This window comes from Eretmochelys imbricata, chromosome 27, assembly GCF_965152235.1.
Source record: "Eretmochelys imbricata isolate rEreImb1 chromosome 27, rEreImb1.hap1, whole genome shotgun sequence".
Taxonomy (NCBI): Eukaryota; Metazoa; Chordata; order Testudines; family Cheloniidae; genus Eretmochelys; species Eretmochelys imbricata.
In genome coordinates this window covers 10,183,528-10,325,500 of record NC_135598.1, presented here as the reverse complement: position 1 = coordinate 10,325,500, position 141,973 = coordinate 10,183,528, and the positions used below count along the sequence as shown (strand labels likewise).

The 141,973-nt window shown below is 44.9% G+C and overlaps 6 protein-coding genes across 10 annotated transcripts; 2 read left to right on the top strand and 4 right to left on the bottom strand.

The window, feature by feature from the left end:
• Window positions 1–12,902: 12,902 nt before the first annotated feature.
• On the bottom strand, window positions 12,903–31,803 carry TTLL6 (tubulin tyrosine ligase like 6). The gene is made up of 12 exons (XM_077806259.1): window positions 31,676–31,803; window positions 30,757–30,913; window positions 29,243–29,386; window positions 28,518–28,603; window positions 23,795–24,020; window positions 22,638–22,819; window positions 20,224–20,412; window positions 19,657–19,813; window positions 18,578–18,880; window positions 15,312–15,675; window positions 14,786–14,999; window positions 12,903–13,166 (listed from the first exon to the last, which is right to left on the bottom strand). The coding sequence occupies exons 1-12, from the start codon at window positions 31,783–31,785 to the stop codon at window positions 13,160–13,162; spliced, it is 2,139 nt and encodes a 712-aa protein (XP_077662385.1). The 5' UTR covers window positions 31,786–31,803; the 3' UTR covers window positions 12,903–13,159.
• A 21,705-nt stretch (window positions 31,804–53,508) lies between these two features.
• CALCOCO2 (calcium binding and coiled-coil domain 2) lies at window positions 53,509–75,961 on the bottom strand. 2 transcript variants are annotated; one of them, XM_077806253.1, is made up of 14 exons: window positions 75,830–75,961; window positions 68,126–68,314; window positions 67,340–67,442; window positions 66,625–66,758; window positions 63,885–64,010; window positions 63,644–63,802; window positions 62,512–62,639; window positions 61,906–61,996; window positions 60,603–60,725; window positions 59,654–59,740; window positions 58,134–58,229; window positions 56,495–56,636; window positions 55,777–55,805; window positions 53,509–55,119 (listed from the first exon to the last, which is right to left on the bottom strand). In XM_077806253.1, the coding sequence occupies exons 2-14, from the start codon at window positions 68,303–68,305 to the stop codon at window positions 54,949–54,951; spliced, it is 1,569 nt and encodes a 522-aa protein (XP_077662379.1). In that variant the 5' UTR covers window positions 68,306–68,314; window positions 75,830–75,961; the 3' UTR covers window positions 53,509–54,948. The 2 variants fall into 2 exon arrangements, with proteins under 2 accessions (XP_077662379.1, XP_077662380.1); XM_077806254.1 differs by lacking the exon at window positions 59,654–59,740 and having other exon boundaries at window positions 75,830–75,960.
• Window positions 75,962–80,136: 4,175 nt separating this feature from the next.
• Window positions 80,137–83,761, top strand: ATP5MC1 (ATP synthase membrane subunit c locus 1). Of its 2 annotated transcripts, none has more exons than XM_077806228.1 (5): window positions 80,137–80,291; window positions 81,328–81,376; window positions 81,993–82,070; window positions 82,501–82,676; window positions 83,531–83,761. In XM_077806228.1, exons 1-5 carry the CDS (start codon window positions 80,152–80,154, stop codon window positions 83,643–83,645), a joined length of 558 nt encoding a protein of 185 aa, XP_077662354.1. In that variant the 5' UTR covers window positions 80,137–80,151; the 3' UTR covers window positions 83,646–83,761. The 2 variants fall into 2 exon arrangements, with proteins under 2 accessions (XP_077662354.1, XP_077662355.1); XM_077806229.1 differs by lacking the exon at window positions 80,137–80,291 and adding an exon at window positions 80,293–80,371.
• Window positions 83,762–88,015: 4,254 nt separating this feature from the next.
• Window positions 88,016–101,806, top strand: UBE2Z (ubiquitin conjugating enzyme E2 Z). The gene is made up of 7 exons (XM_077806021.1): window positions 88,016–88,523; window positions 91,243–91,315; window positions 93,032–93,219; window positions 94,978–95,089; window positions 96,005–96,117; window positions 97,033–97,123; window positions 99,422–101,806. Exons 1-7 carry the CDS (start codon window positions 88,183–88,185, stop codon window positions 99,590–99,592), a joined length of 1,089 nt encoding a protein of 362 aa, XP_077662147.1. The 5' UTR covers window positions 88,016–88,182; the 3' UTR covers window positions 99,593–101,806.
• A 141-nt stretch (window positions 101,807–101,947) lies between these two features.
• On the bottom strand, window positions 101,948–111,295 carry SNF8 (SNF8 subunit of ESCRT-II). Of its 3 annotated transcripts, none has more exons than XM_077806024.1 (8): window positions 110,843–111,012; window positions 110,399–110,449; window positions 106,763–106,901; window positions 105,833–105,937; window positions 104,649–104,721; window positions 103,368–103,509; window positions 103,000–103,074; window positions 101,948–102,335 (listed from the first exon to the last, which is right to left on the bottom strand). In XM_077806024.1, exons 3-8 carry the CDS (start codon window positions 106,899–106,901, stop codon window positions 102,198–102,200), a joined length of 672 nt encoding a protein of 223 aa, XP_077662150.1. In that variant the 5' UTR covers window positions 110,399–110,449; window positions 110,843–111,012; the 3' UTR covers window positions 101,948–102,197. The 3 variants fall into 3 exon arrangements, with proteins under 3 accessions (XP_077662150.1, XP_077662149.1, XP_077662148.1); XM_077806022.1 differs by lacking the exon at window positions 110,843–111,012 and adding an exon at window positions 111,167–111,295 and having other exon boundaries at window positions 102,073–102,335; XM_077806023.1 differs by lacking the exons at window positions 110,399–110,449; window positions 110,843–111,012 and adding an exon at window positions 110,091–110,191 and having other exon boundaries at window positions 102,072–102,335.
• A 7,733-nt stretch (window positions 111,296–119,028) lies between these two features.
• On the bottom strand, window positions 119,029–121,935 carry GIP (gastric inhibitory polypeptide). Its single transcript, XM_077806006.1, has 4 exons — window positions 121,862–121,935; window positions 121,060–121,206; window positions 120,599–120,730; window positions 119,029–119,125 (listed from the first exon to the last, which is right to left on the bottom strand). The coding sequence occupies exons 1-4, from the start codon at window positions 121,933–121,935 to the stop codon at window positions 119,029–119,031; spliced, it is 450 nt and encodes a 149-aa protein (XP_077662132.1).
• Between the last annotated feature and the right edge of the window lie 20,038 nt (window positions 121,936–141,973).

The following is a 141,973-nucleotide window of genomic DNA, read 5'->3' as shown; positions in this document are numbered from 1 at the left end:
CCACAGGCTGCTTGCAGCCCAGTCAGCGCACAGCTGTGGCCCATGTGACATCCTCAGGGCCATAGAGGTAGTATATATATTGTGTGGATGTGGCTCACTTAACACAGAGGGAGCTGCATATGCGGCCCACAATGGTAAATAGGTTGAGAACCACTGATGTAGACTCAGAGACTTTAAGACCAGAAGGGACCAACATGATCACCTAATCTGACCTCCTGTAGATTGCAGGCCACAGAACCTCACCCACCCGCTTCTGTAGTAGACCCATAACACCTCTGGCTGAGTTAGTGAAGTCCTCAAATCACGATTTAAAGACTTCAAGTTACAGAGAATCCAACATTTACACTAGTTTAAACCTTCAAGTGACCCATTGCAGGGGAAGGCAAACACACACACCCCCCCACACACAGGGTCTCTACCAACAGGACCCTGGATAAAATTCCTTCCCAACCCCAAGTATGGGGGAATGCTGAGTAGAGGTCTCTGTAGGTGCTGTCCCTGGATATTGTCGTCCTTGTGTCTGTGTCCCTGCAACAAGGGGAAAGTGTCCTGAGTACCTTCCCCTAACACCAAGAACTGTGATCTGCTTCCTATCCCCTGGGATCATAGGTAGATCAACAGTTACTTACCACAATGTGAGCGTGATGTTGAATGGACTCTGGATGCTGCCAGCACTGCAATGCGTCTTAAGGTGGTCATGGATTTTTATTTGAAATGTATCAATTTGTGGTGAAGGACCCTTAGCTGATGCACATTCCTTTTTCAGCAGTGTTTCTCTAGCACAGGTGTTCTCAAACTGGGGGTTGTGACCCCTCAAGGGGTCACAAGGTGGTTACATCGGGGTGGTGAGCTGTCAGCTCCATGGGGCTGGCAGCCCTGATCCCCCAGTAAATTAAATTCACACACACACACACCATTTTTAATTTATATGTCGGGGGGGGGGGGTCACGCTCAGAGGCTTGCTGTGTGAAAGAGGTCACCGGTACAAAGTTTGAAACTCCCTGCTCTAGCAGTTCCTCTGGGCAGGAACAATGTGACTGATGTGATGAACTGATCATACTCATCCAAACAGTGTGTGCATTTCTGATAGCTTGCATGTTTCCCAGGTCTGGGTATGTGCTTTGTGTGACCCAGCAATCACCCAAGAGGCCCCGGTTGGCCTTTTGTTGAGTGGTAGGGTCCAAGAGCAATGCAGGAAGATTTCTATATTTTGAAACAGGTAGGCACAGCAGTAGCTGGGTACAATAACCTAATGTGACAGCTGCCTTTGGAAAACGCCTGAGGCTGAACACTCAGATAGTTTCAGAGTGTGGACGCCGCTGAGATGGACAGATAGCAGGACAAAAATATCCAGAACCCCTGACTATCCACTATTGCTTTAAAAATTCCCCCAATTTTAAGAACATCCAAAACTGTGTTCAGGCTCAGGCTTTCCCACAATAGTACATTAGTCCCCACAGATCCATCCATAATAAAAAGCCCTAACCCTGCGTTTTGCAGGCGGGAGTGGGGGGGCGGGGAGCACTGACTTCTTTTAAGTAATGGCAGAAGCTCAGATATTAGGGTGATGAGAGTCATTAGATAGACAGATATTAGTGTATGGTGAAGCTAGATAGCTAAATTAGGATGTTTGCACTATGGTAATAAATAGTAATTGTAATAAATACTTCACAATTCACAGGACTGAGTGAGGACACAACTGCACGGAAACTGTACAAAATGTGAGCAACATTTTGCAATGCAGCTTGCTTTTCAATGCAGCAAAAGGCACGTTGCCCCCTTTTTATTTTCCTGATCATTAGTATGGCATGTAACAGTTGGAGAACTAGCCAGCTTTCAATATGACTTTCACTTTCCTGAGGCAAAAGTTTTATTGAGTCCACCCTTTGGACTTGGGATAAATAATTTATAATAATGGAAGTCACCTGCCCCATCAAAGGACAGACTCCATCCCACATGTCATTTCGTTTCCAAAGGATACCAATAGAAACATTTACCAGTTCCCACACCACAACAATAACAGGACAATGGCTACAGCCAAATGTGGACCCCAGTCTTGCAAGCTGCTCCATGCACATAGCTCCGTGCATTCACCAAAGCAGACTGCAGGGTCAGGGCTACATTTTTGCCTAAGGATGTATGATGACCATCAGTAAACACCAGATGCTCCCAAGTACCTTAGTAGCTGCCACAAAACCTAAGTCACATTTCCAACCTTGGAGAATTTTCACATTGAAGGGAACATGGAGCAAGAGATTTGTATTTTATATTCAAAAAAGAAATCTATCTGGCTAGTAAGTTTCCCTCCATGTAACCATGAGCTATCTGTTTGGAGGCCCTTTTTCTTTTCGTAGGTATGTATGTGTCAATTGAATTGTACCATAAGGAGATGCACGTGTAACACCGACAGACCCCGCTTGTCAGCGGGTGGGATTGAACTTGGGACCTCTGGAGCTAAACGCATGGCCCTTAGTTAAAGCTGTAGAGCAGACACATTAATCTCTCTCTATGTGGTCTCGGTGCCATTAGATGGGACAGAGCACCACACCCAGGAGTTACACAGCCTGTAGTTTGACTCTTATGTATTTGTTTAATGTCCATCATGCGTCAGTCAGAAAATGGGCTAAGCACAGCTGGTAGGCAGATGGTACCCCATAAACAAAGCCCTTCCAATGTTACCATGGGGCACGTTTCATGTTGACCAGTCACTTACCACAAGAGGCCAAGCAAGGGCTGTCATCATTTACGAAACCCAGTACCAACAAATGCAGACTGCCGGTCCTAAGTGGTTGCTGAGTGATGCTGCTACCCAGATGCCTTCATTTGATCACACATTTCTGAGTCCCGCCTCCAAGCATTAAAAGCTCAGGTGCTCTATCGTCATCGGACCCATCAATGGCTCTGATCTTCCATTTATTACTAAACCACGATTTTATTACTGCTGAGATTGTTGCTTAGTGAAGAAGATTTAGAGTTGCTGGTAAATGCCTTTGTTTCCTCCTGACGGGGTTACCGTAATCCTTTATTCTCTGGAGCGCTTACTCATATTGTTTCTATAGAACACAGCATCTTCAAACTGCAGTGCAGTGGTTTTCACCCTCTGTTTCTGTTTGTCAACAGCTGGGCATGGCGGAGGGGATGGATCACTTGATGATGACCTGTTCTCTTCATTCCCTCTGGAGCACCTGGCATTGAACACTGTGGGAAGATAGGAGACTGGGCTAGATGGACCATTGATCTGACCCAGTAGGGCCGTTCTTATCCTCCTTACAGGCAAATGTCTCAGCAGGATGGTGCCTCCTCTAACAGATCCAGTGAAATTTTGTAATGTGTTTAATGATTCCTTAAGGATGGGGGAGGGAGGGTTAAAGCATCGAAATCAGTTAGGCACCAAAGCCTCACAACAACCTGGCTTGAGCATTAGCTACAACCAGGTAAAAACAATAGTGCCTTCTCAGTGGTTCACAGTCAAGCTGAAAGCACATAACAAGTGGGGTCCCACAGGGATCAGTTCTGGGTCTGGTTCTGTTCAGTATCTTCATCAATGATTTAGATAATGGCATGGAAAGTACACTTATAAAGTTTGCGGACAACACCAAGCTGGGCGGGGTTGCAAGTACTTTGGAGGATAGGATTAAAATTCAAAATGATCTGGACAAACTGGAGAAATGGTCTGAAGTCAACAGAATGAAATTCAATGAGGACAAATGGAAAGTACTCCACTTAGGAAGGAACAATCAATTGCACACATACAAAATGGGAAATGACTGTCTGGGAAGGGGTACTGCAGAAAGGGATCAGGGGGTAATAGTGGATCATAAGATAAATATGAGTCAATACTGTTGCAAAAAAGGCAAACATCATTCTGGGATGTGTTAGCAGGAGTGTTGTAAGCAAAACATGAGAAGTAATTCTTCCACTCTACTCCACGCTGATTAGACCTCAACTGAAAGGAAAGATGTGGACAAATGGGAGAAAGTCCAGAGAAGAGCAACAAAAATGATTTAAAGTCTAGAAAACATGACCTATGAGGGAAGATTGAAAAACTTGGGCTTGTTTAGTCTTGGAAAGAGAAGACTGAGAGGGGACATGATAGAAGTTCTTTCAGTACATAAAAAGTTGTTACAAGGAGGAGGGAGAAAAATTGTTCTTCTTAACCTCTGAGGACAGGACAAGAAGCAATGAGCTTAAATTGTAGCAAGGGAGGTTTAGGTTGGACATTAGGAAAAAATTCCTAACTGTCAGGGTGGTGAAACACTGGAATAAATTGCCTAGGGAGGTTGTGGAATCTCCATCATTGGAGATTTTTAAGAGCAGGTTAGACAAACACCTGTCGCGGATGGCCTAGAAAATACTTAGTCCTGCCATGAGTGCAGGAGACTGGACTAGATGACCTTGTGAGGTCCCTTCCAGTCCTATGATTCTGTGATTCCCTAGAAATGTACATCAAGTTAGTTATCTCAATGTAAAAACACACCTATTTTGCAGTGAAGACATAGCCAGGGTCAACTGGGAACAGGTTTAAGTTGAGCCATAAGAAGCCACTCCAAAGGGAAAAAAAGAAAACGCCCGAGCAAAGATGTAATTTCATGGGAGTGCTCAACTCCAGGGGGTGAGCCAAGGGCTGACCCTTTTTTCCTAGTAAAGACAAGACTTTAAAGTGGTTTAAGATCATCCACACTGAAATTTAAACCAGGTTAGCTATATCGATTTAAAAAATAGTTAAATTAAACCCATGTAGACAAGGCCTAAACATCATTTCCTACCAAGGCAGTGTGCTCATTTATATGTAGTTACACCAGTGCAAACTTTCCCTAGTCTAGACAAGGCCTCAGAGTGTGTAGCTGTTAGCATTGCTGCATATAAACATTATTGCTCATGATCACTCTTATCTTGCCCAGCTCACTTATTGGTATAATTCATCAGCTAGAAGATATTGTAAGAATATGGCAGCTAATAAATGTCACCACAACACACACACACACACACACACACATACATATTGATGGAGTGAAAACAAAAAACAATAAAACTGCTCCGGTGAATGGCCAGAACCAGCCAATAGTCATACATGGCAAGACTTAAAAGCCTTTGCGGCAGAGAAGTTTACAGGAATTGCTTCCAAAACACACACATCAAAAGGAGCGGGGGAGCTGCTTTATACAAGAGAAATCAAGGAGTTGGGGGCTGATTTCCAAGGCAATGGTGGGAGAACTGGGCCATTTTGGCAGATGCAGTTCGCACCTCCTCAGCCCAGAACCCAAGCAGTGCAAGGGGATGGATGGAGATTGCCCTCTGGGCTTTAAAAGGGCAGGGGCAGGACCCCTCTCCCCTTGTTATAAACCTTTTTTCCTGGAAAACCCACTCTGCAGTGCCAGATTGGCCAGCCCTCCCACGAGCCCAAACCGTACTGACTCGGACCTTGCAGGAGATTCAAACTGGAAGTGGCACCAGCTTCTCCTGGCACCGGTTTCTAGGGGAGATCACTTGAAAGAGAAGCAGCACATTTATTCCATTTTGGATTCCACAGCTGGGAAACTGACCAGGACTGACTCCCATGTGTGTGAACAGGAAGATTCTAAACCCCCTTTGCTATTGCAGCTGATTCCTTTGCTCGCCCTTAGCTGAAGGGCAGCCTCAAAATTTCATTTCCTTTTTGATTAACCCTCCGATCAAGTAATTTAAAGGGAAGGTATTCTGCCCAGTGACACTAATTTCACCCAGATTCATTTCACAGTGTTGTAAAAAACAATTATGTCCCTCGTCCCCCTTCAGAACATTAAACATTGTTCAATAACCATCAGATCTAGTGAGATGAAACTGATGCAGCTTGTTAGAGCAGAAACTTATTGAAAATGTGCTCTGCAGCCAGACAAGTGGATGGTACCTTTTCTTTTTCTTTTCTTTTTTCTCAGTACGAACTTGGCTGATTCTCCTCAAGTTAAATAAAAGGGGCAGTTAACAGTCTCTGATCATCAGGTTTTTAAAGAGACCAGTTCTCATTTTAAACGAAGCTAAATGAAGCGAATTCTAGCTAAATGGAATAGCTTGATTTTCAGCAGTACTCAGAACCTGCCATGGGGATCTGGTTTAGTGAGTCTCATCTAGCCAAACTTTCAGTAGAGCTCAGGGCAGAGTTTGAAGCGTTCAGCATCCCCACTGGAGGCAGATTAACAAGAATGCTCCATTTAGGTGCCCCAATAAAACCCAAGGCGCTTCCCTCCCAGCACCCGCCCCCCCCCATCATGGCCCTGATTTTCAGAAGATTTCAGTTCCCAGCCTAATGAATTCTCCTGAAAATCTGGCCTGCCAGGCAGCCGGCAACAACCGAAGCTGCTGTTTGGTGGGCATTTTAAACATCTAACCCTTTTAGTCAGGTGCCTAAACGGGAGGTGAGCGCTTTTAAGGTCGCTCTGATTCCTTATCAGTGATCCTGGACAGCAAAGACCCAGCCAGTGGTGCTGAACCAGCTGAGAAAGGTTTGGCCCAGAAGCTGCCTCCCCCCGTGGCAGAGGCTGACCCGGTTCGCGGAGACAGGACTGCTTTCAACCGGGAACAACTGGTGACACTAGAGCAGCAATATTCCAAGGAGAGCTGCCAGGAGGTACGACGTGGCTGGTGCTCTGAATCGGCCTGAGTGCACCATCAAGGTAAACTGTTGTCCCTGGGATGCTCCAAGACAGCGATGGTCTGGCTAAGGCCCTAGAGAGGAAAAGAGATGGGATCTCATGTCTTGTCCAGGAGCCAGTATGAGCTGATGTTGCTTCTAAGGGACAACCTTGTTTGTTAACTGATTAAATCCCATGACATGGGCATTTCAGAGCAGGACCCAAATCAAAGCGGGAGCTGATCTAAGGGACTACCTAATACTAGAAGACTCCAGAGATCCGGGTTCTGTTCCTCACTCTGTTCAAGACTGGTGTGACGCTGAGCAAGTCACTTAGGCCCAGATCCTCAAAGATATTATAGGTACCTAACTTCTATTGATTTTAGTGATAGTTAGATGCCTAAATACCTTTGAGGATCTAGGCCCACCTCTCTATCAATCATAAGGTGCATTTTACTGAGGGTCCCTTCCCCCATGACAGCTATTTCCTGCTCCATGCTTCAGTTTCCCCACCTGCGAAATTGATAGCAATTCTTGTTTACCTCCTTAGTGGCATAGCAGGGGCTGAGTTATTAATGTTTACAAAGTGATTTGCATGGAAAGTGCTTCAGAAGTGCAAAGCCTGATCATTTTCTTCACACAGGTTTGGTTCCAGAACCGAAGGATAAAGGATAAAAGGAAGAGATACTCCCTGCCTTGGCCTCCACTCTTGGGACCTGTTTTATATAGGTACATGAGCCAGACCTCCTGTATTTCATACCCTCTACCCTCTCAGATACCTGTTCCTGCTAAACCCAGGGTTGTAGTTTGATCCCTGAGGGGGCCATTTAGGGAGCTAGGGCAAAAATTGGGGATTGGTCCTGCTTTGAGCAGGGAGTTGGACTAGGTGACCTCCTGAGGTCCCTTCCAACCCTGATAGTCTATGATCTTCTCAACATTTTTAAGGCCCTTGGATAACCTCAGATCTTTTCCTCCACCATTCCTGAGGCCTGATGTCCACTCCAATTTCAGATATCCCCCTCTTTACCAGTCCCCAGGAGCTCACCCTACCATCTATTTTTGCACTGAGAGTCAAGATATTGGAAAGGATGAAGAAAGCAACTCAAGGTTGCAATGACCCTCATCTCCACCTCTCTCTTCTTGCAATAGGATGACAAACTCCATGTATGGGGAAAAGAAGGGTGGGGAGGAAAGGCAGTTCCAGGCACAGGTATTCTATGATACATTTTTCATACAGGAACTAGGAAAGACTCAGGGTAGCAAAATTACATTGAATCAGGCCGTATTAAAAATTTTTAAAAGGTTAATGTTTTAGGTGGGCTCTATATTGGAGGTTTTTTCCCTTGACATTCAGACCCTGTCATCTGTCTCACAACCAGCCTGAACAGCTATAACTCTACCTGCTTTAACATTTGATTGATGGCATAGACCAGATTCATCCTTGGTGCAACGCTGCTGAGGTCAGTGGAATTACAGCAGAAGTGATACATTTGTCTCAGTCTGTTTTAACCATAGTAGACAATTACTTAACGTTTACAAAAAACACACCAAAAAGATTTGTGTGTGTGTGTGTGGGGGGGGTGTCTTTGATTTTTCAATGCCTAAAAAATGTCCCCTCCTCATTGCACGGGAGAGCATATTGGCTCAGAAAGGATCACAAGTTAAAATAGGAATTACATCCAAGACAGAAAACTAGGAATGTCAGAGGAGGCTTTCAAAGGCATAAATGTGAGGTTGGGGGGTAAACCCAGATCCCCAAAAGCATTTACATGCCTAAACTCCCAATTTGGGTTAATTCCTATTGATGTTCAATGCAGGCTTTGATCCTTTTAAAAACATTTTTTAGAGGTATATTGTTTTACATTGTAAAATCATATAGTGCAATATACTGGGGTGGACAGGTGAGGAGGGGCAATAAGAGGCTAGTGAACTTTTGTATAGCTATTATGTAGACAATGTAATTTTCCTGGTTTTCTGGTTTTAAATAAGCTATACATTTGAAATGCATGAGAATTCAGTCACTTGTGAACAAATCTGACATCAGTGAGTTTCTCTCCTGCATGTGATTCACCGACCATAGAATAATAGAATATCAGGTTGGAAGGGACCTCAGGAGGTCATCTAGTCCATCCCTCGATTTGCTGGTAATGCCCCCAAAATGCCATTGGCCTTCTTGGCAACAAGGGCACACTGTTGACTCATATCCAGCTTCTTGTCCACCGTACCCCTAGGTCCTTTTCTGCAGAACTGCTGCCTAGCCATTCGGTCCCTAGTCTGTAGCGGTGCATGGGATTCTTCCATCCTAAGTGCAGGACTCTGCACTTGTCCTTGTTGAACCTCATCAGATTTCTTTTGGCCCAATCCTCTAATTTGTCTAGGTCCCTCTGTATCCTATCCCTACTCTCCAGGGCCTCCCTTTCCAGCTTAGTGTCATCTGCAAACTTGCTGAGGGTGCAATCCACGCCATCCTCCAGATCATTAGTGAATGATGTTGGAGAGTATAAGAGGAATTAATGCTAAAGGCTGAGAACATCTTCATTTTGTGAAGACAGCTTCCCTACTTGAGCTGCTGAAGAGCATTCACAGTTGAAAAGCTTCCCCATCCCTTGGCTCAGACACTGATGAGCCTGTGTGTCTGAAGAGCAAAATCTTAAGGACAAGGCAGGCGACGTGGGATCCTCATCTGGGGCCCTACAGAGTGCTGTGCATTCTGGACCCAATCCAGCAGAGCACTTCAGCACATGCTCAGTTTTAACAGATGACTCATGTATTTGGGGGCTTTGCTGATTTAAGAAGACTGCTCACCAGTTCAACAGATTAAGCTCTTATCCCAAATCTTTCATGATAATGGTCATCAGGTTAATGCTCTTCTCTGAGAGCTGTTTCTTTCTTGATTAAAAAAAAAGAGAGGCAATTCTGGCAATCTCGAAAGCATCTTAAAGGATAGTGGGGTGTGTGGGTAGTTCAAGGAGTGGGGAATAAGATAGTTGTGCTTTTCATTAGGAACAGAGCGGAAGGCAGACATGGGTAGGCAGACCAGTTAGTTAACTGGCCTTATAGGCCTAAATAAGATTAATAAACTTGGCTCTAAACACCAAATAAGGGGTGGCATGTCATCACAAATCCATATATCAACAGAGAACGAGCAGATGAAGGAAAGAGAGACTTAGCAAGCCATCCTTTAATGAGTACAGATGGAGAAAAATGTCAAAAGCACTGCTGACCGAGCAGGTACCACCTACAAGCTTTCTCAGTATGCCATGCAGTTACAGGCTTAAAATAAAAATGCTGCGTTTTATACTACATTTTTTGCTGTGTAACCTTTGTCACCAAATGCATCTCCCTGAACTTGATTTTTCAACTGCAAATATTCCTTTCTCTGTCTCCATTGGCTAGTTAACAGAAGGGCTGATGTATTTTTGTCATTTCCCAGGTTCATTTTAGTTAGGTAATGGCAGTAAGTGTTTTTGAGAGTATTTTAATGTCCAACAATTTTTAAAAAGGTACATTTATTACCTAAGCCCAGCATGATTGCTGGATTGGGACCCTAAGTGCTGTTTGTAGGGGAAATCTGGAATCAAACTCATAACTTGCCAAAGAAATGTGATTTCCAAATATCTTGTTTTGAAATATATTTAATTTGTGCATTTTAAGCCCACAGATAGTCTCTGGATGGTATGTGATGGTTAATTTTTTTTTTCAAAACATTCAATTTCATCTTTAACATTTAATTAGAGCCAGCTCTGCCCTGATGGTTATAATCATGTTGAAAGTCCATGCAAATTCAAGTCCCTCCCAGAGGAAAGGGCCTCAGTACATACCATTGATGCCTTTGAGGAAAAGATTGCTTTGAAGTGATGCTGTTCTGAGCAACAGCCCAGTGAACCCTAATGTAGAAAACAGGTTTCCAATTCCAAAGACACTGCTTGTTGCAAAGATCATGGCCTAGGAGGCCCTTCTTGCTTTCCTTGTAGCCTCTTTTCCTACAACTCTCTCAATATGGATCAGACCATGAATGTGTGCGAAGGAAGGGTGGCAGTGTGGGAATTAGAAGTTAAAAAATTGATCCCCCCCTTTGGACCACCTCTGAACGTTCCCAATTGTAAGAACAGAAACACTGTTTCTCAAATAGTTAAATATTCTCCCTTGAAACATTCCCTTTAATACTGTAAAAGATCAAAGATCATTAAGAGACTATGTAGGCTTAACATAGCCTTCCGTAATACCTCATTATAAAGGAGCCTATAATCTCTAATAATATTAACTACTAAAGAAAATAACCTCTTCCTCCTGCTAATAGAAATTCCATTACATGAGCCTAATTCAAGAAACTAAGTCTTGTTGCTGGAACTCTTGATCTTCCTCACCTCCACCCTCCCATACTATTAAATACACCCAGTTGTTCTGCCACGTCTAATATGATACTGTAAATTCTTTGGGCAGGGACCTCTCTCTTTCTACTTGTACTCCGATCTACCACATCTTTAGGCACTGTAAAATAATGAATAGTAATTATCATCTAGATCTCACTTGCTCAGGCTAGGTTCCTGCCTATTCTGGACAAATTCTCTTGTTCCTTTTATTTACACTTCTGTTCCTATTGAGGAAAATGTGTGAAATAATTTGGAACTGGTTACTATGGGACCAATCCTGGAACATGGTGCAAAGAGATCTTAAAGCTGCACTAAGTGTGCAGCTAGGGGATTCCCTTGGCCTGTGGGAATCCTCAGCTGCTATAAAGCTGATGGGGCTGGGAATTCCCTTGGTGTGAAGCAATCCTCAGATGGTCTAAAGCTAGAATAGCTGGTTCTATGCCGGAGTGTGCATGCCTCCCCAAGTACGGGGCAAGACCTAAATGCACTGTGCTCCAATGAATCTTACAGGTGTATAGGCCCCTTTGGGGCTATTACAAACTAGTGCAATTTAGAGCAGCCCTTGTGTTTTGTTAACTTGTGCTGGAGGTCACGGCAGGCCCCACTGGAGAGCACTGGAAGCTCTAAGGTGGCTTAGAGCAGAGGATTTAGCTCTGTGAGTTTAGGGCCTAAACCTGCATTCCTTACTTGGGTAAAACTCCCAGTGAAATCACTGCTTGTAGAAATCACTGCTTGAACTGTAAGCCTGCTGGGAAGGACGAGAGCCTTCTTGCAGATCTGCAGAGTGTTGTTGGCACTACATAAGATGATTAATAATGAACTAGGGGGATTTCCTCATTCACAACTGAAAATATTTAAAAGACTTTCCATTATGACAAGGTGATAGATCTTAGCACATCTCGACAAATGTATTTCCTAACTAGCAGTACTTACGTTGCCCATCCTTGTGTCCCATAACACATCCATATGTCCAGTCAGCCATCCACCCTCTCTGTATTGTGGCTTTCAGCATGATCTGAGTAGCCATTGCTGTTACAAATTTTATAATCAAACATGCATGTTCAGAAACACAACTTGAAAAAGAAACAGCACCGTTCAATGAATTAACTTCTCTCAGCGATTTTAGACCCTCTCCCCACTAATCAGATGGAGACTGGGCCAACAAAGGGCATTTTTATGAAGGTTGAGTACTCTCTGAGAGCATTAAGTGCAAAATACTGGCTCTGAATGGAAGAATCTAAACTACAAACACTGCAGAATCTAAATACCTTCAGCATCATGTTTGGGGACGTCTACACTTAAAAATTTAGATTGACCTAGCTACGTCGCTCAGGGTTATGAAAAGTTTTGGGCCTTGTGCGATGTAGTGAGGTCAACCAAACCTCCAATGTAGGCTCAGCTAGGTCAATGGAAGAATACTTCTGTAGACCTAGCTACCACCCCTCAGAGAGGTGGATTAACTACACTGACGGAAAAACTCCTTCGGTCAACGTAGAAGGCATCTATGCTACTCTGCCACAGCATGTACCCACTGGGCTTTTTGTTTCCGCTTTCTGCCTTTGCTTTCTGTGGCCCTGAAAAGTAAAACCCCTTCTACACTACACTGCCCATTTTTATTTCCTTTGAACTCTTGTTAAAAGTCAGGACTGTAACGTCACTCTACATTAGCCAAAATGAATTTGTCATGCAAATTTCAGGGTAAGTTTTCAAATTATGCTACAGGGATTCAGCTGTGCAGTTCCAGCTGATATTATTTGGAGTTGTGCAGCTGAAATTCAATGCAGGGAATTTTCCCCTTAATAGGGCTGATGTTCAATGGAATAGAGAAGACACAGGAATTCACACAGGAATTCTTCTTACAAAAGAATTTTTCATTAAACAAAACAAGAGTTGGCAGTAAGCAGACACTGCCAAAGGGAGTAGATATACATCGAGTTCCGGTACAACAGTTTCACATCAAGACACCCATAAACTCCTGACATTTTTTTTTTTTAAGGCAAATGTTATTGGTCACACATTGCTGTTTCATGCTCTGGAAGCTGTATAACTGGAGGCAATCACCAATCAGTATATTTGAAAAGAAACAACAAAATGTTTCTGTCAGTTCCTGATGAACAGATTGTCTACAGGAGTGAGCATCTCCCAGACTTCAGGAGGCAAAACAGTGCCGTCATTCTGCTCAGTCCCTGTAAGGAAGGAAATATAACACCACGCACATTGAATAGGTGGACTAAGATACATTCTTCCTAGCACTTTTCATAGAAGTTCTAACATTACATATGATAGGAGAAGTGAAGAAGGCAGCGTGAGTAGGCAGCAGCCTCATTGTCAACATTCACCTTTCAGACTAGCTACAGTTCAGACCAAGAAAACAGATCAGCTTCGAGTCAGATATCACACTGCATAATGCCAGTTAGGGACCGATTCTGCACCCTCACCCCCCGGCCCCTATACACTTCTCCAGCAGTGCATAGGGGCCAGACAGAAGCCTCAAGTGTTGGGAGAATTGCTTGGGTACAGGAGCTATATCAGGCTAATATCTGAGGCCTTATATACCCCTCTCACAGCCCTCAGAGAAAGGTGGAGTAGTGTAGCTCTCAGTGCTATGGAGGATTCTGTTGTGTAATCCATAGACAGCCCTGGGGAGGTTACTGTAAATTATGCTGTGGGCTGTACTCACTGTGGTAGCAACCTCAAATCTGCCCTCTGTCTCTCCCTGGATTGCATCTTCTCTGTTGTGCCTCCCTGTCCCAGATCACTGCATGAGTTCATTGCTATTCCTATATGCAAATTTATGCCAGAAACTGACAATACTAGTAGATTACACCTATTTCATTCTGAAGGATCACAAAGTGCTAAACATATAGTCATTAGTCACCCAACAATGAAAGGCAGCAAGCTTTCTACAGTAGCAACATTATCCAATAATCTTTAGGTAGGGAAGTGAAGAAGAATTTATCCAGGAATAAACTCAGCAGGAATCTAGGAAGGCAGAATGTAATCACCCAGCATGAAAGGAGACTGGATTTAGCACCCCCTGGTGTTACAAAAAGTGTCATGGGATTTTAATTGAGCCTATGTGTTCCAGGCTTTGGTGTTACATATTATCAAAAGATGCTGGGTAAAATTTTCAGGAGCGCCTCACAGCCAGATTTTTAGAGGTATATAGTCACTTAAAGATGCCTATAGGTGCCTAGCAGGATTTTCCTAAAGGTCCTAGGTGTTTTTTAAAATCCTAGTAGGTGTCTACCTGCATATTCAGGCATCTAAATTCCTTTAAAAATCTGTCCCTAAGTGAGTTAGGAGACTAATTCCTATTTTCAAAAGTGACTTTGGCACTTAAAATTCAGATCCTCAACTATTTAAACACCTAGCTCCCACTGATTTTTAGATTGATTTCAGTGGGAGTTAGGTGCCTATATACCTTCGAGGACCTGGGCCTTAGTCTTTCAATGAAATTGCAGCTCTTGAGTACCTAAGTCACTTTTGAAAATGGCACTTAGGCACTTTTGAAAATTTTACCCAATACCATTAAGCACAGAACACTTGAGCATCAAGCTGAGAGACTGATACAATGATTATTCAGAGGAAAGAATATCACTGACCGAGTCATGTGACTAACATGATTTCCTGCAGTAACCTGATCTCACGTCTGAAAACTGACCAGGTCCACTTAAACAGCATAATTTCACACTGCAATTTATCCCTCACTAATCAATGTCCATTAACGGAAAAGTATTCCCTGAAGCAGGCCAGAATGCTACTGGCTTCTACAATATTATAGCAGAGTGATTCTACCCATTACCTGCCCGTCGGAATATCCCCTGAAGTTAGGGTATTGCTTTTCCTAGGTCGCGGGTCCACTCGACCTGGGGTGGAGATCACCAAAAGGTCTTGAAGGCTGAACTGGGGACAATTTGTTTTTTGGAATACTGTTTGGGCACTCTGAAGTTTCGTTTGTCTCTTGTCTGTGGAGTTTCTGCTACTCAGATGGATTCTCCTGGAGTGGAAAGCACTTTCTGTGTAAACAAAAGTCAGATTTATATCCTGCAATCAATTTGCACCCCAGACCTCTTTTCCTAAAGTCCATGTCTATGTATCTGAATCTGAGATACAAAGGGAGAAGAGATAGAGGGACAGAGAGTAAGAATACTGTAGGGGCAGATCTGCTGTATTCTTACACTTCGACTTGCGGGTATGCTAAGATTTCCTCTTGTGTTGCAATAATGTACGTTTGAGGCACACTGGGACTATCACCCTGTGTTTCCCCAGAGATGCACTAGGCACTTAGATGATATGATACAAATGTACTCCATGAAGATGACACTCACGTGGTCTATTGATGAGATGAGGGTGGTGGCCAAAAGGGAATATTATGGCCTTCTCTCCCGGTGCGAAACTGAGTTTGCTGAAGAATTCTGACAAGATAGGTTTCTTGTCTATTTCAGGCTCTAACAAGTTTTTGTGTGATCTATGGACTTTTGAGTATGAGGCCAAGTTCTCCCTGACATGGGGCTGGTGTTGCTTTCTCTGGCATCCAAATGGCACCAAAATCTGAGTGACTGTGCTTTCACAGTAAACCACGCCAGTTGCTGTTGTGATTGCAGCCCGAGGCTGAGCCAATATTGGGAAAGGCTTTGAAGAGGAATGAATTGGATTATCAGATACCCTGGAACAATCCACTGGTGTTTGGAGCTGGAGGGGAAAATCAGAAAGATCAAGTTAATGAGGGGCAAGAGTCAGACTTAGCCCGATGGTACCTAGGACCAAAACTTTTCTAGTGGCTCCAGCAGTTTCTACTGGATTTGAAATTTGATTATTATTTAAAAAACTAAAGGCCGGATTCTCTTTTATGCTAATGCCCCCTTTACATTACTGTAGTGGAGTTTAGGAGCTACATAGGGGGCAGAAACAACTGCAGAGAAATACCCCAGTTTATGGGGTTCCCAGGCCAGTGCAGAGCTGTCTCTATAGGAGAGAGGCAGTGAAGTGGGCACACTGGAGGAGGGAGGGGACAGTCTTAGCATACTGTTCTCCAGATATTATCACCTCTCACAGGGCCCATTTGGGGCTGCTGCAGCCAGAGCATAGGTTGGAGAATCCTTGAGGCTGGTATATTTATGCGGGAGGTTAGGCAGGCCAACAGCTGCTCCAAGATTCAACTGGGGAGCGTACTGCCTTAAAGTCATGTTTGCACCCACTTCCATTCCTTTGTGAAGCATAGGTTTGGAGAAACAGAGATTCAAGGTCTAAATTTTTAGCCCTTATGACTGAGGAGATAACTTCCAGCTTATGTAATGTAGCATTGTCTGAATGAGTCTTCAGAAAAATTAGTAAATTGTAAACTATCCCATTAACCTCAGCGGTGCTCCCTTGCTCATGAAGCTATATGCCGGACACCTTGACAGCACCAAGGAATGATTCAACTACCATGTCGGCAGGTGCAGAATGACAGCTGAATATACTTTTGGAAGAAAAATTAATAAACTGTAAAAACTATCCCATTAACCTCAATGGGGTGCTGACTTTGCACTCTAATGATAATTTAAATGTCAACATTAATCATTTCACTGCTGCTGATTTTAGGAGCAACACCTAGCTATTCTGAGATTGTGGGAGGATCTGGCTTGCACACTACCACCACATTTTTTGTCCTGCTCTGACATCTGACTTATCTGATCATTGCTGATAAGGACTGATTTTGTAGCTACTGTGTAATCAGAATGGGCGGTATATTGATCCTGTTGTTTAACATAATAGAGTAGTTTCCATTAGAATTATACCCTTTGTAGAATAACAGAATTATAGAAATGTAGGGCTGGAAGGGACCTCAAGAGGTCATCAAGTCCAGCCCCTTGCACTTAGGCAAGACCAAGTAAATCTAAACCTCCTCAGACAGACGTTTGCCCAACCAGTTCTTTACAAACTCCAGTGATGGGCATTCCATAACCTCCCTTGGAAGTCTATTAAATAATTTAACTCTCTTTATAGTTAGCAAGTTTTTCATAATATTTCATTTAAATCCACCTTGCTGCAGATTAAGTCCATTACTACTTGTCCTAGCATCAGTAGACTTGGAAAATAGTTGATCACCATCCTCTTTATAACAGCCCTTAACATATTTGAAGACTGTTATCAGATCCCTCTTCAATCTTCTTTTCTCAAAGCTAAACAAGCCCAGGTTTTTTAACTTTTCCTCATAGGTCAGGCTTTCTAAACCTTTTATCATTTTTGTTGCTCTCCTCAGGACTCTCTCCAATTTGTGTACCTCTTTCTCAAAGTATGGTGCCCAGAATTGGACATAGTACTTCAGTTGAAGGTTCATCAATGCCAACTATAGTGGAACAATTACCTCTCATGTCTTACATACAATACTCCAGTTAATACACCCATAGTGATATCAGCCTCTCTCAACTGCATCATATTGTTGGTTCGTATTCAACATGTGATCCACTATAACCCCTACATCCTTTTCTGCAGTACCACCACCTAGCCAGTTATTCCCCATTTAGTAGCTGTGCATTTGATTTTTCATTTCTAAGTATAGTACTTTGCACTTTATTGAATTTCATCTTGTTGATTTCAGACATTTCTCCAATTTATCAAGGTCATTTTAAATTCTAATCCTGTCCTCTAAAGTGCTGGCAACCCCTCTCATCTTGTTATCATCTGCAGATTTTATAGGCATACTCTTTACTCCATTATCCAAGCCATTAATGAAAATACTGAACAGTACTGGACCCAGGACTACTCCTGCAGGGTCCCACTAGATAACAACCTCCCAGTTTGACAGCAAACCGTTGATATCTTCTCTTGGAATACAGTCTTTCAACAAGTTGTGCACCCACCATTTAGTAATTTAATCTGGACCATATTTCCCTAGTTTGCTTATGAGAACGTTGGATATGATCATGTCAAAAGCCTTATTAAAATTAAGATATATCATGTCTACTGCTTCTCCCTTATCCACTATGCCAGTAACTCTGTCAAAGCAAATTAGATTGGTTTGGAATGATTTGTTCTTGACAAATTCATGTTGACGCTATTCCTTATACCACTATTATCCCCTACGTGCTTGCAAATTGAATGTTTAATAATTTGTTCCGGTATCATTCGGGTATCAAAGTTAGGCTGACTGGTCTATAATTCCCTGGGTCCTCTTTATTCCCCTTTTTAAAGGTAGGTACTATGTTTGCCCTGCTCCAATCCTCCGGGATCTCATCCATCCTCCGTGATTTCTCAAAGATAATTGCTAATGGTTCTGATATTGCTTAAACTTGTTCATTAAGTACCATATGATGACTTTCATCAGGATCTGCTGACTTGAATATATCTAATTTACCTAAATATTCTTTAATCTGTTCTTTCCCTGTTTTGGCAGTCCTTCTCCCCTGTTAATATTAATTGTGTTGAGCATATGCTCACATTAAACTCTTCAGTGAGCCTGAAGCAAAGTAGGCAACAGACAGTTTGTAGGCTGGCTCTGGGGCCCACATTAAGTGTCATTTCCAGTCTGAGATGGATGTTTGAATGGACTGGAGATAGAAATATAGGCAAACTACTACAAATATATACTTACTAGTGTTCTGCTACTTACTATTAATCTTATGTTCATATCTGCTGCAGAGTGATGACCATGTACTGTGTGGTCCCTCAGGTCAGGGTTGGAGTTGTACTGGTCCGGGGCACTAGTTGAGTTCTGCACTATCAAGTTTGGCATGGAGCTGTAGTGCTGTACTGCTTGTTTTTCACGTGCATCTGAATACTCGTGAGTTTTGGTGTGCTCTTTTTGTGGGATGCTTGATTCCCCGTTATCTATTTCTTTCTTTGTTTCTTTTTCACCTGAGAAACTCTGAAGCAGAAGAGGAGTGCCAGGTCCTGACTCTGAACAAAGATAATGCTGAGAATGGAAAAAAATAAATTAAATCTCATATGAATAAAAAGCAATGCTGTTGCCAGAAGAAGAGCTGGGGCCAGTTTCTCTGGTGTAAACAGCACAAAAGGGCCATATTCTGGTTGTAAACGGCCAGTGGAGAATTTCCCTTGTGGAGGGGAAATCTCCATTTGTATAAACTTAGGGGAGGCATGTCCAGTGCCACATGACCCCTCACCAATCTGGTATAGGGGGACTGCTGAGGAAAGGAGGAAACATTTTGGTAGTGTGGCACAGGAAAGCTCCACTGCACCAATCCTCTACTGGCATAAGGTCCCTTAGAGATTTTATGCCAGAAATAAAGTTAGAAAAACACACTAATTGATGCTGTAACTGGATCCCTGGTGGACCACCTCTGTGTTGGGCTGACCTCAGATAGGGGAGAAATGAGCACCAGTTATCTTGTCTTCAGCAGTGTTTTTAGAAAACACTTCTTATGTCTGACAAAAGGTGACAACCAGATCTAGGCGACGATATTTGCTTGTAAGATGCACATATTTGCCTACATGAAAAGTCTGTAGATGATTAGCCTAGGGTCCCTCACCTGCATGAGTGGAGAAAATTGAAAGTTTGTGAACACCAGTGGAGTCTTTTTATATATAATATGCCCATCACCATTATTATCCCATCTCATTAGTTTTCTTGTGGATGTTCTATTTCTGACCTTCAAACTTCTATTTCCCATGCCCCAAGAAGTAGGAGAATTAGTGAAAAATCAACTGAATCTTCCCCTTGCATTATACCTGTCTTAATCCTTGTGCTGTAGCTGTCCTGCTCACTAACTTCTGTTTGAAAGTCTTTATCTTCTCAGACCCAGACTCCCCCAGCAGCTCTATCTTCTTCTCTCGCAAATGGGCTGTTTTCTGCTCGCGCTTCATTCGCAGCTCCTGTAGCTGCAGCCTGTAGATAGAGATACAAATGCGTCCTAACAGGTCTAAAATAGTTCTGATGATACAAGTCCCACGGACTGGATCTTGGCTACAAATTCTGCCTTATATGGAACAAGTCTGGCCAGATCTCGAGGCAACATGATTCAGAGTATTGAGCTCTGCGCTGAACTCAGGAACTCTGGAATTCTAATCCTGGTTTTGACATGGATTTGTGAGCAAGTCACTTAACCTTTGTGTGTCCATTTCACCACCTGTCAGATTAGGATTGATAATGCTCATTTACCTATCTGACAGGGCCGTCTCAAAGAACCATCAGTTAATGTAAAGTGCTATGTAAGTGATGGCTATTATTATTTAACATGAATTCAGAATGCATCCTCCACCCTACCTAATGAAAACTGAGCTGGAAATCCTCCTTACCTAGCATGTTCTTCTCGTGCCCTGGAAGCTGCAGTCTCCTGAAAGAGTGAATTGTTGTGCTGGAAAAACTTATCATATTTGTCCAAATCAGATTTGGGGTAAATTCTGCGAAAGCCACCTAGGTTTTTCTCCTCATATTTCTCAGCTTGTTTCAACCAAGTGGCTTGGCAGTTTCTATACTTCTCAGCCCTGAAAAAAAAAATTCAGGTATAACCATTAACAAATCATGTGGGATACAGGCTTGGTACTAGGAATTTATGTTGCTATAACTACATTGCTCACATCCCTGAGCAAAGCAGTTATACCGACCTGACTCCCAGTCACTGGGATGGCTTCTGTCATTGACATAGCTACTACCTCTCCGGGAGGTGGAGTCCCGGAGTCGACGGGAGAGTGCTCCGCGGTCGATTTTTCGTGTCTAGACTAGATACAATAAATCGACCCGGTCATAGATATAAAGGGAAGGGTAAACACCTTTAAATCCCTCCTGGCCAGAGGAAAAACCCTTTCACCTGTAAAGCTTTAAGAAGCTAGGATAACCTCGCTGGCACCTGACCAAAATGACCAATGAGGAGCTGGAAGGGGGGAGAAACAAAGGTTTTCTCTGTCTGTGTGTTGCTTTTGCCGGGACCAGAGCAGGAATGCAGGTCAGAACTCCTGTAAAGGGCTAATAAGCAATCTAGTTAGATATGCGTTAGATTCTGTTTTGTTTAAATGGCTGATAAAATAAGTTGTGCTGAATGGAATGTATATTCCTGTTTTTGTGTCTTTTTGTAACTTAAGGTTTTGCCTAGAGGGATTCTCTATGTTTTGAATCTGATTACCCTGTAAGGTATTTACCATCCTGATTTTACAGAGGTGATTCTTTTACTTTTTCTTCAATTAAAATTCTTCTTTTAAGAACCTGATTGTTTTTTCATTGTTCTTAAGATCCAAGGGTTTGGGTCTGTGTTCACCTATGCAAATTGGTGAGGATTTTTATCAAGCCTTCACCAGGAAAGGGGGTGTAGGGTTTGGGAGGATTCTGGGGGGAAAGACGTTTCCAAGCAGGCTCTTTCCCTGTTATATATTTGTTAGACGCTTGGTGGTGGCAGCAATAAAGTCCAGGGGCAAAAGGAAAAATAGTTTGTACCTTGGGGAAGTTTTTACCTAAGCTGGTAAAAATAAGCTTAGGGGGTTTTTCATGCAGGTCCCCATATCTGTACCCTAGAGTTCAGAGTGGGGAAGGAACCTTGACATGGTGGCAGAGCGGTGGGATTAACTTGAAATCATTTTGAGATCAATATACTTTCAAAGCTGGAGGGGGAGAGAACCTTTATTTCTCCCCTCCTCCAGGTTTGAAAGTATCTTGTCTCCTCATTGGTCATTTTGGTCAGTGCCAGCGAGGTTATCCTAGCTTCTTAACCCTTTACAGGTGAAAGTGTTTTTCCTCTGGCCAGGAGGGATTTAAAGGTGTTTACCCTTCCCTTTATATTTATGACAGACCCCCACTAGATCGATCACTGCCCCTTGATCCAGCGGGTAATGTAGACAAGCCCATAGCTACCATCTCTCCAGGAGGTGGAGTACCTACGCCAACAGGAGAAGCCTTCCCTTCAGTATAGGTAGCATCTTCACTGAAGCACTACAGCGGCGCAGCTGCAGCATTTGAAGTGTAGCCAAACCCTCGGAGAAATCTCCAGAGCAGGAGTTATTTTCATTTCACACTGTAATTGCATCCCTAATCCTGTCTTCTTAGTTTTGGTGAAATGTAGAATGGTTCTCATTTATCTTCCTACATAACCTATAACATAAATTTAAAGATTATCTGCAAAGGCAAAAAAAATGAGCTTGTCTTTCTGGTTTCCCTATGGTTGTTAACGAGGGCCTGAAATTTTATTTTATTTTTTGCTTGTTTTTTACATTAGAAATTCGGGAACTGTCTAAGCTGGAAGACTCTATGATGACTAAAGAACTAGTTAAATGATGCCATCACAACAACCAACAAAGTGAAAGATGAGCTATCAAGAAGGGAAGGAATTTTTGGTCAGGTTATTTTTGTTACTTTAAACGAATTGTTCAATGAAATGTTAATTAACATTCTGAATAAAGGAATACTTTGTTAAACATTCAGCACCCTCACTTTTTCAATTCAGTTGTGAAGAGCTTATAGTAAACAGCCCTTACACATCCCAGTGGTGTGCCAACAAACCAGGAAAGACCAGACTTTACATTCCTGGTATTCTGAAGGTTAGAAAAACAAGAAAGAAAAAAACCTTTAAAAATATCTGTGCAGGCCATCTGTATACATCATAAAGAAGCAAAAAAAAAAAAAAAAAGGTCATAAACTAATTAAAAAACATTGTTTGCAGGTCACCTTAAAATTATGGCTCACATAATCTGAGGAAATTAGTTGAAGCTGTATGACAACACACCTGGTCTCTTGAGAAGAGCATTGCTTCAGGAGTCTCTCCTTTCCTCGCCGTTTCTCTTCTTCTAGGATTTTTCTCTTGTCACAGGCCCCTAAATTTATCAGAACCAAAGTGTCATATAGCAGCTGGTCCTTCACTTCTTTGTCTAACCAGGAGTCAGTGGTGAAGCTTGGAGAGTGATTCACCTGAAACAACAAGAATGTAATCTATTTGCTGCAGTTGAGATGCGATGGAAATTACAACTCGGGACATTAAATTAGTCTGAAATCTAGATTACTGGGGATTCCAGTTAGAATCTAGAGTTGACAAGGATCCTTGCCAGACTTCAATGTATGATACAGGTGTATAGTAGGATTCCATGGGCCAAATTCAGAAGTGACATAATGGGTGGGATAGATTTGGGAGAAAACAGGTGCAAGTGGCAGAGTGATGTAGCTTGAACCAATTTAGTACTCAGTGCAAGATCAATAACATATTAATTTGACAGGTTTTAGAGTAACAGCCGTGTTAGTCTGTATTCGCAAAAAGAAAAGGAGTCCTTGTGGCACCTTAGAGACTAACCAATTTATTTGAGCATGAGCTTTCGTGAGCTACAGCTCACTTCATGAAGTGAGCTGTAGCTCACGAAAGCTCATGCTCAAATAAATTGGTTAGTCTCTAAGGTGCCACAAGGACTCCTTTTCTTTTTATATTAATTTGATATGCTGTGAGGACCAAATTCAGGCTCTGGTATTAGCAAATGCAGCTCCCATTGAGGTTAATGGATACCCCTGGAAGATTCCTTTGTGCAAACTGGAGAGTAAGGCTGTCCCCATGAGCTAGATTCCCACATACAGGAACAGATTTAAATTTCAAGGCTACAGATCAATGTGACTGTCTGTGGGAATGACTATTATTAGTTTATCTGCAGTCTAACCCCCTCTGCTGGTCATCCATCAGCTTTCCAAGCTGATGGAATAATGTAGGAAATGCTACAGGATGGACTTTTGTTAGGAGATCTAGAGAAACGACAAAGGCAAAAATCGGTGTTAAGGAAGAGGTTGGCAATAGCAACTCATTTGGCTGAACTTGGCCCCACAGGCAGGGAAGGGTGAAAAAAGGATACCAGTTCATGTATGGATTTGTTATGAGATCTAAGAGACTTTTGCTGTGGTTCTTACCTCAAGCAACCAGGGTTTGAGTTTGTGATCCAACAGAATATCAAATCCTAATATTTCAAAGCAAGCGCTACCCACAGTGTGGTTGGGGAAGCAAGTGTGATAGTTATGTTTGATAATAGGATGTGCTGATATCAGGGTTTTAATAACAACATCTTCTATATTCCGCCACATCTGGTCGGTATCATAGCTATGCTTCTGCATGTACTTATTAAAGGTGGAGAGCTTCCTATGAAGAAAAAAAGGAAGTTGGTAGCCCATATTAATGGCAAATCAGTTCACAGTAAGCATTTTTCTGTATGTTTCCATGCTGCTTAAGTTAAGCATAGAAATTTGGGCCTCATGGAGATCCACATACCCACAGAAACAAAATAAGGATTAACAGAACGAGTTGTTAGTCAAACTCTTGCATAGATCAATGCAAGAGCTTCTCAGACATTGAGGATGGGAGACACACTAATACGTAGGGTCTCAACCAAATATGCTATGAATGTCAGTGAAGTGTGTCCTGCCTGCCTTTACCATGTTGCTAATAGGGAGAGGATCCCAGATATATGGGAAGGGATTCCCTGTATGAAAAAGAAGAACCATTGTTCTAATTAACCTCTTGCTCTTAGGACAATCCTATGCTTGAAAATTGTATTACTATAACCACATCAGTTGGGGGCAAGGTGATTTTTAATGATATAGTTATACTAGCATGAGCCCTAGCATGGACACAGTTATACTGGTATAAAGGTGCCTTATACTAGTATAATTATTCCTGTTCCTGTATGGGAATGGCTATACCAGCATAAAGCACCTTTATACTAATATAACTGCGTCCACACTAGGGGAGCTGTACAGCTTTAACTTAGAGCAGTACAACTTTCATGTGTAGACCAGGCTTTAGGATAGGAAATGGAGAGAAGCCACACATTATTGGACAGTGACCTAGGCCTTGTCTATACTACGAAATTAGGTCGATTTTATAGAAGTCAATTTTTAGAAACTGATTTTATACAGTCGATTGATCGTTCCCCTCTATTCGACGTTGGTGAGGCCTCATCTGGAGTACTGTGTCCAGTTTTGGGCCCCACACTACAGGAAGAATGTGGAAAAATTGGAAAGAGTCCAGCGGAGGGCAATAAAAATGATTAGGGGACTGGAACACATGACTTATGAGGAGAGGCTGCGGGAACTGAGATTCTTTAGTCTGCAGAACAGAAGAATGAGGGGGGATTTGATAGCTGCTTTCAACTACCTGAAAGGGGGTTCTAAAGAGGATGGATCTAGACTATTCTCAGTGGTAGCTGATGACAGAACAAGGAGTAATGGTCTCAAGTTGCAGTGGGGGAGGTTTTGGTTGGATATTAGGAAAAACTTTTTTACTAGGAGGGTGGTGAAACACTGGAATGCGTTACCTAAGGAGGTGGTGGAATCTCCTTCCTTAGATATTTTTAAGGTCAGGCTTGACAAAGCACTAGCTGGGATGATTTAGTTGGGGATTGGTCCTGCTTTGAGCAGGGGGTTGGACTAGATGACCTCTTGAGGTCCCTTCCAACCCTGATATTCTATGATTCTATGTCCACACTAGTGCATTAAGTCGGCGGAATGTGTCCTCACTACCGTGGTTAGCATCAACTTACAGAGCTGCCCATTGGAATTCTGAGTTAAGCTCCCAATGCCTGATGGGGCAAAAACATTGTTGTGGGTGGTTTTGGGTACATGTCGTCAGGCCCCCCACCCTCCCTCCCTCCATGAAAGCAATGTCAGACAATTGTTTTGCGCCTTTTTTCCTGGGTTACCCATGCAGATGCCACATCACGGCAAGCATGGAGCCCACTCAGCTCACCGTCACCATACATCTCCTGGGTGCTGCTGGCAGGTGTTGTACTGCATTGCTACACAGCAGCAGCTCCTTGCCTTTGCGGCAGATGATGCAGTAGGACTGATAGCCATTGAACATCTCCTGGGTGCTCCTGGCAGACCTCGGTGAGGTCAATCAGGGGTGCCTGGACAGACATGGCTATCTTCCTCTTAGAGCACTGAATGGGAGCCAGAGACTCCAGGTCATTCTCTTCTTTAAGTTTCGTCTCATGGAGATTCAGTCTTGCCTGGAATATCATGCGAGCTGGAGGCTTCTGCCTCAGGCTGCTCTCCCAGCCAGCAGCACTGTGCAGTAACACCTACCCCAGCCTATCCCTTGCTCCCATAGCTCAGGAAGCCTAGACAGTAGTAAGGAGCAGTTCAACTTTAAGATTAAACTCGATAAGTTTATGGAGGAGATGGTATGATGGGATAACATGATTCTGATAATTAATTGATCTTGAACTATTCATGGTAAATAGGCCCAATGGCCTGTGATGGGATGTTAGATGGGGTGGGATCTGAGTTACTACAGAAAATTCTTTCCTGGGTATCTGGCTGGTGAATCTTGCCCATATGCTCAGGGTTTAGCTGATCGCCATATTTGGGGTCGGGAAGGAATTTTCCTCCAGGGCAGATTCAAAGAGGCCCTGGAGGTTTTTCGCCTTCCTCTGTAGCATGGGGCATGGGTCATTTGCTGGAGGATTCTCTGCTCCTTGAAGTCTTTAAACCATGATTTGAGGACTTCAATAGCTCAGAAATAGGTGAGAGGTTTTTCGCAGGAGTGGGTGGGTGAGATTCTGTGGCCTGCGTTGTGCAGGAGGTCGGACTAGATGATCATAATGGTCCTTTCTCACCTTAGTATCTATGAATCTATACGCTGAGCAAGTGAAGAATGGTGGTAGAATGTGCCTTTGGACATTTAAAAGCTCGCTGGCGCTGTCTGCCGACTAGATCAGACCTCAGCGCAACCAACATTCCCATTGTTATTGCTGCTTGCTGTGTGCTCCATAATATCTGTGAGAGTAAGGGGGAGACATTTATGGCGGGGTGAGAGGTTGAGGCAAATTGCCTGGCGTCCAATTTTGAGCAGCCAGACACCAGGGTGAAGAGCACAGTAAGGCGTGCTGTGCATCAGAGAGGCTTTGAAAACCAGTTTCATGACTGGCCAGGCTTCGTGTGACAGTTGTGTGTGTTTCTCCTTGATGCAAACCCACCCCCTTTCTTGATTTTAATTCCCTGTAAGCCAACCACCCTGCCCCCTTCGAAATGAAGTAACTATTGTTTTGAAACCATGCATTCTTTCTTTATTAATTAAAAAAAAATGAGATAACGGACAAGGTAGCCTGGGTGGGGTGGGGGAGGAGGGAAGGACAAGGCCACATTGCTTATTGTAGCTACACTAAAAATCAAACTGTTTGAATGACAGCCTTCTATTGCTTGGGCCATCCTCTGGAGTGAAGTGGCTGGGAGCCCGGAGCCTCCCCACCCCCGTGTTCTTGGGCGTCTGGGTGAAGAGGCTATGGAACATGGGGAGGAGGGTAGGCAGTTATACAGTGGATGCAGCGGGGGTCTGTGCTCTTGTTGACTTTCCTGCAGCTCCAACAGATGCTTCATCATGTCCGTTTGCTCCCCCAACAGATGCTTCATCATGTCCACTTGCTCTCCCATTAGCCTCAGCATCATGTCCTGCCTCTGCTCTTCATGCTCACTTAATTTTTTCCTGGCCTCTGCCACTGAATGCCTCCATGCATTAAGTTGTGCCCTACCAGTGCGGGAGGACTGCATGAGCTCAGAAAACATGTCATTGCAAGTGCGTTTTTTTCGCCTTCTAATCTGCGATAACCTCAGGGATGGAGATGATAGGGGGAGCGTAGAAACATTCTACGCTCTACGATTCTGGGGGGACTGCATGATCACCTGTGCTGCTGAGTGCTCCTGAGTTCGCCATGCTAACCAAACAGGAAATGAAATTCAAAATTTCCTGGGGCTTTTCCTGTGTATCTGGCTAGTGCATTGGAGTTCAAAGTGCTGTCCAGAGCAGTCACAATGGAGCACTCTGGGATAGCTCCTGGAGGCCAATACCGTTGATTTGCATCAGCACTACCCCAAATTCGACCCAGCAAGGTCGATTTTAGCGCTACTCCCCTAGTTGGGGGGGAGTACAGAAGTCGATTTTAAGAGCCCTTTAGGTCGATGGAACAGGGTTCGTTGTGTGGACGCAGTCATTTTTAAATCGACCTAATGCGACTAAATTTAACCTAACCCTGTAGTGTAGACCAGGCCCAAGGCACTGCTCCAAGACAATTCATACTAGTGAAGCCTTTCTGGCACCAACAGAACACTGCAGAAGAAACATTGGCACCGCTGGAGTTCCTGCTGCTATTGGCAAAGAGCAATACTGCTAAGAAGAAATGGATACCACTGAGGTCCTAGTGGCAATGGACAGGGTACTATGTAGAAACAGCTAGAAACATGGTGAAAAGAAAAGAAAAGGACTGGGAGAAGAATGTGGGCAAGAGGAAAAACCTGACTGATCATTATATATAGATTTATCTACATTAGACAGCCAAACATAACCACCAAGGACAATAAACAGAGTAATGTAATCCAGAAGCACCAGTTGCAACAAATGCATTGGTATTTCCAATTTGAAGGACAGTTCACTTTTTTTTCTCCTGCTTCTGGCCTCTCACTAATATTCATCTCAGCTTCTTTAAATTATTTATATAACCAATGACACAAAATACACTCTTCACTGGCTGCATGGAAAGAAATATTTCCTAAACATATATGAAAAAAGTGTGAAAATGCATATGAAGATTCATGAGAACAGACTAACATCCCCTGGCTGTGATTAATGTTCTCTCTCTCTTACCTCTTACTTCCAGAATCTTCATCTCGGACAAAATTAGTACTGTGCTTGTTAATGGAATAATTAGTCAGGTGCATGCAGACGTCATCCTACAAATAAACGAATGGGTTATAAGGTGAGAGAGACATCTGCCTTCTTCACTCTCCCTGTACATGATGATACCTGGTCACACTACTTAATGCAGAAAAAAATCTAAGTACAAGACATTTAATAGCAGTACTTATCTCATCACTCTCATGAACCCAACACAGTCTTAAGATCATTTAAATGGGACCACTTGCATGAGTAAAGTCATTGTGGTATGCATCCAATGAAGTGAGCTGTAGCTCATGAAAGCTTATGCTCAAATAAATTTGTTAGTCTCTAAGGTGCCACAAGTACTCCTTTTCTTTTTGTGGTATGTAAGTGTTTGCAGGATCAGCCCCTAACTGCCCAGAAACTATTATGTAGTGTTATTGTGTGCTGTTAAACTCTAGCTATGTTCTACCACAGAGGTGGCTGCATTTCAGTGGTGGGTGAGATGATTCATCTATAACCTTACCCATGTCACTTTGATGAAGTGAGGCTTAATTATTATTGTTTGTAAAGGGCGTGCAGATCCTCAGATTAAAGGTATCGTAGCAGTCCAAAGCATTATTGTTTCTCTGTGCCACTACATTTCAACAGATAGTTCCTGTTGTTATGAATTTGAATGGTGTTAATTTATGTTAACAGGGTTCTTTACTTACCAAATTGCTGTGTGAGGGGTCAGAGTAGGCTGATGTAGCAAAGCGTGCAAGGCCCTCATTATAGACAAATATCCTCAGAGGGTCACATGATGTCACAAGCACATAAATCCTCAGATCAAACTTAAAACGATCAATAATAAAAGGCTGGGAAAGAGAAGATGAAACTGAGTTGCTTATAGTTTGTTTGAAGTACAAGAGGAACATTAGTAACTCATTAACTCGAGACTGAGGTGATGAAAATAGCTGTACAGTCCCACCTACAAGCTGAAAAAACAAAACCAAGACATGCAATCCTTATAATAATACTTAGCACATATACATCACCTTCCTTCATCAAAGTGCTAGACAGATATTCAGTAATTAAGCCTTACAACATTCTTTGGGCGATAACAACACTTCCTTATCTATCTCCATTTTAGAAATTGGGAAACTGTCTGGGTTAAGACATTCCATCCAAGTAAGGGTAATTGCAAACTTTATGCAGAGCATGATCATTTTAATAAGATCACATGATCAGAACTAGTCATGGACACTTAATAGATCTAGGTGTTCTTAATATGCAAACAAAAATTTACATGTACCCCAGTATCCGGTAGATAAGCAATTCTTGCTAGAGTACTTTTCTCTTATAAATGATGTTTCTTATAGTTATTCAAATATTGGGAAATTGGAGAATTTAAGAACAGTAATGTATTCTATCGTACTGAGCACAGCAGCAACACTATAATAGTAATTAAACTAATCCGTCATTGAGTTCTTTACATGTTCTGAGCATTGAACAAACTCATTAATCGTCACATAAAGTCTATGAGGTGGATAGGTTCCCCCCCCCATTTTAAAAGTGGGGGGAAACAGACATGGAACAGTGGTTTGCTGAAAGCCACACAGTGAGTCAGCACAAGAGAAGATATAAACTCTAGCAGTTCTGAATCCCAGCTCCCCAGACCATGCTTTATCTCTCTAAAAAAAAAATCAGTAATAAATAATAATGAAACATATTCAAAATGAAAGAACAAACCAGAGTAAAAACTTAGGTTCTGGTATTTACATTATAGGTGTCCCAAAGACACAGGAGATCCCAGAGGCTTGAATGTGGATGTTTCCTTAGGAAGAGAGGGTAATGCCAAAATGTCAGCCAAAAGATTCTTGAGTAAAATAGGTTATAAACAGGTTTGTGGGACTGGGTACAAACAATCCCCTCACTCTCTCCTCCAGTTGGGCCTACGGAAATATTGTGTATATTTGAGAGCTAACTCACTCTACAGCAGGAAGGAGATTTCCCTCATCTAGTTAGGTTCATCCAGCAAAGGTGAATTAGCTTATATAAAAAGCTTATTCAAAAATTACTTAGGAACCCAATGGCACACAAAAGAGGAATTATTTCAATGGTCATGTATTCAAAGGCAATGAGTGCTGTTTATGACTGGATGATCACAGGCAAGCAAGGCTGAGCTGAATTAAAGTCTGGTTTAATGACATAAAAGTAATCTTGGGATGTGGAATAGGGAGATTACCCTTGAGATGTAGAGCTGGCAGATCATATCCTCTCCAGGTTTTATGTCTTTCAAAGATCTGGTGATGAAGATGCCTCTCCCCTGACAGCCAGAGTCGGGCTTACAGATGTATGTCTTATGTTTCCTTGATCTGCTATAGGTCTGCAAATCCCCATAGCTGTAGGGAAAGATGATGCGGGGGGGGGGGGGGGGAGAGAAAGAAAGAAAAACAAGACAATCAGAATTACATGATTCTGAGGTTTGATGTCTCACAGCCTACCAATGCTAGAAACGTTTTGGCAGACAAATGCAAATGTCTACAGAACCAGTGATCACAAAGAAAAAAACATCTGTCCCTCCAGAGCCAGGAATACAACCTGTTCTCTAGCTCTCAGTAAACCTTTATTTCCAGTAGAAGCAAGTTTGGAGTGAATCACACAGTCTTATGGGAATGATCTCTTTTTTGATTTTTAGAGAAAAGAGATTTTTAATATGATATAGAAATCATCTCCTCTTCCAAAGAGGGAAGATACTTCATCCCATTGAGTAATACAGCAATGGACTTCATCCAGAAAAATAAAAGGAATTTTATTCCATTCACTGCCAAGGGGCTTGCATCACCAGTGAATACATGGTGCATTCAGCTCAAAGCAACATCATTCTACTATGAAAATGTTCCTAGTCTTTTTCCATTACTCTGGGTAAAGAAAAGAGCAGAAAGATAATGGGTTTGATTCTCTTCTTACTTGCTCAAGTTTTACTTTGGAGCATCTTCATGGAGCTCTAAGAAGATACTCTCAATTTACACTGATGTAAGAGGAGACTCAGGCCCAAAGTAAGGAAGGCTGACATAAAGGATGAGCGGAAAAAGTGAGGGTGATGGTGAAGAGAAGCAAGACAAGAGGAAAATCAGTCAGTAAACATTGTAAGGAAGACTCACTCAGCAGGAAGACACCAGGTCCTGGGAAAGAAGTTAAATTCTTTAGGAAAGAGCTTTAGCATCCTGCTCATGTTCCTGGCCAGCAGATCCTTCCTACATATTTCACTCATCCCAGGGAAGTGGTTGATTTTCTGGAAAGAAGTCCAGAGAAAAGGCATAATAATAAGCATCTTCCTGGTCTCTTGGTCATTTGCACTGGGGAAAAAAGTAATAATTTAATATCCACTCCACCTCACAGAGATAAGTACCTGATAACTTTTCATTTCCATTACCCGATCCAGTGAGACTGAATAGTCTGTCCAATAGAGGGTCCACTCATCATTCTCACCTGCTTCCCGTAAGCCATACTGCTTAGCAGCCCGACGCACTGCATCATAAGAAAAGAAACAGTTTCAATCATACTAGAAATTTAGACTTTAGAAAATTCTGTTTGGACTCAGAAGGAGATATAGAATCATGGTTCAGTTATACCACTCAGCTCAGATATCTATAGACCTCAGCTCTACTCTGAGTGGCAGCTTCCAGTCCTCTAATCTCTATGGATACGCTGCCCAAAAACCATCCATTTTGTCTGACAAATTGGACAGTCACTGGTGACTACTGAACAAGTTGACCTCTCCAGTATGCTGCTAGAAACTTCACACTAGCTAGCAAAAATTGCAGGATGGAGTAAGCTTGCGTTGCTGTTGCATTGGTCTTTCTGAACAACGGTGAAAAGCAGAACTTCTTGAAATAAAAAAATTAAATGATTCATTTTATGTGGAATGGAGCCATTTGAATTGGTTCCCCATGTTGCAAATCCATGACAAGCATTCAAATCTTGCACTGGCAAAAGTTCATGGATATGACTTCTTGCCTAACTTCAGTCACGAGAAGCGAAACATATTTGATGATCACAAGCTAGTGCCTTTAGACGATTTAGCATCATTAGCAGACTGTGCTTGAGGAGGGCAAGTAATAAAATACCAGGGGATGCTGTTGGTTAATATTGAGATACGCTAAGAGAGCTATGTGGTGCCAAATGTGTGGAATAACAGGAATGCTGTAGGTCAGGAATGAGTTTCACTAGTAGGGGAATCTTGCACAATGCTTGCCCAGACTGCATGAGGTTTCTAAATGATGCTTGCATTTGGTCATATTCATAAGCACTAAAATTCAGTTAACAAGTCACATGACAAAATAAATTCCATTTTAAATTGAGCTCTTTTTCCTAAGAGTAAATGAAAATATACATTTCTTTACATGAATCGACTGGGTCACAATTCTTTGGCTTACCTTCTACATTTGGGAAAGATGAGAAAGATACTCACCACTATCATACTTGCAGTTGGTCAGACTTATCACAGGTCATCTGGAAAAAAATAAAAAAAAGCAGAAAGACAGAGGCATACAGACAAGGACCAGTTTACACTTTATGGGGAAGCCCTGGGAACTTTACAGTTGTACTTCCATAAATTTATGTAAAGCACTATCTAAATGATCATCTAATACGCTAGTCACCAGGATTGATCACTGTTTTTTTGCTCAGTGGTCACTTCGAAAATTATTTGCTGGAGACAAACCAAATAACTATGCATTTAGTCTCTATAGAAAAGAAAGGCAGGTACTATTAAGTAAACTTCTCTGAAGACAATGATACAACAAGCACAATGTGAATGTTATTCCCTGGTTACATGGTCTCCCTCCAGCACATATCATCAGAGAAACTGGGGGGAGCAGACTGCTGGGATGGAGACCTGAGAATTCCCCATGCCTCCAACCTCAGCAGCACCCTTAATAGTATGCTCCCCGATTGCATTGGCTAAACTAACCCACTTTGCAGAACCCTCAGAAACCGGGGGCCCCTATGCTTTCAACTGCCATTTTTCACTCTGGGGCTTTGCCTGCAAGCTAGAATCCACAGCAAAAACTGTGGAATCCACAGCAGCAAGCTCAGCCTCCATTTTGCAGTCAGGCTCAGGATGAGAGGCCACTGAGGATAAGTCTATGCAGCAGCTAAACACCAGAGGCTGGCCTGAGTCAGTTAACTTGGGCTCCCAGTGCTTGGGCTGTAAAAATGCTCCGTAGACGTTTGGGCTGGTCTGGAGCCCAAACTCTACTGGGACCCTGCAAGGCGGGGGGGAGGGGAGGGGAAGATCCCAGAGCCCGGGCTCCAGCCTGAGCCTGAATGTCTATATGGCAATTTTTAGCTCAGCAACCAAGCCCCACAATCCCAAGTCAGCTGCCCCAGGCCAGCTGCAGCAGTGCCGTAGGTCCTTTATTCCAGTGTAGATGTACCCTGAGTCAGGAGCCACAGAACCAGCAATAGCATCTCCCACATGTCATAAAGGGACACTGACTCCCCAGAACCCATTTCCCCACAGACACCTGGAGCCTGTTAGGACCCAGTCTCTGCCACAGCCACAACCACCCCACCCTGTGCTTTACTCACAGAAACCCACACATTCCCAGGCACAGGATCACCACACCAGGGGCAGCCTGCCACTGCTCAGGGCACTGATTTACTAAATGTGTTCCCCAATGAAAACAGACTGTCTTCAATGGCCACAAACAGTGTAGTCCAGGGGTCCCCAAACGGTGGGGTGTGCTCCCATAGGGGGACAAGGAGGAACGTTCAGGGGGTCGCGCGGCAGGGCTGGGCCAGCCCCCATGCAGGGTGGAGAGGGAGCGCCACCCAGCCCAGCTGTGCCCCAGCCCAGCTCCGCTCTGCCCCCAGCCCAGCCACAGCCACGGCTCTGCTTTGCCCCCTGCTCCATCCCCAGCCCAGCTCTGCCCCATTCCTGCTCTGTCCTCAGGCCAGCTCCGCCTCTAGCCCCAGTTCCTCTCCCATTCCCAGTTCTGTCCCTGGCTCCGTCTTCAGCTCAAGCTCTTCTTCTGAAAAGGGGTCGGCACCACCATGTTGCGCGACAGACACTTGACAAGATTACCGTACTTAGTGACGGACATTGGGGGCATTATGTCATCCAAGGTTTTTTGAACCACGGACCTCATACATGGACCTCAAAATTTTTACCACAGCACTTGTCCATGTACAGACATGTTGCCGACCCCTGCTGCTGAATCAACTGTGCTGTAATGGGTGGGAGGGGCGTACGGACAGATTCCATTACTGGTAAGTGGGTGTGCAACAGGGAAAGTTTGGGCACCACTGGTGTAGTCACAGACCCCAGTTGTACGCTTCAGGGAAACTTTTAGAACCTTGGAAGCAGTGATTAATATAATAAAAACCTGCCTATGAAAGGACAGGAGATGGCAAACCTCTGAGGCTTTACAGCCCAAAGGAACCCTCTTAATAGAGTCAGTGCTCTCACCATAATTCAGCAGGTCTCTGGCCAGCTGCTTATTTCCTAAACACGGAGGGGCATTAGAGAGAGAGTGACTTAAGAAGCAAGCATCAAGAAAGGCACAACAGGAACAAAAACAACCTGCACAACAATCCCCTCAGCAACCACCAGCTCAACACTACAACAGCCTTGCTCATGTGGGAGGTATACCATACCCAATCACCTTTCCCACAGCTAGAACACACTCCTCCACAGAGGTAGAGTCTGGAGCCAAATCAACAACCCGATATCCCCAGGTTAAACCCTCAGAATCTGCAAGCAACTGCGGTCTTTGTCCCCCTGGGCTGACTGTGCCAACCAAGAGGGCAGACAAAAGCCGGCTAAGACAAAAGAAACCCTGAAACGAATGCCACAACAACCACAAAACTAAACAAACACAACAAAACCCAAACCCCATTTCCCCAAAACAGAAAAAGTGAACAGCGAAGCACACCCACTCTCAATCTGCCTCCCAAAAACTCCTACAATGAAGAGAGACACAGAGAGAGCACACAAAGTGGTGGGGTTCACTAGAATCACAATTTTCTGTAGACGTTTCATACACTCAAAAAGCTTCAACTGATTTTTAATAAGAAGAAGAATTTGAAGGCGTTCTAACCAACAGGACAACAGTATGCAAATGAAATAAGGAAGAGACGAATGGAGAGATGGTAAGAGGAAGAAGGGGAGGATAAGGATTACGAATTTTACCTCTGATATTGCAGTCCCCTGGGGAAGGAAGAAAAGAGGACAGAGTAACCCTAATCAAGTCTCTTGTGGTATGGATTACCAGCTCCAGTAGTAAGGCTATATCAGACATCTGATGATGATTTCAACAAGAAAATATTATATTTTAACAACACAATATAATAGAAAAGAGTGAGCACATTTTACATAATAGATATAGAAAAAGAATACAGTGATGAGCACTACAGAAATGCTTGTAAAGATAAAATAAAAAATAATACTAGAATACCAGAATACTAGAAAACCAGTAGTTATGAAACCAAAGGAAGAGCACTCTTTCTGTTGCAGTGGGAGAAAAAGAAATGGCAGTTACTCAACAAGATTGGTTATTTAGGAATCAACCTAAGAACGGGATTCCCCAAAGTCGTGAGCCAAAGGGCAAATGGGCATCAACAGAAAATATTTATGCTCAGAAACTGTACATCTTCTTTTTCTCCTGGACTATTCTGCAACTCTTACTAGCATATCTATTTCACATCAGAATGAAAGCTCCCCTGAACTATGTTCTTTCCATGAACACTAGTGTCTAATTATTATTACTATTATTTATTATGGTAGTAACTATTACATGTTAGGTTCTTTCTGTACATTCAAGAAAAGGCAATCCCTACTCTGAGTAGCTGACCACCTACAAAACTTAAAATCATCACTTTTTCTGAACACCTTCATTTCCCCTCCACTCCAACACATTTACCTATCCCTCTCACTACAAAAATTCTGTGTTCCTCCCCTTCTGCATAGCACCACTCTGAATACCCTATTCTCCAACATCTCTTCCCCACATTACCCTCCTCTATTTTCAGTAGCTCTACTATGAACATATAAAAGTCCCTCTTCAGGACTTTTACAGCCCTTTCAATAGTTATTTCTAACCTCTTTCTCTTTCTTTTCTTTTTCATGGATATGTTAGGATCTTGAATTCTTCTTTTCTTCTCTTCACATCCCACTGTATCCTGGTCTATGGTGTCCAAGGCATTGTCTTTTCTTTCTAGTTCTCTTGGTAAAAAGTCTAGTTCAGTTACATCTTTCTCATCTGACTCTTCTGTCTCCTGCTCCACTCCTTCAAAGGATCCATATTTTTGCAGTATAGCTGATGCCTTCATCCTGTGGAAACATCCACAACAGACCAGAAGAAAAGTGAACAGTGTACAGGGATGAGCAATAGTCCCATCAATCTTTTCGTGGATCCAGCTGCTTCCTCAAATACAGCTGATAAAACAGAATATTGTATAACTCCCTGCATATTCCCAAGTTAGGAACAGATATGTTCATCCCCTCCTCACAAGTCCACCCTCCATGCCTCTCTCCCCATTTCGACAGGATCAGATATCTACCTATATATGTATCTGCTTCTGTCAATAGTGATTCCCATCTGAATGGCATCTCTGCACAGGAAAATAGCTTTGTTTGACGCTGACGAATATTTCTAAACGCCTGTTATCTGTGATATTATGCTAATAGAACATCAGGAAGCTGTCTTGGCGCAGATCCTTAGTGTTATTGCAAGAAACTACAGTGGAAGGATTAATAGCTTTTGTCTCACTAGAGTTAGTGCTCCCTTAACATCTTGTTCTTTCTCTCTTCCTAAAGGTTCAGTCCTGCTCAGATTTGAGAATTCAATACTAAAGAACTGACTGATATGCACCTAATCGGAATGCCAGCTCAGTGCTAACACATGATCAGAGGGATGAGATGAATCAGCGTCTATCAAATCTACAGCTAAAACCCTAGTCTAACAGATCAGGTTCTGCTGCAAACAGAAATCTTTGGCAAAGTAAACGGAGATTAACAATCTTTATACAGAAGTTAATGTTTCTTATATATCTACAGATTCTATCCTGCCCTTCCAGAATGGCGTTGTATTTATAGAATGCTCCAGGAGGTAAGGATTCCTTTCTCTTAAAGTATAAATAGCAAGTAGTTCAGAAAACAAACTCTATAAAACTTTATATTAACAAAAATATTCTCACTCTCTTTATTTAAAATATCATTTTTGTTTGCACTTACAAATTTCCTTGCAGTATTTACCACCTGAGTGGTAAACACTGTGCTAACTTTTGAGAACCAGAAAGTGAAACCAATCAGAAAGAAAAAGCGAAATTGACCAATCTATTCCATTATTACATACAAAGAACTGAATGAAGCAGGGGACCTGTGGAAAAAATAGAATATGATCATGTAATTAAAAACTTTATTGTAATGCATGCACACAAGGGAGGTGAATTAGGATTGCACAGCCTAACTTTGAGCGCTTGACTTTGCAACTTTAATAATGTTATTTTAATGTAGTTTTGTGTATGTGATTTTTGAGGTTTTTAAAAAAACAAACTCAAAAAACAATTTCCATCATGTGGCAGCATATTGACATCCATATGGGTTATCAGCATGGCTGCAACCTTTAGCCCCACCACACGGATCTTTGCCATTTGAGCTAACAAGTAACTGTCACCCTCTATGTGGACCAATGCTAAAGGGGAACGGAACACTTAGCCAGTGGGTTTCAAATATGTTTGAAAAGATTGCCAGGGTTTTTTAACCTGGGCAAACCAACATGTTTTTCATTAGCCTTGTTCTTGGAAATGCCTGTACAGCTTTGGCTGAAATTTAAAAAAAAAAAAAAATTTAGCCTGAGGCAGATACCCAGCATGGAAAATTTCAGCCGAAATGGTTAAAGTTTGGCAAAGTTATAAGCAACTGAAAACAGAGTCTTATGTTGGGAAATGTTGAGCAACCTTCATAATATGTGGTACTACCAGCCTGCCTATAATAAAAGGGGATTAAGTGCAAATAGTAAACAAACAAGATATGAATGATTAAATGTATATGTATTTTTAAAGTGCTCAGCTTTAATCATCTAAATACTATTAGTAGCACAACCAAATCTATAGTTAAAAGAACATGATTCACTTTTAATTTGACAGCACCTCTTTAAATGTTAACCTTAATCTCTTTACAAAATCTGACCTGGATTTCTAGCTCCTGTGCCCTGCCCAGAATGAACATTGGGTTCTCCCCAGCTCTGGCCACAGCATGGAAAAGAAATCGCATGTTACAATTTTTATCTAGTAGTTGTCTCTGGGGTAAGGGAATCACAGACAGAAAAAACAACAAACACAAATCCCAATTGATGAAAGAGTGAAATATGCCAATGCCTCACATATACATGGATGGCCTGATTCTAAACTCACATTGATGTAAATCAGGAGTCACTCCACTGAAGTCAGTGGAGCTACATTGGAGTAAAACTGATGGGGGCTGTCCACAAATTACGTAATACATATTTTGGTGATTTTCAAAATCCACCCATCCCCTTGTAACACTGAAACAAACACTCTGTCATGCAAAATTAAGGACCACCAACCCACTAATATATGTTATGTTATTTATGGGCACCCCCATGTAAGTGAGATCAGAATTAGGCCCATTACCTTCCAGAAGTTTATGTGTTTCATTATAACCTGTCTAGATCTGGCTTTCTGCTATAGATCATTATGGCTTCTGTCAAGTTAGAGAACCCTGAATATTGTTTTTTGTATTGTGTCACATTTTAAAAAATAGAGCTTTTCAAAGGAAAGTGTAAAATGTATCTTATTGATCCCAGATCAGTACAGTTTTTTGAATTTTTTTTTTTAGATAATATAAATGCAGTAGCTTTTTGGCAAGACAAAGAATGGTATAAACACCAATCCTGGAAGATTAACCACATGGACGACCCACATGCAAAGCCACAATTCAATAATTAGCAATCTTTCACAAAAGAGAAACTACAATTCAATCTTTCCCCAAAAAATTCCAATGGAAACAGGCTTTTAATATAAACATAACAAAAAATAAACAAATGTTCCCCTACAAAGTTTCAACCCAAATATTGCAGCAATATACTACTGAACAAATAAACCAAAAGATGAAATTGACTGCAAAATAAATGCAAAAAGTAAACAAACAGTGAAGAATAAATTAGATTCTTTTCATTTGTATAATCTAAAGTGTTGCCAGTAACACAGATGATGAATTTATATATAATTCCTGTGTTACTGGCAATACCTTAGATTAAAAACATTAAATTTGATATAAATTCTTTTCAATTGACATTGTCCCCGTAAGACATTGAGCCAAATTCATCCCTGCTGTAACTCCCTTGGGCCTTGTCTACATCAGACTTTTCTGTCAAAAAGTTCTCACCGGTGCTATATCTGGTTCAGCACCATTGCATAACAAATGGCCCTACTAGTGCAAACCAGATGCCAGGGGCCACTGGTATTTTTACTGTCATGTATTTAAGACTTGAACAGGGTCATAAGACATGGCATCAAAAATATCTATGGCCACAGAAGTCTTATCTACTCTAGTACTTTTACTATAGCTACCACTGATGCAGCTAAACCAGTATTAACAACTGGCAAATTTTGGCAAAACCCCTAGTGCAGACAGCCTTAAAGTCCCTGCTATTACACCAGGGTTAAATTTGGTCCACCAGCTATAAATTGTAAAGGAAGGATTTCTAAAACCATTACTAATCATACTGTTTTGAGGGCTCGTGATTACATCAATGTTTGCAGGACAAATGCACAACATTGAACTATTGGAAGGTAATTGAAGAGACTCACTGATTCTCCATGGCTTTGAATCTTGTGTAGTCATTCACATCTGGGCAAAGTGGATGAAATATGCTACCACCAGTGAGTGAATGATTTGGTAGAATTATATATTCACTTCACACTTTTTGAATCGGTGTAAATGATGATACAAAGTGTCAGGGCCACTGAATTTAAAGTGTGTCAGAAAATGTTACTGTATTTGTAATATATAGTCTTTTTCTCTTATTTATATATAGTATGATTGAATCAAACTATTTTAAAAACATTTTATATCCAGGCCTTTTTTACCCCAATCCAAAGACTACTGTAGTCAATTGGAGCCCTTCTATTTCTTTCAGTGGGCTTTTGACCGAGTCCACATGCCACACTCATCTCTGCGGTACCTGAACATATACACATAATTCAGGATGATTGTTATCAGTACATATTTTCTCCTAGTATCTCAATTTTTTCATTTCTGCATTACTCATGCAGAACAAGCACCTGCTTGGTGAAAGGCAGATTAAACTGCAGCTACAGATTCTTCAAGCAGCAACTTGCAAACTTACTTTTAGAAATGTAATTATGAGTAATGTAATTTATAAAAGGCTTTTAGTTCACTTCCAACTAATCAGACAGTGGGGGTGTTTCACCAACACCATAGGTAAGCTTGTATTATCTACACAGATTTCACTATCAGTCATTGCACAACTTGGATAAATTACTGTACACTATATGTCTTTGTTTACCCTCTGTCTGATATCTATATGCACATCTCCCCAGGAGGGGAGTGTGAAGAATGGGAAGGGGAAATATTGTTGGGTAAAGAAGGTGGGACTAGAGACAGAAAGCGTGAGTGAGTGACTGAGTATAAACAACAGGCGGTGGGCTCAAGGAAAGAAAAGTGACACTCAATAAGACTTTCACGAACAAAGACGCACAGGTGTTCAGAAATTGCAAGGCCTATGTGGCCTCAGCAAGAATGCCAGACAACAAACGGCTAGAACAAGGGCAAGACATAGTCAGATACTGTGCTGCATACACAGCCACCCTGTCTAGGGGAGACAAGGGGTTTTTAGTAAAATACTTATAATGTCCCTACTGCCTGCAGTGCCCACCATATTACTACCTTTGCTAAGGAGCACTGCTCTCCTTCCTCCATCCCTATCCTGACAACAACGCTGTCCACTAGAGGTCACCAGTCAGAGGATTTGGTAAGGGGACAATTCAAATCTGGCAGCAGTAGGGAAAGCAACGATAATGATTTGGTACTGTTCCCAAAAAAGGGGAAAAGAAGGAAAAGTAAGGGACTGCTTCCTATTACTCCTCACTCTTGCAGCGGGGTGGGCCTGTCAGGTCCCTCCAACTCTGCTCCAGTACTGGGGGGCAATGAGAGAGCTCTGCATCAGGGTGGGCTCTGCACTGGAGTGGACTCTGAACAGGGGAAAATATGCACAGGGGAAAATGCGGGGGAGCCCTGCACTGGGGATAGGGGGTGGAGGGACACTGAGGTGGGGGCTCTGCACTGGGGAGAATAGGGGGCGTAGGGACGCCGAGGTGGGGGCTCTGCACTGGGGATAGGGGGCGTAGGGACGCTGAGGTGGGGGCTCTGCGCTGGGGGATAATGGGGGGAGGGTTCCCCGCTCTTACCTGACCCCGCTCCCTTCCTCTCCTCCTCACTCCCCGTTTTGTTCCCCAACTTTCCCCCTCACCTCGTAACGCTCTCAACCAACCTACACCCCTACCCCGCCTACCCTGATGGCTATCTCCTGCCTTCTTATTGGTCGAAATACATACCGACGGCCCTCCTCTTCACTCCCCCAGACCTTTAGAGCATTACCTACTTCAGTCCCATTGGTCCAAGCGTCAGCCAGGTTTCTGATTGGGTGAGAAGAGGGTTGTCACGGCGATGTTAGGACGCTCTGGCCTCGCGCTCCCGAGAGTGAGGGCGCGTGCCATCCTGCTCATGCGCAGTTGAGGTTCTCGGCGACTCTCCTTTCCCCCTTGTCCCACTCCCTCCCTCAAAAAAAAGCTCGAGACAAACTGTCACCACCAACCGCCCTACCTCGGGTGTGGAGTCAGGGGGCGGGGCCTCAGTTTGAACCTCCGGACCGCAGCCAATCAGAGCTGTGAGGGCGCTGGCTGATTTGAATATATGTAAGTCACTCTCCTCCTCCTAGGGAGATTTGGGGCCAGCAACTGAGGTTCCGCCTAGAGAGAAGGGGATCCAGACACAGGGAAGGAGACCCCCCTCATGACTGGATCCGTTCCACCACCCATTTCTAAACCACTGCCTTACCCTGAAATGGCAGCAGGGCACTAAACGTGTCACCATGACATCAACAGCACTAAATATGTCACGGCGACATCACCATGCCAAACACGTCACTGTGACATCACAGCGCTAAATGAGTCACCGTGACAACACTGCACTAAATGCGTCAGTGCACCAAACGTGTCACTGCGATGGGGTCGCCAACTTCCCAACCGCACAAAACCAAACACCCTTGGCCCGCCCCTTCCCTGAGGCCCCGCCCCTTACAAGGCCCCTCCCCCACTTATTTCCCCCTCCCTCTGTCGCTTGTGCTCCCCCACCCTCACTCACTTTCACCGGGCTGGGAGGTGGGGGGTGACGGCTCCGGCTCGGGGTGCGGGCTCCAGGGTGGGGCCGGGGATGAGGGGTTTGGGGTGCAGGAGGGGGCTCAGGGGCAAAGGGTTGAGGTGCAGAAGGGGGTGTGGGCTCTGGGAGGGAGCTTGGGTGAGGGAGGGGGCTCAGGACTGGGGCAGGGGGTTGGGGTGTGGGCGGGGGTGTGGGCTCTGGCCTGGGGTGTGGGCTCTGGGGTGGGGCCGGGTATGAGGGATTTGAGGGGCGGGGGGTGGGCTCTGGGAGGGAGTTTGAGTCTGGAAGGGGGCTCGGGGCTGGGGCAGGGAGTTGGGGTGCGGGAGGGGGTGCGGGGCGCGGGCTCCGGCCAGGCGGCGCTTACGTCAGGCACCTCCTGGCCTGCGGCACAGAAGGGCTAAGGCAGGCTCCCTGCCTGCCCTGGCTCTGCGTGGCTCCCGGAAGTGGCTGGCATGTCCCTGGGCGGAGGGGCCAGGGGGTTCTGCATCTGCCTGTGCTGGCAGGCACCACCCCCGCAACTCCCATTGGCTGCGGTTCCCAGCCAGTGGGAGCTGTGGAGCCAGCACTCTGGGCAGGGGCAGTGTGTGGAGCCCCTTGGCCACCCCTGCTCCTAGGGGCCACAGGGACATGCTGCCACTTCGGGAGCTGCCAGAGCAAGCAGGGAGCCTGCCTTAGCCCAGCTGCACTGCCGACTGGACTGTTGTTGCTAGTTTAAATCTAGAGCATGGCTAATGTGGGCCACTCACTGCCACAATATGGCCAACCCCAAATGTTCAGAAATTGTGAGTTGGTCCCCCCCCACAAAATAATGAGATTGGCTTAAAAATCATGGAGGTTTAAATAATAACTGAGGGTTTTTTATTTGCTGTCTGGTGTTAGGGTGCACATGGGTCACATTTGCAAGTTTTTCTGTGCAACCATGAGATCTAAAAACTTACTGTTTGTTTAAAAAAATGAAAGCTGAGATTCTCACAACATTACATGACTCCGGAACCGGGGGCTTTAAGTTAACAACAATAAAATCACAATGAAATCACAAGAGTTGGCAACACTGCTACCATATGATGGCTGTTTGGTGGCCTATGTGAAATGAGTGGTGTGGGGGGGGTCTCAGTCCAATTTCTAGTGGACAAGTACCCAGATTTCAAAAATCACCACAGCTGATTTCCTCCCCCTCCCCAACACACACACACATCACTTTTTGAGGGGGGGAGAGAGGGGTTCGGGTCTCAATGGAAAGAGGCCAAAGATTGAATGGATTGTAAAGTTTAACTATCTTCTCACTCCCTAGCAGTGACTGTGACAGGGAAATTGCTTGAAATACCCTTGAAAAAACCTTACTGAATTAAGAAAAGGAGTACTTATGGCACCTTAGAGACCAACCAATTTATTTGAGCATAAACTTTCGTGAGCTGTAGCTCACTTCATCGGATGCATCTAGTCTCTAAGGTGCCACAAGTACTCCTTTTCTTTTTGCGAATACAGACTAACACGACTGTTACTCTGAAACCTGTCATTACTGAATTAAGTTTACATATCTTTGGAGTCCATTGTATTAAATGCAAAGATTAGGTATTATTGTGATCAAAGGACTATATTGACCAATGTGACACACTAGAATGATCTTTTTTGTGACGATATGTGTGAATCTGAATTCCTGGAAAATATCTAGGGGGAGGTAAATGCAAAACCTAAATTTTGGACCAAATTTGCCATGATCCCTTTAAAAGAGGATTGTCAGTTCTAATGGGTCTGTTAGGACCAGTGAAGTTTGTTACATCCACTGCTGCTGAGTAATAAATCCCTGGATTAAAGATCCATATGACTTTCTAGACAATATCACTGCCCATGTGCAGCTGCTGCTTTTAAGAATACACTAACTGTTCTAAAACAAAAGAATTAAAGTAATCAGATAGTATTGCTTGCCAAATCCAATTTTATTTTTAAATTGAAGCAGTTTGCCTTTTTTTTTTATAAAATGCCTTTAAACGGGTGTCCTTTCTGTCTTTTTCATCATTATTATTATTTATTTGTAATAGCATTTGCATGCCTTCTTCAGGGTGGAGGTCCCATTGGGATAAGCGCTGTAAAAATACATTGAGTGGAAGAGCTTACAATATGCGAGTTGTCAGTGGGAAATCTCTTGCAGTTTGATGGAGGGGGGTCATAGGCCATGTCTACACGAGCGATCTTACAGCGGCAAGCTGTGCGCTGTAAGATCTACCATGTAGCCGCTCTATGCCTACAGAAGAGAGCTCTCCTGTCAACATAATTAAACTACCCTCAACAAGCGGTGGTAGCTATGTCCCGCAGACATCGTGCTGTCCACACCGGCACTTCCATCGCTGTAACTTACGTCATTTAGAGGGGTGTTTTTTCACACCCCTGATCAACATAAGTAATAGCAACAAAAGTACGAGTGCAAACATAGCCATAGTCTGAAAGCCCAAGTAGATTTTTCGGGACCACCAGTAGGAAAGGTAAACTCTCCCAGGAGACTGAGGCATCAATCCCTTTGTCCTTCACCCCAGCTCTCTCTTTTTGCTACCTGTTCCTACTCCGGATGAATGTTAGATCTGAAGTCTTTTTATGCCACAAACTTTCTGTGCAACGTTGCTCAAGTCCCTTCAGTTCTGTGCCTCTGTGGGGATAATATTCTATGTCAGTGGGAGGAGGGAGGAAAGGCAGAATTGTGAGGCCTAATTCATCAATATTTGTAATGTGTTTTGAGATCCTGAGAGGGAAAGGGTAAAGAATGAGCTGTGTTTCACAGCAGGTTTTGCAGATTTGCGTCTGCATCGCTAAGGATTTCACTATATTTTGGAGTCTCCACACCAGAGTGGCAACTGTGTGAAAATACAATCCCTAAAAGGCTAAATCCTGGTCATGCAGAAGCCAAGGGGAACTTTGTCCCTGGGACCAGGATACGGCCCTACATTTCCACTGACGATAGCTGGGGTTGGCTATGGGGGGATAACCTGGTCAAAGGATCCATCTTGAAAAGAAAAGCCTCCTCCTACTAACAGCGGGAGATAGGATGTGTAGTACAAATACAGTAACTCTGCCAAACCAACTTGGATCAGAAACTCCATTGCTAAGGAGGAGGCCCTGTGTTTGCCTAAGATTTACTGCTTCACAGACTGAGGGAGCCGAGTGTAAACTGCAGCACATCTGTCTTTATTCCAGCAGCCTCCATGGTTACATTATTCCTGGTCTCCAATCCCCTGGATGAATTGCCCTTCCCCCACTATGGGACCAGGTGACTCTGTAACTGGCCACCCGGCAGATGCTTCTGCAATACCAACTGTTCTGAATCCCCCGCCCCTTCTCTCTCTTTTTTTTCTCCTTCTTCCCCTGTGCCCTACCAATCTAGGCTGCCTGGCACATGCTGCAGGGCTGCAGTCCCACTGGAGTGATATTGTGATGGAAATGAGGGAGGGAATGCAGGCAAAACTGCACAAATTTACAGCACTCAGAGGGCTTCCATTAAAATCCTTGACAACCTGTGATTTACGACAGGGCCAACAGTGCTCCTAATGTCCCAGGCCTAGGCACCATTCTGCTTCAATTATGCTGTTTGGAACAAATGAGAAACCAGCTCGGTTAGTATAATGGAAGAGCCCAACAACTGGTTGGTGAAAACAACTGATTTCCTTTGAGACTCACTCCTGCTCCCATTGACCAAACTTTCAGGGCCTGATTCTGCCATGCCTGCACCTCATGTCATTGTTCATACCAATGCAAAGTGAGTGTACAATGCTGCCATTCTGATCTGGTGGCATTTACGCCAGCTTTGCATTGATATACATGACAACATAAGCTGCAGGGTAACGGAGAAACAGGCTCTTGTTGACTTTAATTGGAGCAAGTTCTCCATGTCAGCTGGGACCTCCACAGTAATGCAAAGACATACAACAAAAAAGGGATCTGTACTTAGAAAACAATATGAACCAAAAAAAAAAAAAAATTAGCAGTAAGAATCTCTGCATTTATTCATTTATTTTCCAAATTCTACATAGGCACATTAGGGTTTATTTTCTTCCTGTAACAGTTTCTGAACCTTTAACAATCAATGCCAAGTGGCTTTTGGAACAACAATACCCAGCATTTTGCCAAATTGTGAAAAATGACAGGTAAAACATGGGTACATCTCTAACATAACTACCATGAACGAAATAGAAATGATCCATGAAAAAAGCATTCTAATGATCATATAGCTTTAAGCATGAGGATGTATATTATACAAAACTGTGTAAAGAAATGACCATCTCTCTTGCTGTATCTCAAAATGGAACTGACAAGCAGAATGGCTAGCATAACCACTCAATCACTTGCTGGTATGTTGCTTTCCTTTCCCCCCATTGTTTGCCTGCATTTTGTCTATTTACATTTCTTGTGGCAGGGACATTTCTATGTTTTAAAAGTGACATGTGAATGTTTTTCACCATATGCAGAAGAATAATAGATAACTATACGCACAGAGGGTAAAATTTTCAAAAGTGACTTAGGAGGCAAAGTCACAGGACACAGAATCCTAAGGAGCAGATTTACAAAGGTATTTAGGTGCCTAAATATGTAGATGAGTGCCTAGCGAGATTTTCAAAAGCAGCACCTAATCTGTTTAGGTGTATTTGAAAATCTCACTTCGCGTCCATCTCCATTTTTAGGCACCTAAATACCTTTACAAATCTGGCTCTAAGTCACTTTTGAAAATGGCTCTTAGGCTACTCAATTCAGCTGGGTGAAATATTTTGGCTGAAACTTTTTTCGATAAAAAAGGCAGATTCAAATCGACCCAAACATTTCACAAATTTATATGAATTTTCCCGAATTGTTTCAGTTGGAAAAAAACCTACACAAATTCTGAAAACATTTTGATTTTTTAATTCAAAACAACTTTTTGTTTTGAAATTTCCTTCCATTTGATTTTAAAATTAAAAAAAAAAATTTAAAAGCACTCACAATTGAAATGAAACATTTTGGTTTGAGCTTAAAAAAAAATATTTTCTTCGACCCAAAACATTTTTTCTTTTCTTTTTTAACTTTTCAATTTGCTAGACGTTCTGAAAAAAAATTGATTTGGGTTGACTCCAAACTAATTTCTTTCCAGAACTCCCAGCAAACCAAAAAATCAGTTATTCATACAGCTTTCCTCGTAGGTCTCTTGGGCCCTTCTGAAAATTTGACACGGAGAGTCTGATTTCCACCCTCCTACACTTTACATAGTAACCTACACTTGTGCAAATCAAGTGTAATAAAATGCTACCATTCTGATTTTGTAGCATTTAACATCCAATTTGCACAGGAGTAACTAATGACTGAAAGGGCAAGTCAGTGGTGAATAAGAAGAGTGTGTGTGCATGGTTTCCCCAACAGTGTAGGATGTCCACATGCAACTACCTTTGACACAAACCCGCAAAAGCTAGGAAATAAACTATTAAATTCACGTATGTATAAGATGCTAAACAAGCAAACCAACTCCACATAAGTCATTAACTTTAGTTTACCAAACATAGGTTATACCTATACAAATTGCTCCATCAACCACATTGGCCTTAACTGCTACCTTGATTCTTTTTAACACTGTCTGCTAGTATTGTTGAAATAAAAATTATGAAAAATGTATTGTGCTTCTAAAGAAACATGCTTGCTTTGTGACTGAAGTACAATAAGCACAAAATAGGTTTCCCTCTTTTAATGCAGATAATATAGTGTACTGCTTAATAAGAATTTTGGGCCAGATTCTCAGCCCCATTTCCATCCTCTCTACATGGTTTAAGCAGCATAAAGAGGATGTAATGTGGCTGCAGCTGGCCATCTGAGAATTCTTCCAGCAGATGTGAATTCCCAATTTGCATAAAGCCTGCAGAGCTGGCTCCTAAATTTCTTCTTCTCCCCACTCCAACATAGGGGTATGTTGTGACGGAGCAGATGGTGCAGAGTTCTGCTCCTCTACAGCAATTCTCTGCTAGCATACGGTAAGATCCCTTAGAGTACCTTAACCACAGCCATAAATCACAGCAGCCCTTAGGCTGCTCTAACTTATATCAGGACTAAGGTGGGTTTGAGATTCAGGGAGCTGCAACTGGCTTTCTGATGGTCTTTCCCTCTCTCCTGCACCAAGAATATCTTGACAAAGGAAAAAGGCTGGCCCCTCTTGAAAGAATTGAGATCACTGAGTGTGTGATGCTTTCTGTGATCACAGGGTTGGTAGCATGTTGCTGCTGTTAATGGAGTTTAGCATTTAATGCATATAAGGACTTAACTGTTTATTTCCTGGATTTTGAGTGTTTGTGACAATGATCACTGCACATATGAACCCTTTACTTTTGAGCGAAGTTTTTTTGTATGCAAATTGGGAAATGTTCCACCATGGAATGAGCTGTCTGAAAATATGACAGATAAATTTCTTGTGTGTCTGAACAGGACAACAAAAGCCCCCAAGGGAGGAGAGGAGAACTACCTAGGAAAGAGGAGAAAGTCAAAGAGTAGGGCAAAAAGAAATCAAACGATGGAGGGAACTCCCAGTGAAGCTGGGGAAAAGGACCTTCCCAGGCTGAACAGACCTGCCCAGAAGGGGACTGCAGGCACTTGAGTAGGGCTATGAAGAAAAGTTGTGGCATACTCTCCCTGCCTGCATCACTACCTTACTCTCACAAACCACCCACATCCCTGTGCGCATCATTGCTTCCTCCATGAAGTGTCACTGACTGTTTCTTCCTAGCTACAGCCAGTGATTAGAGGAATGGGAAGAAGGAAGAAAAGACAGAGAAACAAAACCTCCAGGGAGGGAAATGGGGGAAGTGGAGGTGTACCGATAAAAGAAGGTGAAAGGGGAGGAGTCAATAGGGAAGGGGATGTGACCAATGGGACAGAAGCAGAGCTCATCACTTATCCCTGATTTGACCCCTGATTATTAATAATCAATTATTATAATTATTTAATAATTTATGGCCACCTCTACAACATGCAAGGTTCTTTCCACACATCCAGGAAGGGATGGTCCCTGCTCCAATAAGCTCACAGTTTAGCATATTTACAGTGTACTCATCAGTATTGCATCTAAGCGCATTTAATAAGTGTTAAAACTGGATCTAACTGTATATTCAGATAGGAGGAACAAGCTCAACCTGCAACTTTAAAAGAGCAAGAACCGGGGGGGTGGAAACCTGGCCAGTTTGCTAATACCCAGGATTTCAGAGCTCATTGGGAGCGTGGACAAAAGGATGTCTTGTCAGTTTTCCAAATGTGGTTGTGTTTCGGTTTTAAATGACAAAAGCTGATTTTATTTTAGTTTAGGGTTGTTTTGCTGTACTTTTTTTTTTTTTTTTTTGGTTTAACAATTTGTGGAGCATGTGACTTGATAGAGGGATACTTTTATTTCATTCACAGGGCAAGGAGAGAGTGTTTTGGGGGCAGAAGAGAAATATGGTGGGGATACTGACACTAGGTTCCTGTGATGATTGCTGCGTTCATTTGGGTGGCTTGCTTGGTTTACAGGAGTTGCTACCCTGAACAGATCATTGGCCCCCCAGATCCTCAGCTGCAGTACATTGATGTAGCTTCATTGAGATGAATAGAGCTGACCAGATTTGACCTGCAAACTCTAAGTCCTACCCTTTAGCCAAATTTCAAACACCTTTCCCTTTCTAGGATATAACCAAAGTTGGACATGAAAGTATCCTGCTGAACTCTGCACAGGTACAGGAAAGAAACTATTATGGTAGTTTTCAGAGTATCAGCCGTGGTAATCTGTATTTGCAAAAAGAAAAGGAGTACTTGTGGCACCTTAGAGACTAACAAATTTATTTGAGCATAACTGCTAGCTAAACTCAGCTGGGATGAAGATTTGGATTTTGTATACATTCCTTTAGGACTTTAGTAAGGGACTCTGTAAAGTAGTCTGGCCGAGGGCTAGTACACTTTTATGCCTGGAGCAGGCCTAAGGATGGTGGGGGAAACTGAGACAGATGTTTTCAGAGCACCACAGCCAGCTAGGAGGCCGTGTTGGGGTGGAAACAGAAAACTCCTCCTCTGCCTTTTTGGGGTTGCTCTCTGTAGGTTCTTACTCAACATCTATCCATGTAATAGAGAAGCACCTCCAAAATTAGGAAGTACATATATGCCAGTGGAGTTACTCTTAATTTACACCAGCGTAACAAGAGGAGAATGAAGCGCTAGGATTCCTTGGGCCCCATTCACTGGTGATATAAATGGTGCTGTACATTACAGTTCAGCAAACGGATGCCCTAATTTGTGCTGGGGCCAAATTACCCGAGGAGGGAGAAGATGCATGCTGCACCTTACTGTGCTCCGTACAGGCGCAGGGCTGAATCTGTGCCAGGACTGCAGAAAATTCCTACTAGTCCATGAGACTTCCTGCCATCTAACCCCCCCTGCTGGGTATCCCCTGTCTCTGCCTGCTACTGGAATGGCACAGGGGCGATGTCCTGTGATGAGACCTACAGAAACGACAGGAGCATGCAAGAGGGAAGATGATGGAGACAGCAACCAATGTAAAAGGGAGGGAATGGCGAACTAGGAGCACAGTTCACGGCATCAACCGCATAAAGGGCATAAGACAGACTCCTGCCATGGATCTAACCTCAAATAACCATGGTTTGGGTTTGTGAACTCCGATTCTAAAGCAAATGTTAACCACAGCATAGGTGGGGAAAGAGGTGTGGTAATTATGTCTAACAGGGGCACGTGCTGATATCAGGATTTTAATAACATCTATATCTGTCTGTATCATAGCCATGTGTCTGTAAAAACAGAGGATTTCCTAGGAAGCAAAAAAATAACTTGGTACTAGGGCTGGTGGGAAAAAAATGGTTTCTCACTGGAAAAGGGGGATTCATTGATCTTTTCTGTGGGAAAAGAACAAGTTTGGTGACATATTCTGTTGGGGACAATTGAAATGAAACATTTCATTTGGGGAATCCTGAGATTTCATTTTGATCATGTCAGAATGGAACACGTTGAGATTTCAAAATCAAACATTTCAGAACTTTTCATTGTGCGAGTCGTCTCTGTATTGCAATTTTTATCCCAATTGGGGATGAAAATAAAATGTCAAAATATTGAGTTTCCTACAGGATAAAAATTCCTTTTTTCAATCTGCTCTGCTTGGAACCCATATTAAGGAGGCAGCTAACAACAGGAATCTTTCCTTTTTCCAAGATCTTTTGTGCTAATTAAGTTAAACACAGAGGGTCAGATCTTTAGCTAGTATAAATGGAGCTGAGGATCTGGCCCAGACAGACCACATGGAAACCCATGGATGAAATAAAGGCCAACTTTGATAGTGAAACTCAGGCATCGGTCAATGGATCAGGGAATCAGGGTGCTAGACACCAGACACGCATAATTAAAAAACGACAATCCCTGCCTAAAAGTATTTACAGTCTAAACGTATGAGGAGAGGCAACAAGTGGAGAAAACCAGGGTAATGATGTAGTAAATCATGCAAAGCCCTAATTATAGACAAATGTCTTCAGAGGATTGCATGATGTCACCACCACAGAAACCCTCAAGTCAAACTTAAACCCAATGATAATAAAAGGATGGGGAATAGACGAGGAAACTGAATTGTTCCTCCTGTACTTCAAACAAACCTCTGAACACCAGTGACTCATTAACTCAAAGCTAAGGTGAGGAAAATTGCTCTATGGTCCCACCTACAGGGTAAAAAACCTGCAAATCTTATAATAATACTAAGCATAAATACAATGCTCTCCCTCTTCAGCGCTATGCAACATGGTTTTGGGTGATACGTACGAAAGGGTCAGTATCCCCATGCTAGAGATGGGGAAACTGAGGCAGTGAGGTTAAGTGATTGTCCAAAGTGACATGATTGTGTCAGTCCTGATGCATCTTACTAAGTAAATTCCCAGGGTATGAAACCGATGCATGTTCCTCTTATGAGGAAATAATTATCCAATTCTGGGGATGGTGATTATTTATGCCAGCATGGAGGCAAACTGGGCAGCAAGGGATGAGTGTGAGGAACATGGAAGGTGACTGCACATGGGAAAACGTTGTGTGTTTGTACAGCACCTAGCACAGTGGGGCCCCGGTCCACAGATAGGGTTACTACCGGAAAATAAATAATAATGATTCTGGATGGTGATAAGGGCTGTAGAATCAAGAGGATTCAGTAGCAATGCTGGGGGAAGAATGAAGAAGTTGGGAACGTGCTTGGGGATGGGAAAAGTCCATGTGGGGGCACTTGCTTTGGAATAAAAGGGGCCTATAAGAGTGTCCACGTACAGATTTGTACTAAAATAGCACAAGGTGTGACTTACAACCCATTTAGTTATTTTGGTGCTAGTCTGTGTGAGGACAAGCCCTTATTTTACGATAAGTGCAAGCAATCCAGTTGACTTCAGCGTGGACGACTTCATGTGCTAAAAGTTAGGGATGTGCATAAATGGACTTGGGCCTTAGAAAGGAATTAAGGGCCTGCAAGACAGCTCCCTGAGGACATCTTTCACTGGGGATGGGATGGTAGAATCTCCACCTGTCTTATTTGTTATAAAAATAACCAGACACTTTCTCCTAGTGTAGTTTCTGTTGGCTATTGTTTATTCACCTTTTCCATTTCTCTGTTACATGGTTTTGTATAGTGCCTGCTAATAGTTAAAAAAATAAAATAAAAGCCTTATTACATAATCAAAGAAAGTTTTAATCAAAGGTTGATCGATACAAGTTTATTTAAGCCTTTAGCATTGAATATATTAAAGCAATGTCTTAAAGTATCCATTATTCTTAACTTTATCTGAACCAGGCTATTCTGAAAACCTATTAGGATTCCCTATAGATATTCATCACAAAATTAATGCACAGTATAACACTGTTGGATAATAAACTTTACCCTTGTGTTTGCATAGAGGAAAGAATGTTTACTGTAAATGGCAACAAAAAGAATTTAAAACTTGTGCAAAAGCAGTGCAATCACCCCAGGCATTTGACAGGTTTGAACACCGGCATTCTGCACTCAGAAGAGGCCCCTTTTGTCCTGGAATCAGGAAGCGTCAGACAAGCACATCAGAGAAACAATTCAGGCTCCCCTCCATCAGTTTCCTTAGAGGATGCACATAGATGGTTAAACTCATTCCTGAGACATGTAAAGCCTTCACTGGCTTGGGATAAAGGGTGAAGGAAGGAGTCAATTTTATTATTAAGTTAGATCCGCAGTCTGGTAACCGTGAACAAGACTGGGACTTTGAGCTCCAAGGCAGCATATTGTTTGTGGCCTTAGGGTTAGTGGTCTCAGCTCTGCTCTGAAAAATAAAACATCTGTAACAGAGCGGGTTCTGCAAAGCACAGACAATTGGGAACTGCCGTTCTGCAATATCAGTACTTGACTAGATCGGAGCAACAGAGCACAGCAACAGCTTTGTTCTGGAGTACTGGTGTCGCACTCGATCCAAACAACTGGTTACAGGGACTGAGCTCTTTAACAGTGCCCATATTTGGCTGAAGATAAAGGACACAGCTGACAGGGATGGATTATTTCAATAGTACTGGTTGGCATCTGACCCAGCTTGATGATGGGTCACATCACATGGAACAGATGGGTTAGCACAGGGGCCCCCCACCTTTCTGTGGGAATAGCACATTCCTATTCCCAGAAGACCGCGACGGGCGCCAGACACCCCGCCGCTGAAATGCCGCCGAGAAGCGGCAGCGGAAAGAAGCGTTGCTGCCAAAATGCCACCAAGAAATGGCAACGCTTCTCGGCGGCATTTCGGCAGGCGGCTCTCCGGCAGCCACGCTCAGCAACGGCATTTTGGCGGCGCGGTGTCCTGCAGGCATTGCACCCGCGGGCACCGCGTTGGAGACCCCTGGGTTAGCACTACAGTACTGGTGCCTAGTCCAGCCTTGCTAGGGTGATTTTACTAGGATCTATATCCCTACAGTATTGGTTATGATCAAGTCTGTGCTATCACACCTGAAAGAGGAGCTATACACCTGCTATACAGCACAAAGCAGAATTAAGAATTATTCCAGGCTGTGGCAGTACATATGATCATCATACACCTGCTTATCCTCAAAGGTTTCATCACAGAATGGGCAATCCAGAATGTGGCTTCGCACATGGTCCTCGTACTGACGTGGCCCAATGTCATCAGAAAAGACCTCATGACACAGGGGGCATTTCTTCACAGAGGGCTGAAAGGTGAATACAAAACAATGACATATATATAACATTATATATATATATATATATATATATAATGCATCCGATGAAGTGAGCTGTAGCTCACGAAAGCTCATGCTCAAATAAATTGGTTAGTCTCAAGGTGCCACAAGTCCTCCTTTTCTTTTTGTGAATACAGACTAACACGGCTGTTACTCTGAAACATATGTAACGGAGGAGGGGAGGTTAGCAATAATCAGTTACAGGGCAGGCTGCTTTAGTTTCTAATGCTCCACAGGGTTTTAAATGTTTCCATGCCTCAGTGACTGGCTCTGTGAGCCTAAAAGCTTCTCAGAACTGCTTTTGCTTTCTACCCTACCCAGTATGTGTCCATTTCTCCATTATGAAATACAGCATCTGGCAGCTGAATTCTGCTCATTCCAGCTTCCACGCTGATGTTGCCCATGGCTGCAATTGAGTTCTAGCAGAGTTCCCTTGTTCCTGCTTAGCACAATCATTAATTCCCCCAGCTTATTCTGCAATATACAGGGCTCCATTCCTCTGGTCTTGGAAGGTAGAACCCACTACCTTGACCATAACTAAAAGCTTATAGAGGAAACTGGCTATGGAGCTCAATTAGACTTCTGCCTTCATAACACTAAGCAAAATCCACCAACCACTTTACTCACCACGTTCACAGCACTTGATTCTAGGGAGTCTGCAAAAGAACAGAAAATGCAAGTCTTAATCATAGCCAAAAGTAAACTGTTTGATGTGGTGTAGACCTGTTATTCTTGATTCTTCTTGAATCCAGATCTAGCTCTGAATCTGGAAAGAACCTCCACATTTAAGACTCCAGAACGCTGAACTGAGGACATGGGACTGGCTGCATTGCGGCTGGGCAAACTGGTTCTCTTTCTTGGCAGAAAGAGAGCACAGTGCTAATCACTTAAGTCAACTCTCAGACCTGATAGAGTTTTGGAGCTGTCAGGGCATCTTCTGAACACATGGTAGGCAGCACAGACATTCTGTTGAGAGCTTTTTTTTCCTACAAAACTCCATATCAAGAGGGATGACAACCTGCTAAGACCCCCACCACCACATGGGGAGGGGGAGGTCCCTCCTGCCAACAAAGAGTGAACGGACAGATTCCATCTTTTCAGGAGCTATGGGGAGGAAGTAGATTTTCACCTTCTGTCTCTCACTGGCCAAGAAGAGGTAGGAGGACTGAAGAAAGGATCTTCAGGGGGTGGGAGCTCCCAACTCTATTCATTCTTAATTCATCTCTGATTCTAGCCCAGTTCCTTGATTAGGGTTCTCCTGCTCGGGAGCAGTCAGGATGTGATTAGATAGGACCCATCCCGTTTGGTCCCTGCGAGCCTCTGCATAGCATGCCAAGTAACTCACTATAGTACGGGTTCCCAAACAACAGGTTTGCGCTTTCTGGAGGCCGAGTTGGAACTTGTGCCAATGGGACAGCAACCCGGGCAGAATAATCCGAGCTCTCAGAGAGGCGCATCAGCAGCTCGTTGTTCTCTTGCCTTAGTCTCTGCAAAGGGACAGAAGAGCAGAATGAAGTTCCAGGAACTCAGGGGGCCATTTCAGAGAGAAGCCATTTATTATTAGCCATGACCATTTGCACTGATATAGTTCCTCTCACCTGAGAATCTCAAAGCACTTCATAAATCCTTTTCAGTAGGTCAGGCTTATCCCCATTTTACAGATGGGGGAAACAGGCAAAGAGAGGTGAAAACACCTATTTGATGGCCCATGTAACACAGGAGGTCAGACCTGATGATCATCGAATCATAGACATTTTGGGCTGGAAGGGACCTTGAGAAGTCAAGTCCAGCCCCCTGAGCTGTGGCAGGACCAAGTAAACCTAGACCATCCCTGACTGGTGTCTGTCCAACCTGTTCTTAAAAACCTGCAATGACGGGGATTCCACAACCTTGCTTGGAAGCCTATTTCAGAGCCTAACTAGCCTTATAATTAGCAAGTTTTTCCCCAATATCTAACCTAAATCTCCCCTGCTACAGATTAAACCCTTAACTTGTTGTCCTACCGCCAGCGGACGTGGAGAAAAATTGATCACTGTCCACTTTATAACTGTCCTTAACCTATTTGAAGACTTTTCAGGTCTCCCCTTAGACTTCTTTTCTCAAGACTAAACATGACCAGGTGGTTTTTTTTTTTTTTAACCCTTTCCCTCATAGGTCAGATTTTCTCAACTTTTTATCATTTTGGTTGCTCTCCTCTGGACTCTCTCCAATTTGTCCACATCTCTCTTAAAGTGTGGTGCCCAGAACTGGACACCATGATCAAAGCAACCCCTTCTGCCCTTAAAATCTATGACCAGCCTAAGGTCATTCAGTTTGTGGCAGAGCTCTGAACAGAACCCCGGAGCTATTCTTTAGCTAATAACTCTGTGAAAAGACTTTGTGTGGTTTGTTTGCAAACACTGGGTAGGACCACTGAATTCCATGGGAGCCGTTAGGCCAGTGCTGAGAGCATCTGAAAAAACCCCACCAACTCATCTGATTGCATTTTAGTAAAGCTTTCTTCCACAATTTCCTTGTCAGGCAGCTCTTTTTAACTATTTTCTCATGATTCTCTATTTCATAATAATGGTTCATTATTTATGAGCTCCTTAATAAGTCTCAGCAAAGCCTCTTACAGCTTTTTGTTCAACCACCTTGCCTAACTCTGAACTGTGTTCAGTACCACTGCTAATGAAAAAAGAAAAGGAGAACTTGTGGCACCTTAGTTAGAGACTAACAAATTTATTTGAGCAAAAGCTTTCGTGAGCTACAGCTCACTTCATTGGATGCATTCAGTGGAAAATACAGTGGGGAGATTTATGCATCCGATGAAGTGAGCTGTAGCTCACGAAAGCTTATGCTCAAATAAATTTGTTAGTCTCTAAGGTTCCACAAGTACTCCTGTTCTTTTTGCGAATACAGATTAACACGGCTGCTACTCTGAAAACTGCTAATGAAGACCTCTTTGCGCTGTGAGGTTGGTAGTGCGGGTGTGAGTTTCTCACCAGATTTTTCTCATCAATTTCATCCTTTTTCCGCTGAAGAATCTGAAACAAATGGTTCTTCTCCTCGAGTTCCTTTGCTAGATCACGGTTTTGATGCTGTGAAGCAAAAGCATTAGGTTTGTCAGTGATGGGGAATCACCAAAAAAAAGCTGTGAGAGCATCAGGGGTTGCTCAGATATCATTTGTTTCTTATGCCTGCATTTGTGTGTGTGTGTGTGTTTCAACAATAAATAAACATTGACCTTCAACATGAGTCTGACCATGTCATATCTAACCAACCTAAGTCACCATTGCTTCCAAAATAAACCACTCATGGTCTGTATTTCCCTCATTACATACATAGCGATACTGTGAGTAGGGATGTAAAAGTTTACCCGATAAGCATCGGTCTTATCGGTTTTGGTTATCAATTAAACTCTGCAGCTGGACTGCGCCCACGACTCCGCTGCCACCACGGGACTGGCAGCCGGGAGGGATGCCCTGGCACGGTGGAGCCGGCCATGGGGATCCCAGATGCGGGGTGGCAGTGGAGCTCCGTGGGGGTGCGGCAGCACACACACCCCCTGCACCCCTAATTCGCTGGTTGAAGGTTTAACCATGTAACCGATAAAATTTTAGTCGGTTACACAGTTAGTTTTTTTTAACCGCTATTTACATCCCTAACTGTGAGTAATGTTTTCTACCATCTCTGGTTGTCTAGAAGCTTCCATCATCTTGGCAAACAGTGACCTGGCCTTGGCTATTCATGCCTTTGTTACCGCTCAGGCTGGATTACCGCAATGCAGCATACCTGGGCATGAAGCCTTCAGCCCTTAGGAAACTTCAGCTGGTAGAGAACACCACAGCACATCTCCTCAGTAACACTGGCTACTGTGAACTAAGATTGCCAACCTTCCAGGATTGTCCTGGAGTCTCCAGGAATTAAAGATTATGTCATGTGATGAAACCTCCAGGAATACGGCCAACCAAAACTGGCAACCCTACTGGGAACACATCAAACCTGCCCTCAGCTCCCTACACTGGCTTCCCATAGAATAGCAAATCAAGTCTGAGGTCTTGGTTCTCATCTTCAGGGTGCTCAATGACCTGAGCCATGGGTATCTAAAAGATTGCCTCAAGCTCCGAGCTCAACAACTTTGCTCCTCAGGCACAATGGAACTTTCTACAACAAAAGTAACAGTTTGTGTGTGCAGGAACAAGAGCTTTCTCATGGCTAGTTGGAGCTTGTAGAGCAAACTCCCCCAGGACTAAAGACAAACCTCGCCCCCTTCCTCTCTAAGTGCAAGGCCTGTTTCTTTGACGTGACCTCTCTAACCTGCCAGCTATATTCCCTTCATGATAAAGAAGTGTTCCATTCTGCTGTATTCCCATTGACTTTACATTCCTTTCAGTAAAATATTGGCCCTCCCTGAATCCCAGCAACACCTTGTCCTCTATACAAGCACAGATTTCATCCCCTCACTTTTCCCTCTACTCTTTGGAGACCATCCTCCACATCCATCCAAAGAAAGACATGACACCTGCTTATGTTGCAGATGAAGAGCCATGCCGGCCTCTGTCACTTTCAGATCCTCCAGACACTGTTCCAGCTTCTCTTCCTGCTCCTTCTGCACAGGACCACAAATTTCAGCACCATATGCAACAGTGAGCGGGAGCCGCATATAAATAACAAAAGGAACACCAAAGAGAAGGGAGGTCGGAGGAGGCATGGGACGCGCACACAGCCAATCAACTCATCCCCCACAGAAAATGGATGCTTCCCACTGTTTCTGGCTTTCTTCTGTAATTTAGACCCTCTCTGCTCCAAGTGCATCTGTTTGTAGTCACTTCTATTAAATGGCTTTGCTAAACTAGGATACTATAGATGAGTAAAGGGACGACAGAGAAGAGTTATAAGGGTGTTGTTGCCCCTCCATCAAGCAGTAGCAGATGTACAGGGCTTTGTAAACCAGCTTCCCACTGGAGCAGAAATCAGCGATGCAGAGTTTGGGTATATTCCTAGTATACCTTGTTTTATTTACATGTATACACCAGTCCTGGGACACGGGAGGTCACAAACAGAACACAGACAATCCTCTCTTTTAGAAATCTCAGCAAAACACAAATCCCTGGCTCCCAGGGAGCAAATCTGACCGAAGAATTGACACTAGTTAGAGATTAAGGCAGGGAGCAAACTCTCTTGCTGCTTGCAGCAGCTCTTCCAAAGGAACTGAATCACAACCACCAACCATACAAGTGTTTTCCCCCCAAGACTAAAAACTGGTTTGCACACTGAAAAAAGAGCACCTGGAAGAAAAGACTAATGTGTAACAGCACCGCCTGCTATAACAGGGGCAATCCCTTCCCCTCCATCACCTAATTCCCCTGGAGCTTCCACAAAATCACCTCCATCTGCTCACTGCTATGGGCTGCTCTCTATCCCTCCACCCCAGCTCCCTCATGCCTCAACGTTATTGGGGAAGGCTCTACCTGTTCAGTCACAGTAATGCGTAACTGACGATTCTCCTCCTTCAGATGCTCCAGCTGCTCAGTCTTGTCATGGTCCATCTGAACCAGGCTTTCCATTTCCTTCTCTTGATTCAACACCTGTGACTGAGGTGAAACAAGAGTGGATGAAAGTGATGGCCCAACAGTTCATACAGGACAGAAGGAAGCACAGGCAATTTATAATGCAGCAGGAATGTCCAGCATGAAAGTAGCTTGGCAAAGTCTTACCAAGCCATAGATCCTAATTCCAAACCCCGCCCTATTCACATGGCTTTTGGGTGTGATTTGCATAACTGCACACTAGTGGTAAATACCCTGAAATGTTGACCTGATTCAGTTGTAGAACAAATGTCTGGAAACCAATTCCAGTGAAACATTTTTGGAACCCAATGAAACTTTTGGAAAAGTACCAATCTGGAGACAAGAAAGATGATCCTTTGGCTGGGAGACAAGAGAGTTCAGTTCTATTTCTGGCTCTGCCACTGATTTTGTGCATGTCCTTAGTCAAGTCACTCAATCTCTGTTTCCCCATTTGTAAAATAGAGCTAGAAATGTGAGAGCAGGTAAAAAAAAATTTTGATGCAACAATTTTCCATCAAATGCCATTTTAGTGAAATTGGAATGTTTCAGAGGAGTCATATTGGATTTGATAAAATTTTTCTTGGAAAGGTTCGTCAGGACCAAGATGGCATTTCTGGTCGGGAGGATGGGAAAGCTATGTAGCCTGGTGGGTAGAGGCTCCATAATCCAGTAGTTCAGACACTGGCCTGGGTCTCCCATGTTCCCAGCCTAACTGCCAGGATACAGAGAGTCAGTCTCTCCTTTTCCTTCTGATGGACAATAGCACATTGTTTGAAACCTCTCTGTGTTTCATGAAATGGAGTTGTTAGTTTCCAGCTAGCCTTACCACTTACATACCTCATAGGGCTCTTGTGAGAATAAACCCTTCCACATTCATAAATCCCTTTGAGATCCTCAGATAGGAGGAGCTAGAGGAGTACAAAATCTTTATGATGAACCTAACATGGGTGCAGAGGGGAGGTGTTTTGGGGATGAGATGAAAAATCTGCAATGATTCGCTAAACTTCCCAAATACAGCATTTGTTAGGAGCTTCCTGGAGCTTACGTTGTCATGTTGTAGGTTCACATTTTCCTAAGGAAACCATGGAATCACTAGGAACAACTCAGACACCATCCTAATTTGCTACAGGCAGCTCCATTCCCAGCCAGACACGCCAAGTACTACACAGATTGCAGAAGCAGAAACAGACCGCGCCTTGCTTACCTGCAGCTGGTCCATGTGATCCAGGGTAGTTTTCAATCTGTTTTCCAGCTGTTCCTTCTCAGATGACACTTCTTGGTTGTGCTCTTTGAATCTGCTCAGAGCAAACCAAACTGTAACATTTTCAGCTGCATGTGGCCCCCCAAATTCCCCCTCAGCACCAGCCCTTGGTAAACCGCACCCGCAGCCTTCGTTTCTCAACCTAATCAAAAGCTTATCTTGTCCTCAGGCAGGTTCAAATGGAGTAACCCTAGATACCAAAGCCCTGCTGTCTTGCTCAAACCTTTACATGAAGTTACCAGAGATTCCACAGCCCTGTGGGTTGCTTTCCCCTCAACTGACGCAGACAGCTGAGAGCTTATCATCCGTGGATGCATTCCAAGAGTCAGTTTTGCGCAGTCACCCTCACACATCTGGTTGACTGAGGGCCTGTGAATGCCATACCTAGATCAAAACCCCCAGGGACTCCTTATACTCTCACTCACAGGGTGCATTCTGTGTATACAGTCACTGGCTTTCATCAGCACGAAACAAAAGAGGAAACCCAACCCACTGCGCCTGGGAGCTTCCAGGAACTCCCATTTGCAGACGTATGATGTGAACACTCACTGCTGCAACTCTCTCTCTTTGCAGCCATTCTGCTCCGTCAGCCGCTTGTTCTCCTCTTTCAAGAAATTTCCTTCCAGCTCCAATTTCTCACAGCTGCTCCTCAGAGACTCCAGTCCTTTCTGCAGCTCCTGAGTGCAGGAAGGTAAATGGGAGTCAAACCACAGAAACAGCCATCATTTTTGCTCCCCACTGTATCCGCACGTCCTTTTGAATGCAACAACCCCAGACAACCCTCCTGAAGGGAACAAGATTTTCTCTCTCCTTTCTCTTCTCTCTCTCATGAATTCAGCTCCAGTTTTGCTTAAATTGGGGCCCTGGACAAAAGAGGAGGAGGAGGGAGCAATAATAGGCAGGTCAGATCCAGAGCTGGCCTTTGGGGTTTTGGGACACGCCTATGAAATCATTTTTGAGCACTCCCCTTTCCCAAACGTGACCAACTCCAGCCCATCATGACCAATCTGCTCTGCACTGGGTCAGCCTCAGGATTTGGGAGAGGGTTGGAGAGATCGTTTTTTGGAGATACACGCACAACTGACTCTTTGCACACAAAATGTCGGTCAGATCTCTCTCTCTCTCTAAATCTTTGGACCTCACCAGGCTCCGGCTGCAGAAATGAAGCCCAGGTGCTCGGTCCTTTCCACCCACGCGATTGGTTTGTATTTTCAAGGCTTTTTGCCAGGAAAGGGCCTTGAAACTCTTTTTGTTTTGCTTTTTAAATGGACGTGGAGATTCTCTGTTACATTGAGGGTTCCCCCCAAATTCGGAAGGCCCAGGAACCCAGTTCCACTCAGAACCTGTCTAACTGCAGAAAGAAGCTCGGCACAGAGCTCCCATCAGTTCCATTCCCACATGCAAGGTGCTGGGGCTGCAGCAAGACTGTTCCACAGAGATCAAAGGGCATGGGGCGAGGGAAAGAAGTGAGGGGGAGATTTTCTCTTCTCTTTGCCCTTTGGGACTAACCCTGAGAAGCATTTACCAACCCCCTCATTGGTTACAGTGGGAGATACAGTTGCTCACATTTCTCTAAGGTGAAGACCTTAAGTCTATCTTATTCTCCCCACTCCACTTTCTCTGGTCTCCCCCTTTTCCCTCCTCCATGTCATCCCAGTTTCCAGCTCATCTGGTCTTTTACCTTATTTTCCTTTCCAAGTGTTAGGTTCTGTTCCCTAACTGAAGCCAAATTCATCTGGGCAGAGCTCATCTCTCCGGCCTGTAGCTCCTGAGCTCTCCGCAGCTCCAAGTTCCCAGTCTGCAAGAAACAGACTTCTCCCTCTAACTCCTTCATCTTCTCCTGGAAGCACATAATGGGTATGTATAAGCCTGAGTTGTCAGCCACAGGGCCTCTGAATTCCTGTATTATCCCTTGTCTGTACCTGTGCCAGCCGGAGCTCCTCCTGCAGACCCAGGTTCTGCTTCTGAAGACAAAGGCAGCTTTCCTTCAGTTCCTTGTTTTCTTTAAGTAAATCCTTGTTTTGTTGCTCAATCTCCTCCACTTCTCCCTTGTAAACAACACAGACTTGTTCAATAAGAATGCAGTGTGTAGTGATGAGCAAAGGAACATAAGCCCTGCAGAAAACCACAGTATATTCTTCCCTACCCCTTCACTGACACCAGGGAGACTGGACTTCCCTTTCAGTTTCTCCTGGTGCTGCCAGAGCTTGTCCAACCAGAGCTCAAAATCAAGCTCCAAAATACTGCACACACCAGGCCTGAACCTCCAAGGCGCTCAATGCCCTCAATTTCCCCAGAGGTCAGTGGGAGCAGAGGGTCTTCTGCCTCTTGTAGGATTAGGCCCATGAACTGACGGATCTGCACAACCACTAACTTCAGGCGGCCAGCTGAGTCCTCGATACAAACAAGCACCTGCTGGCTACCCAAATGTACCCTTGATCATTTCCTGGCACAGTATTACCTGCTGCCACAGCTGCGCTTCCACCTCCACCCTGATAATACAGGAATGGTCCAATTTCTACTTTTGGGGTTGCAGGGAGCAACACTTACTGAGGCTTTTGGAGACTGAGGCTCTGGGAGACCTCTAAACCCCCACCTCCCCCAGCCTAAGGGAAGGAGCCACTGGACCCAGGCGTCAAGAGATTACGGGAGACAATAAATGAAAAAACAGACAGGAGTGAGGGTCACATGGTCTAAAGCAGGGATCCAGAGGGGGACACCGAGCAGAGAACCCCAGACAGCGCCCACTGCCCCTTGAAGACGTCCAGCGAGCCAGTGGACACGGCCCAGAGGAACTCTGCCCAGAGACTTAAAGGAGGATCAGAAATAGGCCGCCCAGTCACAGAATACCTCCCTGTCCAGCTTCCTCCTCCTGGTACAGTGGACGGCCACCTTGGCCAGTGCCAGGAGGAGATCGACCAGAAGGTCTTGCGACTTTATGGGGCCACAGATGAGGTGTGCATAGGTCTAGAGAAGTGCAGCCAGAACTTAAGGAGAAGGTCCTGGAGGAGCCGGAAAGGGGACTGCAACCTGGTGTGTTTGATGTAGGTGAGCGCCAGGGTCTCCCTCTCACTGCAGAAGGGGCAGGTGTCAGGGAAGGTAGTGAACTGCACCAGAGACACACCCAGGCTCAAGGCTCCCTAAAGGACTGCAGGGAGCAGCATCTGAAAGAGCCACAGATAGCTACAGGCCACATACAACACACCACCATGTAGCCCAGCTAAAAAAACAAACAAACAAACAAACAAAAAAACACTTTCCACTTACACAGCACCTTCATCAAGGGACTCAGTGGGCTTTACAAAGTCTATTAGTCCTCAATTTACAAAGGGGTAAACTAAGGCATAAAGCGATAAAGGAATTTGTCCAAATAGCACAGTCTGTGGTTGACCTGGGGACATAACCCAGCAGTCCTGATTTCCAGTCCTCTGTTCTAGCTATACTACATTGCCTCTTTTAAGAAGAGTCTCCTTAAGTCCAGTGGAAAACTGAATCTGACAACAGTACTTCCATAGCACCTAGGAACCCCAATTATGGGCCACGACTCCACTGTGCAAGGTGCTGTATAAACACAGAACAAAGCGACAGCCCCTGCCACAAAGAGCTGACAATCTAAGTTGGCTGTCTGACCCTCCACCCAACACTGAACTTTTTAATTGACCCCAAGGCCAATTTCTGCAAAGAGCCCTAAACAAGATAATTTTGCTCAGCCTGACAGCGGGAGGGGAGGGGAAAAAACTTGTTCTTCTGTTTCAGTTCCAGATCTCAGTCTGTAAAACAACAACAGACCTCAAACTGTTACCCTGACAAGGAGATTCTGCTACTGGAGACGAATAAAATGCCAGTTTCTACCTCCTGCTTGCCAAGCAGGAAAGATTTGTCCTAAGCTGTCCACTCTAAGTTCTACCAAGCTAGGGAGGAAGTGAGGTCTGGTCTTCCGAGCAAGAGACTGGGAACCAGGACTTTTGCGTTCTATTTCTAGCTCTGTCAGTGAGTTGCTCTGAGTCTTCTGGCAAGTTCCTTTACTGCTTTGTGCCTCAGTTTACCCATCTAGAAAATGGGGATAATATTTGCTTACCTCAGAGAGAGGCTGCAAGGGCTAATGAATGAACTTTTGCAAAGTGTGTGAGATTCTTGAGTAAAAGGTGCTATAGAGTGTACATTATTGGTACAATATTTCATAGATTTCATTTCATAGATTTCACAAGGCTCAGGAGGGATCTATAAATCATCTCCTGATCTCCTATATATCACCAGCCATTAAATTCATCTATGTGCTGAGCCCAATAACTTGGATTAGACCACAGCTGTTAAATGTATAGCCCGCAGGCCATTTCATCCAGCCCTCAGACTTTGAGCCCAGAGTCCGCACTCCGGGAATGTGATGTGCAGACCACACCAGTGTGTTGTGCTGAGACTCCCCCATGTAGACCCTGCTAGCGTGCATTGATGAGAAATGGACTACATCAATGTGCGCTACAGAAGATTTAGTGCACACCAGCCAGGATCGCATGGGGAAAGTTAACGTGCAGCACACTGGTGCACTCGACAAATGCGAGTCCCAGTTCAGTGCTGTAGTCACTGGACCAGGATGTGTTAGGGAAAAGAGAGTCTGAACAAAAGATAAGGTCATGAGAAAGCAGGAAGAGAGAGGGAACATACCTGTGTAGTAACCACCAGGATATCATCCTCGGTCTCTGCCCGGAATTGGAAAGGTACGCTGGCGCCACGGACCACCCCCTCCTCGTCAACGTAACAGAACTGGTAATATTCATCATCTTTTGGCAGGTAGTAGGCTTAAAAACAAACAAAAAACCCCACCATAGGGTGTTTTTAATTACTCAGGCCTCTTGTCAACTGTACAGCACAGAAAGCCCAGATCTAACCGACCTAAGACGACAGAATACAAAGCAACATACACATTATAGGGCCAGCTCCTTGTGCGATCATCTATAGCAGTGCAAAGTGAGCGTAAAACACTGACACTTTGCACTGATGTAAATGACTCCTCAAGGAGCAGGTCAGTGACTCCCTATCATCAGACACAACTGAACACAGTACCTGCAAGGGGGATTCTCACCAGGGGCTTTTGCTGCACTGATAACAGCGGAAGAGGAGGCCACAGGACGGCATGTGCCGTATGGATGTGTCTCCGTATTAGCAGGAGGGGACACTCTCTCCAGGCTGAACTGCACTGACGGTATATTCTTGAGGTGACCTTATAGCCACAGCTCCTTGAATGAAGTTTACCCAAGTACGGGACAATATTCCTATTCAACAGTTGTACAGCTTCAGGTGGTAACACTTATTACTGGCATTTAGAGCAATTTGGTACATGACCGTGCATGTGCGAACTGCCCATCCCTTCCCAACTGACCTCGAAACTGAATTTGCTGCTGCACGACAGAATCACCGCTGAGGTCAACCGGGAAAGGAGCCCACATGAAAGTGTAATATTCCCGGGTTGTTTTCCATCCCACCTGCAACAGCAAGATAATTATACGGTATCATACAGCTTATTGACGTTTCTCCTGTGACCATTCACAGAGGGCAATATTGTAACTTGGGCTGTGGGCCTGCACTAAGCTGTAAGAACCCCCTTTACACTACTATACCAGCTACCCAGATCTTGGGTCCATGCACATGGGAGTAATCAGGGCTATTTGCCAGCTTACCCTTCCTTGGAGCAAGAGGGAGGGGAGAGGTGGGGAATGAGAGGCGCTCTGGAGAAGGAAGAGTGTTGAGGGCAGATGTGGGCACAATGCACTACACGACGCCTATTCCTCACTGGCCCTAGGAAACAGGGCACAAGTCAGATTGGCCCTGAAACAGCTCTAATTTCAGGCTGGCCCCTCAGCAGTCCCAGAATACAGGAAGTGCAAAGGTGGCTCAATGCTACGTTAACCTCCCCTACTCCATTCCTGCTCCCAAGTGCAAAAAGGGCGCCACAAAGAGTCAGGTCCCATGTCTCTTGTTGCAGTACAGACACTGCAGCATACAAGTTAGCCCCTGAAAAAGAGCTGCGACTCTGTTCTTCCCAAGTCTCAAACCCTCCCTTAGGGATCAAGCGTGAAATAACTGGAAATGTCCACACCAAGCCATTCCTTTCGCGAGCGGCCACCTTACAATACATGGTGGCTAATGGTTCGGCGCACACGCTTACCCGGAAAATGCCCACCCAGTCCTTTCTGCGAGGAGTGATGTGCTGCGTGAGGGTATAATAGCAGGTTATGTCTCCTCCGGGGACGTAAAACTTCTCCACGTTATTAAAGATAACCTGGGAGAAGTGGCAGTTGTCCAAGAAGACGGCAGAAGTGGGAGGTTCATCTAAGGTCTCATCCATGATGACGTTCTGTGAGAGGACAAGAACAAAAGCGAAGAGTAAGACAAAACCTTGCAGCCTGTGGTGCTGGGACACAAGAGACTCCTGGGACCTCATCCAAAGCATTCTTAGCACCCGAGGCTGGTCAGCATGAGAAATGCAAGACACGCGCTCACACCAGTAAGAAGCAAATCCAACAGCCTTCCTATTTTTTCATTAGCAATTCACCATAATGCTTTAGCATCCAAATCCAACACATTTTGTGTCATCCTCATCTTTGTGGCTCAACCTCATTGTTAGGCTTGGCAGAAATCAATTTTTATTTATTTATTTGTAAGTTTAACAGATAATATCGATGTTTATTTTTAAGCCTTTTTTATTATCATCTCTCTAAATGTTCACAGTCACAGGAAGTTATGGGCAGGTCAGACAATAACTGTTTAAACAACAGGAGACATCGAGATTCAAAAAGTTAAAGCTTTATAACCATTAAAGCACAAATGGTCAGCATCACATATCAAAATATACAAAACCAATATCCTTAAATCAAACTGCAAGAAGTTCTCAAGAAACATTTTTCCTGCTTTGCCTATTTGTAACTTTCAAATATCGTAGATGGGAATATTTTTGAGTGGGGGGGATGTGTGTGTGTGTATACAGTGAAACTGACGGTTACCGACACTACCCATTAGAAATCTAATGGTTCCAAGCCTACTCATTGTGCACACCTCCCATGCAACATGATCCTTGCTCCCTAGGTGGCAGTAGTTCGCTCTTAAGGGTCTAAACCAGGGGTGGGCAAACATTTTGGCCCGAGGGCCACATCAGGGTTGCAAAACTGTATGGAGGGCCGGGTAGGGAACACTGTGCCTCCCCAAACAGCCTGGCCCCTGCCCCCTATCCGCCCCCTCCCAATTCCCACCCCTCTCATAACCCCCGACCCATCCAAACCCCCCCCGCTCCTTGTCCCCTGACCGCCCCCTTCCTGGGACTCCCCGACCGGCCCCCCTGGGACTCCCACCCCCTATCCAATCCCCCCCCGCTCCCTGACTGCCCCGCCCCCTATCCACACCCCCACCCCTCACAGGCCCCCCGGGACTCCCACGCTTATCCAACTCCCCTGTTCCCTGACTGCCCCTGGGACCCCCCTGCCACTTATCCAACCCCCCGGCCCTGGCCCCCCTTACCATGCCACTCAGAGCAGCATGTCTGGCAGCCGCACCACCCGGCCGGAGCCAGACACGCTGCCCTGCAGGAGCACGCAGCCCCGCCGCCCAGAACGCTGCCTGTCCAGCGGCGTAGTTGCAGGGGAGAGGGAACAGCAGGGGAGGGGCCGGGAGCTCGCCTCCTCAGGCGGGAGCTCAGGGGCCGGGTAGGACGGTCCCGCGGGCCGGATATGGCCCACCTCTGGTCTAAACCCTAAGGATGTAGCATTTGCTACTAGCAACCACTGTAGTAAAATTGCCACATGGTTCTCCATATTAAAACACATCTGTTGCATAGCAGCAGCATCAATAAATAGTATAAGAACTCTCACCTGTTTCTTTATTTAGGAACCTTTTAATTGTGCTGTTACAAGTTCAAAAAATAAATTACACGCGGTTACCTGCAAGAGACAGTTCAAAACTATCGACCCGCAACTGTTAATAAAACAGTATCCAAACTACCAAGAACAGAGGCAACATCCAAGACAAGAAACACTCAGAAAACTAAATATATGCCTTACCATCATGCCCTAGAGGCAGCCAGACTCAGGGTCTGGCAGATTGCCAAGGGGAGGGATTCCTTGCCAAGAAAATCCTGCTGCAAGTCCAGGACAGCCCAATTCCAGGAATAGAAAGTAGGCACCTCCCAGCTGATCTTAACAGCAGCTATTGCATATAGGGTAAGAGATGACCTCAGATAAAATCCCCAGAAGGTCTGGGACTGTGTTATCACAGTCTGTGTCATCACCAGCACCAGGAGTTCCATGTGGAAGTGACCTTAGATCAGAACACTGGTCTTCTGTGATCACTTAGAAGGTGGCCAGCTGCATTCTGTGCCAGCCAATACTTCCCGGTGGCCTCCTGGGGCAGCTCTAGATGGAACATATGGCAGATGTATAGCCTGAAGGTGGCAAGGGTGTAGATGGCTGTTCCCAGGGCCGCATTCAGAAAAGAAAAGCTGTAATATCTCGGCCAGCCATAGAGAGAAAGGGGGGCACTATTGGTCCTTATTTTTACTCGGGTATTGTCAGAGCCAGGACATGGGCAGCCTGTGGGCACAGTGAGCTGCTCACTATAGGGGCCAAAGGTCAGAGATCAATCCAAGTCCGGACAAAACTGCAACGTCAAAGTCCATTACAAAACTGAGAGTGTGAGGTGAGAATCAGAGTCAGGCCAGGCCAGGGTCTTTCACTAGGGTCAAGAAAGGTCTTAAGCCAGAGACAGTAAACCAGGGTCGGAGCCAGGATCACAGCAAGCAGTTAGGGCAAAAGCACACCAGAGTCTGCATTGCTCAGACAACTCCCAGACATGGCTTCCTAGCTTATATGGAAAAAGAAAAGGAGTACTTGTGGCACCTCAGAGACGAACAAATTCATTTGAGCGTAAGCTGTAGCTCACGAAAGTTTATGCTCAAATAAATCTGTTCGTCGCTAAGGTGCCACAAGTACTCCTTTTCTTTTTGCGGATACAGACTAACAGGGCTGCTACTCTGAAACCTAGCTTATATGGGGAGTTTCAGCCAATCAGGGAATCATGGAGGGCTGTCACTCATGCCCCTTAGGGTGGGACTTCCTGAAGGGCTTAGCCTCTCAGTTCCTCTTGGTGATAACCCTAACCAGGCTCCTGGTGGCAGTGAGAAAGTAGTACCTACTTTGAACTCTGCAGCCTTGGTTCTAGGCCCATGGGTTCTCACGGGTCTCCTAGTACAGGGATGAATTCACTAGTACTCCAGCTGAGAATTTATTCAGTAAAAGGCGGTGCAGATATCACCTCTGCCCAATCGCATCCACAGCATACAACAAAATGCTGCGGGTAGGTAAGAATTACACGGCTGCTACTCTGAAAATTTATCTCCATTGTTTCCCAGCCTTCCTGATCAAGGTACACAGGCGGACAGCTACAGACTCCATGTTTAAATGACATTAATCACCTCAGCCCCCAAATAAGCACTACATTTCACAATATTTTTTTAGAGTGGGATCTTCCTGTATCTAGCATCTTTCATGTTCAATATGCCTCAAGACACATTACAAAGCAATGACTCAGATGTTAAGAGAGCAAGGACTACGCGGACAAACATAGCAACTGTTCTGCACACAGCACTAGCTCAAAACCACTTGAACCTTGGAACATGTATTCCTGGGAGAGGGAGGAGTTAGCCAGCCTGAGGGCAGGGATCCTGACTCTTTCCGGGCTATGCCATGGGACCTTTAACAGCCACTGTCCTATGTCAGAATTGGGTCCGAGACCAAGATGGTGCAAAGGTTACATGTGACCAGTGTCTGGCTGCAGCCAAATAATGAATTCATCAGCAAAAATGCTAAATTCAGCAGCTGCCCAATAGCAGAATCCATAGGGCCCTGAGTGAGATGGCTGGGCCACTCTCAAACCCAATTATTTTAGACTTTTTGCAGACTCAGACAGGCATTGCTTTACATTTGATTCATGTTTTAGACGTTGTTATAGCCATTACAGATCAAACTTAATTTAAAAAAAATGAAAGCTGAGGTTCTGGAGCACAATCTGAAGCTATGGGTGAATTCCATGGCAAATTCCACAACCACAAAACACACAGGGCTCTGTGTTCGTCTTATAATTAGCAATACTTTGCCTTTCTCTTGTATCTTCCAACAAAGTGCCATGCAAACTTCACAACCCTTCTACGAGAGGAGTATTATTATCCCCATTTTACAGATGGGGAAAACTGAGGCACAGAGAGTTTAAGTGACTTGCCCAAGATCAAACAGCAAGTCAGTGACAGAATTTGGAAGAGTGCTGTATCCCAGTTTCTCCCTGTTCTAACTTCTAAGCCTGCCAGCTGTCTGCATGCGTTGTCCCAGTGCTTCACTGATGCAACGCTGTTTGTCGGCTCATTTCAATCAATAGAACAATAATGAATTAAGGACAACAAAGACGGAGAGGAGGAAAAGAGACATAGGGGAAGGAGGAAATTATAAGGGCATGAAAGAAAGGAAAAAAGGATGAGGTGACAATGTAATGATGTCCAAATCCTGCCACTCATTCCTTGAGCTGTTCATAAGCCATCAGCAGAGAAAGAAAAGGAAAGAAAACATGAGCAATCTGCTACTGCTCCTTATGAAAGGGCCAGTGACAGCCACACCTTACGGCATGCTAACGAGTAACTCGCTGCTGCACAGACTGTGCAATGAACTAATGAGATATTAGTACACCATGCACCCAGCGGGGGAGAAATAAATACCCAATTAAAGATTTCCCTTTTTTACAGTCCATCTCTGAGGGACTGTTGTTGTTTTTTCTTTAAGAAGAGACCATTTTCAATTCTATCATATAAGCACCAGAAATCCTAAGGTAGGCTTGTGTATGAACACCGTTTCCTAGAACTATATGAAACCCTGAATTCTCCTTACTAAGCAAGATGAGGTCATTTAATTGCCATGATTAGAAAGGACAGACCTGCACTCGCACCTCACAGGTGTTAATCAACTAAAGTTATCTGAGAAGAGTTTGAGTCTCTCCAAAATATTCATACAGCCCTCAGGTACCACCTAGATAATAAACAACCAGATTCAAGAAAAAGAGGGGGGCAGGTTGGTCTTGTGGCTAAAACGAGACCCTCAGGAGATTGGGATTCAGTTCCTGATTCTGCCATTGACTTCTTGTGTGACTTTGGGCAAGTCACTTAATCCCTCTATGGCTCAGTTCCTGCTGCAAGAAGAAATCAAAACAAACGTACAAAGGGGGATTACAAGTATCTAGACAGCGGCAGAAAGACTGTTTCCACAAGGACCAGAACTGAACCCTTCAAGAAACCCCTATACCTAGCATGGGTGATTGTTGAACAAGTTAAACCAATTGGTCCATGGTGTCACCAATGAATAAATATGCCAAGGCCTCAATCAGGGAGTCCAGATCCAGGAGAAAAGAAAACAGCAAGAATCATCCAGTCCACAAATTCAGCGCCCAATGCAACCCTCCCATCCCCTCTGATGATCAAATGCTTTGTAAAGCCCTTTGAGATCACTGAATGAAAGAAACTGCACAAGTAAAATCATGACGGCCTTCATGTGAGCAGGAACTCCAATCTATTCTCTCGCTCCAACAACATCATTCAGATACATCAGCCCCTTTCTCCCTCCCCTCTTCTCTGACAGATGATCCGCCACTTATTTTCAAGGATTACTGTAGTCCTAAAGGAGCCTAGTTAGATGAATCATGGGATGGAAAGAAGCAGAAAGCTCAAGCACAAAAAACCCTTTGCCAGCAAAGCTATCAGCAACTCTTGTCAATCTGGAGCAGGGGTAGTCAATAGGCGGACCATGGGTCAAAGCCGGACTGCCAGATGCTTCTGAACGGACCCCAAAATCTTTTTATTTCTTTATCATTTTTTTAAACAATTTTCTCTGGAGTCTGGACCTTGACCAAGAAATTTATACCTTGACAAAAAATAATTGACTACCCCTGCAAATCTGGAGTATAAACCTTACCACTATAAAGGAGGGACAGTTTCTATGTTTTACTTCCTTGACTGCTGTTCTTACGAGGTCATCCCCTTTTCTTCCACTTGAATCCCTACTCTAGCTCGCCGTTTCCTTCAGCATCATGCTCAACCCCCTCACTCTCACCATAAAAGCTATTCATCGTTCTATCCCTCGTATATTTCACCCCCACACCTTTCACTATTCCCCTGCTCACGCAGCCAAATACATGCCAATGCAAGGACAGAGGGGGGCAGAATGTGTCTCCTCTATTCAGCGGCACCCCCTGTAGCTATTGCCCTCATGGGTACTGCAGCAACAGAGAGAGAATGGTTAGGTTTGGCCCAGCTCAGCCCCAATGTGCCCTCTGTGTATTGAGGGGGAGACACTGTGCAGAAATGGGTAACTGGGCCCAGTGAACTCTCTCTCCACTGTGCCAACACAAAATGCATTGACACACCTCTAGTCTCCTTTTCCCATAAGCAGCTCCATGTCTTTTCCACATCAAACCATATGAGTGGAACATCCTCCCTGATCCTGGGTGCCCTGCAGCTTCCCAAGACCCACTTCTTTCTGCAAGGTTTCCAATGCTGACCTCCCTCTTCATCACTCATAGAAACTGCCATATCAGAGCAGACCAACGGGTCCATCTAGCTTCACACAAACGATCACAAACACTGCTTAGGGCAGTTATGAAATCAACTGCCATTTGGGAAGTTTCTCCCTACTAAAGTAAAGGAATTATATCCCTTACACTTTTTTCCCTACCCAATCTTAGAGTGGACTTTCTCATTATTCATATAAATGGATAATCATCTTGTGAAGTCTGCTGAACTCTTGACCTCAGTTGGATATTGTGGCAGTGAGTTCCACAGGCTGATTATGTGGGCATTAGAAAACCTTATGTCCTTTTATCAGTGTTAAAGCTTATTTCCTTAATAGTTTAGAATCACCAATAAAGGTAACAGACTGCTTCCATGTTACCTTATCTATACAGCCCTTTATTTCACATATCCCTTTCACACGCTCTTGTTCCCCAATACTATAAACATAGCTCCCTTCCACCCAAACTCCTTGTTTCCAGTCACGTGCGGCACACGCAGAGTTACCGCCTTACCAACTCAGGCATCACGACCCCACGTGGACCCTGCGACTATTGACACATCGTCCCTTTGCCGTGCGTCACATGGCACAAGTTTTGCAACATTTCAAATGGGGCCCCTTAAGAGATTATTGGGGCAGTGGGGGAAACAGCCCCAGAAAATCTCAGGGTGGGGGGGGGCATTCAAAAAGGTTGGCACTATTGGCCCCTGGAGGATGCTGTGGCCAAAGTCCAGGGCCCAAAGGATCGTTGGGGTGGGAGAGACATCTGACCCATAGAAAGCATAAAGACTGGCCTCTTTCCACTTTTGGTATGGGGCGGGGTGGGAAGACGTGGGGGATTGTGCCGCCCACCTGCCCTTGCTGGCCACATACAGAGAGGCCTTGGGGGATGGAAGTAAGTAGGGGCAAGGGGGTGCAGGGGGAGGAAGGCGGACGGGATTTTGGGGGCAAACCCCACCATGGTGCCCCAAGGTGACACTTTGTGGCGATTCTATGGGGGGGGTCATCCCCAGTGCCAGGCCTTGTGGGGCATGCCCCCCCTTCCACCTGATGATGGAGGGGAGAAACTGCCCGCCCCCTCCAGACCTTGGAGGATGCCCCCAAGTGGGCCCCCCCAGCCCCACTTGCTCTGCGCGCAGGGAAACGAAAGTGAAAGCAGGGCAGCTGCTACGCAGACAGGACAACCAGCTCCCCGGTGCCGCCCCCCCCCAGTATCCCCGGGGGGTGGCGGGACTCACACCCCCCACCCTGGGGAGGGGAAGAACCGCCGACTAGCTCACCGCTGGACAACGTCTCTCTCTCGACGCCTCTCGGACCCTACTGCGACGGAAGAAGAGGAGGTGGAGCCGCCGGGAAAGGGCGGAACCGACTGCTTCCGCCCCTCAGCCCCGCCCGGAATTTTTTCAGCGGGGCACCGCCCCTCGAAGAGGATGCTGGGACTTGTAGTTCCGCTGCTGCTGGGGTGAGGGCTATGCCAGAGGGGACCCTCGCCCCTGGGTTTAGGGGACGTAATGTGGGAGGGGGAGAGGGGGGTATTGTCTATGCGTCCCCCTCTATTCGACATTGGTGAGGCCTCATCTGGAGTACTGTGTCCAGTTTTGGGCCCCACACTACAAGAAGGATGTGGATAAATTGGAGAGAGTCCAGCGAAGGGCAACAAAAATGATTAGGGGTCTAGAACACATGACTTATGAGGAGAGGCTGAGGGAACTGGGATTGTTTAGTCTGTGGAAGAGAAGAATGAGGGGGGATTTGATAGCTGCTTTCAACTACCTGAAAGGGGGTTCCAAAGAGGATGGCTCTAGACTGTTCTCAATGGTAGCAGATGACAGAACGAGGAGTAATGGCCTCAAGTTGCAGTGGGGGAGGTTTAGATTGGATATTAGGAAAAACTTTTTCACTAAGAGGGTGGTGAAACACTGGAATGCGTTGCCTAGGGAGGTGGTGGAATCTCCTTCCTTGGAAGTTTTTAAGGTCAGGCTTGACAAAGCCCTGGCTGGGATGATTTAACTGGGAATTGGTCCTGCTTCGAGCAGGGGGTTGGACTAGATGACCTTCAGGGGTCCCTTCCAACCCTGATATTCTATGATTCTATTCGCTGGGGGAGAGAGGGGTCTTTTAAAAAGGTAGCAGGCCCTATAAGGAGCGATGCTGGGGATTAGGGGCAGGCCATTCAAAAAGGTTGGAGCTATTGGCCCAAGGAGGACGCTGTGACCAAAGTCCAGGGCCCAAAGGATCCTTGGGATGGGGAGGGAGAGACATCTGACCCATCTAAAGCAAGGAGAGGGGAGTGCTGGGCGGGGGTGCTTACTTTTCAAATAAAAGTTTCTAGCCTGCATGGTTATGGAGAAAGCTTGAAAATGTGAATCTTAGAGATTCAAAAACCAGGTTGCCAACTAAAAGACCCCAAAATATAGTCATTCAAAAAAATCTTCATAAATTTAAAGCCTGTTTTATAATGTTATGGGAGGACTTATTCATGATTTTTTAATGCTTCAGATAGGCAATACTGAGGTCGTTCCAGGTATGGGGAATGTCATGTACAAAGGCACAAAGTTAAGAGAGGATGAAGATGGACAGAATACATTAAAAGGTAAAGAACAAGACAGGGAGGATGCTGATTGATGTCCTGGCATATTTATTAGTAGATGAAGCCAGGGACCAATTGGTTTAACCTGTTCATGAAAACAAAGGCAGAGATGCAGATGGAGACTGGAGCTGTTCAGCGCTTTGAAGGCAGGGAGCTTCACAAAGAAGAAGAAAGAAATGGGTTTGACGACAGTTGATGTGGTAAGAGCCAGAGGTAGGATGGGACACCATTTGAAATAAGTGTGAATCTCCCAAGCCCGGGGGCTCACCCACCCTGCCCTCCTGCAATAGCACATCATGGTGGCATTCCTTGCCTTGGGATATGGCTTTGGAGGTCGCAGTGCAAGGAGACTTTGTGGGTCCTTCATGTTTGGAGGAAAGAGTGACAAGGTAGGACCCTCTTAATCATTTAACTGGGCACTGGAAAGGGTGGAACACACCCTATTGCTCAGGCAGATGGCTCCACCCGCTGGCTAGTTTGTGGATTGACAGACAGCTATCTGATAAAATGGACAAGAAACCTGATTGAGAGAGAAAGTGGGGTTTGTTTTTTTCTTATTATTATTCAGTGTCTAAAACCTCTACGCTTTTTGTTTATCAGCACCTATTTAACTCAAGACAAGTTAAAGTATTGAACAGGGAGAAAAATTCTTCAGTGATTGAGGTTTTTCGCTAGGATGAACCCAAAGCCTAACTCACCGGGTCTCTTTCTTTACTCTGCTAGAATGGTTGAGCAGCACCTCACTCTACTTTTCTCCTGTGGCTGCCCTGTTTCCCTCCTGCAGTCTGTACTGATGTGGGGAAAGGTCAAGGTCACTGAGACATGTTAGAGTATGTGAGAGGTCTTTAAAAATCAGACCATTTACTTCTTAATACATGCATGAATTACATAACTCTGACTTAACTGAAAATTTTATATGTGTGTAACTTCTGTTTGTTTTTCACCTCAGAAATATCTGGAACGTTGAACGTATCTTCCCTGGAGGTCTCCTGGAAGGATGCAGAAATAGCTGAGGACTTAATTATAGGACCAGGGATGCTGAATTAAACAACAGCTTTTCTTCCAACTGTTTGCTCAGGTGTTTGAGATACAAATATTAACAAAACAAAGGAAAACCAAGTGTTTTAAACAGTGCATTTTAAAAACCACAATTAGAAGCAACCCGACAAAAGGAAAAAAATGGGCTTCTGACATTTTTGCTTCTTCCGGAGGTGTAAAGAAAATATGAATTAAAAAGATTCTAAAGCACTGGACAGTAGAATTATGAACCTGTCTGTCTGTATCCATATGTTGTCTCTGTCTTATAAATTAGATTATAAGGTTTCTGGGACGGGGACAGTCTTTTTGCTCTGTATTTGTACAGCACCTAGCACAGTGGGATCCTGATCTATAATTAGGGCTCCTAGGTAATACAAATAAAAATTATTAATAGTGTCATCACAGATAACATGGAAAATAAACCCAATTAAGTGAGAGGGGAATAATTTTATTATTATTATTTGGTGTTTAAAACCTCTCAAATTTTATTTGATTTTGTCAGCATCTGTTTAACTCAAACACACAGGAGAAAACCCCTCTTTGTTGAGGACTGATCACATATATACATCCTTTAACTAAAGGCTGAGAAAGCCCCAAGCCCGCATTTCCAAATGACCCACAGGCTATATTTATGCTGCAGTGTAAACCAAGATTTGAACTCAGGATCAAACCTAACTCTTCTGCTGTCTACAAATCGCACTAACCCAGGGCTTGGACCTAGGTTTCCTGAACAGGGGTGGAAGTTCTGACCCTGAGTCAAGGTGGGTTCCAGGGTAGCCCTATTGCTTTGCAAACAGTTGGAAGAAAAGCTGTTGTTTAATTCAGCATCCCAGGTCCTATAATTAAGTCCTCAGCTATTTCTGCACCCTTCCAGGAGATCTCCAGGGAAGATAAGCTCTACGTTCCAGATGCAGCCCCACTGGACTCGTGCTCTGGGAGTCCACCAAAAGTATCTAACAGTTCTATGGGCTGAATTTCTTTGTCATTTGGACAGTCAAGTTTGACCACACTACCACTAACCAAGGTCTAGAGCGGACACATTTTGGAAGGGTGCTAGAAAGTCTGGGATATCAGTGATTGGTCTTGGGCCCGCATGGTTCAACAAACAGTGTTCAACAATTGGTAATCTGATGGCACAAACAAGTGTAGATGCTCAAGCTGTAGGTTAACGAACCCAGGGTGTGCTCATTTGTGTTCTATTACCATGGGCTTACATTGCAGTGTAGATATATCCACAGAGACCTCTGACAAAAGGGAAGCATAACTTTGCTAAGGAAAAAAAGTAGAAAATAAAATAATTATAAACATTTCCAGCCTTTATTATGCATCATAAAAAGACAGATCACCTTTAAACATAAAATAGTGAAGGGTTCAAACTCCGATTGAACTTGAACCCATGACCTCAGGGGCCTCAAGTTCAAAACCAGGCAGAGAGTTGTGCAAGGAAAACTGTTCATATATACGACCACTCATGGGCCCGTGGTTTGAAGCCAGGCCATAGTAGCCACTGGAGACCCTGGGTTCAACTGGGAGGCAGCTGCTGGGAGGTGAAGGGGCAGGTTCAAATCCAGCCCAAAATAGCTTGCGGTGGGACTTGGGTTCCAATCCAGCCCCATATGGCGGATGAGGATCCCAGATTCAAATCCAGACCCGGACAACTCCTTGGGGTCCCCTGTGCGTGAGTTAGGTTTGGGGCCCCCAAGGAGCTGTCCGGGGCTAGATTCGAACCCCCGTCCACACCCTGCAGTTACAGCCTCATCACGTGACCCCCAAGGTAGCTTCCGCTCCCACGTTGCAATAATCTCCAGGACTGAAGGGAGAAGGAGTCAAAGTAACTGGGATTCTCTAGCCTCCCCCTTGGCCAACTCTACGGTCCTTGGGAAGGCGATCAGGCAGCCAACCAATCAGAAGTCCCAAAGGAGCCAATCAGAACCTGGGGACGTGAGCACGTCGTCGCCGTTTCACGCAGGCCGAATGTCCCGGATTTTGGTAGGCGGGGACTCATCCAGGAGAGCCAATAGGGAGCGCACGTTCTGTCCCCACGAGGCAACGGGGCAGCGCACGTTGCGTGGCGGCGGCCAATGGGAGTGGAGGACGCTGAGGCACAGGGCAAGGTGAGCGGCGGGGCGGGGCTTGCTCTCCTGTCTCAAAGGGGCTGCAGCTCGGGGGCTCGCGTGGGGGTGACCGTCCGCAGGTGAGGTGCCCGAGCTGGCTGCTGCTGGGCCTCGGCTCCGGCTGCAGCCCGAGCTTGGCTCGCTAGGGCGGCCGCCTTCTCCTCTGACCTTCGTGGCTGGGGCAGTGGGGGGGGAGGCAGAAAGGGGGGCAGTTGAGGGGAGGGGGGAGGCAGAAAGGGGGGCAGTTGAGGGGAGGGGGGAGGCAGAAAGGGGAGGAGGCAGAAAGGGGGGGCAGTTGAGGGGAGGGGGGAGGCAGAAAGGGGGGCCTTTTACTGATTTGCTGCACCCTCCCCCTTATGAGGGTGGGTCTTGATTATGACAATAGGTGTATTTTTAAAGTGTAGCGGCTAACAATAACGGTGTGTTTTAAAACTGGCATTGACAGGGAAAGCTGTACTGTATCTTATTCTCTGGTCAACGGTGAAACTTTAGGCTCCACCCCACCAGAATTCGCCTCTACCTGCTAACAACTTGTCCCTGTGCTGAATGAATCTTTTAAATATACTAGCTTTAAAACTTTAATCTAGGCAATCCCTTAGTTTATTCTTCCCATCTTGGCCCTCATGGTGACTTTCCACAATTGGAGGTCACTGTCTTGCTCATGCTACTTCATCTGTGTGGTTCTCTCTTGTTTCTGAGGGACTGACTCAACCCTTCTGTCAGCATCCATTGAAAGCCAGCCTTTTCTTTTAGTTTAGTTTATTATTGAAACTCAGCAAAACCCTTTTGTGAGCCTGTGTCTGAAGGACACCAAGTAAAACTACAACAAACTTTGGCAGAGAGCGAGACTGAGTCGTAATTGAAGGGAGAATCAGGGAAAGGAAGCAGGACAAGGATAAGGCACAGTAGCTAAATTTTGTTTATAGTTCTCCTGGGGAGCGTATGTTGATCTGATGTGCATTCTACTGTAAAGAGTAACATGAGGTTTGGGTATGTGTTGTTCCTTTTCAATGTGTTTTTGCTTTCTTCTCACTAGATCAGTCAAAATGCAGACTCCAGTGGCCCTCCTTGCTTCTCCAGCTCTGGTAAGCAGCTTTTTGTTTGCAGAGGAGTAATGCCAGGAGGTGGGGATGCAGCTACCATGGTAAATGAAGGCATTTCTGTTTAGAGCTGTGTTCAAAATGCTGTCCCAGACACCCTTCTATTTGGGATGTGTTATGGTGGATAACTTTCAGTCCGGACTCCTTGACTGGGGGAATCAAGGTCGTCTGTGGTGTTGGTGAAGGGAGGGTGGATATCTTCTCAGTCTCCATAGGGTTGTATTGTTATGCAAATCCAGAGGCTGAGAAGATATGCTAACCTATTGTGGCTAAGGGTACTGCCACCTCCACTCTTGATAGGATTCCTTCCTAGTTGTAAGTCCCTCAAAGTGTACAACACTGGCTCAAAACTCAAATATAGTGGCACTAATTATACTTCAATAGTGTCTTGTCCTTAGATTATAAGTTATTGTTAGTCAGCTAGCTTGAGTCCCTGAGACATTTGCTTTCAAATTTTATCAGTGGAGTTGAGGGTGACTCTTAATTTCTTGTTCCTGACAAAAGCTGTTCAAAGACCCCAATAGATGACTGTAAACTGCCTTCAAATCTAAGGAATGTGGAGGTGTCCCATTATGGGTTACATGTCTTTCTTTCACTTCAGTTCCGCTGCTGTTCCAGGGCTCTGGCAAGGCCGGTTTCCATATCTGTACTGAGCAGGCCTGAGACTCAGACGGTACAGGTAAGACTAAAGAAAATTGCCCCTAGCTGCCGTAATTGTGTCTCTAATTCTAACATCTTGAGATGAAATGCCTCCTTGTCGTGGTTAGTCCTGTCATTAATCACTAGCCAGATGTATGTGGGTTTGGACAATGGAGATACTGTTTGTCTTCAGTGCGTGGCTCAGGTTACCAGCTCGAATGGCTGGTGACTCTGTACAGAGATTGAGGGGGAAGGGGAGGATAAGAAGCCTGTACATTAAGCAATGGCTAGAGGTTGTACTATGGGTTGGAGTATTGCCCTACCAAGATGCTAGGGTTGCCTTTCAGCTGGGCAAAGTTTGGATGCCCTTGCTGTACCTAGAATAGAGGATAAAATGTAGACAGACACTTAATGAATGTATTCAATTAAAATAATGTTGCTGTTTGGCTTCTTCTCCCTTCTCCCCACAGCTCTCTGGTGTTTCCCATCTACAGCTGGCTCACCGGGAGTTCCAAACGAGCACTACCTCTAGGGATATCGATACTGCTGCTAAGTTCATTGGTGCAGGTGCTGCCACAGTTGGGGTGGCTGGTTCAGGAGCAGGTATTGGAACAGTGTTTGGCAGCTTGATCATCGGCTATGCCAGGTAAGCAAGCCACTGGCTTCAACTCTACTTCCCTGTTCCAGCAGTCAGTTTTGTAGGCCCTTTTTGTAAACACTCAGTTTTAGCTGTTACTTATTTTGTAGGAAAAGGACATTGAGACTGACAACAGCAAACAAAAAAGTGGGAGAGGAATAAGAAGGTGAATTTAGAACTGTAAAAAGAAAAGGAGTACTTGTGGTGTTCCAAACCCCAAGGAACCATTTATAATGAGGATCTTACATTTTCATAGCATCTTTTATCCACACACATCCCACAGGCTTTACAAATTTAATTCCCAGTTAATACACGCTAAGGAATTACTTTGCCCATCAGTGAAATGAAGGCACCTCTGGGGTAGAAAGTGACTTATTTACACTGCTAAACAGCTACACTACATAGTTTAAGACAGGATGTAAAGAATATCAATCACTTCCTCAGTCTTTCAACATGTTTACAACACCTCAGTAGAACTTCACAGCTGCTGCCATCACACAGAGGGCATAATGCCATTAATGCTTGGTAAGGGATTGCTGCCTGATAAAATAATTCTGTGGAGACCAGCCTTTGGGGTTTAGGGGATTGCACACAGACATGCTAAGAAGCCAGAGAAATGCCTTGAACTACTTTGGCTTTCTCTCACTTCTTTCTCTGCTCAAACTTAATGCATGTGTGTGTTCTGAGTCTCCCACTGTCATGTCCACATTCATCCGTATCCACTATTCTGTGGGATCCTGTCTTCAGGAGGCATAACCTTACCACTGAATCCAGTAGCTTGTGAGAGAGCATCCTTAGCTCCTTGTGGAATAGATTTGTTTTTTTCTCACTTAGGAATCTGTTTTTTGATGTGTCCCTTACAGGAATCCCTCTCTCAAGCAGCAGCTCTTCTCCTACGCCATCCTGGGCTTTGCCCTGTCCGAGGCCATGGGACTCTTCTGTTTGATGGTGGCATTCCTCATCCTGTTTGCTATGTGACAGCCTCTGGGCCAACCCATGGCTTCCATCACTCTGTGTCCTCTCCGGTTTGAGTCTGCCTCCTTCACCAGAGCGTTCCAGATTTATAATTAAACACAAGCTTTTCTCTTAATAAACTGGTTTCAGACTCCTCCTTTCTCACACTCAATATGGCCCAGTGGTGAGGCCTGGGATGTCCTTAGGGATTCATCTTCCATGGTATACTGATAAAAGAAAGTAATCTTGTAGGATTTTTAAAGATGACCCAGAAGGATAAGAATGGTGGGCTGCGGGAGAAGGTAGCTACTGTAAATAAGGTAGCAAGATAAGTAAAGTTGGCTGGTTGCTACTAAGTGACTTGAGTCTGCAGCTTTATACTACCATAATAGCTTGAGGGAAGGGCCACTGGTGCTGATCACACTCATAAATACAATGGTCTTACACAAATCTGTTAAGATCTCAAAAGACACAGCAGATGTTGCCATATTACAGCAGATAACTGCTTAAGCTGATATGAGACAGCACCATTCCCTCATATCAATATCTTAACTGGTGCCTCTCTCATGCAACATCTGAAACTGGGTATCTTGAGAGTCTCAGAAGGAAAATTTGAGCATATCTGGTGGTAGTAATTGAATGTGGGTAAGATATCTTTCATCATAGGAGAAGTTCCAACAACACATGCCTTATGCGTCTAACTTCCCTGTTGTGTTAGAGAAATGGGGTGGGCCAAAGGTCAGGGTTTAAAATAGCTGTCCTCAACCAACCTTCCCTGGGTTCTTTGCATCAGCTTCTGGTAAGCAATATGTAAAGTGGTACCCAGTGAAGGTTATTTTTCCACTTGAAAATTCTGATGATCTGTCACTGATACTCAGACATGAATACATGGATTTTACTTCCGCGGCAGCTGTGCATGACTGACAGTGTTATAACAGAGATTGGAACATACCATAGAGAAAAGCACCAAGACTCTAACAGGTTCTAAATCAACTCAATTAAACTTCCTCTGGTATCTTAGTGCAAAGAAAATTATGTGCTTAATAAAAATTGGAATATCACAACTCTGTTGAAATCTTACCTGGTTCTCTGCTTCTGATAATTTAAAGCCCTTGTTGAAGTTCTAGTTTGACCTTTCCTGACAATGTGAATTTTAAAATGGATTGTACTAATAATGAGGGTGCTTTCTCATTACTTAGCTATCAGAGTAGCCTTATGAGGCAAACAGTAACAAGGAGTCAGAAGAAATCCCAAAACTCCCCTGTAGGAGTAAGAAAGTACCCTCAGGAGGCAGGGAGTGTGTTGAAGAAAATGGCTTACTTGAATCTCAGAGGAATCCAGGTTGAAAGTTGTTGGCTAAATATACATAAATGACTGTGAAAGGACTATGCTATTTTAAGTAGGTGACTTCTGTGTCCTGGTGTTTAGCTAGTTAGGGGCATTCCCCTTGCATGGCTGGAACTGCTTTGTGTACATGGTCATATGGTACCATAGCTAAGGCTCTACAGTTGTGTTTCCTAGGCAACTGCTGTATTAAGTGAGCTAAAACTCACTTAATACAATGAACCTTGTCCTGTTTTTCCTATCTTACACAAGCCCAGTATCTGCCTTTTTCTGAGGAAAGTGATTATGTGGGGAGCAAGTATCTGTGTGGAGAGAGGAGGAATCTGGGACAAATGACATTGTGTGAAATCCCAATAAAGAGGAAGGCAGGGGAAAAGGATTTGGAATGAATGTAACTTGTCCTGAGATAGATAGCTGAGATAGGTGGACTGCTCTGAGGATGTACATAGTCCTGCTGGAGGGGATCACTGTACACGGAGCAGGATCAATGACTTTTTAAATGAAAAGACTCTTGAGACTTAGATCCTCTAAGGTATTTAGACACCTAACTCTTATTTCAATGGAGGTAAGGTGCATCATCAGTACCTCTGAGGATCTGGGCCTGACTGGTTTGTTTATAGGTGTGGCTTCTTAACATGCTTGACTTACCCCCACTCAAGGTTGGCCTTAAGCATAAATAAAGGAAGCGGCTATGTAGGACTCTACAATCGTCCCACATGAGCCTGGCAGCTCCCTCTTTTCCTCTCTGGCAGTAGGAAAGATGGGAGTGGCAATAACACATCACTGGTGCCTTTATCTTTTTCCATAGGGCCACATAGGCCCTCACGTGGAGGATGGACTTGTATTAGGGGTCTCTCACGTCCTGGTTGAGTACCCTATCCACTAGGCTAAAGGTTATAAGGGAGCACCTCCTCCTGGCTGTTTTGTTTTGGGTTCCACATGTGACTTAGTGGGCCAAATACCTATCTTCCCCAGGAGCGAGGCTCAATAGCAGGGTAGGCAGCTATCTCTATGAGAGGGTGGGGGGTTAGCATACGCCCCTTTCAGCTTCTTCCTGTGGCTAGCTTAGGTGGCTCTCTCTTCCCCATTCATTGTATAGGGAGCTTAGGCACCTAACTCAGGCTCTGTGGATTGCAGAGCTGTTCCTATGATTTTCTGGGTGCCTAAAAGTTAGGCATTGTGATGCTGAGCATCGTGGCTCATACGTCCCCGTGTGGAGCCCATCCCCTTGAGCCCATTTAAGGGTGATGCTTGCATTTATTGCAGTGTAGTTGTAGCTGTGTCGGTCCCAGGATATTTGAGAGACAAGATGGATGAGGTAATAAATTTGATTGGACCAACTTCTGTTGGTGAGAGAGGCAAGCTTTTGGTTTATGATAGACTTATATCTTCTCAATGATACCTGCTTCATAGGGTCTGCTTGCCTGGTGAGTGTAGACTCTATGTATCAGGATGTATGCAATATGCCTACTCTGAAGTGAGTTAGCTAGTTTAATGAAAAGCTCTATATACATCAGGATCTTAAAAAGCCCAAAAACCTGTCCATCTTAAGTACCCAGTTACAATGAAACAATCTGGAGTCAGATATTGTTGCTTGTTTTATCTGGCCTCTTCCAGTGTAGAATTGTACCCAAGAGGGAAAAAGTGATTAGTCAGTCAGCCATGAGTCAAGTGATGAGACAGAAGCACAGAGTAGAATCCCCATCAGCTGATTAGACTCTTTGATATTTTCCCATTTGTAATCTAAATTTCAAGACTACCCTTAGCACTAGGTGTCAGGAATAGCTGTGGAATAACTGGATCTTACAAGGGGATAACCTAGAACAGGGGCTGCTGTGGCAAATTGTACAACATACATAAAAACACAGCAAAGGTACTTTCATCTTAGGATAAATTGTTGGGGGTCACCCCAGAGCAGGGGGTGCACAATGACCCCCTGATCTACACCGGCAGAGACCCAAGGACAGGTGAGTCTTCCTAATCCAGGGGTTCTCAAACTTTTGTACTGGTGACCCCTTTCACATAGCAAGCCTCTGAGTGCGACCCCCCCCTTATAAATTAAAAACACTTTTTAATATATTGAACACCATTATAAATGCTGGAGGCAAAGCGGGGTTTGGGGTGGAGGCTGACAGCTTGCGACCCCCCATGTAATAACCTTGCGACCCCCTGAGGGGTCCTGACCCCCAGTTTGAGAACCCCGGCCTAATCCCATCTTCCAAATTGTGAATCACAACTCCTGATTGGGAACCTTTTTCTATGGTGAGGGTGTATTGTGGGGGTGGGGGCATGGAGCTCCCCTCCCCTCTCCTCTCCTCCGCAAGAGATATTTGTACAGATGTTTCTAAACCTGTTTATTTTCTATGCACTTCTTTTATTTAAGGTGCCAAGTCGCCCTCCCCTCCTCCTCACCCCTCCCTGTTGGTCTAATTGTAAATAAAAGGCCACACATTGCTTTCGGGTATGTTAAAGCATGGATTGCTGGGAGGTGTACTCTCTCTGTGTTGCTCCTTTCTAGTAGAGAAATGAGTCACTGCAGACTGCACTTTGGCCTTCCCTGGCCTTTGTGACTCACTCACTGAATTTGAAATTACTTATTACATTTGACTTTCCCTGGCAGAGATCTCTTCTGCCCCCTCTAATATCCTGGGACCCACCCGGTTCTACCTGCACTGCATGCATTCAGGCTGTGATGCCATGTGATGACATCATCAATGCCGTCACACTGATACAGCATCACCCTCCACCAAAAGCACAGGCCGAGGACAATGCTGTCATGACACCCTGGCACCAGCCTAGCTGCACAGAGCCCTGCCCCCTGCAAAGTCTTGCACCACCAGGCCACGCCCACTGCCTCCTGGGCATGAAAAGCAGGGCACTCCTCCTCCTCCTCCCCGCTGCTGGGCGTCTCGTTGATTGGATTGACACTCTACTCCCAGAGGAGACTCTATGGTCCGCAACTCGTTGGTTGAGGGTGGGGGACGCTCTAGTGAAAGGCGTCTCCTGGGTGGCCAGCTCGGGAGCGACACTCTGCAGCCCGGAGGCGACTCCATGGTGCTGAGCGGAGTGCTCGCGGCGGCGGCAGGGCGGGGCGGGTGGACGCTCTGGCCCGGATTCGGCGGTGGAGGAGCCGGGTGAGGGCCGCTCTGGCCGGCGGACTCGCTGGTGTGGAGTCCCGGAAGCTGCGCTCTCCCAGACGGGGCAAGGGCCGCGGAGAATGGCGGAGAGTCCGGCAGCGGAGGAGGCGGCCGCGGCGGCGGTGCTGGCGGCCGCCACGAGCGGCGGGGTCCCGGCGGGGCCCGGGGGCGGCGGAGCGGGCAGCCCCGGCGTGTTCATCCCGGCCGAGCTGTGGGCGGCGGCCGGGTTCGGGGCGCCCCCCGCGGGGGCCGGAGCCCCCCCCGGGAGCGGCGGGGCCCCCCTCGCCGGGCTGCCCGCGGCCGCCGCCGCCGCCGCGGCCGGGGCCGCGCTGCTCACTCACTCCGCCTTCTGGGACCCCACGGTGAGCGGCGACTGGGACAGCGAGAGGCCGAGCCCGGCCTGCCTGCTGCGGATCAAACGGTGAGCGAGCCGGCCTGGCCCGGCCGCCTCCGGCCGGCCTGCTGCGGATCGAGCCGGGGACCCCCGCCCCGGGGGTGTGTGGGGGGGGGGGATCTGTAACTACAAACCCCGTCTCCCGTGGGCCCCTCCCCCGGGATAGCGCGCGCCCCAAACCTGCCCCCCCCTCCCCAGTTCTCCCTGATCCGGGCCAGCCGGTGCTGGGGCATCCCCCGTGGGGCTCCAGTGTCTTTCCCTGGGAGCTCCGGGCCCAGCCAGTACCCCGCCTGCCTGCTCGGGACCCGGCGACCCCCCCACCTTCCCCAGTGTCGCAGTCCTTTCTCTTCCTGCCGGCCCTCCCCCGCGGTGCTGGGGTAGCCAGGGGCTTCCCAGGCGAAATCACCGCTGAGTAAATGCCCTGTCATGGTGACCGCTCCTTGCTCTGTTCTGGATTTCTCTCCCGGCTCCTCCCCCGAAAAGAGCCGGTTGTCCGTGCTTGGGGCCTTCCCCCTCCCTCTAAAAGGAGTACGAATCTTTCCCCGTCCCATCTTGATCTCTTCCAGCGTCTTGCCCTTTGAGCCTAGGGTTTTGGGACTGGCATTACCAACACTCACTGTCCCATCTGCCTGTGGGCCATAACCACTTGGGTAGCCTCTACCCCATGGATGTCATCAGCATCTGTGCTAGGGACAGGACGAACTCTTCCATGTTGTTCTCTGTGGCCTGAGGCCACCTATGGAGACACCTATATATCCTAGGGAAGTGGATGCATTTCTTTATGCACTAGCACTTACAGCTTTCCACAAGGGAATGTGAGACCCCCACACACGGGGGGAGGGAGAGCTCAGTGGTTTGAGCATTGCTAAACCTAGGGTTGTGAGTTCAATCCTTGAGGGGGGCATTTAGGGATGGGGGGCAAAAATTGGGGATTGGCCCTGCTTTGAGCAGGGGCTTGGACTAGATGATCACCTGAGGCCCCTGCCAACCCTGATAGTCTATGATTCACTCATCACCCCTTTGATCTTGTCCCCAGAGGTATCTGCAGCTCTCTAGGTTTTAGTAGGCTTCCCCAGGGTTAGGAGAACGTTCTGTGCATCAAAATGCTTTAGATTCCCTCTGGCTTTGTTGACACAGTCTAGTTTCAGCTCACTGCTGCTGCTCGAGACCCAGCATGCTAATGCCGCATTGTATTTATAAAGCACTTTTCATCCAGACAGATCCCACAGTGATTTGCAGGGTGTATAAATGTAAGATCATGTATCCACGTCTCGGGTGGAATGTGATAGCTGTTCTCCACGTGCAGCAATGCCGTACAGCACAGGAGATGAAGCATCCCATGTCCACATGAAACGTCCTGGGAAATATACTAGACAGAATCAATTATCCACCACTGAAATTTGGCAATTCATATGCGTCAGCAGCTTCTTGCTAAAACTGCCGTAGTCTATTTCGGTGATCACGTTTATCATTTTAAAGGGGGGATTAACAGAAACTTCCTCCCTCTGTCCCCACCTGGTTAAACCATTCTTGCTGCTACCAGTGGCTAAGAAAATGTATGAGTTGTTGAGTTGTATGAAGTCATATTTTGCCCCATACATGCAAGGATCTCAAAGCCCATACATTGAATTCAGCCTCACAACTGCATTTTTGCAGGTGCATACAAGAGAGGCAAAGTGACTTCCCCGAGGTTAACAATGAAGTTGTGTCAGAGACAAGAGTAGCGTTCTGATCTCCTGATTCTGTCCCGTGCATTCAATATGATACCTCACCTGACTAAAACTGCCTCTACTTAATCTTAAAATTTAATCTGTTGTGCCAGCTGTCTGCCAATGAGTGATCTGAAACCAAGTATCTCTGTGCATCTGCAAATTAGTAGTTTTGTATTAGATCAGTAGGGGAATAGGTTTCTTTTTTGTGTTCCTAGATTGAATTTTATAAGGTGTTACTGGCCCACCCATAATCCTATTCTTTCATTTGCCTGAGTGGTGCTAACTGAACAATTCAGCTATTTCCTGTCTAACTGCAGTATTAGAGGCTGCCTGTAAAAGGATTGCTCACATTAGGTCTGGCATGTTGATAAACTTTAAAACAATATGTTGTTGTATTGTTATAAATATTGGCCTTATTTCAATAGATTCTTCCTCTTCCCTCCTCACAAACATTACTGCTTGCCAAATGATTGCATATCCTTGTTCTACTGCTGGTTACAAAACTCCTAGAACTTCACCATAAGATGGTACAAACTATGCTTCCAGTCCAAATGGATGAAAGCACTAACTTGATAAGAAGTTGAGGTTCTCCTGTCACTTCAGAAGTTTCATCTGCTTAGTCATACTGCTGAAACTTTAGCTCAGCTCAGTTTTCTTTACGAACAGGAAGACTTTTTTTAAAATCCTTTTGTGGCTGTGTGCGACTCACCTCAACACAGGGAGCAGCACTCTCGCTGTTAGAGGTAGAATGCTGCTGTATGTCCCCCAACTCACAATGAGTCATATCTGATGCCATGTCTCTTGTTATGTATTTTGAGAGTGTGTGCACTCCTTCTCTCCTACAGCTCTTCTTCTGGATAAGCAGGAACAGCTTAGCCAGAAAACAATGAAGCAGCAACAAAATAAAAAAACAAGTGCTTTCAGTAACAGGTTTATTTTGTCTCTCACACACACTCTCTCATACTCTGTTCTGTTCCTTGGATTGGTCTGGACCCTGAGGGAGATAATGGCTAATTCCTGTTTTCTTTGTTCAGGGATATCATGTCCATTTATAAGGAACCACCCCCTGGAATGTTTGTTGTGCCTGATCCCCATGATATGACTAAGGTAAGTGAATATCCAGAACTGATCCAACTTTCTCCTTCTGTGTGTCTTCTTTTGCTGGCTACTTTAAGAGTTAATCCATATAAGGCTTGTCCATACCATTTTGGGGAGAGGGGTAGGGAAGAGTCCCATAGATCATCCTCAAAAGGTTGTAAAAGAATAAAGCAGCTTAAATTTTCCTGGGGACAGTGAGACGGGGCTGTGTTTTAAAACTGGAGGGGGGCTTTCAAGGACGCTAACTTTGTGAAGTGATAAACTGTGGCTCTGCAGATCAATCCAGTAGAGCCGCCATGGCCATATGACTCGGTAAAGCACCTATCCTGCTGGTTTCATGCTGCCAATGCTTGAAAACGATCAGTGGGAATGTTGAGGAACAGCTGACTCCGCTGTGAGCACCACTGGGCTATGGGAAGCTTCCATCAGAGACTGGGGGTGGTAAATGTGGTAGTCAGGAGGCATCTGTGCATTGGGTGCAGAAACTTCAGATTAGGCCATGATTCAGACCCAAGCTTATGCAGAGAGGTGTAACTTGCACTCCCTGTGCTAGCCTGCATCCTTGTGCCCCAGTGGAGGTGTTCTTGGAAGATGCCTGTCCATGTAGTTTCTGCTAAGTGTCACACTGCAGTCAGGATACCCTAGTAAGCTTGCAGACGCTGGCTGCTGAAAGGATGCATTTGATGCAGTGCATCTCCCAGCCTCCATGCCATATCCAGTCTTTGGGCTGCACTGGTTTCCTGTGAGGCTAGTGGTGGAGGAGAAGTTGCCTCCTCTTTTCCTGTTGCTGCAAGCTTTTCCCACCTCTCCAACAATCTTTCCACTTCCAGGTACCACCAGCACTAACCCTTGGCTGAAGTGAGGCCTTTGGGTTTTAAAATACTGCAAGGGAATAGTTCTTGGAGAGAATTCCTATATACAAGAATACTCCATATTCTGAGTGTATACTCAGTATTTTAATCATAACTTTGGTCCAACTTGATGCTGGAAGCTGAAAATACACACCCATTTTCCAACAATGCATTAGATCATTGACCATGTCTTAAAGCGTCTTAGTCTTGGCATCTTCTTGCAAATCACGAGGAGTTAAGAAGCATTTAAAATTGATCAAGTGAGCACATTTGAAATAGCACAGAAGGAAATAATCTTGCTCAGGTAGTAATTTCACCTGCATGTGATCAGGATCTTCAGAGGTAACTTTACAGTGAGGAGAGAATGCTCCTAACCATAGGTCCTGGCTGAGGAAGGTTAGTGATCCGTTTAAGTACAAATCAGTGCAGTATCTTCAAATTAAGAAAAATCCTCTTGCTGGTGGAAATTCAGAAGTTGGAAAATAAAGGTTGGGGATGGAAATAGGTAGTGAATATTTTTTCTTGTTAGTTGTTTTTTGTTTTTAAATCTTTCAACTTTTGAAATGTCGAGCTCTTCCGATGAAGTACTGTTTACTCTGCATTTGGCTGCGCAGACATGGAGCGGATGCATGTGCAAGTGTGTGAGGCATGTAAATACGGCTACGGGGGCATGCATCGCGCACAGGTGTGGCAGAGAAATGTATAAGTGAGTCTGGCAGGGAGGGGAAAGAGTGGACTGTGTATGATGTGCTTGTGGGAGAGGCCTGGTCGTGAGCTCTGTATCGCGATTTCTTGCACTTGTTTGGTTTTGTTGAAAATTTCACAGTGCTGCGCAATTTTGAAGTGGTGCGCAAGATGGGCTTTTGTTTTACAGATTCATGCATTGATCACAGGCCCATTTGACACGCCTTATGAAGGGGGTTTCTTCTTGTTCCTGTTTCGCTGTCCTCCAGATTATCCCATCCACCCACCAAGGGTCAAACTGATGACAACAGGGAATAACACAGTGAGGTTTAACCCCAACTTCTACCGCAATGGGAAAGTCTGCCTGAGTATTCTAGGGTAAGAGAAGATTTCACCTGTTTCAGGGGGAAGCCAGGAGTTTGCTGTAGGCAGTTCTCTGCTGTATGTGACCCTCTTTGCATATTTAGGTCCTGATCCTGCAGTGACATCTGCCTGCACAGACTCTCTATGGAGTTGCTTGCACGATGGAGGCCTTAAAGCTGCCAGAATTTAGCAAAAATGCGAGTCTGACTTTCTTTGAACCTACAAAAGCCAGGACTGAAATTCTGTTCTCTCACTCCATTGTGCCTAAGTAGCACAGCACTCCTCCCATCTCCCCCCATAGAGTTTTGGCCTGAACTTTGCATTTCTTCTGCTTTTGCGGTTTGAAGGCCGACCCTGATTGTTGTTTGAATGTAGGGTGTTTTTTTTTTTTGGTGGTTTTAATTTCCCGTGTGTGTGTGGTTTTTAAAAAAGAAATTAAAAAAAAAAAAAGAGAGCCACTAAGAACTCCCTGGAAAGCTGTTTAACTGCTTCTCTGCTTCCGCTTGTGCTTGGTGCAAAACCATGAGTAGGATAATTATTTTAAGTCCCCACTAGAGCACTGCCTATTCAAACAGCGGTTTTACAAACTTCGGCTCCAATTCTGCAGATGCTTAATTTTAAGCATGGGAGCAGTCCCATCAGCGTCAATTGGACTACTGTGCTTAAAGAACATGCATGGATGGTCCCAATCCTGCAAACACATCATCCCTTCCCTGACACGTTAACAATGCCAGGGCAGGATCTTGAGTGCCGCTGGGCACAGTGCAGCTCAGCGTGAAGCCAGTGCAAGTGGCAGAGGCTTGTCGTCTCACAGGGTTGGGTCCTAAATTAGAGCAAACACAGAACAATGGTTTAAGGAAGGAAGACTATTCATTGATGTGATGGGAGGGGTTTTGAAACGGGAGGCACTGAGTTGGGCAGACCACCTCAAGCTCTTGGGACGTGCATCAAACTGAAAGGCGCAGGGGAGGTGGAGGGAAAAGGAGCAGCAAAATGAAAGGGTTTAGAAAGCGTCTCATGTGCCAGGTGCATCCCTCTTTTGAAATGCTGCCATTCCAGGGGGGGAAAGGATCTGTAGCAAAGGGCGGCCAATGCAGAGTTTGTTGTTTTTTCTAGAAATGTCCCTCTGCATAAAGGTGTGCGCACCCCTGCATGTGGCATAGGGACCAGTAGATCTTTGCTACTATAGGAGGCAGTGTTGCTTAATGCATAAGACGACTGGACTAGGATTCAGACCTGAATTCTAATCCTGCTTCTGCCACTGATCTCCCAGATGACCTTGGGCAAGTCACTGCACCTCAGTTTTCCCCATCTATAAAATGAGGATAATGATACTGACCTCTGCTGTAAAGTGCTTTGAGATGGAAAGTGCTATATAAGAACTAGGTATTATTATTCAAGCAGAACATTTTTCAATATTAACCCTGATGTTGGTCAGTTTCCCCAGGCGTGCTACTCTTTTCCCTCTGCCAGGCACTTCAATGCTGGCAGTAAAGTGAAATTTACAAAAATCTTACTTATCCAGATTAGTGTTCACAACTGGGTGAACAGAAACACTAACTTCAACCATAAAAGCTTCTGAACACTGCAGATCATTGGGGGCTCCCTGTTTTTCTTGTCCACTTCCCCTTCTGGGTAGCCCCCTCTAGCTTTTTCTGATTTCCTAAACTAGGGTTTGTTGATCTTTGAGAATGGTAACGGTGAAAGGGGAGGTCACTGAGTCCTATTCTAGGTCTTGTGTTTAAATACGTTCCTGTGTTTATGATGTTTCAGCACTTGGACTGGTCCTGCTTGGAGCCCAGCACAGAGTATCTCTTCAGTCCTCATCTCCATACAGTCTCTGATGACTGAGAACCCCTATCACAACGAACCTGGCTTTGAGCAGGTAATACTTCTGATTGAGCATGGTTTACTCCAGTTCTGGAATGACTTGACTCCTGTGTCATTGTCGTCACACACTCACACACACGCTCTCCAACTGTGTCTCTCTGCAAAAGGGAATTCAATCAGTCATCCTGAGGCTATTCAAGTCTTTGGTGTTCATCTCTCCAGATACCAGCGATGGGTGTCCTGCAAACACCTCTGGAAAGGAGAGCTATTTTTAGCTGAAGGGAGTGTTGTCTAGTAGTAAGAGAACTGGGAGATTCCTGCTTTCTGTTTCATTCTTTGTTGCTGAGTTGCTGTGACCTTGAGTAAGTCTGTTAACTGCGCCAAGCCCCAATTTACCCCACATGATAATACCTGACTTGCAGAAGAGCTCAAATACTTGTAATTCCTTTTGAGATTTTTATGGTGGAATATCCTGTCGGTACTAATGGTCACCTGGTTTATACAGACAGCATGGGTTTAGAAAGTGTTTAGCCTTCCTGCCACAGATCCCATTTTAATTTACATTATAAGAAAGGTAGTGGAATTAACTGGAAACAGACAGAAAACTGATTATATCTGCAGCGGCTTTTTCTTGTTCTGCCAATCTGTGCTGAAAGTAAATGGCTTCCCTGGGATGTATTGTGTCCTACGTGACCCAAACTGCTCAGGTTATCCTGGTCTACGGTCCCTAAGAGAGGAGAGAGAGACTATTGTGCTGGCTTGAGTTGATCCATCTCCTCAGCTACCCGAATCCTGGGATCTGGGAACATGTGGAATCTCTTACCAGCTTTTCAGGATAAACTAGATCACTGTACTTTGAGCAGGCAGATCTGAGGAGAGTTCGCTGCAGAGTGTGAAATCCTTATGGCCCGAAGGGAAGGGATAATACCTGTTTACCACACGGACTCAGTGGAGCAATTTCCATTTACAGGAGAGGCACCCTGGGGATAGTAAGAACTATAACGAGTGCATTCGGCATGAGACTATCCGAGTAGCCGTGTGCGACATGCTGGAAGGAAAGTGTCCCTGTCCTGAGCCTTTACGGTAGGTAATGGGGATAGAGGAGTGAATGCACAAACGTGGCCCCATCTCGTTCTGAACAGTCAGGGTCCGCTTTAACTGGGCGCTTCTGTATGCTTCATGTTCGCTTGCTAAGTCGCTGTCAGGGGCTGGATCTCTGTCGAAGGGGCAGCGTCCTACGTTGAACAGGGTGCCAGGAACTCTTATCTTGGTGTTTCCGAACTCCTGAGTTCCAGTCCTAGCTGTGTCACGGTGGGCACTGCTAAACCCTCTGTTCCCATTCCCATATTGTAAAGGGGGATGACGTGTCCCTGTCTTGCTTGCACGGGTGGATGGCTAATTGTTCCTGATGTGTACTGAGTTTAATATTTATACAGCACCTGCACTTGTTCCCTGCCCTGCTTTGTCTCACGATACATCCAATCGCTATATGACGACCACCTCCTCCTGCATACTCTTGTTCCTGGTGTGGTGTAATTCAATCAGGGCAGTGACACAAGTTAATGCAAACCCCGTGTGTCTGAGGTTCTGCTGAGCAGCGGGATGATTGCCTCAGTTGCCAGGGCAGACTTTTTGAATGCTTGGATCGTCCACGTACATTTTTAAGGCATACACAGAGTGTTGTGGATTAGATGAATGACACGTTTGCTTAACTGAATGGTTTCAGAGTAGCAGACATGTTAGTCTGTATTCGCAAAAAGAAACGGGGTACTTGTGGCACCTTAGAGACTAACCAATTTATTTGAGCATGAGCTTCCGATGAAGTGAGCTGTAGCTCACGAAAGTTCATGCTCAGATAAATTGGTTAGTCTCCAAGGTGCCACAAGTCCTCCTTTTCTTTTAACTGAATGGAGTCTCATGTGGCCACGAGGTGTTGAGACCATCGCTTAAATGCTCGCTCCGCCTGCATTGACCATGTGCTCTTTTGTGGCATTCCAGGGGTGTTATGGAGAAGTCTTTCATGGAATACTTTGACTTCTACGAGGGTGCATGCAAAGAGAGGCTTCACCTCCAAGGACAGACAATGCAGGTAAGCTGCTGGCAACCCTCCTTTCCATGCTACGACTTCATTAGAAGGGTGCAGTTTAATGACCTGTTAGCTGGCACATCAACACTTCCATTTCTTACAATCTATGTGGTGAAAAGTGTTGTCTGCTTGCTGAGATTATTTTTATCTTGGCTACCTCCTTCAGCCACGGTAGCCATCAGCTTGCCTCTTGACATGGCTAATTTAGGAGGGAGGAGAATGGGAGTTCCTTATCTGGAGGGAATTTAAGAAATTCTACCCTTCATGTGCTTTGATTTCACATCAGCCATGAAATAAGGCTATGAGAAATTCCTATTATGTACTGTTTTTCCTCTAACACAAAATGTCTGCTTAATTCTCTGTCTGTTGGTGCCAATTGTACTTCATTTGAAAGTTTCCTCTGAAAGGCAGAATTTGGGGGGGGATACACAAGCTTAAATGTGCTTGTATTTCCTCTTCATGTGGATCAGGGCCCTACAAGTAGTGTTGGATGCGGCCCACATAACATATTGTGGGCTACATATGTGGCCCACAACGGTAAATAGGTTGAGGACCACTGGTCTATCCTCTGACTCATGCTAAGAGAATAGGAAACTACCACTGCTTGGACAGTAGTGTGATTCCAGTAGGGCAGTTCCTATGTCCCGGTCAAAGGTTTAGCTAGCTGGTGGTTTTTCTGCTGGCTCTGGCTATGCATCACTGGAGTTCTAGGATTTCCTCTAGTCTCTTCTTAAGGGCCTCATCACTGTGTTACTCATTATGCAATACAATCCTGAAAAGTGGGGGGTGAGGCTTCTTCCTGCTCTCCAATCCTGAGAACAAGCTCTTGCAATTTTTTTATCTGCACTAGCCTACGTGTGGAATCAAAGGTGCTTTGCTGAGGCCCGCTCCCTTGAGGTGCCGAGTGCCTTCAATTTCCATTGATTTCGCGGACACAGTACAAGCCACTGAGCTTTTCCTAGCACTGCTCCTGAGCCACTCATCAAAAAAACCCTGCTTTTCTTACTGCTGATTGCTAAGATATTTCAGTATGAATAGAAGCTGCTTCTGCTCTAATCACCCATGTCCTGACTGTCCCATTAAAAGATATCACCATTGATGAAAGAGAGAGGTGATTAATTTTATGACCGAATATCTACCCATGCCCTTCATTGTCAACAAACAGCCCTGTAATCCATAAAATGAGAGCACCCGCAACGCATGACAAAAGCAGACCGCCTGTGTTTGGACTGAATAGTGCCACCAGGCAACACTGTCTGACTCACATCAGCTGGAATCTTTAGTACAGTGACTAGAGAGGGTTATGACTTGAGGAGCTATTTGGGAATGGCACCGATCACATTCTACGGTCATAACTGCTGCAGCTGCAAGGAGCCGAAGTCCTGGACCAGAACCCCATTGTGCTAGGCGCTGTACAAACACAGTGCTGGTCTTACTGCTGTGTTCCTGTCCCCAACCGTTGTAAATTGTAGCATAGACCCACTTCATTAGATGAACCACAGATAAAAGAAAGAATGGTGTGAAAACGAAGCCATTCCAAAACGTTGAGGTCAGTGTCGTCGTCAGCAGCTTTCCCATGTGAGCGTAGTGTTTGGGAAAGAAGCTGGCTTTTTGGTTTTTGGAGTCTAAAGTCCTCCTATTTATCCCAGAGCAGGTACAGCATGGGCAGTGCAAGCTTCCTCCCAATTGCTCTGCCAGTGTGGTCCCATCAGGGTGTGAGGGTAGAAGCTAAATCTCTCTTGCCTGTTTGCCACTGCCCAACTGCGAGTGACTGTAGGCAAGTGTGGTCACTTGTGTGCCTCAGTTACACTATCTGTAAAATGGGGGTGATACTTGCCTTTCTTTATAAAGCCTCTATAGCACTACACGAGGTGTTAGTAACTAAGTCCTTAGTCTTTCCTACTGAGACTGTCCCTCTCTTCTGCCTGAGACCAATCCATCAGTTCTTTGAAACTCTGGTTCAAATCCAGCCAGTGTCCACTCAAACCATCTGGCTGCAGAAGGTAAACTGAGTTCCCTCAAGTTTATTTTGCTTGGTTTTTTTCAGAGTGCATTTAAAAGAGCCAAGGTCCCCTATGCTCTGCATTGACACTGACGAACCCCTAACCTGCTTGGCAAAAAGAGGTTTAACCAGTGTGTTTGGCCAAAATGTCTCTCCTTGCCCTGCAGTTATCTGCTCAGTTGCTGTTGCCTGCCCTTGTGGTGGGTGTGTTTCATAGATGCCACGTAGAGTGTGATGTACTTTAGCACCATATAAGTGTGTGTCTAAATCTTGTGTTCCTTCCTCCTCCCCACCCCCAGGATCCTTTTGGTGAGAAACGAGGCCACTTTGACTATCAGTCCCTATTAATCCGTTTGCAAGGAATTCGGCTGAAGGTGCAAGAGAAACACCAGCAGGAGAATGTAGAAATAGACTCTGACAGCAGCTCCTCGGAGACGGAGACAGACACTCAAGGGAGCTCCAAGGCTTAGAGGTCTCTCTCTATGTGAGAAACCCAATTGTGGGGATGGTTCTGTCTTCGAACTCTAGAATTACCCCTGACAGACTTGAGAACCAAGCCAAACCCAGAGTGGCTAGAGCTGGAAGAGGTCTTCTGTCTCCTTTAATGCTCTGGTGGATACTGAACAAGAGGACTTCATGCTAGACAAAGCCAAGCTTGTGATAGGCTACTCTAAAAGGTACTTCCTATGCTAGAAAGCTGGAGCATGTGGCATCAGGTTATTTTGGAAACACCTACACTGGGTGGCTTTTTTTTCTTTATTGGATTAAAACAATGAGATGTAGAATGCAAGTCCGTTTTACAGCTTTTCTGTTCTTAAATACCCAGTATGTGCCCTTCCCTCTGGCCATGCTGAACTCCCAAGGACCAGAGCTGTAGGAGCACTTGGCTGGAGTCCATGATACTAAGGGGCCCACTTGCTGCTTGCCTAGGGTTAACTTCTGTCTGGGGAGAGGTGGGGCACAGGTGCTCTGCATAAGCCCATCTATCTGCTGGTATCTCTTCTAGACAGACCAAAGATAAACAGGGTGGACTCCTAGCTTTCTTTCTGAAAGCTTCATCCAGTCCCTGGGTCGCTTTTGCTGACTGGACTTTAGGTGGAAGAGGGAAAGGGGGAAGGGAAGGGGGGAGGAATGGATGCAAGCTGTAAAAGCTTATAAATCAAGAGCAGATGCTTTTACTCTGGAAACTTTGGAGAGAAAATCACTGGGGTTTTTTAAAAAAAAAAAAACACTCCCTCCCTCCCCCAATCTAATTTTGTTGTATTTGTTGTTTTATTTTTTTTAATCTTTGGCTCTTCTAAATGGAAGTGCTGTTTCCTTGACTGCTGTTTGCTTTCAGCCCCTGAAGTCACTGTTGTGTGTGTTTGTTTTTTTGTTCTTCTGCTAATATTTTGATCCAGGACAAATAAAATGCTAGGATAAGGGACATTTATAAGCAGGGAGCCATCTTCATGGAGCGAATGTCAATAGCAGCAGAACATTCCCTTGCCAAACTTGGCCAGTGGTAAAACTAGTTCTTAAAGCTTTGATAGTTCTAACAGCAGTGTCTCATTTTGAGCAATTCATACCTCTTGGGCAGGTGTCTGCTGGCTGTGCGTGCCATTACATCAAGGATGTATTTAAAGTAAGGGGCATGGAGATGAAACACACCCAGGTCAAGCAGGCAGATAAACAGGCCTGATTGAGTTTACCATCACCAAACTGGGTGGTAAAATGTTTCCCAGATGAAGGGCTTAATCTTGTTTTACAAGAGCACTGATTTAAAAGTTGAGCACATACTATGGTGCACCAACCTCCCTTCTCCCCCCCCCCCCGCCCCCCCAAAAAAAAATCCTTTGCTATAATCCTCTGATTCTTATTGTGGCATGGAAAGAAGCTCCAGGTCAGGTAACTTTGTTCTAAAGAAATTGTCTTTTTTGTAGATCAAACTGCTGTTTTCAAATGTCCCATGGGTTGGTGAATTATTTTCAATACAGATTGTTTCTGTAGAATATCAACTATTGTAAATTTCATCCTGCCACTTAAGGAGCTTTGAGAAGTTGAAAGATTCCTGAATTCAAGCTGCCATTTAACAACTCAACCTTTCTACTGAACAAAATCTCACCTTGGGTCTGTCATTGGTGTGGTTTAGAATGGAACCCTATCTTCTCTGAAGGGAAACTTACATAGGACACACCAGCTGGAAGTAAATAAAGCAGTTTACTCCTTGATATAAGGTTTCATGGAGGCATATTGGTATGAGAAGTCTGAGCTGTGCTACTGTGATGCCTGTTTAATCCCCTTGTAAATTTCACTGGTTTCATAAATCAATAGTATTTCCACTTTAAAATGGGTTAGAGCTGGGCCTCTAATGCCTTCATAAGGCAGATCTGGTTCAGAAATATGTATGTGGTGCATGTGGCATTACCATCCACACACACAATGCCTTACTGTGGACACCATTCACCTAAGCATGTGGCTGTGAACGTATTAGTTTTATAGCGTTGTTACCTGTCCTGCTGTTTCTGAATGTTTCCATTTCAAAGTGACAATCCTCAATGACTGCTCTAGGCAGACATGGTTTAGTGACAGAATTTTAGACCTAATGATTTGAAAATATATGCACAAGAGTCACTATAAAACACCTTGTTTATATATAATTGTACATAAGATTTTTTTGTGCAATAAAGTTTGTTTTGGCAGAATCTAGACTATTTATTTTTTCATGGGGAAGGGACTTGAGTTTACAGTAGTTTCCTAAAACACTTCACCAGAGCAGGGATGCTGCTGGGGACAGTTAGTTTCTACAGCTGATAAGCTCAGAGTAGAAATTTACCCTTTAAGGAGGTAGAATCACTTTTGCATCTCTCCCATGTTCTGTTTAGAACAGTAGACCTCTGGATCACACAGATGGTAAAGGTAGTTTGGTTGGTACAATTTGAAGTTAGTTAAGCATGTATAATTTTGATCAATTGGGTAACCGGGGGATTTTTTTTTAAACAACTTTATTTAAAGTTAAATGTCCTCCTTCAGGTAATACAACAGCAAAGGGGGAATATGTACAGGTGCACACAGCTTAGTGGTTCCTCTTAACAGTCAGGGTAGTGCTTCCTTTGCTTCCTCTGGAGTGATTTCCTGAGAGTAAAGTTCTGTAAAGAGAGCAGGCAGCCAGTACTGAGATTCCCCTGGAGCTTGTGTGTCAAGCCAGGCCATGCCTTCCTTCAGCAGGTGTTCCTGTCAAAATAGACCAAGGGCTCAAAAGCTGGATGGAGAAAACAAGGATCTGCCCAAAAAAGTGAAGCAGGGCATACAAGTACACAAGAACCACTCTGCTACAGGCAGGAGAAGAAAGAGCCCCATGACTCAGGTTAGCACTAGACAGGGCTTCCTTCGCCCCACTCTAGCTGCAGGTAGTTCAGACATCTGTATGATCACCCCCTCCATTACTGGAAGTGTTCTCACCTGCTACAAATATATTTAAAGGGCAAGTGGCTATACTGACTTCACTACAGCTATCTCCATCTGTCCCTGCAGTAAGTGAAGATTTTATGTTCAAAAAGTATTCGAGAACCATGGATACAAAGCCAGAGCTGGTGAGTAAATTTTACAGAATTAAGGAAGGTGCAGCCCAGATCCCAAGGCAAGAAATGAAGTATGTACATAGTTCATAGCAGCACCAATGAAAGGTATGGACCTGCCCTTGATCCTGTCTACATTAAGTCTTATGGGGTAAAGAACTCATTTACTTTCTCCCTGGTTTGGTCCTGCAGACTAGATGGGATTAAACTGTTTTTACTGTGTCCTACCATTACGGTGGAGCTGGTAGTGTAAATGCAACCCTAATCCTACAACAGCATGTAATCCAAACAAGCATACCACACAAGGTCCACATACATACCAGCACGTGCTTGGCACGTTCCATCTCCCACTTTAAACTGGACTTGATCTCGCTGACAGTTACATACCCCTTTTTCTGAAATAAGAGAAGAAAAAAAGTGTTCTAGTAAGACAATGATTTCAGTGCACAGTTAAAGCTCCTAACTATCTGCTAATGAGCTGGACTTAATATCAGAGTCCATGTTTTGGTAAGTCTACTTGCCTACATGTTCATATCTTTACAAGCTGAGACCCTAGGTTCTCACTTATATTAGAATTTAAACTCTTCATACCATCTATTCCTTATCTACAGAGCCTGCCCAAGTGAATCAAGGGTACCCTGGGACCCCTTAGGGGTAGCTTATACAAAAGAATCTCTTGCCACAGTACCTCAGCCAGCTGCAAAACCACTGTGTGATCCATGTTCAGTTCAGCTGGTACAGACTGGATCAGATATGTCCCTCCAACAGGAATAATCCCAAAGCCACTGCCCAGAACCTTCAGCTTCTTGATAGCTCGGATGAGATCGTCCCTGAAGAGGCGGTGGGAGTGAACATAAGACTTTGAAAGAAAAGCTTTTGCTCTTCACTTGAGCCAGACCCTAAGTGATGTAAATAAGGGACAAACAGCTGTACAAGTGGCAAAGGTAAAGTCTGAAAGGCAGAGGCCAACCATGCACGTTAAGTGGCTACAGTTATTTCTTCTCATGCTAAGCACCTCTGAAAATTTTTCATTCATACTTACCAAGAGGCAACAGCAACCGAAAAAAGATTGCCTGCCTTGCTTCCATTTAAGGTGTGCTCTGATTCCAACAGGATCATGAGATGGTCACTTAAACTGTTTGAGTGAACTCATCCTACAAGTCCTGTGAACGCCAACGCTAAGTTGCCAAAATAAAATATTCAAAAGACAATCTCAGGCCCAAAATTCAGATCCTGTAAGACAACCTTTTGCAAACCCTATCAATAGAAAGGTCTCCAAGCAGAAGAAAGTTGAAATAATGAAAGTTCAGTAGAAATTGTTATTTGTTCAAGTAATACTCTCTAGCAGGTGGACAGGTACATAGTAACACCTTGCTAATGCAAGAAAAGAAAGTGAAACTCAGTCTACTTTCACTGTTCAAGTGAATCTGTGGCAAAAGTATGAATTTAATTTTCATAAGACATTACACTTAACATACTAAATACAGATTTCCCTATCGTAGCAGTCCTTTTAAGTAACTCTCAATGTACAGGCAATGTAAAGTCAAAAATAAGATTTCTTTCTAAAAATTAGTCTGTCAACTCTCCTCTATGCAAGTAGACTGATTACATTGCAATACAGATTGAGTTGTTTCACTTGCAAGACTTTAGTGTAATTTGTCTTAATATATGATTTGCAACTGTTACCACACATTCTGATTATTAACTGAGTATCTAAGCTATCACAGCAATATTTTGTATACTGTAATCTTGAGAGGAGCTCCTCCAGCAGGCATATAAATTTATAATAGGGCATTGCTTGCAACCTTAATTATGGACTCACTACTGATAACTTCATAATTATGAAGTTATCTGGGGTCATATTAGCAGCAGAACCACCTTCAGGTGCCTGCCTAGATTAACTGTCACTTTTTATTCATGCTGTTTTCAGGCTCCCCTGGGTTACAACACAGCTCAAGCAGCTACTCACTGGCTGACATCCTGGGCAAACTTCCCTCTTCCCTTTAGCACTTGCTGATGAAGCTCCTCCAGGGTTATGAGACCTAGAGAGAACAAATGAGGGAGGTGATGTTAATACAGAGAAAAAGTTCCTTTTCACATTTGCCATTATCTTACATGTTCCTTTCATTTATGTAGTCACTTTAATGTGTTTTTCACTGTATTCGATTTCACAGCTTTAGGTAGGATATTAAAGGTCTAAACATTTTTATTCCCAAATTGAGAGTACTGTGGAGTTGGTTGCTGTTTTCTCCCATTAATGGATCAGGCACATTTAATTAAAAATGGATTGCAAGGTCCTTGGGGGCAGGGACTGTCTTTTTGTTCTGTGTTTGTCCAACACCTACCACCATGAAGTTCTGGTCCAAAACTGGGGCTGCGATACAAACTAACAGCAGATGTCACACACATGACATTACCTTACAATAAATGCTTGCATAATAAGTTGCTTACTCTAGATGTCGGAAGTATTTCTAAATCAGGCCCTTACTTATCACTTTTACTTTGCAGGATATGAGGCCAGTTCTTTAAAATAAGAGTTTTGTCAAGTTCTTTCTTTAGCAATAGTGGGCCAGAAATTCATTTTTCTTTCTCTCTCTCTATATAGTTGGAAAAAAAATCAGATCAATTACTAATCCCCCAATTCTTGCTGTGAACCGGACGTACTGCTACAGGCTCACCAAGCATATTCTATGGCAGTGTTAAGCGACATCTTTGCTGCTAAAAAAGGTGTGGGAAGTTTACATTGTAATAACACACGTTCGCTATTTCACTATAAAATCCTATTGGTGACTGCCTGTAGGTAGCTTTTACTGCATTGTAGCTAGGCGACGTCAACGCTATCCCCTCTCACCCACAATTCAGCTCACCTAGCTACAGCGCGGTGAAAAAGCCACAGAGCCTTGCCTCCAATGGATTTTCACAAAAGCTGCGTGCGTTAGCTACCTCATTGTAAACACCATGCTACCCTTTTTTACTGGAGCGGAGCCAAAGCCAAAACTGTTTTCTCGGCACTTTCTGAAACCCGCTCAAGTACACCACATACTGAGCATCTTACCAAGCGCGGCTCGGTTTCCAGAAGCACCTTGTAACATACAGCCGGCGGAAGGCAGTATTTGCTCCTGTGCTCAAGAGGCAAACGTGTAGAGTCCTCACCTCCATTTCTGTGTTTCAGAGCCAGACAAACTTCAACAATCTGAACACCCAGCTCATAGTAGAAATCTCCAACTCCCAGCATCTCTGACCAGAATCCTTTACCAGCTGCAAAGGAAGGGGGAAGAAAAATCAAATTAAGCATCACTGCTATTCTTCTTCCTTAACAGCCTAATCCTGCAAGCACTTTGGCCCAGATCCTCCAAGGTATTTAGGCTCCTAAATACCTTGGCGGCTCTGAGCCTTACTGATGGCAGTAGGGCTACTCTCAGTCACAAGCACCGTCCCCTGTAGGTTTTGCAGGATTGGGCCCTGCGAAAAGGTGATGCAGCAGCCCAGAAGGAGTTATGGGAGCTCTGCCTATCGCAGGCTCGGCAAGATGTATAAGGATTGTCCTCTTTTCCTCTGGCTGACTGACCAGAGACTGTCACGCTTGTCAACTGAGTTACTTTATTTTGGGTTGTTCATGTCTTTTTTTGTTCAAACAATAAAACATGTCCTAAAGCAATGGTTCTCAAACTTTTGTACTGGTAACCCCTTTCATATAGCAAGCCTCTGAGTGCTTAAATATATTAAAAAGTGTTTTTTAATTTATAACACCATTATAAATCCTGGAGGCAAAGCAGGGTTTGGGGTAGAGGCTGACAGCTCACAACCCCCCATGTCAAAACTTCGTGACCCCCAGTAGGGTCCTGACCCCAGTTTGAGAACCCCTGTCCTAAAGGGAAAGACCTTACGCCTGGTGCTTGCTTCCCTTCCCAGGCTGGCAAAACAGCCCATCAGTTTTCAGACCCTAAGAACCAAATCCCATCATCTTTACTCACAGCTCCTATCAACTTCAATGCGAGATTTTACTGAGAAAAGACAATACAAATTGTCTCCAAACTCAATCACGACATTCAGTCTTAAACCTCTCCTGCATATATTCCTTACATGCCAATGGATCCACTCCGATGGTTGCACACATGTCCTGGAACTGGACCCGAAACTGGGGATTTTTACGAATCTCTTGCTTGTGTTTGCTGGCAAACTCTTCTAAGTTGGTCTTAAACATGTCCAGTTGCTTAGACATCTGTAAGTGAAGGGTAAAGAGAGGAAAGCATCTATGACTGAACGCTTGCTTTATAACATTACATAAAAAAGCATGGCATGGCACGGCACTGACGTACAAAACATGACAAGGTCCCTGGCTAACCTACTCAGACACAAGAACAGCCAGACTGGGTCCGACCAATGGTCCATCTAGCCCAGTATCCTGTCTTCCATCAAAGGCCAGTGCCAGGTGCTTCAGAGGAAATGAACAGAATGGGAATAATGAAGTGACGCATCTCCTGTCAGCTTCTGGCAGTCAGAGGTTTAGGAACACCCAGAGCATAGAGTCTTAATTCTTTTTTTGAATCCAGTTTATATTTTTGACCTTCACAACATCCCCCAGTTCCACAGGCTGATAGTGCATTGTGTGAAGTGCTTCCTTGTGTTGGTTTTAAACCATCTGCCTATTAATTTAATTGGGAGACTCCTGGTTCTTGTGTTATGTGAAGGGATAACTAACACTTCCCTATTCCCTTTCTACAGCCCAGTCATGATTTTATAGACCTCTATCGTATTCCCCCTTAGTCATCTCTTTTCTAAGATGAACAGTCCCAATGTTTTTAATGTCTCCTTGTATGGAAGCTGTTCCATATCCCATATCATTTCTGTTGCCTTTCTCCATACTTTTTCCAATTTAATATATTTTTTTGAGATGGGATAACCAGAACTGCGTGCTGTTTTCAAGGTGTTGATATACCATGGATTTATATAGTGGCATTTGATATTTTCTGCCTTATCTGTCCCTTTCCTAACATTTAATTTTTTTTTTTTTTTTTTTTTACTGTAACTGCACATTTGAGCAAATATCTTCAGAGAACTATCCACAATGACTCCAAGATCTCTTTCCTGAGTGGTAACAGCTAATTTAGACCCCAATATTTTGTATGTATAGTTGGGATGTTTTCCAATGTGCATTACTTTGCATTTATCAATATTGAATTTCACCTGTCATTTCGTTGCCCAGTCAGACAGTTTTGTGAGATCCCTTTGTAACTCTTTGCAGTCAGCTTTGGATATAACTATTTGAGTAATTCTGTATTGCCTGCAAACTTTGCTACCTCACTGTTTACTCCTTTTTCCAGATCACTTATGAATATGTTGAACAGCCTTGGTCCAAGTACAGATCCTTAGGGGACTCCCACTATTTACCACTCCACTGTGAAAACTGATAATTTATTCCTACCCTTTGTTTCCTATGTTTTTACCAGTTACTGATCCAGGAGAGGACCTTCCCTCTTATCTCAGGACTCCTTACTTTGCTTAAGAGCCTTTGGTGAGAGACTTCATCAAAGGCTTTCTAAAAGTCCAAGAACACTATATCCACTGGAATATCCTTATCCACAGGCTTGACGATACCCTTAAAGAATTCTAACAGATTGGCGAGGCGTGATTGCAAAAGCCACATTGATTCTTCCCGAACATATTGTGTTCATCTATATGTCTGATAATTCTGTTCTTTACTACAGTTTCAAACAATTTTCCTGGTAGTAAAGTTAGGTTTACTGGACTGTAAACTCCAGGATCGCCTCTGGAGCCGTTTAAAAAATGACAATTGACCATAGGGATCTTAGATGGACTATATAACAGAAGACACGTAATGAGAAGTCAGAATCCTTTTGTGTGTTTAAATATATATTTAAACAAGCAGGCATAAATAATGGAGTAGACCACACTAGGGCAGGGATGGCCTGGCATTTACCAGAGGCAGTTTTCAGAGGTAAAATCATATTTTATTTTATTTATTTTTTTTTTTTTTACTATCCCCGAAAAAACTAGTTAGTCCCAGTTTAAGGCATTTTCTATTTTAGAAACTTTTTCATTAACGTAGGCCATATTACACTTAGATTTCATTACATATTCAAATTGTGGTTATATAAGACAGTAGATGCGTGGACTAATTTAAGGTTGCACAAATAAGAAGTTAAACTGCAGTGGGTGTAATAATAATAATATAGGTAACTGAAATACTGAACATCAGAATGTCTGTGTACATTTTGGTTCAGTGTTTTCCTCAAGGAAGCTATATATGTAATGACTCATTTCAGTATTACTGAAACAAAAGTCAAAGACAATCGATTATATGAAAATGCCAATAGTGCAGAGTTCTAGGCTTGAGGCATTAACCAATGTGACAAAGTTCCTCCTCTACCTTGGTGGGTTTTGCGCTTATTGGCAGATTTGCTCGCCTTGGAACTTCACGGCAGCCCTCAGTTTGGCCGTTTTCGTGAACCCACAGTCCAGGTCAACTCCTCCTGTGTCTGACCAGGAGTTGGGAGGTTTGGGGGGAACCCAGGCCTGCCCTCTACTCCAGGTTCCAGCCCAGGGCCCTGTGGATTGCAGCTGTCTAGAGTGCCTCCTGGAACAGCTGTGCGACAGCTAAACTCCCTGGGCTACTTCCCCAAGGCCTCCTCCCAACCCCTTCTTTATCCTCACCATAGGACCTCCTCCTGGTGTCTGATAATGCTTGTACTCCTCAGTCCTCCAACAGTCCACAGTCTCACTCTCAGCTCCTAGCGCCTCTTGCTCCCAGCTCCTTGCACCACAAACTGAAGTGAGCTCCTTTTAAAACCCAGATGCCCTGATTAGCCTGCCTTAATTGATTCTAGCAGTTTTTTTGATTGACTGCAGGTGTTCTAATCATCTTGTCTGTCTTAATTGTCTCCAGAAGGTTCCTGATTGTTCTGGAATCTTCCCTGTTATCTTACCCAGGGAAAAGGGACCTACTTAACCTGGGGCTAATACATCTGCTTTTTTTTTTTTTTGCGCTTCAAAAAAAAAAACTACTCTCCTGTAGCCATCCGGCCCGACCCTGTCACAGCAAGCAGAAGCATGCAGATTTGCTGCCTACTAGTTCAGGTCCATTTGGTCATGCAGTGTTCTGTAATGGACCAACTCTGATGTAGTGGATCGACTGAGCATTTGAATGGATGTATCCAAAGTTTGTAAAGGTTCATTCTGGGCTTGCTGAACTTGCTGGACACTGAGGCAATTCCCCACTTCCCAGTTTAAAGTGGGATTAAGCTGGTATTTACTTGCATCCTGCCCTAAACTAGTTTTCCCCAGGAAATTACCAACCTTGCAGGGGAGGCAAGATAAGGGGTGGAAAGCCAGCTGAAGAGACTGTTGGCAGGTGTTTTTTGGGGTGGAGGCAGAGATATAGAAGGCCTACCTGGTGCACACAGAAGAGGAAGGCTGTTCTAAGCATAGTTCTTGTTGCGAAGAAGGGCCCTAAAATGTAAGTGGGAGGAAACTTCACAGTCACCCATGACTTCCAGATTTCCAGCCTAAAAGCAGGTAAAACTAACAGGTGCAGTACTCTTGTTTTTCGCCAACATCACCGCATCAAGCCACAATAATATACAGGTGGACAGCTTCAGTTCCTGAGCATGTTGCAAAACCTCACATTCCTTCCAACTTTCAAGTCCACCGCATACCAGCAATGGTCCCTTCACACTCAACTTGGAGCCAGCATCTCACCTGTGCCAGTTGGTCTTCAGCCAGCACTGTCCCTCGCTCCTTGTATTTGGCCTAGGAGATAAAAAAATCCCCCTAATCATTTTATTTAAGTTTTTCAGAGGTCACACATGGGCTGAGACCACTTCTCCTCTGCAGGGTCCCCCACCAGTGCCAACACCATTTCTGCAGTATGTCTGCATTTTAAACAAGAAAACCCATCACAGACTTGCCCCCCACCCACCAACCCTTTATCCTCGAGAGAGGATCAGCTACTCCTGGGTTTGGGTGACAGGGGTGTCCTACAGCCAGTTGCTTTGAAGAAAAGAAGCAGTCGTTTCGAAGTTGCTGGGGGAGGAGGGAGGACTTTAAGTTGCCAAAAGGGGTACTCAGACCCAGCTGAATTTAGGGCAGGGGGGTACAGACTCTCTGCACCCTGAGAAGATGGAGAATTCAGACCCCACTTACTCGAGGGGAAAAGGGCGCCCCCTCGGACGAGGGAAGGGGGGGGGACTCGGCGCCTCCAAGGTCCGGGGCGAGGCAGCTGCGGGGGATCCGGGTGCAGCGGCGGACTTGGCGCCCCTCTCTCTGGAGCAGCGGGCGGATCGCAGCCTCTGCGGGATGGCGGAGGAAGGCGACTCAGCCCCCGCCGGGCCCGGGATACGAGAGGGTGGGGGAGGCTCCGGAGCGACGCGCCCCCAGATCTGGGGCGACCCCCAGGATCCCCAGAGAAGGGAGGGAGGGGGTCTCGGCCCTCCGGGGTCGGGGGGAGGGAGGGGCCCCGGCGCTCACCTCCGCCAACTTCCTCTTGGCGATGGCGCCCGCCCCCACCCCGCGCCGGTGCATCCCGGCGACGGGGAACCGCCCGGCTCCCGGGACGCGCTCGAGCGTCCGCCGTACCGGAAATGCCTCGCGGCAACGTCATCGCCCTGCGACAGGAAGTGGCTTCCTCACTCCCGTCCTAAGGGGGTGGGGCTAACTCCCACTCCCCGCCCCGCCCCCCCCCGCCAATGCGCCTGCGCCTTCTCGCTGTGGGGGTTGATTCCCCTCCCCCCCGAGATTCTAGGGGTGGGGCTAATTCCCCTACTACCGAAAATCCCGGGGGGTAATACGCCCTTGTACCCCAAATCCGGGGGGGGCGCTCATACCAATTTGTACCCCCAAATCCTGGGGGAGGGGCTCATACCAATGTGTACCCCCACAAATGTGGGGGGTCAACCTCCTACCAAAATCTTGGGTGTTGGAGTCTAATCTCCCCGTCTACCAAAATCCTGAGGGCCGGGGGCGGGGAGGGATAATCCTGCTAGCATCCCCTCCAAAATCTGGGGGCTGACTCCCCACATTCCTGGGAGACCAATTCCACTGGCAGCCTCGAAATAATCGGCAGAGGCGGTTGAGTCCCACTTGCCCCCAGCAGCTCTCTGATTCCTTCCTTCCCCTGACCTCAGCCCTGAAGGGTTCACTGTACCCCCTGCCTTCCCTCCAACGCTGTGGGTCTGTCTACACTGCAGTGTAGCACTCCTGAGGGCATTCGGTGCCAAACAATTAAAAATTATGCACCAAAATATTTAAAACGCTGCGCACGATATTTTAAAATTCTGCCAGTTTTATTTGTCAATAAATACATGCAGAGGCTCCAGCATGGCAGTGGGGAGCACAGGCCACTGGCTGCACAAAGGTGGGAGCTCTCCGCCAGCTGCTCCAGGTGCCTGAAACAATGTACCTGCACTGCTAGGGAGTAGTGCGTGACTGCTCTTTGCTTCCCTGTCCGAAAGTCATTTTCTGCGGAGAAGCAAAGAAATCTGCAGGGGACATGAATTCTGCTCATGCACAGTGGCACACAATTCCCCCAGGAGTAAATGTAAGCTCAGGGTTAATAAAACTCAGGTTAGCAGACCCTGGGTTTGCTAAGCTAGAGTTTGAGTGTCTACACTCATTTGTAACCATAGGCTAGGCATTGTTGAATGCAGGATCCCCACCTGTGACTCCCCCAGACTTCATAGCACCCTCCCAAAATGTGGCAGGCATCTGCTGTAGCCCTTTGTTCATGGTGAAGTGTGGGAAAACTTAACTGTCCACCAAACTTGACTGATCAGATGACAAAGAAAGTTGGCCCATGGGCTCATGGAGTACTGTTGGCAGGCTCCCAGATCACAAGTCTAGTGGGGCTGCATCTGCACTGCATAGCAATAGGGCTTGAACCCTGGGTCCCAGCTTGACTCAGGCTTGGACCCTCCATGCCATGGGGTGCTGGGACCAAGCCCTGGGTTAGCGTGATTTGCATGTAGATGGAAGGTGGGTAGTCTTGAGACTGAGTTTGAATCCCAGGCTTATATTGCAATGTAGACATACCCTGTGTGGCCTGCCTTCCCCACTTTTGTGTTCCTGTCCCTTGGAATGATCGAACCCTTGTACCCCAAAGGCTGATGATTCCTCGTCCCTTCTCGCCCCCGAATGCTGAGTGACTGCACACTGCAGCCCAGCATCTAAAAGAGATTCCCCTCACACCTACTTCACGAGGGGGTCAGACCTTGATAAACCGTGAGTACTGGGTTGTCCCTATTTCCCAGACCCTGCAGGTGTTATTCAATTACAACTAATGATAGAAGAAGGCAGGGATCAGAGTCAGAGAAGATCAGATCTCTCAGGTGTCTTTCATTATAAAGTACATTGCTCATTTCACATTTACATTTCGGCTTCACTCCACCCTTGCTGTGTGTGAAACTCACAAATGATTTAAGCCCCATGGAGATAGTCATGACATTGGTTGGGAGAGTCCCTGCCTGCTAAATCTTGAACTAGATCTTATCCAACTTCATACATTAAATCAGTGGTATGACACCTTTTCCATACCAGGGCTTCCCTCTGATCTACCCAGGATCCCCTTATCTTTAAGCAACATTGGCAGGCTGTGGGATGGTTGCAGTCCCCCTGATATTCATGAACCCTCAATGAAGTCATGCATTAAATGAATCCTGCCTTATCTCCAATGCTCTTGTTTATTTAAAACACACACAAAAAAGTGCTTTATGGAACTTCTGCTTTTAACTGTCTTAAATTTCAATCTATATATAGATGATCCAGTTTTTTAAAGGTCTTAATGCATTAGACTCTGTCCTGTAATACTAATGTGCTCTGTTCCCAAAGTGTCCTGTAGCATCCGTGACGGTAGTGCATGTTAGTGGCATCTTAGGGCATCGCTCAAAGAGATTGTGTTGCTGGGTGTGGCATTATCCTAAATTGGTATTTTCTGGTTTTCAGAGGTTTCAGTTTAGCCGCTTTTGACATTCTGGTAAGGCACAAGATACAACTGGGCAATCTCAATTCTTAATGAAGTTTTTGGTAATTGTCGCTTGGGTCAAAAATAAAACAATCCCTGTCTATAGACAAACTCCCCTTACAACCATGCTAGCAAGAGTTAAAAGAACTCTTGGTCCTTTCTAAGATTTTCTTATCCAAATATTATTAAAAATCCATGTAAAAGACAATTTTGCTTTTTAGTAATTGCCTTTAAAAAGCACAATGTTGAATGTAGCGGTGGTGAAATGTGCTATCCCCTTTGATCTCCAGCAGGTGGTGGGATGGCTCCTGAAAGGGCCTGCCCGCAGACAAAATTGGTGGCCCCCCTCAAAAGAGGGGATGGGCCAAAATGAAGTGGAGGACAGCTGATTCCTTAGGACAAATCAAAATTGCAGGGCTGGCTCCAGCGGGGTAATAAAGGAGAGCCACAAAGTAGTGCATGCCCAAGAAGATAACAAGGGAATCAATGCTAACCCTGGAGACTAAAGTCCTCCATTTAGCCATGCAGCAGGAATAGCGTGCATAGTAGCTGGACACGTTTACACCTCCTGCCAATGTGTCTCAACGCTGAGCTGTAGCAGACCTCTCTAGGACTGAAAGGGCAGCTCAGTCTCCATTCAGTCCTTGGCCTTGCTGCTGCGTCTGCCTGCAGAGGTGACAATGAACACTGTGTCTTTTTTTTTTTTTTTTTTGGTTTAAATGGCATGGACGCGTGTCCACAGTGAAATGGGTTGCAATCCTTTTACCCAGGCCATGCATCATCCAGTAGAGGAGACTGACACAGTGGTATCTTGACAACGTGCCCTGCACATTCCTTAGATGAGGCTGTATTATGGGTCCAAATTCATGAGATACTGTCATTAACCCCAGGCCAAGTCTACCCTAGGAGAGCTTTGCTAGTACAGCTATATTGGTATACAGTATTTGGCAAAGGGTTCCTAATGTGGATGCAACTTATACCAGCAAAACTGTGTCAACACTGGTATTGTTACATAAGAGTGGCCATACAGGGTCAGATGAATGATCCATCTAGTCCAGTATCTTGTCTTCTGACAGTGGCCAATATCAGACGCTTCAAAGGGAATGACCAGAACAGGGCAATTGTCAAGTGATCCATCCCCTGTCATCGAGTCCCAGCATCTGGCAGTCAGGCTTCAGGACACTCCAAGCATGGGGTTGCATCCCTGACCATCTTGGCTAATAGCCATTGATGGACTTATCTGCCGTTAATTTATTTAATTTGTTTTTGAACTCAGATATACTTTTGGCCTTCATAACATCCCCTGGCAAGGAGTTCCACTGGTTGATGGTGCAGTGTGTGCAGAAGTATTTCTTTAGGGTTGTTTTAAACCTGATTCCATTGGGGGACCCCTGGTTCTTGTGTTATGTGAAGGGGTAAATAACACGTCCTTATTCACTTCCTCCACACTATTCATGATTTTATAGATCTACATCATATCCCCCCTTAGTTGATTCCACCCTCCCTTCTTTCCCCCGCCCCCCCAGTGAAACAAGCAAAAGGGCAGTCTTTCCCCTTATAACTGCACCTGCACAAAGGGCTTTTGCTGGTACAGCTATGGCAGTCGAGGATCACACCTCTTACCGATATAGCTGTGTCGGCAAAACTATGTAGCATAGAGCCAGCCTCAGCTGAGTTACACCATGGATAAATGTAGTCCTACCATAGTAAACTGAGCTTGGTAAAGTGTGTTCCTTGATTTATTTTATAAGCCCTCCCTCTAGCGGTGAGCCAATCAAACTAGAATCCTGAAACGTCTCAGGTGTGAATTCAGCAATGCTTGGTTTAAGTGCTTTGCTGTATCAGGGCCCAGAACAATTGCAGGCAACCATTTTTAATTCCGAAATGGATTCTAACAAAGGATTTATTTTGCAATGGACTTCCAGTCTCGGCCCTGCCCAGCCCTACTGGGATGATAATATATACACGTGTGCAAGAGGAACCAAGAGTGTGGACAGGAAAGGTTGTCTTGTGGTTATGACATAGGGCTGAGCATAGGCAAGATCTGGGTTCTGTTTCAGACTCGGCCCTAGACTCTATGCCTTTAGGCAGGCCATTTACCGCTAAGTTTTTAGTAAAGGTCACTGCCCCCAGTCAGGGCTTCACTTGCAGAAGGGATCAGCCTGCTGAGCACTTCTGAAAATCAGGCCCTTAGTCAGGTGCCTAAATGGGAGCTGGGCCTTTAAAAATCTGGCTTTTAACCTGTCTGTATCACAATTTGCCCATCTGTAAAACGAGGGTAAAATTAATAAATGTTCCTAAAGTGCTTGGAGATTCTTGGTTGCCAGGGCACAGTGTTGTTGTTCTTTTAATATCTCCCTGTAAAAGAGCGTGCCTGCCCTGTGACAGCCCCTTCTGGCCAAGTGTGGCTCTGAAGCACCTTTCTTGCCTCAGTTTCCCCAAAAGTTAGGGCTTCCACGTTAGAATTACACCAGGATGATCCATGCTGATGCCCAACCTGGGTTTCTTTACTGGGACAAAGTCACCTTCTCACTCGCACAGACAGGAGGATTCACCTTGTCCTAAACCCCAAAGTCCGGAGACAATAGTAGTCTCTCCTTCTCCTTTCAATTTCTCCAGTTCAACAATTCCACTCTTCCTTGAACCATCTTAAATCAATGCTTAGACATCCCACTGCCCCCTCACCAGGTGATCTCTTGTCAGGTTCTCAATCTGGAGACAAACTTCTTCTTTAAGCATTATCTGCACCCTGACACCTTTCCCCAGCTTTTCAGAGCTTTCTCTCTGGAGACGAGCTTCTTCTCTAGCACAGGACTCTGGGTGCCTCTTACTAGACTTACCTTCTTCCTTTTTCTCCTCCTTGTTTTTGTGTCTCCTCCCTATATAAGGCTCAGGGGCCGTCCCTTAGACCCACTTCAGCAGAAGGTAACCAATCACTGGTACCCTGGAGCCCACTCACTCTTAAAGGGACCACTGGTAGGGTTGCCAATGTTGCTTGGATGTATTCCTGGAGGTTTCATCACATGGCATAATCTTTAATTCAAGATTAATCTTTACTTCCTGGAGAGTCCAGGACAATCCTGGAGGGTTGGCAATCCTCCCAGTCATCCTGTCATATTTCCATTAATTAAAAAAAAAAATCTCAGTCTCATTTCAGCTTCAGACTACCTTCTTTATTGTTTACAGTAGCAAAGAGCACAATATGCACAGAGGGGGAATACTGAGCTAAGTGGCTACAAAATCCTTCTTCATTCTTAACACGTCCGTTGTTAGAGTGCATAGACAGCTCCGCTGGAGAGTCCTGGGGCTACTGAGTCCTGGGAAAACAGATAATTGGGAGAAGGAATAATGTTATGTGTTGCTATATTCAAGCCTTTTGGAGTGGGGGGGCAGGAATAATTCTCTCTCTGAGCTGTGGGTTCGAATTCAGGAGGAGCCCATCATTCTAAACAGCGTTCCGTGCAACTTACCCTGCTGGGGTCTCCTAGATGGTATCTAGAAACAGGCCCAGATCTGCATTTTCATTGAAATCAATGGAAGTTAGTAGCCTAAATAACTTTGTGGAGCTGGGCCCAAGCTTCTACTTGCTCTGGGTGGATATTACAGATCCTCTCCAGCTTTCTTTCTATGGCATTTCTAAGGTGCCCATCACGTCTGTATCTAAGCATCTTACTTCTCATAAGAATAGGCCTTTACCCTGTTGTTCTTGGCTGTTAAATACCCACCTACACACACTGTTGTGCAGAGCAATGGGCACCAAGGACCTGATCCAAAGCTCACTGAAGTCAATGAGAGTCTTTCCTTTCCCTAGGACTGCTCTAACTTACACAGGGAGCTGCAGGGACTCCCAGACCTTCCCAGAATTCATGACATGTCAAGGTGAAACACAGGAATTGCCAGGCTGGATCAGATCCAAAGTCTGACAAGTACAGTGGCCAGCAGCAGATGCTTCAGAGGAAGGTGCACGAACCCCACAGTAGGCAGATATGAGACAATCTGTCCCCCACCCTCCAGGTCTCATCTTGGTCTCTAAAAGAGATCAGCTTAAACCCTGATGCACAAGGCTTAATATCCCTTCTGAAAATTGTCATAATTAATTATGACAGTGGTACATATTCTTGATATCCTTCTAAGTGTCCAATCCATCTTTGAATCTTCCTAAATTCCTGGCCTCAACACCTTCCTGTGGCAGTGAGTTCCACAGTTTAATCACACGTTGTGTGACAAAATATTTCCTTTAAACAGTTTTTATTTCCCACCTTTTAGTTTAATCAAATGCCCCCTTGTTCTTGTGTTATGAGACTGTGAGAACAGAAATTCCTGATCTTCCTTCCCTAGACCGTTCCTTATTTTACATCCTTTTATCATGGCCCCCCTCGTACTATTCATTCATTGTGGATAGTTCTCTGCAAACACCCACTCAATGTGTAGCGGCCGCCAAAAAAGCACACAGAATGTCAGGAATGATAATAAGACAATAAATATAATAATGGCACTATATAAATCCATGGTACGCCCACACTTTGAATACTGAGTGCAATTCTGGGCAACCCATCTCAAAAAAGATATACCAGAATTAGAAAAGGTACAGAGAAGGAAAACAGAAATGATTAGGGGCATGGAACAACTTCCATATGAGAAAAGATTTAAAAGACTGGGATTTTTGGAAAAGAGATACTAAGGTGGGACATGACAGAGGTCTATAAAATCGTGAATGTGGTGGAGAAATGAATAGGGAAGTGTTATTTACTTCCTCACATAACACAAGAACTGGGGTCACCCAATGAAATTAGTGGGCAGCGCGTTTAAAACAAACAAAAGGACATACTTGTTCAAACAATACACAGTTAGCTTGTGGAACTCCTTGCCAAGGGATGTTGTGAAGGCCAAAAGTATAACTGGGTTCAAAAAAAGAATTAAATAAGTTCATGGAGGATAGGTCCATCAATGGCTATTAGCTAAGGTGGTCAGGGCTGCAACCCTATGCTCTGGGTGTCCTACGCCTCTGACTGTCAGATGCTGGGACTGGACAACAGGGGGTGGATCACTTGATAATTGCCCTGGTCTGTTCATTCCCTCTGAAACCTCTGGCATTGGCTACTGTCAGAAGACAGGATACTGGGCTTGATGGACCATTGGTGTGATCCAGTGTGGCTGTTCTCGTGTATGTTATGTTATTATTAAGGTGGGATGAAGACATTATTCCTGGGCTGTGCCAGGGCAGCTAATGATCTGACCTGAACATTAGCTGAAGAAATCTAAAGTCTGTCACCAAAGCAGCCCAGCACCTCTATGCAGCTATTTGTACAGTGAGAGCGAGGGGGATGGGAACTGAAGAGAAGCATTAAAAAACAGGAATAGGAAGAACAGCCACTCACGTTGGTCTGCAGAGATCAGCAGACATCAGCCACGCCAATAGCTCCGGGCTCAGAACGTCTTTCAAGTGATCAGATTCTTTGGGAGCAGTAAGACTGCAACAAATGTAAATCAGAGGAACAGGGATTTGATAAGAAGCCAGGAATACAAATCTCCCCCCATGACCCGCAGCTTTGTGTTTTCCTTCGCTTGCAAATATAGTCACTCGCTTTAGTGCTATTGGAAGATGTTTGATTGCCAGCCCTGGAGACTGGAGTCTTACACTGGACAGGTACAGGATGGGGCATTGGCAGAGCAAGCTTCCTTCTCCGCTTCAAAGTCTTGTCTTCACTAGAAAATTTGCTCATGCAATTCAGGTTGCCCGGAAGAGAGGTTTGAAGGTGAGAATTTTTGCACAGGTAGCAGTGCCAATGTCAAAGAGAACTTGCTTTGCTGGGCAGACTGGACAGTGATTCTCTTATCAGAGGGTAAAACCAAGAGAATTTCAGTTGGGCCCAGATCAACCCCCTGGATCTGAATGGGAAAGTTTAGAGCGAGATTCAAATTTTGCAGCTCAGGGTCGTGTCTGAATTCACCTGCTGTCTGGCTCTAACTGTTCAAGGACTCCCCAGTCAGAGGCATGTGTTTCCCTCCTCTCTGCCTCTCTCAATGCTCCACATTATCCTTTACGAAATGTATTACTCCACGCTCTTTCCCTCTGAAAGCACAGCATGGCTTTCCCTCCGTCTTACCCCCCGTGTTGAGGAACCTCCCAAATAAATCTCTGCCTCCTGATCTGGACCAGTCTAGGTAATCTGGACCTGATCTAGGTAATCCTGCATGGATCCAGGCTTGTCCCTCAAGATGCCACTTGGAGTCCTGGTTATTGCAGCAGGCAAGACAATCTCCCTTCGGTCATTTGCTCCTTAATAGAAGACCCCAAGCTGCTGTCTGAGCATCCCAGCAAAGCCATAAGCAGTGACAGGCAGTTTAAATTAAAGGGTGTTTTGGTCTTAATAACCAGGCTCTCTTGTGCAATATAAAAGCTTCAGTGAGGAAGGCAGAATGAAGAGGACATCTCAACGGCTGTGGGCGTTCCTGCTGACTAACCAGGAAGGAAACGTGAGTGACTTAACCCCTTTCCGACATGACAAGCCCTTCAGACAGAGTCATTAATGTGGCACTGATCGTCCATCGGTCGAGCTCACTCCTCTTTGCAGTTCTAGGGTGCATGGTGACCAGTGTGTTTGTGGGTGTGGGGTATTCTACAAACTCTCTGACACCCCCACACCTGTTCCTAAACCTTCTGCCGTGCATAAAAGTGAGGGCCATGAATGGAATGAATTGACAGTTGCATTTGGAATTCACCAGGGATACACTTTGTTTTCCAGCAGAATTTGTTGTTGTGAGTCATGTTGTTACCAGCGTCCCAATTAAAGATCGGAAATGCCAAGTTTCAACTCTCTCTAATTCTTAACAAAGCTTTATAATCTGAAAGTGTTCCTTCAAATCACTCAACCACTGGGGATCCCGTCCTGCAATGGGGATACTATTCCACAATCAAATAGCTCTCCAGTCACAGAACTCACCTCTGTTTTCTTTTGTTTTTTAGAAGCCAGACAAAGAAGTCCTGAGCCCCTTGGGAGGCCAGCTCCAAGCCTGGGCCACTGACAACTGACATTTGGGGTTCAGCTTCCCTCTTGGATGGATCGATGGCGTTCCTGGAAAGGCAAAATTCAAAGAGGACTTCACCTTGGGTTTCCACCAGAGTGTGGTAACATGCTTCCCTTCCTTGATTTCCGAGCCACATCTCCCTCCCCATGTCATGTACCAGCAGCACAGCTGTCAAAGGAGGCAGCCTTAGATAGCAAAGGGGAGACTTGCTGTGCTGTCCCCCCCCCAATGGAACAGAAGCATTTCCTGGGGTTCAAGCACCCACAACATTGCTGCTGTCATGCAAGAAACATATTCTGGGCTCTGTACTCTCCATACACTTCCGTGTGGCCAATGACAGCCTGAAATTTGGACAACGGCAACACTAAAGACTCACTCGCTTTTCTTCTCTCTTCTGGCCAACAGCCACTCTACAAAGTTCTTCTTGAGCATGTTATCCATGGTCCGGCTGTAATCGCTGGCCAGGATGGCCTCGGAGTAACGTCGCTGTATGGCTCTGGTGCTGGGACTCTTTGGGTTGGCACTGAGAATGCAGGAGAGACACAGAGCGAATCATGGCTAGGCAGAGAGAAAACATTGCAAAGGCCCCCCTGCTTCTAGCTCAAGGCAAATGCCCCATTTCATGACTGTGGTTAGTGACATTTCATTACCAGCTGCAATATCTCTAGTGCCATGACGAGGCTCCCCCAGTGCCTGCCCAACTTAGTGAAGTACACAGGAGCCGGATCCTCCTTTCCCACCTTTCCTTCCATCCCTCAGGATACAAGTAACTCCTGTTGATTTCAGTGGGAGTCACTTGTGTCCTACTGTGGGAGTGAGTTTACGGGGGTCCGGGGGGGAGGAGTTATATCATATGTCCATTTTGTATAATTGCCTGTGGCTTTACCAGCTTCAATACATGAGAGCCATCCAAGCCTGTCACCCCTGAGGAATTAGCCATCCTCGTTTATTTCTAGCTCATTTGCATGTGAAGTTTGCAGCTGGGGACTCAGGAATTCTTGGCTCCCATCCCTGTGCTCAGGGCACTTGGCTGACAAATCTCCCTTATACCTGATCATCCTCTCTGCTCGCCTCTCTGCGCACTGAGATACACCACGTGAGATCTGGCTAAGGATCTGATCCAGTGCCCAGTGAAATCACTGGAGGTCTAAAGTGCACTGAAAATGTTTGTGGCTTACCTGAAGTCATTCTCCTCTGTCAGAACAAGGCTCAGAGAGACCATGAGCAGAGCAAGAACTTTCAAGGACACCATTTTCCTGGCTTGTTGCTCTGAAGGAAGACGGAAAGTGTGAGCAATACAGATGACCAACAAGGCCAGACAACCAAGTGATCTACGAACAGGAAAGCAAGCTGAAGGAGATGTGTGTAATTTGCGTGTGTGACTGTAATGCATGAATCCTATCCCTATGCTTGGAACAGCCTCGTCTCTCCTGAACACAAAGTGACTTCTGCACACACCATACCCAAAGCCATTCCCTGCCACTTTAAGGTTTTATATCAGAATCATCAATACATGGTAGATTGTAAATTCCTTGAGGCAAGGGCCTGGTCTACTCTTAAAATGTAGATTGGCTGAGCTACATTTCTAAGGAGTGTGAAATAGTCACACCTGTGAGCAACACAGCCATGCTGACCTAACCTCCCGGCGTAGACACGGCTCGGGCACCAGGTGAACCCTTCCATAGACCTAGCTACCACCCCTCGGGGAGGTGGAGTTCCTACAACAACAGAAAAACCCATCCGTTGCTGTAGCCTGCATCCACACTACAGGGTTATAATGGCATAGCCAAGGTGGCGGAGTGCCCATAGCATAGACAAACACAAAGACCCTATCTTCCTCCATGTTTGCAAAAGGGCTGCGTACCCCTATGCTGCTTTAGGGGCTGCTCCAAAGCCCAGTGAAATGGGTGCGAGTCTTGCCATTGACCTCAATAGCTTCAGATTAGGCCCTTACATAATAAATGGTAATAATGTGACATCCTGATAGGAAGATTATTCTATGTAACGTTTCTGCAGGATTTATGAGCCCAATCTAATTTCTATTTAAATGAACAGGCCTTTTTCCATTCAGTTGGTAGGATTTTGACTAAAGATATAAGCCAAAGTCCATTGAAGTTCATGGAGAGGCTCCTGTTGACTTGAAAGCACTTTGGATCAGTCCCCAAGAAGCTATCGTCTTTGAGTTGTCACTAGTCCACGTGTTTTTTTCCAGATTTAAATTCAAAACGCATTGGGCATTTGACTGCTTTGAATTAACATCTCAGCTCTCCAAGTGCTTTTCAAAAATATCATCCTGTCTTTTCATTGTATTTATAGCAAAACACATTGAAAACATTTTGTTGTTCAGCATCTCACTCTCTTTTACAGATATTTTGGGAAATGTGCTGCAGTGCTGAGTTTTAATATTATTAACAACAATAAAAAAGATCATTATATATCAGCATTTAGGTGTCCAGTCCAGCAATCACTTTTATATGAGAGTAACTTTAGTCACATAAATAAAGTTACTTATATTCTTAAATAGTTCCAAGATCAGTCCCTTACTTATGATTTTACAGAAATTGTGAAAATTTTAGATGCCGTTTCATGAATGACACCTTTTTCACTTCTGGAAAAACAGAACATTTAAAAGTATTTGTGAAGCCCTTTTATTAAGTGAAAAGCAATCAGATGGATAGTGTTTAAATCAAAGGTATAGTGGTTAAATCAAATATATCAAAAATCAAGTGAATCCAGATCACATTATAGTGGTTAAATCAAAGGGATAGTGTTTAAATCAAATGTATCAAGATCAAATGAATCAAGAATCTAATGTTTCATATTTAAATCAAATGTATAGCTAAACAACAACCCCTCAAATGCTTATATCTAAAACAATAGAAGACAAATGTTTACAGAATGTGCTAAAGAATTACAAAAAGAATCTACATGAAATGCAAAGTTGAATAGTATTTGATTAATTTTGAATTTTAAAAGGCATAAAGCTAAAATAACTGGTGTTGTTCCTTTTTGCAAATGCTTTTTGTTACATATATAAAAATAGTTAATCTGTGGAAGAACATTGTTTTACTTAAAAGGTAATTTTTGGTCAAGCTGGGCGAGGGGTAGAATTTTACCATGTATGAAAGAGAAGGAAAACATGTAGTAAAACATTCCCAAATTATGTTAAATTTACCCGAGCCAGGAGAAAAAGGTTTAAACGGTTAAGAGACTTTATGAAACTCAGAGTTGAATCAGCGCAGTAATGTGATGATGTTTTTAACGGTATTGCAGGATTGGGGTTCTGATATGAAATTCTGAATCCAAATTCCTCCCACACTATCAGCCACTGCGTACGGCATAAAAATGGCTCTGCCGGCCCCCTCGATCATACGGTTTGCCCGCATTGCTACCTTGTCATGTCACTATAACTTAACTTGTTTACAAGGATAGGCTGTTGGCTTGTCCCTCCACTCCCAACCTGAAAGGCAAGTGGTCTGCTTTTCGTCTGGCCCCTACCCTTTGACCTGTCCAGCTTGGGTGGCCCTGCCAGGAATTAAAACTCCCACCAACATACCTCCCTGGGTCACCGGAACACACAAGCCTTTCCACCATGGCAAGATGCTACAGGAAGGATCTTCCCCACCCCCATCAGCCTCTATATGCTATTCTGATGGTATACAGGGGCCATAAGCAGCCTACAAGGAGCCAAAGGAGAATTCCGCCAGAACAAGCATTGCATTGCAAGCAAGCATGGGGACCAAGGGGATCCAGTGGATATAGTGTACATAGATTTTCAGAAAGCCTTTGACAACGTCCCTCACCAAAGGCTCTCATGCAAAGTAAGCTGCCATGGGATAAGAGGGAAGGTGCTCTCATGGATTGGTAACTGGTTAAAAGGTAGGTATAAATGGTCAGTTTTCAGAATGGAGAGAGGTAAATAGTGGTGTCCCCCAGGGATCTATTCTGGGACCAGTCCTATTCAACATATTCATAAATGATCTGGAAAAAGGGGTAAACAATGAGGTGGCAAAATTTCCAAATGATACAAAATTACTAAAGTTAGTTAAGACCCAGGCAGACTGTGAAGAGCTACAAAAGGATCTCTCAAAACTGGCTGACTGGGCAACAAAACGGCAGATGAAATTTAATGTTGATAAATGCAAAGTAATGCACATCGGAAAGCATAATCCCAACTATACATATAAAATGATGGGATTATGCTTTCCGATTCTGTTACCACTCAAGAAAGAGATCTTGGAGTCGTTGTGGATCATTCTCTGAAAACATCTACTCACTGTGCAGCGGCAGTCAAAAAAGCAAACGGAATGCTGGGTATAATTAAGAAAGAGATAGATAATAGGACAGAAAATATCATGTTGCCTCTATATAAATCCATGGTACGCCCACATCTTGAATATTGTGTGCTGATGTGGTCGCCCCATCTCAAAAAAGATATATTGTAATTGGAAAAGGTTCAGAAAAGGGCAACAAAAATGATTAGGGCTATTGAACGCATTCCATATGAGGAGAGATTAATAAGACTGGGACTTTTCAGCTTGGAAGAGACAGCTAAGGGGAGATAAGATTGGGGTCTATAAAATCATGACTAGTGTAGAGAAAATAGATAAGGAAGTGTTGTGTACTACTTCTCGTAACACAAGAACTAGGGGGTTACCTAATGAAATGAATAGGCAGCAGGTTTAAAACAAATAAAAGGAAATATTTCTTCACACAACGCACAGTCAACCTGTGGAACTCCTTGCCAGAGGATGTTGTGAAGCCCAAGACCATAACAGGGTTCAAAAAAGAACTAGATAAATCCATGGAGGCCAAGGTCCATCAATGGCTATTAGCCAGGATGGGCAGGCATGGTGTCCCTAGCCTCTGTTTGGCAGAAGCTGTGAATGGTCCACAGGGGATGGATCACTTGATGGTTACCTGTTCTGTTCATTCGCTCTGGGGCACCTGGCATTGGCCACTGTCAGAAGACAGGACACTGGGCTAGATGGACCTTTGGTCTGACCCAGTAGGACCATTCTTATGTTCTTGGGGGCATGCTGGGAGAGGAGCCAGGAATGGGAGGTGGCAAGGTCGTACACAGGACAGTCCTTTAGAGCTATTCTGGCTAGCACCATAAGCCACAGGCAGCCCTGGCGAGGCTGCCATGATCTGATTCTAGAGCCACTCTTGGGCTGCCTGGATTGCACCAGTGGTTGTTTTGGCCCCAACAGCAGTTCAGAATTGGAAGGACACAAAAAGAAGCTTAAAGTCTCTTTTGCCTCACACACCCCTCCCCTCTTCTTTAGACCAAGCCTTCCATGCAGCGCCCCCACAGAGGCACAGAGCTGACCCCAGATCTCTTGACAGCTGGCTTCTGCTCTAAAGAATTGATATTGTCCTGTGCAATGCTGTAAGTGCACCATCTGATTCTTCTAGGGTGACCAGATAGCAAGTATGAAAAATAGGGACACTTTGTTTTTTCAGGGGTAGGGGGAGATAGTTGCCTATATAAGACAAAGCCCCTGGTCACCCAAGATTCTTCTCATTTGTGCAGAATATTCTACCTCACTGCTGCCAAATTTACCAACAAGCCTGCAAGTTTTCTATCATTCCAGGAGATTTTTAACCACTAGTGTGCTACGGTTCTAAGGTCTATAAAATCATGAATAGCGTGGAAAAAGTGAATAGAGAAGTGTTAGTTACCCTTTCCCACAATACAAAAACCTGGGGTCACCTGATGAAATTAATAGGTAGCAGGTTTAATACCAACAAGAGGAAATACTTTTTCACACAACATGCAATTAACCTGTGGAACTCATTGCCATGGGATGTTGGGATGGCCAAAAGTATGTCTGGGTTCAAAAAAGAACTAGATAAGTGAATGGAGGATAGATCCATCAATGGCTATTAGCTAAGATAATCAGGGATGCAGCACCATGCTTAAGGTGACCCTAAACCTCTCATTGCTACGAGAGAAAGACAGGGGTGGATCACTCCAAAATTGTCCTGTTCTGTTCACTGTCCCTGAAGCTCTGTTACTGGCCACTGTCAGAGACAGGATAGTAAGCTAGATGGACCATTGATCTGACCAGTAAGGAAGCTCTTACATTCCTACTTTTTATACCTCCTTCTACCTGAGAATGTCAAAGCCCTTTGCTGCCATCACACTATTATTTTAGAGAAGAGATTACAAAAATAAAGAGATTGGATTTTAGCTTCTTACCTTCCTGGTCCTCCGATGTAGCACTTAGGACTCCAGCAGATTCAGGTCTCAACTTGGGACCTTCAGACCCTTTATATACACCCAGTGCGATGGACCAATTCTATTTCCATGAAATAAACAGGAAACCAGTCAGCTAATTAAAACAAATCAAAACCACTTAGATCAGCTACATTAGGTCCATTGACCTACAGAGCAGGAAAATACGCTTTTAAAATATGTTTACATTAATGGCAATTAAGCATGGTTGTATCACAAAATTAAGAACTAGTGCACGTTATGGGCATAATAGTTATGGCATAAACTGTGTTGGCCCAGAACTGAACTCCACATGGTGCCTCCTTTCAGATCCAGTTTCGTAGGGTCTGATAAAGTGGGGCAATGTTACTTAATTCCCCTCACTTCCTCTACCAAATGCAAATGGCCAGCTGTTACTCAATCCAGAGACTGATTCTCTTTTCATTTACATTGGTATAAAGCAGGAGTCACTGCACTAAAGCCAGTGGCTCCAATTCTGTCTCTCCCACTATGGCCCCATTATGCTGCTCTGATAGAATCCCTGGGGAATTCACCTGGCATGGGAGGGTTCCCGCTCCAGCCTAGAGGTGCTGTAGGCTGCCTTACTCTGCCTTCCTGTGCAGCCCGGGGTACTGGGGTGTTCCCAGGGGTGAGAGAGATTGGATCAGAGGCATGGCAGGAAGGCTCTGGACAGCAGAGCCGCTCATAGGCAGTTATACATGACCTCCATAACTTAGAGCAACCCCTGGGGACACTGAGCTGGGCAGGCCCTTAACCATGCCAGAATTAAGGTAGCACAAAGGGAGCGGGGGGTAAAGCCACCTTTTCCCTCAGTCTCCAGTGCTGCATCAGCTCTGAGGTGCAGCACAGAATCTGACCCAATGGAGTTATACTAGTATAAAAGGGGTATATGTGAAAGGAACATAGGACGTGGGATGCTGGAACAATTTGTATAGTGGGGGTGCTGAGAGCCATTGAACCAAACTCTAAACCCTGTATATGATGGAACCCACTTCAAGCTGAGGGTGTGGCAGGCCGCCTAGCATGCCCAGTTTGAGCACCTATGCTGGAAGGGACCGCTTGGGTCAGCGGGTCCAATCCCCTGTTATCCTCAGCGACCACATCATATAATTCCATTTGTAAATTTATCAAATGAGAACCATCCATGTCTTCATAGAATCATAGAAGTGGCAGGCTGGAAGGGACCTTGAGAAGTCATCCAATACAGCTCCCTGCGCTGAGGCAGGACCAAGTAAACCTAGACCATTCCTGAAAAGTGTTTGTCCAGCCAGTTCTTAAAAACCTCCTGTGAATTCCACAACCTCCCTTGGAAGCCTTTTCCAGAGCTTCACTACCCCTATAGTTAGAAAGTTTTTCCTAACCTCTAACCTAAATCTCCCTTGCTGCACGTTAAGCCCATTACTTTTCTTCCTACCTTCAGCGGACGTGGAGAACAATTGATCACTGTCCTCTTTGTAACAGCCCTTAACATATTTTTTTAACCTTTCCTCCTAAATCAGGTTTTCTAAACCTTTGATCATTTTTGTTGCTCTCCTCCGGACTCTCCCCAGTTTGTCCACATCTTTCCTAAAGTGCGGCACCCAGAACTGGACACAGTACTCTAGCTGAGGCCTCATCGGTGCTGAGTAGAGCATGGGTTCTCAAGGTTTTTTTTCTTGAGGCCAATGGCTATTTGCCAGGGTGGGCAAGAATGGGGTCCCTAGCGTCTGTTGCCAGAAGCTGGGAATGAGCGAGAGGGGATGGATCAGTGCTTCTCAACCTGTGGTCCACAGACCCTTGGGGTCCTCAGACTATGTCTAAGATTTCCAAAGGGGTCTGCACCTCCAGTCCAAATTTCATAGGAGTCTGCAAATGAAAAAAGGTGAAGAACCACTGTACTAGATGACCTCTCTCAGTCCCTTTCAGCCCTACATTTCTATGGTTCTATAACAACGTGGCCTAGATGCAACTGTGTTGTAACTGGATTCCTTAACACAGTTGTAATTACAATGTAGACAAAGAACTAGATAAGTTCCTGGAGGATAGGTCCATCAATGGCTATTAGCCAGGATGGGCAGGGATGGTGTCCCTAGCCTCTGTTTGCCAGAAGCTGGGAATGGACGACAGGGGTTGGATCACTGGATGGTTACCTGTTCTGTTCATTCCCTCTGGGGCACCTGGCACTGACCACTGTTGGAAGACAGGATACTGGGCTAGATGGACCTTTGGTCTGACCCAGTAGGGCCATTCTTATGAGCCTCCACCCCCCCAACATGCTATAAAAACTCCATAGCCCACCTGTGCCACAATAACTATTTTCTACATATAAAAGCTAGGGCCGGCATTAGAGGGTAGCAAGCAAGGCCTTACTGGTATCAGACACTTTCACGGTGGTATAACTGCATCCACATTGGGAGCTGCACTGGAATAACTACATTGGTAAAAAATCAACCCGAATAATCAAAAATGTTATTCTGGTACAAGCATTTGCGTAGTCCAGACCTATGGAATGAAATAGTTAACAGCACTGATATTTAAATGATCTTTACTGGGTATTTGAGTACTTGACTACCGAGCTAAAAATAGCAGCCAGGGCTGCAAGGGCAGCAGGAGGGGATAGCCGCCCTGAGAACATACCTAGGGTTTAAGAAAAGATCATACTGAGGATGGCCAGTCTGTCCCGTGGCTTGTGCCATGGTGGTTACGCTGCTATTTTTAGCATGTTAGCTCGATCACAGCTAGTGCGGGTATGTCTGCCTAAACTGGAACTTACACCTTTCAGCTCCAGGGTAGACAAATCCTGAGATGAATGGAGTGTTGCACACTTCTCGGAGCTGTTGTTCCAGGCTCTCTGCACACTCAGCAACACATCCATTACATTTGGATCACGTTTTTCACGTTTTCTTAGCAACCATAACAGCTAGAGACGCAGGCCAGGTCTGCACTCAAAAGTTAAGACGAACCAGCTATGTCACTCGGGGTGTGAAAAATCCACACCTCCTGAGCAAGGTAGTTAAGCTGACGTAACTCCAAGGTAGACAGTGCTAGTTCAAGAGAAAAATCCTTCTGACAACCTAACTAGCACCTCTCAGGGAGGTGGATTAACTACGCTGACGGGAGAAGCCCTCCTGTCACTGCAGTGAGTGTCTACACTGAAGTGCTATAATGGAGCAGCTGCAGCCGTGCTGTTGTAGTGTTTCAAGTGCAGACAAGCTCTCAGATCTTGTCTACACTGTAAAGGGTTTGCTGGTAGTGCTGCGCCGGCTACCCTCTCCCCACACCACGGAGATGCAGTTTATCCCAGCAACAGAATGCTTTTGTCCATACAGCTTACACCAATTCCATGAATGAAATAAGCTATCCTGACAGAAGGACATGGTGTCGGTAAAACTGCATCTACACTCGGGCTTTTCCCAGTATAAAAATGTCCTTAAAAAAATAAATCACACCCCCGAAAGCAAAATCACTATCCTGGCAAAAGTTTCTAGTGAAGGCCTTCATTTTCCTTTTAAATGGAACAGATTCCGGAGTATGAGCCAGTAGCTTCAGAAAGGTGTGTGCCAGCTATTTCAAAGCCTGGATAACCCCATCCTTAACTAGGTGCATACAGATGGCTGGATCTGAAATGGAGAGATCATGACATGGTAACGACTGAAGCCATTTTGTTAACCACACTGCAGCAGGGTAAGAAACACCACCTCATTTTGCACTGCCCATCTTCATATGTCTTATTAGAGCTCATAAGCGCTACATCACACTACACCCTGGTTACAGCATGCCTGGCAATTTCATAGAGTACCACATGGTGCCTTGTAGTTGCCTCTTGGGCTAGTCAAACTTTGGAAATGGTTGAGACTGAGAAAAATCATTGTTTTCCACCATGAGATAGGAACCTTGGGTTCTCTTCCTGGGTCTGCCACCAACTTGATGTTTGAGCTTTCATAAGTCACTTTGCCTCTGCCTCAGTTTCCCCATCTGCCTTCATCAGAAGGGTGCTGAGATTTTATTCTTTAGCATTCGAGATCCTTAGGTAGAATGTGTGAGAAGAGGGGAAATTATTCATTAACCAAAAAGTAACGACTTTTAATCTGGCCTGGATTTGAACCAATGACCTATTATGCCAGCCCCCCACCCCCACCCCAAGCTGCTACCTTAAAGTCCTTGTACTAATGATGCGATATAAGAGTGCTAAATAGCTACAAATAGCCAATTTGCGCTCTGAGTGTGGTTGCTAATCAATAAGATGGAATAGTATATCCCAAGCCCTTTATTATATGTATTCTGAGTACTGAACTCCCAACCAACTCTGATATCTTGTTTCTCCAAAGTGCAACACATTTGTTTTCCCTTCATTAAGTTCCTTTGTAGGATGTGAAGTTAATAGGGTGAAATAAAAATCCAGCAACATTAAATACTGACCGGCTGTTCTGAGTTAGGGTGATTTCAGTGCATTCACCTGGGAGCCACACTGAACTGTAGCATTGCTCTGAAATTAAAGAATGGAACCAGCGTTGCCTGCATTTAATTTTGTTTCCCAACTATCTATGGTTTAATAATGCTAAGGGCTGATCTTTATGTACTAATTCAGGCCCCAGTTCAGGACAGTAATGAAAGCACGAACTTACCGTTAACAAATCTATGGTACAAGATTGCCTGCCATTCTCAATATTTGGTATGCTCACACTCGGCACCTCTGTAGCACCTTTCAGCTGAGGATTTCAGAGCATCTGAAATAATCAATTAGCGAAACCCTGCAAAGTAGATACACAGGAAAGGAAGTACTGGAGGGGGACTCAGGGGGGGACCTTGGCTGAATTCCCTGCTTTGCCACAGACTCATTGTGATTCTGGGTAGTGGGCAAGTCACCCATCTTCACTGCATGGTTAACCCGGGCTCTTATCTGGGTTTTAGCCCAACCCCCTGTACCCTCCACACAGAAAACGCTCTGAGCTGGGTTTGGAGGTGCTTTAAGACTAGCTTCCCTGGCCAGGGGTATTAGTTACAACCCAGGCCCTGCTTTCACTTGGGCTGGAACCCGTCCTCTTTGCAGTTAGGACCCTGGCTAAATCACCGGCTGATAGTCCTCCCAAAGGACAAGTCAAGTTCCCCTGCAAGTGACACAGTAGCCTGGGAAAGACTCAGGGTGTCTCAGCACACAGGAGCACAGGATCTGGGCACCCAGGGGTGAGTGCAGAAGCAAAGAGGGCACAGTGACACAGGTAAGGCTTTGCCGTGGGCATGCTCAGATCTGGGCTTGGCTAACCCACCCAGGTATAAGGCAGATGCCTGGATTAACTGTGCAGTGTTGGCATATCCTGGGGGCCGCTTTTTCAGAACGGCTCAGCAAATGAGCCCCAGCTGGCTTGGGCAGCCTCCCACCAACAGAGTGGTCAAATGGCCTGTATTTTTGCCTGGCTGGCCACCCTGAAAAGTTGTGTCTGGCCAGGCAAAAATACCGACCATTTTACCCCAAGAAGAGGTGTGTCTTACATGGCTTGTGCTTATAAGCATGATATCTCCTACATTGTGATCCAGCCGGTCTGCCTCCTGGATAACAGCAGCCAGAAAACCATCTTAGGCTGCCTACTCTAAAGTATCTTAGCTATCTGAGCAACAACCCTTTTACAAACAGATTCCGAGCACAGCTAAAACTCCTGCGTAGATGGGGCCAGCAACTCGTTTCCTTTGTCTGTCTACTGGCAAAATCTTCGTGGCTTTGGCCTTGCCTGCACCTGGGGCAGCCGCAGCTTAAACCAGGGGCCAAAATGGCTCCCCCCCGTTACCACTTTGCACGGTGTTGACAGCTATTTTCCCCATTGGCCTGGACCTCTGAGGTCACTCCTGATTGCCGCAGAGTGTGCCAGGCACTACGTTCAAACGGGTGTCCAGCTACATGGGGTGTTGAGCTCAGCTGGCCTTGTCCACCCTAGCGAGACTGCTCAATGGGCTACGGGAGTGGATGCCATTGCTGGCACCTGTTATCAAACGCAGCTCGCTTTTCTAGGACAGGTTTATGCTGGGCTACTTATTCCACAGTCCAAGCATGCCCCAAACAGCTGAAATCACAGTGCAAGCCCTTCGCTCACCCGCCTTGCCACCCAGCTTTGCCTGAACGTACCCCGTAGACATACATTGGAGAAACCACGCCCACCCCCTTAAACACCACACAGTCAAGCAAGCTTTCTCAAAGACGGGAGGGGATCGATCTGCTTTGTGGAAATGACTCGACCCATCCCAGCCTACACCCACTTCAGATCGGAGCTCCTCCCTAGCCATTTTACCATTCATTTAATCTCCTCTCCTCATCACCCCATCCAAGGGTGGATTAAGGCAAGTTACTTGTTGTAACACTCCTGGGGACACATGGAGGCTCACTGGTGCTGGTTTCAAGGCTTGAGCCCGTGGTGGGCTCAGGTGACTTCGGGTCTCATGATGGCAACCTAGAGGTGGCGCTTCCCATAAGAGGGAGCTGGTCTGAATGGAGAAGAGAGGCCCAGAGTCAGGGAAGGGGCTGTCTGAACTAGCCAGGCAAAAGACCTGGTAGGAAGCACCTGCAGAAGTGTGAATGGGAGAGTGAGGCTTTAACAACTAGGCACCAGGAGCCAGGTTTCAGGCAGCAACTGTTCAGATTCATGTTGAGACAAGTTGATGCTGACTGCAGTGATGGTGGATAATAAATCAGGTATGAAGGAAGGGTGTTACTTGACTTGTGAGTGTCTGTGTGCAGTTACGGGGGACCAAAAGCTTCCTCTGTGACATTTGAACACTTGGGTTTGCAAGCCCCATAGTCCAAGAGGGATGAGTCAGAGATGGCGTAGCTCACAGCTGATGCTGCCATGGAAATGCCCCATGGAGTGGCCTGGCCTATCACACTTGAGAGAAGGATCAAAGATGCAAGAGCAGAGGGTGTACTCAAGAATCCGTGATGGGTTTTCAGAAGCAGAGTTCCCCCTAAAGGGAGGAAGTGTCTGTCTAGGGGAGTGGAGAGGAAGTCTTACTGGGGAGCCATTAGCTTTTATGCATCCCCAGTGAACCCATAAACCCTAATTCACAGCTGCTCTCACAGCATTTATATTATTACAGACATTCCACTCTGCCCTGTAGCCTAACCCCAGATCTGCCATTGCTGGTACCGACGTGATCAGAGCCACACCCCCCTTCCCTCAATCCATGGCCACCGCACAAAAGTAGCAACGTTGCGCCAGACACGGCCTCACAAGTATCCACATAAGAAATCATACAACGAAGGCAAGTGTCTCCAAGCACCCTGCCCTGAAGGAGCGTACACTCAGATAGAGGCACAGAAATGCGGGGCCATCTTCTCGACAAGCAGCCTGGAGAGCACCGGTATCATTTAATTATTGCCTTACAGAGCATCAGATTTCAGAACATTCCCACTCAGTTTATAACTCCCGAGGAGGACAAGTGGCAAATGAATGGCTGCTGAACTGCACTTTCACAAACACCTCTATAAAGTAAAAAGAACAAGGAGTGGCACCTTAGAGACTAACAAATTTATTTGGGCATAAGCTTTCATGGGCTAAACCCCACTTCATCAGGTGCATGGAGTGGAAAATACAATAGGAAGATACATATAGATATAGATATAGATATACACACACACAGAGAGAACATGAAAAGATGGGGGTTGCCTTACCAACTCTAATGAGACAAATCAATTAAAGTGGGCTATTATCAGCAGGAGGAAAAATCACTTTTGTAGTGGTAATCAGGATGGCCCATTTCAAACAGTTGACAAGAAGGTGTGAGTAACAGTAGGGGGGAAAATTAGCATGGGGAAATAGTTTTTAATTTGTGTAATGACCCATCCACTCCCAGTCTTTAGTCAGGCCTAATTTGATGGTGTCCAGTTTGCAAATTAATTCCAGTTCTGCAGTTTCTCTTTGGAGTCTGTTTTTGACGTTTTTTTGTTGAAGAATTACCACTTTTAGGTCTGTAATCGAGTGACCAGACAGATTGAAGTGTTCTCCGACTGGTTTTTGAATGTTATAATTCTTGACGTCTGATTTGTGTCCATTTATTCTTTTGCGTAGAGACTGTCCAGCTTGGCAAATGTACATGGCAGAGGGGCATTGCTGGCACATGATGGCATATATCACATGCAAGACCCTATAAAGTAATTGATGACAATGGAATGATGCCAGGGATTAATGTGGCCCAATATTTGGAAAGTAGCTGATCATGAAAAGCAACAAGTAAATGCAAAAAGTTACTTATATTAACAATTTAAAGGAAACAATAGGTTAAGCAAATGGATCTCCCTAGGACACAGTTAGGAGGGGTTAAAATATCAGCTGTACATATGGGAGAAAATATTACCAGCTTCTAAAGGGTTATACAGGCCATTCAAATAAAAGCGAGGGCAGTCAGGTGTTGAGAACCCAGACACGAAGGAGTAAGATCAAGTGGGTAGAAAGAATACTGGATGGGAGCCAGAATTCATGAGACATTAACTCACTGTGTGCCACAAGCACAATGGGGTCCCATGATGGGGCTCCCAGGAATTACCTCAATACCAAAAATAATGAGGGGTTTAGGAAGGGGTTTTCCCTCACCTAACCTGGAACTAGTGGGGAACTATCATGCTGGGAGGTAAAGGTTTCTTCTGCAACGTCTTGCCCATGCCTGTGATAACCACGAAAACCCCTGGGTTGCTGTCCGAGTGACTGAATAACAGAGTTTCCTCCTGGTGGTCTTATTTAGATAGCTGCACTAGCTGTTGTCAAGGCAGCTGTTCAGTGCAGCACGGGTGAAACACACATTCCCATTTCACACTTGAGAAAATCGGAGCCTTTCCTTCAAACATGACCAACGGCACCCAACATCCAGCCCTACCGCGTGTCAGTCACTGCTGAGTGGGGCTCCGTTCAGTGAGTTTGTTGAGGAGGAGACAAGTTTGAAGTCTTACATCGTCACTGGGGGTGGTGGGAAGGAAAATCCTCACATTCAACAAGAAAAGAGAGAGGAAGAGTGTAAGCCTGGGATTCTTAAAGAAGTTTGAGGGAGTTAGGTGCTCCACTGAATGGTAGCAGCATCTAAATCCCTAAGGCCCCTTTGAAAGGCCCAGGGTAAAGATCATAGAATCTCAGGGTTGGAAGGGACCTCAGGAGGTCATCTAGTCCAACCCCCTGCTCAAAGCAGGACCAGTCCCCAATTTTTGCCCCCATCCCTAAATGGCCCCCTCAAGGATTGAACTCACAACCCTAGGTTTAGCAGGCCAATGCTCAAACCACTGACCTATTCCTCCCTGCCGAAAGCAACATAGCAAGTGATTGTTGTAGACAGAAGGGCAGGGTTCTGTCTGCTGCACAGTGTGGTGATCGATCTGGGCAGAGAGTTTCCGTTGACAGCGTCCGATGTGGCTCATCTTCTTTCCCCATTAACGTGGCTGGCAGCAGGAAGAGGGAGCAGACCTGTCTTTAGCCTGGCTGATACCGCATTTCTGCTGGTCGCTTCGGTGGCACAAGCCCTGCCATCTCTCTTGCCTTCATTGGAACATGGGATGTTGGGCCAGAGCTGGTGAAACAGCTGCTGAGTTAGTGCATTGTCCTAGGGCAATTTAATACGTCCAGCTGTCTTCAGCTGGGGTTTACACCTCTGATGGATAATGCACTGAAATACACGGTTGCATTGCTGGGAATCGGCAGGATTCACAACCCTCCCAGGCAATAACCCCTGCCGGGAACTGCCCTCCAGCTTCTTGATCCTTCCTCCCTTTTCTCAGGTGAGCCTGCAGAACAAAGGCCCTGCTAAGAGCACGCTCTTGCTATGCACCCTTTGAAGCTCAGAGAGAGCAGCGGTTCCATCTCTTCCTTCCTGGTTTCCACGGCAATAAGAAGATAGCCCTCCTTGCCAACAGCGCGCAGGCCCTGTCTACACTAGGCAAAAAGATGTTGCCAAAAGCCCAGCACTTCGGTTGCCTTGTGCTGGAAACTCCTTTGCAATGCCTCACATCCACACAGAGCCCTCACCGCAGGCATCTCACCAGCATCAGTCGGACCATTTCGCTCTGGTCTCGCTCAACCGGTGCAACCTGTGTTGGTTTCTCTGCAGCATACACAGGAAGCCGTGAGAGCCGCAACTGCCCCAGTTCTCCATGTTCCCCATAACCCTATCCACAATGCAGTGCTTCACGCCTGGAGGTGACTGAAATTCCCCTTGTCTCAGTAGCAAAGCTGACTTATGAGAAATGGGTTTCAGGAGCCCCAGAATGCACTGGGACAAGCGCAGCTGTGAGGGATACACCCAATGATTTTATCAGAAACAACCCAGCACTGAGGCACCGCATGGGCAAGTGAAACGAGCATCTTATGCTTTCAGTACCTTTGCAATGGGCTTCCTTGCTTTGTGTGGACCCATCCATTGTGTCAGAATAGACCATGTGGATGCCTCTTGCTAACTTCCCAACTGCTTGATTATCCCTGATTCCCCACCACCTCGAAATCCACACACAGGGGGGCCCCGCCACAAGTTGATCTAACCCTTTCCTAATGGGGTTAACCACCTCTTAACTATCATCCTTCCATGGGTCCAGGGATACACATAGGGGCTAATCGAGCCTGCTCTGAAGGCAATGGAAAGATTCCCATTGACTTAGGTGGATGCTGGATCCAGGCTGTGGGGAATAAATGGGTGGGGATGGAATCTGGCTGCGTGCTCCAACCAATGCTGTCTTCACCCAAAGAATCTCAGTTCTGTTCAGTGCCAGACAGATTTCAGTTACATACTTTCCATGAGAAAACGACTTTATGCTGCGGGGTGAGCCCACATTCCTGGTCATGTGAAAGTATGACCAATCCCATTTACAATGCACCCGTGGCCTGTAGTAACTAGTTGCTCCACTTCAGACCTGGTTGCATCCTTAGCTCAGCCCTGCTGTTTGTAAAGGAGAAGGGATTAGAGGCATCAGAATCTCAGGGTCCAGTTTTCTTCCCCTGCCTAAGACACAAGTAAACTTGGAAGTCAATGGGTCCAGTCAGTTAATTTGCAGAGGAATAAACCCTGGTGCAGGTTTTCCTTCCCACACTTCCTCCTGTGTCTTGGCAGGTGCATTGTCTACTGTCACTCTCTGTGTCAGTCCCTGCGTAGATGTGACCCCAACCCCTTCAGTGGAGTGCTGTCCGTCCCCCTTAATAAAGCTGATCAATCTGCTACAGCCTTGGCTAACAAAGGTAAATCTTTTAGATCAGGCACCAGAGGGTTATGCTTTAAGATCCAGAGCTCACAGGTTTGATCCCACCAAGGAGTGTGGCATTGCACATCTCCTGCCAATACAGTTCCAGATCCCTGTGGTGGTATTTGCCAGCCTCAGCATCCAAAGCCCGTCACCTGCCTTTAAAATCACCCCCCAAGAATCAAACTTATCTGAATTCAGAATCAAGTAAGATTCAGATCATGCTCACGGGGAATCTTACAACTGAAGAACACTGCTTCACCCTCTGTGCTGGATATTAAATTGCATTTCTGCCCCGGCTTGCTGTGCTCTCAGATGGCCAATGACACAGTTTTCATTACAGAGGTGAGACACCTGATATGCCGTTAAGCAGTGACATTCCCTGTTAATTGCAAATAAGCCCTAGAATCTGTTTCCAGAGGTTGGTCTTGACCAACTATACTCACCTGTGTGGCTGCTCCAGATCCTTCCTTGCTGAAAATTCAACCACAATCAAGATATTTGGACAAATCCAAAAAACTGGAGTACAACACAGAAAAGGAGAAAGGCTTACTTATACTCCCCCATCTGTCTGTGTGTATCCAGCTCTTAGATTGCAAGCTCTCTGGGGCAGAGGACATCTTTTTGTTCTGTGTTTGTACAGCCCTTAGCACAATGGGGTCCTGATCCATGATGAGGGCTGATGGGCTCTATAGTGATACAAAGAAAGAAAGAAAGAAAGGCTAAATAAATGCAAAGAAAAAAAAGGCAAGTTTTTACATCAAGCTAGCTACCTTAATGTAAAAACCTTAGTGGAGACAAAACCCTGTTGTTTTTATCTCAGTGTGTCTGGATGATGATGAAGTATACCCCAGATGGTGGGATAGGGTTCACCTGGACTAGCACCATCAAGGTAAAATCTACCTGTGTCTTGTCTCCATTAAGAGTTTGTTTATTATTTTCCCTATGGAAAAAGGTTTTCTATTTCTTGCAGCGAAGACCTAGCTAGAAGGAAACAGCCAATTGAGCTGGAGAGATTAGAGCAGTGGAAGCTTCAAGTAAGGAGGGGAAAGAATCAGTCCTGATGAAGTGTATTCGTGGCAGGGGGAGGAAATTAACAGCACAGTTACACCAGGAAGGAGTTGGGACCAAGCAGCCACTGCAGTAAAGTGAGTTTACTGCTGTCTTAACATCACTTTTTCTTTGGGCGAGTATAACTGTTGTTACAAGACAGGTGCATAGGGCTGGTCCAGGAGAGATCTCTAATTTATTAAGTGATCCACAATATAAACCAGTGCTTGAGGGTCCCATGCCATGAGAGGCAATGATTTTGTGCATGATTTAATTAGCTTTAGACAAAAGTCAAATGGCATTAGGCAGCAAGCAACTAATTTTTCTGTGTACAGAGACTTTACAAAGGTAAGCGGTGGGGGGACATTTGATGATAGAGATCTCTCCATTCAGTAGAGGATTTGAATTATGACCTGAAAATACAGGGCCAGGTTCTGAATTCGTTTAGTAGTGTAAATTTGGAACAGGGGCATTAGCTTCTGAATGAGCGAGGTCAGAACCTAATCTCACAGATCATACGTTTCCCTTTTAAAAAGCAAACTCCATCAGGATCTGATAGAGATACACTGTGAGGACAACACTGAATTTGTGTTTTGTAACCACTGAGGGGGATTTGAGGTTTAAAGAGATCACCTCCTCCTTGAGGTAAGGTCAGTGGGAGTTCAGCAGGGGCAGAATTCATTCTCCTAAATGCTTTATGTGCTGAGTAAATTTTGTTTATTCACTGTATCAAACCCCACTCTTTACATCACTCATTCAAGCCATGAAGGGGAGGGAGGGGAAGCCCCTAGCATTTTTTTCACATCAGCTGTTAGGGAGGAGGTGGAGGGGAGAGATAGAGAGACCATAACTTGTAGGTTAGAAAATTCTGCTGTAAAAAATAGTAACCTGTTATCTGGTGAAAAATTATAGGGAATATGGTATCCTTTCACAGTAGCCCTTGAAATACAGTTACAGGTCTTTCCCCAACTTGCTCAAGACTCCAAATTTAAAGTTTTCTCCTAAAGCAAAGAAGGAGGGGGCTTGCACAACCAAAATGGAACAAAAGCATTTTCATGATACATGTAAATGAAAATGGTGTTTTGTTTTGTTTAAATGACAACCTTTCTTTGGAAGTTTGTAAACCCAAACACAGCATCACATTGCTTTAGTTCTGGAGAGCCAGAAGCTGAAACTGCCTAGAGACAAACCTGAAACTGACCAGCGGAGACTGAATCAAATGCAAAAATAGTAACCAAAAAGCGATGGAGAGAAATGTAGATTTTCAAAACCTCCATCTTTAAGGTTTAACAATTCAAGTTGGTGTTAGTAACAAAGGTAAGGGAACTTTTTCAGATGTGATTTGGTGTTTGAGCCAAAGCCCCTTTCAGTGTTTGCTTTGTTTTTGACTGAAGCACCTACAAGGTTATGAAATGTTCAGATCCCCAGGGAAGCTGCAACTGTAACCATTTTCATCTGAAACACTCGTTCTCTTTGAGGCAGACCTGTTTCCATGTTTAAATCTCACATAAATTCCTGATTTAAGTGTCCTTTCACAGAAGGAAAGTATATTTCTGATCTTTTGTCCTGAATTGCAGATCCTCTTTTACCTCTGTGTTTTGACAAAAAATTACTTAAATTAGCAGATTTTAGTTAATGTTCAGCAACTCAGAGGATATTCATAGGCTAATTCAGACCTTCATCTAGTGTACAAGCAAATTGCTAATTTAATAGTGAGTTGGATTTCAAACAAATCTGTCAGAACTAGCTATCATCAACTGAATTTTCTGAGAGGGGAGTTTCTTTTCCCTCTCATGAATATTTTCTAAACAAACTAAACAAAATATAGTTGAAATTGTGATTCCACTTACAGTAAAATGAAATACTTCACAATTATAGCCATCCTTATTTCTTTTGTCTTGAGTTCTCACTTATATATTCTACAGGCTCTTGCTTTATGTTCAGATCCAGCCAAAGATTTGTTATATAATTGAAATGGTTAATTACAATTAAATAAAAAATAAAACCACAATTTCTTCTTGCTTTATATACTGTGTATTTTATTTAAAGCTCTCAGCACACATTTGTTTGGCACTAGTAATGATACATGTTCAAACTGATACTAATTTAGACTTTTCAAAGTTCCAAGTTTTTCTTTAAACTAAAATGCAATGTTGTATAAATAAGCTTTTGTACTGCACAAGCAATTAGAGAAATAAATTTATGAAAGGTTCAAATGAGAATTTGTAGAGAACTATTTGCATTTAACTTGTTCTTGTTTGCTACTAATGTACCAAAAAGATTTCTGAAACAGATAATTTATTGGTGTTAATCTGAAACAGAAAACAACAGACTTTAAGCGTGCCTTTTCATAGTAATCCCACATTTCAATGAAATGTCATGCACATTTCCCCCAAAACACTTGCAACATTCCATGCCAAGAAACTTTCCTAAACATCTAAGGAAAAATCATTGTTATACTTGCAGACAAATTTTTAAAACCCAGTAAGAACACTTTTTTTGCCTGAGCAAAAAATGCCAGAATAAAAAGAAAACAAATGCTAAAATCAGACTATATTTATGAAGTCAAAAGCCTTAAGATGATGTTTAAAAAACAAAAAGTACAGAAGCTTCTATTCTACATAGTGCCTCAACCATACACAAAAATGCAACTGTCTGAAGTGACTTTAAAAAGAAATACAAACATGTTTAGGGAAATATTTAAGAAAAACTACACATTTATAAAACTGGCAGTGTTCTTAAACTGCAGGAAAACTGTTGTTTAAGCCATTCATTTTATAAAGCCTTCCTTATTGGGTTTTTTATTGCAATTAGTAAGAACATTTA

Coding starts and splice junctions, on each gene's coding strand:
- TTLL6 (XM_077806259.1), bottom strand. CDS start 31,785: ATGAGTGAAATATGTAGGAAGGATCTGCTGGCCAGGAACATGAGCAGG. Junction 28,604..29,242: donor ACCCCTCACACAGCAATTTG/GTAAGTAAAGAA, acceptor GTTTATTTGTAG/GATGACGTCTGCATGCACCT. Junction 19,814..20,223: donor GCACGAGAAGAACATGCTAG/GTAAGGAGGATT, acceptor CTCTATCTACAG/GCTGCAGCTACAGGAGCTGC.
- CALCOCO2 (XM_077806253.1), bottom strand. CDS start 68,305: ATGGATGAGACCTTAGATGAACCTCCCACTTCTGCCGTCTTCTTGGAC. Junction 61,997..62,511: donor AAAGAGAGAGAGTTGCAGCA/GTGAGTGTTCAC, acceptor TGCTCTGAGCAG/ATTCAAAGAGCACAACCAAG. Junction 58,230..59,653: donor TTCATCTGCAACATAAGCAG/GTGTCATGTCTT, acceptor TTTGCTTCACAG/CATCAAAACCGTGATCTAGC.
- ATP5MC1 (XM_077806228.1), top strand. CDS start 80,152: ATGTCCCGGATTTTGGTAGGCGGGGACTCATCCAGGAGAGCCAATAGG. Junction 80,292..81,327: donor ACGCTGAGGCACAGGGCAAG/GTGAGCGGCGGG, acceptor TCTTCTCACTAG/ATCAGTCAAAATGCAGACTC. Junction 81,377..81,992: donor TCCTTGCTTCTCCAGCTCTG/GTAAGCAGCTTT, acceptor CTTTCACTTCAG/TTCCGCTGCTGTTCCAGGGC.
- UBE2Z (XM_077806021.1), top strand. CDS start 88,183: ATGGCGGAGAGTCCGGCAGCGGAGGAGGCGGCCGCGGCGGCGGTGCTG. Junction 88,524..91,242: donor TGCCTGCTGCGGATCAAACG/GTGAGCGAGCCG, acceptor TTCTTTGTTCAG/GGATATCATGTCCATTTATA. Junction 95,090..96,004: donor ACGAACCTGGCTTTGAGCAG/GTAATACTTCTG, acceptor TTCCATTTACAG/GAGAGGCACCCTGGGGATAG.
- SNF8 (XM_077806022.1), bottom strand. CDS start 111,220: ATGCACCGGCGCGGGGTGGGGGCGGGCGCCATCGCCAAGAGGAAGTTG. Junction 106,902..110,398: donor CTGAAGACCAACTGGCACAG/GTGAGATGCTGG, acceptor CTTCACTTACAG/ATGTCTAAGCAACTGGACAT. Junction 103,510..104,648: donor TTTGCCCAGGATGTCAGCCA/GTGAGTAGCTGC, acceptor CCGCCTCTTCAG/GGACGATCTCATCCGAGCTA.
- GIP (XM_077806006.1), bottom strand. CDS start 121,935: ATGGTGTCCTTGAAAGTTCTTGCTCTGCTCATGGTCTCTCTGAGCCTT. Junction 121,207..121,861: donor ACAGAGGAGAATGACTTCAG/GTAAGCCACAAA, acceptor CTGCATTCTCAG/TGCCAACCCAAAGAGTCCCA. Junction 119,126..120,598: donor AAAAACAAAAGAAAACAGAG/GTGAGTTCTGTG, acceptor CATTTGTTGCAG/TCTTACTGCTCCCAAAGAAT.